Source organism: Schistocerca piceifrons, chromosome 7 (assembly GCF_021461385.2).
Source record: "Schistocerca piceifrons isolate TAMUIC-IGC-003096 chromosome 7, iqSchPice1.1, whole genome shotgun sequence".
Taxonomy (NCBI): Eukaryota; Metazoa; Arthropoda; class Insecta; order Orthoptera; family Acrididae; genus Schistocerca; species Schistocerca piceifrons.
In genome coordinates, this window is record NC_060144.1 from 215872241 (window position 1) to 216016419 (window position 144179).

A 144179-nucleotide genomic window follows, 5' to 3' on the forward strand; every position below is an offset into this window, starting at 1 on the left:
TCGTGGGTTGTGATTGTTTCCAGTCTTTTATATTAGTGAGACTATCAACAGCTTCACATTCCATTTCTTGCAATAATGCTTTTCGTCTACTCTTTAAACAGTCTTTGATAAAAGCAATATTTCCTTCCTTGATTCCTTCATTTAATAGATACTGAAGATTAGACTCTATTTTCAAAGACTCTGAAGCAAACGCATCACTACCCAGCACGGATGGGTTCATTTCTCTGATAGTTTCTTTCAGCTGTTGTGGCAAAGAACAGAATATGTCTGCTTCAGAAATTTTGTCTTGGAAACTCTGTAATGTCTTGCAGATAGTTATAACACGATCTAAGTATTTGTTCTTAATGTTGCCCAGGTATTTTCTTCCTTTTGTAATAAATAGTGAAATTTTGTCCTCAAGATCAGAGCAAGTTCTCTCAATTTCCTGTTCTAGATCTTCCAGTAACGTTTTGTTGCTTGGGTAGCCATGCACCACTAGGAGTTTGCGTTTACAGTTTCCACGAATACATTTATCTTCTTCAAGTAGGTCAACTTTCTCTGATTGAAACTGACTATAAACTTTCATAAGTTTTTGAATTTTTGTTCCATGATATTCAATCAGTCTCTTGGCTACATACAAATCAGCAGCATGTCTCAGTCTAGATAACCACTGAAACAATATTAATGTTTCTTCACAGCAAGACTCTAGACATTGCTTAGAATAATTTTGAAACATTTCAGTGCATTTTTTCATGAAATTGTCATATGTTGTTGGGAGCACACTGTTCGCTAGAGGTGACTGTGTGTTTCTGGATGCGTAAAATAAACATGCCTTTTCTTGAAGGGAGGACACAGCATTTCCTATCTCTTTATAGACAATTGAGGCAAATGGTATTTCTTCTAAAAATGGTTCAGTGTATTCTGGAAACAGTTTTCTGTAGTCAGTAAGCTTCGTTTTTCCTACTGCAACTTTATGAGCACTCCGCACTGCTTTTCCTTTCTTCATGAATGAATGACTTTTCCGTTTATGGTCTATCGTAGATAAAGATTTTCTGTTGCATGGATAGAGAAGTGCTAAAGCTCTTTTTCTGCTGTTTCTCATGAAATTTTCGAAAGTTTCAAGTAGATGAGACGACGGGGATGCCTGCAGTTCATTCAACAATATCAGGATAATAGTTTTGAATTCATCTGTGACTCTATTTCCATCTTTTTGTAAGTTACAAAACGTATTTTTTAATGATTTTTCTGCTTCAGATAAGATCAAAGTGGTTTCCTCAGCAAACTTAAGCTCATTTAATACATTAATTAAATATTCACCAATATCTGAATAGCATTCATTCATGTCTTGCGTGACTACAGCACAGCAGCTATTTAATTCATTATCAATGGCAGTTTGTTTTGTAATAATAAGTTTATCAACATTAGCAAGTTCAGACAAAAATAGCTGCACTTCTTCGGAGCTATATGTTCCTCCTTCACTGAACATTCTCAATGATCTTATAAAATTTAATTGGCAGTCTTGGAGGTATCGAAATTTCCAATTGCATTGCTCTTTAAAATGAAGTACTGCATTTTCAAAAATATTTTCCTCTTTAATTTGTTTATTATTTATTTTGGTTACCAGATTGTCAACTAAACTTGAGTTTTCAGATCCAGCAGCTATCATTTCCACTTCAGCAAAATAAGCTTTAGAAATCTCTATAGTGTTACTAAAAATTGAAACAAAATGTTCTAAATCTTGAAAAATCTGAGACAAATATGATTCAACTGCATTTTTATGAAGTTCTAGTAACATTTGATGATTTCTCAATTCAATTAACCTTACATTATACACTTGTTCCACTATTCTGTTATATTGTTTGCTTTCCATGTGAATGTAGCCATCAAGTTTATCAACTAATCCATAACTCTCATCAATCATCCAGCTTTCCATCCTGAGGGAAACATCTCTTTCACAAATCTGATGGTATTTGTAAATCTCTTGCATTAGAGCACAATTCCAGTTTTCCATTGCATTTGTATGAAAATCACAAAGTTGAAGATGTTTTGGTAAATGTGCCACATATTCAAATTCAGCAGAACCATTCTGATCTAAAAAATAAGTGATTTGTTTTTCGAAATTATATTTTTCTTGCAACATACAGAATTCAGCACCAAGTAGCCGTCCTTCAATTTTAGCGAACTCTCTAAACTTTTCAAGAATGTTTATTTCTTCATTTAATTCATCTTTACAACATTGTTCTGTGTCTTGTATTAGTTTTGAAATTTTCTGCAGATGTTGATTCATAGAGTTTTCACTGTATTCCATCCTTATATTAGCTATGGCCATTAAAATACCAGCCTGGTTTGACCTACGTCTCTCTAGCTGTGTTTCAACATCTTTGCCAAGAACGACTGCTATTAGAGCTTTTGTGTCCTTCAGTCTCTGTAGATGTTCGGTCCATATTCTAGCAAAGTCAGCAAGAAAACGAAAGCACCTCCCAATTTTTTTTTGCATTCTGCAAGTAGCATTGTGCCATGTTATTATTTTATAGTGAATATTATCTAAAGGGTTTTCTTCTTCTTCATTAACTGATATTTCCCATAATTGCTTCAGTGGTTGTTCTTTCTCGCCAGAGCCGTTACTTGTTGTCATACGCTCCATCTGAGATATTTCAGAGTAAATTGTATCGAAGCTATCTATGAGCAACCGTAGTGCTCCACTCGATTTTTCCTTTGCTATTGAATATGTTTTTATCAGCAATTCCAAAACAAAATCGCACTGATTGCTTTGCAGCTGATCTGGCCAGTCTTCAGTTGTGTCGTCAAGAAAATAATCCCACATGAACTTACTTCCTTCCTCATTGCAAAGGAAATTAAGAAACAATTTTTGTTTTAGTTTTTGTATGTAGCTTTGACTTATTTGATCACTGCAGGGTTGTAGACTATCTTTATCCTCTACTGGCGCAATTTTAGGAACAGCATCTTTAAGGTATTCCGCCTCTTGCGCCTTCACTGAGATCCAAGCTTCAAGCTTAGATGCTAAACTAAGTTTCATTTTTATAAGTTTCGATAGTTGATACAGCACTACGTGACGCGAGAAATTGGCATATTCTCGAATATTATTCAAAAATTGGGCGTTCATATTCAGTATGTCTTGCTCAAACATGTCCTTAGGAAAATTGTTAATCACTCTCCGCATTGTTTCATAATGATGCTTTATTAATTTTTCTGCTTTCACAGAATATTTTTTTTCACACGAGTAACAGTCTTCGAAGAAAGTTTCAACACAAATACCGGCATCATATCTAACTTCTTTGCATTTTATCCATATTTCGATAAAATCTTGCTTTTGTATCAGCGATTGATCAGAAATTTCTATACGACTGAATTTTGTCTGTACAGCTTCTTCTATCAAATGGAGTTTCTGGACTAACCACTGCACTTTGCCTCGTATTTCAGTTTCTCTTTGAGCATCCAGATCGTTTTTCTCCGATATATAGTCTTGAATCAGACCAGTTTTTCGCATATCTGTACTCTTATTCATAGTTTTCTCTTTTTGCTTACACACGATTTTGTCTTTAACATCTAACGAAGTAACGTTAATCATTGTACACTTTATAACTTGATCTAAATAAATTAAAGGTGGCACAGATTGATGGTGTGACTGTAAAAGCAGCTAAACAAAGGAAATACGTATTTACAACTCCGTGTTTAATTTCATAGGCATTTATAACCTCCCTTCCTGTACTGCATTTAATGTCATGAAGGAAAGTATATTTTCTTCATAATTTGTGTTTCAGTTGCTAACTATTTGGTAAGACTGTACTGCTTGTGCTGTTTTTGTAATTATTACTATAATATAATTTTGTATGTAATGTAAAAGAATCGAGCACAAAAATTTTTATGTTGTGTTTTACATGTATTTTTTGCATGTGTATTTCGGATAAATAGTTGCAATGAAATGCACTACGTCGCCGTACTTTATGCCTACCGCCACAGATTTGTGTTTGAGGTTGGCAGCGCCGTTAGCCTTGCGCACTTGCTGATAAGCAAACACAACACAGTAGTAGCCGGTATAAGATTGACGGGTTAGTGAGTAAGTCACTCAGTTGTAGTTTTTATCGAGTGGGTGGAGGTAGCCCTAAACAATATGTTGCGCTCATTTGTTAAGGCTGGCGTTAGCCAGATTCAGAAAACGTGCATGGCAACAGCAGCAGCCATTCCAGCACCAAATACAAACCCCGAAGTTCTCTACACTGGAGTACGTGAAATTTTGTTTTCTTAGGAACATACATATTACTTACGTAATCTTAATGACCCTAGCAAAATGTTATTCAGTGATTATCAAGTGTAATAATAACAGGTGTATTTTGTTGGTACGTGCAGCTTTTTTTTTGTGTGTGGTGGTTTGTATTACTGACGTTTCAATACTTTTAACGTATTAGTTTGTTTTCAAGGAACTTTACGTTTCGAATCCTCATGTGCAAGTTCGAATAAGTAAAAATGTAGTCAACAGTAGTGTACGATGTGGTGTAAGTCTTCATTGAAATGCATGAGATAATTTCAGCAGAAGCTTCTCTGCAGTATAAAATTCTTTCATCTGTTTGTATAATTTCGTTGTTTCAGTCATGTAAATGAGTAAAATGACACTTTGGCTTAATATTTTAGAACTTGAAAAATATTAGCAATGTAATGTGTGAATGTTGTAGAACTTTTGCCATTGACTTTCACACTTAAGAAAGTTCCTGAAGAAGACACAATGCCTTCATCATATACGGAAGGGCTCTGCCGAAGATGAGTCGTCATAGGTAACATGCCCTTAAGACTTTCTGGATTCTTTCAAGCCATACACCTTTTCTTTTTTTAAAAAAAACATTGGAAGTATACAGGAGATTAGTTCTTTGGGGAGATTCAGCAAAAGATAGTTAGATAAGCTGGCGGAGAGCTTTCAGGTTGGAAAAGTATGTGCTCAGTGAGTCAATACAACAGGCCTTAAGATGCTGTATGTACTTCAGTGAATGATGGCAAGAGGAATGTTCTGCCAACTAGTCCACCACCGTCATGTGTTTAATTAAAACCTCTGTGCTTTATGTGAGATCGCGATTAGAGTAACTTTCATTGCAGTTGATACATTGTGAGAAGATCCTCCAGGATGTAGAACGTGTCAGAAAAACAATAATACATGATAAATATTTGCAACTAAAACAAATCAGCTAATGTACCTTCCACAGGTCCCATGTGGATTTCACAACACTCATTTACTAAAATTGCATTAATGCACTGACTTTAAAATTAATTTTTTTAAAAATATATAAGGCAATAAACATATAATAGGACTACTACAGTACTTATTTGCAATGAACACATTATTGTACGAAATGGTGCAGAAGTTTGATTGTACTTGTGGCACACACTCTCGCACGGAAAAATCAGTTGGTGCACCAGTAAATCCTTTAGGCTTCTCTTAAACTGAATTTCATTGGTTGTTAAGCTTTTTATGGCTGCTGGCAGGTTATTGAAAATGTGTGTTCTTGAATAATGCACACATTTTTGTTCAAGAGTAAGTGACTTCAAATCCTTGTTGAGATTATTCTTATTTCTAGTAGTGATTCCATGAACTGAGCTGCTGGTCTGAGAAAGTGATATATTTTTAAAGACAAATTTCTCTTATTGGACATTTTTGTGCCTGGAAAACTTTAGCTTGGCTTGAGTTACCCCAAAAAATAATCCCATATGACATTATGGATGAAAGTAAGCATAGTATACCAGCTTTTTCATATTTATGTCCCCATGTCTGACAGAATTTGCATTGCAAATAGAGATTTGTTTTGATGCTTCAGCAGTTCTGTGGTGTGCTCCTCCCAGTTGAATTTATTATCAAGCTGTAATCCCAACAATTTAACACTGTCCACTTCTTTATTTGCTTGTCATCATAATGTTAAAAGTTCTGAACTGCATGTAGTGTGTTTTTTCAAAGTTAAGTGACAAAGAATTGGATAGGAACCAGTGATTAATGTCCACAAATATTTTATTAGCCAATCTTTGTAAGGCTACACTTGATTTGCTATTTATTGCAATGTTTGTATCACTGGCAAACAAAATAAACTTGGCATTTGGTAATGTTACTGATGAAAGGTCATTGGTATACAGAAGAAAAAGTAATGGTCCTAAGATGGTACCTTGTGGGGGCCTCACATGTAATTAGTTTCCAGTTGGATGATTCCTGATAGCTTAATACACGTCTCTTTCCTAGTAACCTTTTTGTTGCCTGCCAGAGATATAAGATTTGAACCATTTTGCAGCGTTTCCTGTTACACCATAATATTCTAATTTACTTAAAAGGATATTGTGATTTACACAGTCAAATGCCTTTGACAGATCACAAAATATACCAGTTGCCTGAAACTTTTTGTCTAATGAATTAAGTAGGTTTTCCCTGTAAGTGTAGATAGCCTTCTCAATATCAGAACCCGTTAGAAATCCGAACTGCGACTATGACAGTATGTTATTTGTGATAAGATGGTTATAAAGATGATTGTACATTATCTTTTCTAAAATTTTTGAGAATGCTGGCAAAAGTGAAATTGGATGGAAATTTGATGCTATTTCTTTATCTCCCTTATTAAATAGTAGCTTAACTTCAGCATATTTCAACCATTCAGGAAATATTCCACGGATAAACGACTGGTTACACAGATAGCTTACTTAACTCAGAATCACATTCTTCTTTAATTAACTTTGTTGATATTTCATCATACCCACTTGATGTTCCTGATTTTAAAGATTTTATGATGGACATTACTTCTCCGGGGGTAGTAAGGATCAAAATCATATTATGGAAGTTACTTGAAATGTCTGGTCTGAAGTATCCCGTGGCAGCATCTACAGAACCTGACAAACCCATATTTCCAGTAACAGTTATAAAATGTTTGTTAAAACGTTCTGCAACACTATACACATGTCACCAATGTATCACTTACTCTTAATGCTATTTGCCCCTCTTCATGTCCGGTTCTACTGGTCTTCTCCTTCACTATATCCCATATTGTCTTTATTTTGTTACCTGATATGACTGTCTTTCCTTGTAATATGTCAATATTACAGTCTTTAATATTTTGCATTATTTCTTGTAATGTGCAATAGCATCAACATCAGAACTGTTTTGGATTGACGGATACAGGTTTCTTTTTGTTTTACAAGATATCTTTATTCCTTGAGTAATCCATGGCTTCTTTTTAGACTTTGCTCTGACCTTGGTTAGTTTTGGGGGAAAACTGTGTTCCAATCAGGTAAGCACTTTATTAGCAAAAGTGTTATATTTTTCGTTCATGCCATGAACACTGAAAACATCATTCCAGTGCATGTCTCTGAGGAGTTTCCTAAAATAAATAATTTTTGGATTATTGATTACCCTCTTGAATTCAGATTTAACAGATTTTATATCCTGTTCAGTATTAACATTTAACTGAAGGAACTGCATGTCATGGTTAGAGGCCATTGACTATTGGTTTTGTAATATAATTTTGTTCATTGGACTTTTGATGTTATCAGTGGCTGTTTGTGAGCAATTGGCTACCCTGGTGGGGAACTTTACAGTGGGAATTAAGTTGAGTGATAGTGTTACTAAATTAACCCAGATATCTCATTGGGAGAGTCTTTAAGGAAATCTACATTGAAGTCATCGGCAACCACTAATTCTTTGTTTTTGATTGTTAAATGGGCCAGTACAGCTTAAAGGTGGTTTATGAACAGATTTGTTACCTGCAGGTGCTCGGGCCCTCGAATATTTTGATGAAATAAAGATAGCTGACATTTCACATCGATTGAGTTAAAATTGGGTGAAGTTGAAATTTTGTTGGTTGTTGAAAATTCTTAACCAACAGCTGTTTATGCTGATGTAATAAGCTAGAATAATGTTTTTTGGTTCCTTTCTCAAACTGAAGGTTTTTCTCAATCCTAGCCTCTCTTAAAACGTTGTTTCCTTCTGTCCTCCCTACCCTAAAAAAAGCGTCTTTTCTGAACCTTATAACCACTGGTATTGTATCGCTTGTGACAGTGCGTTCCCCCTTTAACTTCCGTGCTATTTTCACAGCCAGTGTACCCTTTCCTGTTGAGGTGAAGGCCATGCCTAGTATAATCGCACCTATTGAGAGAATCAACAGGAACAAAACCAATGTGTGACCCCGCACCCGACATAAACAGCCTTTCCAACTCCAAATTAACTCTCCTGACAGAAGAGCTCAAATGAGGTTGGTCATGGCACCCAAGAACAGATACAAACTCAACACTAGTATGCTTCTATGCTGATGCAATGTTTGCAAGATCCCAATCTATACTGTACCCAGGATCTCTGTCAGTACTATTACCTGTCCCACTCACTGTAACCATGGTGTCTGCCTTAGTGAATCTTTACAAAGTGATCCTAAATCATCAGTCACGTGCTCGAGACCAGCACTAGTTTTAAAAAGATTGGTGACCTGGTATTCTGTTCCTAGTTCATCCTGCAAAAATTGGCCAACACCTCTTCCATGGGAACTACCTAACAACAACACTTTCTTTCTCTTTACTAATTTCCCTACATTCTTACTTTTCGATTTGCTACTGAAAGTTTGTTGTTCCCTGTCTACACCTGCAACTGCTTGAGGTTCACCAGCTTCTAACTGAAGCAGCAGGTCAAATCTGTTTCCCACATTCACCATGAAGCTGTCAGACAAAGTTCTAGGCCTATTCGTCCTGTTGCCTGTTGCCACTTCCCACCTCCCTTTACCTTTCTCCCTCCTGTCAAGATCTCCCCTGACCTTATCTAACTCAGCCTGAAGGGTGGCAATTTTCCCCTCCAGTTCTAGTATCTTCCTATCTCTACTGCTTACCCTACAATTTTCCCCTCCTGTTCTAGTATCTTCCTATATCTACTACATATCCTACAAAACCACTGATGAGTCGGGTTAACGGAAAAGTCCGATTCCACCCGTCAGCTTTGACCAATGACATCACCAATATGGTGGAAACGTCCATTCATAACTACTACCATGTCGCGACTATGACATCATTACATAAACATGACAACAAACGCAAAAATATATCGAAAAACCATCAAATACACATTCGTCCAAAAATATAATGAAACTAAAGGGACAACGGGGGAAATTGGGGGTTTTTGGGTGTGGACAAACTAAAAATAAACACACGCCACTAAACCAAACAACAAAAGCGATAAAATAAAATGACCACAACCTTCCCAAAAATCAACTGAAAACAATATCCACAGGAATCGAACACTTCCCTTGACCTACATAGGTCAATAGAAGATACAGATACCAAATCATGAAACCCAAACCTAAAACCACGTCCACAATCATCGCTACCTCAAAAAGCACAACAGACCAACAAAATTGGAATCGAACACTTCCCTTGACCTGTTACCCTTACATCATCTCCACATGTAACCGTCCTTGGTCTGAGACGCCGGAACTTTAGTAAGGCTCATTTCTTCATGACACACTGAACACTTCACGACTTCAGCCAACAGGCCGAATAGCTGAAGAAATTTTATTAGAGACAACGCACTGTCCCCCATCATTGCCGACAACTGGAAACTGTTGACATTGTGAGTCATATCCATACCTACACCAAAGAGAAAGCAATTTACCAAAATTTACTCACGACGAACAGAAAAAACTAAAATAACGTTGACATAACAAAATCAAAATCATTAAATCACTGAAAAATATTCCGCTGAAAGCACAATCACCACCAATACCACACATGTGCAATGCTAGCATGCAAATGAACCCCATACGCCACATAACACACTACCCATAAACACTCCACCAGAGAGAACTACCGACCACAACAATATGCCACACATAAAACATGCAAACTAAACTGAAAACATCACCTAACACATACACACACCACCAGAGAGCACCACCAGCACGTCCAAACACCACCTACAAACACTCCACTCTCACAGACTAAATTCCGCGCCGTCTAGGCATCACACACAACAGCCGCCTTAAGTCACGGGTCAAAGCCTACGGGTGGATTCGGACACTTTGGTTGATCCGATGAGTCACATTTACTTCCACTACCCCCACGCCACTACAGTCACCCACTTGGAAAAAACTGCAGTACCTGTCACACCAAAGCCCCGACCTAACAATTCTACGGCAGGTTAATCACTTTTCATTCATGATAAATGTGATAGTTTATTATGAGTAAGTCAGTTAAACTACAAACACAAAAATATGATTCCACAAATTTGGACTGTATGCAACTGTATGAAAACAAAAACAACGGTGTAAAGTTTCTGAAACAACAACTTGAACTTTACACTACTTGCTGGAAATGTGAGTTAAATAATGAAGAAGTATGCTACAGTTAAATTGCTGGACAGAGCAAAGAACGATTAAACAAAATTCTATAGATTTACTGTGCCAAAACGTAAACAGAAAATATGACTATAACCCGACTGTATGATCTTTTCGTGTTTTCTGCTATATTACATAAATAAAAATGAAACCTTTAATGGTACGCTTAAAAAGCATACTAAAAGACCTATTTACCACATAATCAGTACTAAATCAAATGTTGTTATAATCTAAAATGACTTATCTTTACGACAGCAGCAAAACCCGCGCTAGTCGCCTGGCTGCAGTGCTGCCAAAAACAAATGTGCTGCTTTGTGGAATTTTTCGAAAGAAACTCACCTCCCAAATCAAGAGGATGTAGCTTATGGCTTCTGTGAGGTGTCAGAGTAAGCAAAATAGTACCATTTCCTTTTGCATATGAAACTGCCTTTCATGTTGGAAAAGTGCTGTAGAACTGGTGAAAATAACTCACATTTCATCCAAACTCAGATTATGATTCCATTCCTAGAGCCAGATGGGACATTGTTCAACATGTTAATCTTGAAAGCTCATGTTAGGAAACTGCAGTGTGTGCATAGCATTCAAAATTGCAAAGACTGTCGCAAGTGAAGCTTTTTCACCAGATATAGCGTGTCCTACTGCTGTGCAGTCGGTGTGAGACAATACTTCCGGTGGTTTGATCACAGTGGTAGCTGCTTCCTCTTCCGCATTGTGCATGTCTTGCAAGTCAAGCTTGTATTTTTCTTTAAGGAAAACCACATTTACCTGTAGCCATTGATAATATTTATGTTCTTATATACATTGTGAAAGTCTCTTTTATTTAGTGGATGACCTGAGCTGCTCCATTCCTGCTGTGTTTTGCCTTCCCAATTATTTAGTATAGGTTTTCCAGTCCCCTTATCAAATTCGTGTGCCAGAATTCTTGCAGTTTTTGTGCTTACGCCATAATTAATTTTGCGTACAGAAAGAATAACACCAGAAACTGTTTCTCTACCACTTTTTGTGAACATTTTTAATTGTCGTTTGATGGCCTAAGATTGATTTCGCCAATTCCTAGAAGAAAAGCCTTTTCTGTGTGCCATTTAAGGGTTAATTTAGGAATACCCATGCTTGTTTCTAATTTATGCAAAAAAAAAAAAAAAAAAAAAAAACTGTTTCATGGATATGTTGACTATCTTTTAGCAGTGAGGTAGATAACCTCAATGACTGATGATTCTGTCATATTCTTAGCATTATGAACTAAATCATTTCACAGTATGCCTAGTTGTTACGCTTGATAACACTTCTATTGGAATATAACAGTGAGCATAATCGTAGCTATAAGCTCTGTTTTTAGTGGGGTTAGTTGAACCACTGGTGTGGTAATGCTAAAATATGTGGTTAGCTTTAACCCCATACGAGCTAGGGAAATACATTTTGCATCAGCGTAACCTAAACCAAAAGAACATCTGAAAATGAGGTACATAAAGAAACTTTCAAAATAATATTGTTAATGGAACCGTCACAAACATAATTGATATTCAATGATTAAAGATTAAATAAAAACAAAAAATTTAAAAAAAATGGTACTTCAAATGTTAACTTGGAAATTGTTAATATCATGGCAGTTGCCTATTTTATTTGACAAAACATCAAATGTGGTGGGTTATGAACTTAAGACAACTAAAGACTACAATTTTTCTAGTTAGGTCAGTCCGTACCGAGTGGTCCAGCACTGGGTGCTTGACCATCTGAGAAAAATTTTATATTTGCTGGGTGAATTTCCCAATGTTTAGTAGTCACAATTTTTTTTTAAATTATTATCTATTATTTTGAAATGGTGGCCATATTTGTTAGAGGCTGCATGTGTTGTTTCATATTTTCAAGCATCTACATTTTTACAATTATTCAGTAGTGGATTGTCCTAAGCCTTTCAGATAAAATGCATTTAGTTCAACGCACTATGTGCTACAAATTGACATCATTATCACTTAACTGAATGTACTCTTTGAAATATTTTTAATAGTTCAAAGTTATCAGCCACAAATTAAAAAAAAAAAAAAAAAAAATTGTTGAATAGTTGGGATTGCGAGGCCGAAAGTGCAGGAGGTCAGGTCCATATGTAGGAGGATAAGAGTGGAGAAACTTCAGGATAAGGAAATCAGGCACAAGTACACAACAGCGATCTCAGAAAGGTACCAGTTAGTTGAATGTAGTCAATTACAGTCATGGGAAAAGGAATGGACAAGGTACAGGGACACAGTACTAGAAGTGGCTAAAGAATGTCTTGGAACAGTAGTGTGTAAAAGTAGGAGGAAACAAACAGCTTGGTGGAATGACACAGTCAAGGCAGCCTGTAAAAGGAAAAAGAAGGCATATAAAAAATGGCTACATACTAGAACTCAGGTAGACAGAGAAAGTTACGTTGAAGAAAGAAACAAAGCCAAACAGATAATTGCAGCATCCAAGAAGAAATATTGGGAAGACTTTGGAAACAGGTTGGAGACATTGGGTCAAGCTGCTGGAAAACCATTCTGGAGTGTAATTAGCAGTCTTCGAAAGGGAGGTAAGAAGGAAATGACAAGTATTTTGGACAGGTCAGGAAAACTGGTGGTGAATCCTGTGGATGCCTTGGACAGATGGAGGGAATATTTTGAAGAGTTGCTCAATGTAGGTGAAAATACGATCAGTAATGTTTCAGATTTCGAGGTAAAATGGGATAGGAATGATGATGGAAATAGGATCACGTTTGAGGAAGTGGAGAAAATGGTCAATAGATTGCAGTGCAATAAAGCAGCTGGGGTGGATGAAATTAAGTCGGAACTCAAGTACAGTGGAATGTCAGGTCTTAAATGGCTACACAGGATAATTGAAATGGCCTGGGAGTCTGGACAGGTTCCATCAGACTGGACAAAAGCAGTAATCACACCAATCTTTAAACATGGAAACAGAAAAGATTGTAACAACTACAGAGGTATCTCTTTAATCAGCGTTGTGGGTAAAATCTTCTCAGGTATTGTTGAAAGGAAAGTGCGAGTATTAGTTGAGGAGCAATTGGATGAAAATCAGTGTGGGTTTAGGCCTCTTAGAGGTTGTCAGGACCAGATCTTTAGCTTACGACAAATAATGGAGAAGTGTTATGAGTGGAACAGGGAATTGTATTTAGGCTTTATAGATCTAGAAAAGGCATATGACCGGGTTCCTAGGAGGAAGTTATTGTCTGTTCTACGAGATTATGGAATAGGAGGCAAACTTTTGCAAGCAATTAAAGGTCTTTACATGGATAGTCAGGCAGCAGTTAGAGTTGACGGTAAACTGAGTTCATGGTTCAGAGTAGTTTCAGGGGTAAGACAAGGCTGCAACCTGTCTCCACTGTTGTTCGTATTATTTATGGATCATATGTTGAAAACAATAGACTGGCTGGGTGAGATTAAGATATGTGAACACAAAATAAGCAGTCTTGCATATGCGGTTGACTTAGTTGTGATGGCAGATTCGATTGAAAGTTTGCAGAGTAATATTTCAGAGCTAGATCAGAAATTTAAGGACTATGGTATGAAGATTAGCATCTCCAAAACGAAAGTAATGTCAGTGGGAAAGAAATATAAACGGATTGAGTGCCAAATAGGAGGAACGAAGTTAGAACAGGTGGACGGTTTCAAGTACTTAGGATGCATATTCTCACAGGATGGCAACATAGTGAAAGAACTGGAAGCGAGGTGTAGCAAGGCTAATGCAGTGAGCGCTCAGCTACGATCTACTCTCTTCTGCAAGAAGGAAGTCAGTACCAAGACTAAGTTATCTGTGCACCGTTCAATCTTTCGACCAACTTTGTTGTATGGGAGCGAAAGCTGGGTGGATTCAGGTTACCTTATCAATAAGGTTGAGGTTATGGATATGAAAGTAGCTAGGATGATTGCAGGTACTAGTAGATGGGAACAATGGCAGGAGGGTGTCCACAATGAGGAAATCAAAGAAAAACTGGGAATGAACTCTATAGATGTAGCAGTCAGGGTGAACAGGCTTAGATGGTGGGGTCATGTTACACGCATGGGAGAAGCAAGGTTACCCAAGAGACTCATGGGTTCAGCAGTAGAGGGTAGGAGGAGTCAGGGCAGACCAAGGAGAAGGTACCTGGATTCGTTTAAGAATGATTTTGAAGTAATAGGCTTAACATCAGAAGAGGCACCAATGTTAGCACTGAATAGGGGATCATGGAGGAATTTTATAAGGGGGGCTATGCTCCAGACTGAACGCTGAAAGGCATAATCAGTCTTAAATGATGATGATGATGATGATGATGATGAGTAGTTTTCCAAAGAAGTCTTAATTTCTCAGCTTTAATAATTTTTCTGGTATTAAACTGTATAGTACAATTACTTTTTATAGAGTATCAATGGTGAGCAGCTTGTTGTTGTTTTTGTTGTTGTTGTTGTTGTTGTTGTTGTTGTTGTGGTCTGCAGTCCTCAGACTGGTTTGATGCAGCTCTCCATGCTACTCTATCCTGTGCAAGCTCCTTCATCTCCCAGTACCTACTGCAGCCTACATCCTTCTGAATCTGCTTAGTGTATCCATCTCTTGGTCCCTTCTTCTAGTCAAGTTATGCCACAAACTTCTCTTCTCCCAAAACCTATTCAATACCTCCTCATTAGTTACATGATGTACCCATCTAATCTTCAACATTCTTCTGTAGCACCACATTTCAAAAGCTTCTATTCTCTTCTTGTCCAAACTAGTTATCGTCCATGTTTCACTTCCATACATGGCTACACTCCATACGAATACTTTCAGAAACGTCTTCCTGACACTAAAATCTATATTCGATGTTAACAAATTTCTCTCCTTCAGAAACGCTTTCCTTGCCATTGCCAATCTACATTTTATATCCTCTCTACTTTGACCATCATCAGTTATTTTGCTCCCCAAATAGCAAAATTTCTTTACTAGTTTAAGTGTCTAATTTCCTAATCTAATTCCCTCAGCATCACCCGACTTGATTCGACTACATTCCATTATCCTCATTTTGCTTTTGTTGATGTTCATCCTATATCCTCCTTTCAAGACACTGTCCATTCCGTTCAACTGCTCTTCCAAGTCCTTTGCCGTCTCTGACAGAATTACAATGTCATCGGCGAACCTCAAAGTTTTTACTTATTCTCCCTGGATTTTAATACCTACTCCAAATTTTTCTTTTGTTTCCTTTACTGCTTGCTCAATATACAGATTGAATAACATCGGGGAGGGCTACAACCCTGTCTCACTCCCTTCCCAACCACTGCTTCCCTTTCATGCCCCTCGACTCCTACAACTGCCATCTGGTTTCTGTACAAATTGTAAATAGCCTTTTGCTCCCTGTATTTTACCCCTGCCACCTTCAGAATTTGAGAGAGAGTATTCCAGTCAACATTGTCAAAAGCTTTCTCTAAGTCTACAAATGCTAGAAACGTAGATTTGCCTTTCCTTAATCTTTCTTCTAAGGTAAGTCGTAGGGTCAGTATTGCCTCATGTGTTCCAACATTTCTACGGAATCCAAACTGATCTTCCCTGAGGTCAGCTTCTACAAGTTTTTCCATTCATCTGTAAAGAATTCACGATAGTATTTTGCAGCTGTGACTTATTAAACTCATAGTTCGGTAATTTTCACTTACAGCTTACACTGAAAAAATACACATTTTAAAAAATGGATTTTGTAAATTTTTCTATTTTGTGGCCTGCGACATCTTTGTTGGGGGACCAAATAAAAATCTGAAAATTTCAGTTAATAGACCTTTATGATATCAAACTTCAGTATAAATTTCAACTTCGAGATTCAGTTGGAAGTTATGGAAAAAAGATTACAAACACGAATCAAAAATGTTTTTTAACATCTGCTATATCTAGTAGGCTAGTCAAATAAAGTACACCAATTGCATAATGTAGCACACCAAATTACACTAGCTAATGATTATTTGTCGAAACAGTGCTGTGGTAATTGTTTCAGCAAGCTAACAATAGCATCTGCAAGCCTGTACAAGTCTGATTGTTGTATTCCCCCTTTCACTAACAGTTGTCTATTCACACTTATTTAGCTACAAGTTCTTAAAGTATGCAGTTGAAAAATGGTGTCTCAGTGTTCTGTTGGTGTTATTATTAATGAAGCATGTCATAAAGTGTGTATGGAGTGTATCGTAAAGACATTACTTTAATCAAAGATTACAGTGAAGAAGGAAAAAGTGTTGTTTTACTTAAGAGTCGGCCCAGATGTCAGATCAACATGCAAGTACCATGAAATGAAATACTTAAAAAAATTTCATCACCTTTTCAGTCAGTCTTGCATGGACCCTTTTGAGGAATGTAAGAAACCTATAACAAAAGGTCTGTGAGAAATAACATTTGATCATTATTCTAAAAATAAAAGTCCCCTTGTCAATCTCATAACAGGAAAATCATTGTGTCCAACATGTTATTCTAAGATATTTGTAATTCACAAGTGATAGTGAAACAGATACAGAATTTTGTGACTTATCAGCAACCATCAAAAAAGTAGATACAGATTGTGAAATCCTAGATACAGTGAAATTAGAAAACTAAGTCAAGATAAAAAACAAAGTGCCTTGAATACAAAAATTGAGAAAGTGGCTGCTACAGTCAAAAAGAATTTGGAAGTTTCATTTTAAAATACAATTTGTACTAAAACAGATGGAAGTTCTAAAACTTCACCAACTGAATATGATGATTAGATAGAAAAACTAAAAACTAAATGCAGTACTTCAAACAAAGAGGATAAAATTATCAGTTTACTTCCTAATTTTTGGAGTTGAGCATTATTGATGAATTAATGCGTCAGTGTCTCGTCAAGTTAACAAGGCTATTAGTAAAAGAACAGGGAATTTTTACAGTATTACAAAAGAAAAGTGCATCTAATTTGGTAGATGAAAAAACAATCAATAAAGTTATTAAGTATTATCACGATGACAATAACAGCCATTTGGTGTCTAGCAAAAAATACTGTGTCTGTGAAAGAAAATGGTTCGAAGATTCAGAGACAAAAAAGGTTATCATCTGGAACCCATAATGTTTGTGTTTGTTTGTTTGTATCGTCAGAACGTAAAGTTGTTGATAGATGGGGCCAATCTTAGAGTTGACTATAAAGACCTTTTGGAAATTACGGTATGCAATATTGACAGTTAAGATTGTATGATCAAGGAAAAATGTGAAGATTGTCTAGGCAAATAAGCCTTACTTGACATGTCTGAAGAATCCGAAGAAGACGATTTGATGCCTGACAATATAAAATACAAGTAGTGGGCGACACCAAGACAGAACTGAAATGTTGACAGTCATAAAATCATGAGAAGAGTTTTTGAATTGTTGGTGGCTAACCGTGAAAATCTGAAAATGCAGCATTTTATTGCAAAAGCTCAAAGTAAATTTTTGAAAGACAAAAAGGAAACCTTGGCAGCTGATGAATGCTTAGTTTTTGCTGACTTTTCTGAAAATTATTCCTTTGTAGTTAAAGATGAAGTACAAGGGCACTACTGGGTAAACAAACAGGCCACAGTTCATCCATTTGTATTCTATTATAATGATGAAGATAAACTAATGAACCACAGCTTTTGTGTCATAAGTGACTATCTTCAACACAACACTGCAGCAGTGCACATTTCTCAACTAAAATTAACAAACTACATTAAACAGCAGCACCCTTTCATAAAGAAAACCTGATTTACTTTTCAGATTAGGCAGAAAGTCTATATATAAACATCTCCTTTCATAAAGGAAAATTTTGGGTTTGAGAGTAGAATGGCACTTTTTGCTTCATGCCATGGGAAGAATGCTTGTGATGGTGTTGGGGGTACAACAAAGTGAGCTGTCACAAAAGCAAGTCTGCTGCGGACAGATGACAGATCATATCATAACATCTCAAGAAATGTTTGAATTCTGTAATAAAAAAAAAAAAATATCCATATCAAAGGAATTACCTATGTTTTTGTGCAATGTGAGTAAATAAAAGAAGTCTAGGACAGTGTCTTGAGGTACAACACTTGTCAGAAGATTAAAGGCACTTGATCTTTTCATTCTTTTGTACCCCATTCACACAACTTACTGAAGTGTAAGATCACATCAACTCCATCTTTATTCAAAATAAAGACATAGTGGCTTGTGTTTACAATGAACAGTGGCGGATTGGCGAAGTTGATAATATTGACTGTCAAAACCAAGATGTACATGTTGTATTTTATCACCCTCCAGGACCAAGGACATTTTTTAAAAAAATTGAGAAGGATCAAGTTCGGATGCCACTTAAAAAATGTACTAAGGAAGCTGTCTTCCATAGAATTTACAACTGTGACTGGGTGAACTTATAATCTAAGACCCAAACTGAGTGAACAAATTTCTCAAATGTTCAATGATCGATGTACTAGAAACAAGTAACAAGAGAACAATATAATGGAATTAGTAGGCTTATTTTCAATAAAACAGTAAGTAATCATAGGTATGATTAAATTATATACTGTAACTGATAAATTTTATTCCATAAGCCTAGCTATTGCAGATGTTAAAAAACGTATTTTTGACTAGTGTTTGTAATTTTTTTCCATAACTTCCAATTGAATCTCAAAGTTGAAATTTATACTGAAGTTTGAAATCAGGAAGGTCTATTAACTGTGAAACTTTCAGATTTTTATCTGATCCCCCCCAACAAAGATATTGCAGGCCACAACGTGGAAAAATTAAAAAAAATCAATTTTTTAAAATAGTGTATTTTTTAAGTGTAAGCTGCTCATCATTGACACTCCATAAAAAGTAATTATGCTATACAGTGTAGTCGTAGAAAAAATATTAAAGCTGGGAAATTAATCTTTCTTTGTAAAACTACTGTTCAAAATAGTTTTTTTTTTTTTTTTTTTTTTTTTTTAAATTTGTGGCAGGTAACTTTGAACTATTTAAAATACATTAAAGAATACATTCAGCTAAGTGATAATGATGTTAATTTGTAGCCCAGAGTGTGTTGAACTAAATGTATTTTATCTTAACGGCTTAGGACAATCCACTGCTGAATAATTGTAAAAGATGTAGATGCTTGCAAATACAAAAGAACACATGCAGCCTGGAACAAATATGGCTGCCATTTCAAAATAATAAACAATAAATTTCTTTAAGAATATTTTTGCGACTACTAAACATTGGGGAATTCACCCAGCAAATATAAAATTTTCTGAGGTGTTCAAGCAACCAATCTTGACCCAGTTGCCCATTTTTAATAATGGTTCAGGTAACTTCAGTGGGCAGTTAACCTCACTTTATCCTATATCTAATATACACAAGTATGTTTTCTGAGGACAGAACAGATGGAGTCCTTTCTGAAATACCCATTTTGGAATCTGCCTGAGATGATTGTAAGTGTCATAAGAACTGCAGTGCCTCATTTGTTGGCCCATATTGTGCAATGTTAGTTACGTTATATGCAATTTACATGAATAACGCCCCCCCGCCCTCCCCCACGCGCACGCGCAGGCACGCGCGCGCACACGCGCACACCGCACACTGCAGGCACCTGGTTGTGACTCGTTCAGATACCTGCTTGTCTCCAAGTCCACCCATCATTCTATCTGGAACACTGAGTCAGCATCATCCCTGATGAGTGAGATGTTGAGATTAGAATGACAAGACATTACTATCATGAACTATAGATGGAACACTTCCTGGTAAAAGTTAAGTAGTGGCCCCCCCCCCCATTTTTTTCATAGTTTATGCATGATATACATACATCTTCATCTATACTCTGCAGACCAACATGAGGTTCATGGCAGGTGGTACATCCCATTATACCACTTATTAGAGTTGCTTACCGTACTGTTCCCTTCACTTATGGAGTGCAGGAAGAATGTTTGTTTGAATGTCTCCATGCATGCAGTAATTGTTCTAATATTACCCTCATGATCCCTATGTGAGTGATATGTAGAGGATTGTAGTATATTTGTATAGTAATCATGTAAAGCTGGTTCTTGAAACGTTGTTAACAGACTTTCTTGACATAGTTTACGTCTATCTTAAAGAGTTTTCCAGTTCAGTTCCTTCAGTATCTCTGTGACACTCTGCCAAGGATTAAACAAACCTGTGACCATTCGCGCTGCCCTTCTCTGTATACATTCAATATCTGGTACGTGTCCCACACACTTGTGCAATCAGTTCTAGAATATAGCTCAAGTGGTTTGTAAACAATCGCCTTTGTGGACTGGTTGCACTTCCCCAGTATTCTACCAATAAACCAGAGCCCACCATCTTTACCCACAACAGAATCTGTGATCATTACATTTCATATCCCTACGAAGTATTACACCTAGGTATTTGTATGAGTTGGCCAATTCCAACAGTGACTTGTTGACATTATGGTTGTAGGATACTATGTTTTTTTGTGAAGTGCAAAATTTTGCATTTCCTAACATTTAAAGCAATTCCCAATGTCTGCACCACTTTGAAATCTTATCAACATCTGACTGAATATTTTTGCAGCTTCTTTCAGATAGTATTTCACTATAGATAACTGCACCATCTGCAAAAAGACTGATTTTACTGTTAATGTTGTCTGCAAGGTCATTAATATACAATATGAACAGGAAGAGTCCCAACACACTTCCCTGGGGCATACCTGAAGTTACTTCTACATCTGATGATGACTCTCCATCCAAGATCACATGCTGCATCCTGCCTACCATAAAGTCCTCAGTCCATTCACAAATTTCACTTGATACCCCGTATGATGGTACTTTCTACAATAAGGGTATATTTGCAGTACTGAGTAAAATGGTTTTTGGAAATCAAGAAATATTGCATCTCCTTGGCTGCCTTGATCCAAATCTTTCAGTGTGTCGTGTGAGAAAAGTGTGAGTCGGGTTTCACATGATCGATGTTTTCGAAATATGTGCCCTACCCTTCTTGTAGAAGGGGGTGACCTTTGCCGTTTTCCAAGAACTTGGCACGGTTTTTTGTTTCAGGGATCTATGATAGATTATAGTTAGAAGAGGGACTAACTCAGCTGCAAATTCAGTACAGAATCTGATGGGGACTCTATTGGGGCCTGGAGCTTGGTTCAGTTTTAACTATTTCAGCTGTTTCTCAACACCACTGACACTAATACTTATTCAATTCCTCTTTTCAGTGGTACAAGGACTAAACTTGGGCAATTCTCCTAGGTTTTTCTTTGTAAAGGAATGCTTGAAAACAGACTTGAACCTTTCAGCTTTTGCTTTGCTACCCTCAATTTCCATTCTTGTCTTATTCACTAGGGACTGGACACTAACTTTGGTGCCATTAACAGCCATTACATATGACCAGAATTTTTTTGGGTTCTATGAAAGATCACTTGACAATACTCTGCTAGTCTCCAGTCATTGAAGGTGTCACGCATTGCTCTCTTGACAGCCAGTCATGTTTCATTCAGCATGTCTCTATGTACATCCCTACACTTTGTTTTACATCAACTATGTGTGATGTCTGTTTCTTTATAGTGACTGTATACAATGGAGGTTTCCTCCTGTTATCAACTCTTCTACTGGGTACATGTCTGTCCTGTGCATTGTCAACTATTCTTTTAAACTTGAGCCAGAGTTCCTCTACATGCTGCTCTCCTTGTTGGAGACTTGTCCAGTTTCTAATGTAAGGTTTCTGAATTTACCTCACAGTTTATTTTTATGATGAAAGATGTGTTAAACAGGGCAAATTGCATTAAATAGAATGCAACCATAAAATATTAGGCTACGTAACAGATTGGTATGTTACCACAAGCTACAGCTCCGCCTGTCACAACCACCAAGATTTCAGTGAAAGGTCCATTCTCACAAACTAGTGCATTTGCTTGTAAGAGAATTACATTGTATTATGTATTGTAACATTACCATTACGGTTGCCTCATTTCGTTATTAATCCTCTAAGTAATTTTTAATTGTGTACTGTGCATTGCTTATGAAGTACGTTCTAGCTGCCTTTTTAAATAGATGTATTTTAGTAATCTTTTTCATGTCTTGGTCAATTATTTATACTATTTTGTCCATTGATAGAAAATCCTGTTTTGAGTTTGTTTTCTTTGGTAAATAAATGTTATAAAGGAGACAATGAATATATGGCTGTCGTCCTTGCGAGCCACTTACAGGGGTCTGTTGTCCTCTGCCGGCTCCACATCGGCCATACTTGGCTGATTCGTGGTCACCTCCTCAATTGCGAGGACTAAGGTCAGTGTCGCTGTGGCTCCCACTTGACTGTTGTCCACATCTTGTTCGACTGCCCAGTTTTAGCTGCTCTGCAGTGGACTTTAAATCTTCCCGCCACACTGCCAACAGTGTTGGGAGTCAATGCCTCAATGGCTGATATGCAAGGTGATTATAATTAAACTTTCAAAACACTGTAGAAATAACACCACTGGTCAGAGTGACGTCAAATTGCAATGGAATATTATCGGAGGAGGGGGGGGGGGGGGGGGGGGGAGGGGAGGGGAGGAAAGTATGGTAGAAGATAAAAATAGTGTGAAAATTGGTCAATAGATGGTGCTGTATGTGTTAGAATACGTAAATGTAAACACCTGTCATGCGCACGACCCATTAAAGTTAGTATAAGCAAGCTGGGTACACGACCTTTCCTCCTTTCGCGTCCGTGACATTCGCCATGAGAGTCTCGATGCAGGATCACACTCTGCTTCTAAAGCTATATTACAAAAATCATGACTGCACACATTGCTCTGCAGAAGTTCTGGACACTGAAGGGTTTGAAAAAAGTTGTTGATCTGACTGCCGTGGGTCTGTAGAAAATGATTCGGAAATTCGAAAAGACCGGTTCTTTTGGTGTTCAACCTGGTAGAAGGAGGAAACGAATTCAATCGACATCAGTGGCCACAGCAATGGAGGAAGAGACAAATGGTGGTGTGCAAACTTTTAGTGCATGGAGAATTGCCCAAACATTGGACATACCCATGAGCACGGTGCGTAAAATCCTACGAAACATCCTTCTTTGCTATCCATTCAAAATTACCCGTATGCACGAGTTGCTTCCTGCTGACCTGCTAGCAAGAGACCTTTGCTTTAGAATTTCTTGCTCGCATGGAAGTGGACAGTGATTGACTGTGGAAGATTTTGTGGACAGACGAAGCCCACTTCCATCTGACAGGATACGTCAACAGACAGAATTGTCGAATATGGGCAACGGAAAAGCCACACGCAAAACGACCAGTACCACTTCATCCTGAAAAGGTCACTGTGTGGTGCCGTCCTGAAAAGGTCACTGTGTGGTGTGGGTTTCCGGTATCATTTAACATAGGGCCATATGTTTTTGAACAGACGGGTGCATCCGGTCCTGTTACCTGTACAGTCACTGGTAAGCGCTATGAATGTCTTTTGCGCAACCATGTCATTCCTGCTCTCCAACAGCCTGGATGTGTGGATGGGATCATTTTTATGCAAGATGGTGCACCTCTGCATACTGAAAATCCAGTTAAGCACCTGCTGAAGTCCCATTTCGGAAATGCTATAATTATCAGCTGCCTTTTCCCTGCAGCCTGGCTGTCCTGAGCACCTGATCTTAATCAGTATGATTTCTGGCTGTGGGGCTATCTGAAAGATGCTGTGTTCAGTTTTCCGATTGAAAACCTAGCTGCATTGAAGGCGTGCATTGCACAACACATTCTGAACATGACCCCAGAAGTACTTTGATCAGTTGTGGAACTTGCTGTTTCTCAATTTCAACTTGTTGCAGAAAATAGTGGACAGCATATCGTACACGTTGTGTGCCAGTCACACAGAAATTAATAATCCAGTTTGATTTTGATTGACGCTTTTTATGCGGTTTTTGGCCTCAGGACAATTGAAAACCGATTTTTCCCATCCGATGTGAAATGACCTTGCTGTGATGGATGGGCTTACACTCACGCACAGTGAGTAATACAGTTTGTTTAATGTCAGATGTACACCTTAGGCATTGTTGTATAATTCATTTGTCATTTGTAGTTGACCACTGTTAAATTATGATGCTTACAGTCGCATCTATTGCTACATTTTGTAACCTCTTTCTCCCCCCCCCCCCCCCCCCCCACCATACATTTTCCCATTCTCCGATAATATTCTGTTGCAATTTGACGTCATTGTGACCAGTGGTGTTATTTCTGCAGTGGTTTGAAAGTTTAATAATAATCACCCTGTAGTTTTCCATTTTATTTGTGAGTGGGGTTTTTATCACACTATCTAAGGGTGGACATCTGGCCTTCTCTCGCAGGCATTCACCCTCCCTCCATTTTAACTCTTCCTCGCTCTTTATTTGCTGGTTGTTCACTTTGGTGTTTGTCTTTTCCATATCTGTATTCCTTTAGCCGTGTCTTTTAGGCTTGAGATTTTAGTGTGTTGCAGAGTGGCTGGCTGAACCTTTTTTCTTCTCATGGTCAGTAAGCTCAGGCCATCTGCTGTATTGCTTTACTACCTTCTACCGCCTTTTTCCTTTTAGTGCATGTTCTCCCTTTTGTTTTGCCTTTCTTTTTCTTTCTTTTTTTCTTTCTTTCTTTCTTTTAGTGTCTTTCCTGGTTAGTTTTCTGGATTTTTTACTTCCCAAACTCTTGTGGGGAATGGTTTTACTCGTCTGAAGACTGTGTAGTTTGGTTCCTTACTCTCCAAACCAACCAACCAACCAACCAACTGGCTCTTGTTCCGCAATTATCTGTAGCACCATAAGTACTCGTAGTCATGTTTTCCCTGACATGCACAAAAGATTGGTAGGATACCCTGCTGTATGAGCTTGATTACTATTTTTAATTATTATACTTATGGTCCCTTCCTGCAGTTCGTAAACTTTGTCCATGTTTCTGTGTCTGGTGTCTAGGAAAGATTTCCGTATCTAAGAATGGAGTGTATGTAGGAGTAGTATGTCTCCAAAAGACATTAGCTGTTACAAACCAATGCTAGAACCCAAGAGCATAACATGGGGATGGAATTCTTCTTGCTCTTATTTTTGTATGTTCATTCCATGTTAATTGAGTGTAGATGTTCATCTGTAAAAGCTGTGTTAAACAAGCTATAGGTTGATCATCTGTGCTCAATGCAACAGATGGTTTTTCCTTCCTGTGTGAAGAAGTGCATGCTATTCCATATTTAAAGCCCATTATTATATGTAATAGGCTTTTCATGTTTTTACCAACAAGGTGAGAGAATTGAGAAATTATAAATCACTTTTGAGTGAGTGAGTGATTGTTGGCCATCTTCACTATCACCTGCACAGGTGACTTAAACAAGAATTGTTTGTGCAACTGACTTCTGACATATGAAGCCACTTCAAGGTGATGTAACAGGAACTCTTTTGTAAGCCATTCCACATTCAGCTCCCATTGAAGGTCAGCCTTGCTTTTATTCTCATATGAAACTGCACGGTGCTGCAGAAATTCACTACACTCGGCTGGTGATGCTCTCCTTTAAGGGGACCTGCTTGAGAAGAACAGATAGCTTTTTTTCATCGTGTGCTTTCAAAGTGCATTACTCTTTATCTGTAACACTCAGGGTGTTGTTATTTTGTGCCAACACGGAATGGAATTATGTTAAGCAGTAGTGTAAATTATATTTATTTGTGTTGTATACTTTAATTACTAAAACAGCTTGTTTAGGTGATGAATTTTGAAACAGTGTTTAATTATTGGCACTATTATCTTGGATATCGTGAATTTAATATCACTTGGGCTTTGTCACGTGTTCCTCAAAATCCATAGAATTAGGTTATGCCTCGCATTATATAGTTTGCCGTAGACTGTACAGCATTGTTGATAATCATACTTAAAGAAAATGATTTGGTAAAACTTGCTGAAGATTGTCTATTATTATTCTTAACCATGTGAGTGCAGGCTTGCATTGCTCCTGTCTTCTGCTTGGTGCAATGATTCTGACTGCTTTCTTTTGTAGCATTAATACATCTTTGCAACCTGCTGTGTGTCCTCATAACAGTAGACCATAATTCGGATGGTTCTGAAGCTGTGCGTAATATGTATCAGTTAATACACCTTTCCCCCCAGGGGGTCCACAACTCTTTTGTTGATACATGCGTGGCGAGCACGGGGCCCCGAGCTATTGCAGCCTTCCTTTTTTTCCATGGGTGCGTTTCCTTCCCCTTCCCCTCCTTTCTTCTCCTTGCTCCTTCCCCCTCGCCCTCTTCTCTCCCTCTCTTGGTGTCCTTGCTTATGTTGGCTCCCCACTATCCTCCTGGTAATGTTGGTTTTGCAATTTAGCTTTGTTGCGTAATCACCTCCTCCTTTTGGCATTCCCTGGTCCCCCTCTGGGGTTTGACCTCCATTACTAAATTTCTCTTCCGTAGTGTGAACCATTTGGGGAAGAGCACCTTACCTAGTGTCTCAGACGTGTGCCCTCCTAGTTCATTCCACCTTTTCTTTCACGTCGTTGTCTGATGCTAGGGTGCATAGCCAGCACGGTAGCCAGCCCGTGTGGTGGGGTCCCTATGTACCCTTTTGGTTGAGCCCCCTGAACACACAGGGATCACACTTCTGATACCTGAGCTGTGACATTCTCATGCAAACCTTGGAGTGGTTGCTCGTCATCCTGGAGCATCGGAACTCCCAGCAATGGCCGCCGTGCCAGACGCTCTTGCTGTGGCTGGGTGGCGTCCGTGAGGAGAGCCCCTGATCGGAGTGGGTGGTATCAGGGCGGATGCTATGCAAATGAAACGCATATGGGTCCAGAACTCTGGCCGTTCTTCTGTGGCCGTCTCTCTGCATGGAACTGATTCTTCTAGTGCTGCTTCTCCTGCCCCTTCGGCCTTCCTTTCCATGCCTACCCCCTGGGAAAAGGGTCAGGCCCGTCGGCTAGGGGCAAAGCCTTTCCCCCACTATCTGGTTTGCACCAGGACTGATGGGGATACTTTCACCAATACCAAACCTTTATTCTTTGTAGAACACATTCAAGACAAGTTTGGCGAAGTGAACTCCCTGAGCAAGATGCGGTTGGGTTCGTTGCTGATCAAAACTGCTTCAACTGCCCAGTCTGTGGCCCTTCGTGCCTGTACCCATCTTGGCACAATTCCTGTGTCCATTACCCCCCACCAGTCTCTAAATATGGTTCAAGGTGTGATTTTTCACATGGACCTCATCCTTCAAACTGATGAGGAACTCCCTGACAATCTCGGACGGCGGGGTGTTCACGTTGTTCGGCATATTCAGAAGGGTCCTAAGGACGCATTGATACTGGTGCCTTTATCCTGGCCTTAGAAGGGGATACCCTCCCTCAGAAAGTAAAGATTATGGTTTATCAATGTGATGTGAAGCCGTACATCCCACCTCCTATGAGGTGTTTTAAGTGCTTGCGTTTTGGACATATGTCTTCCCGCTGTTATCAGGCCCCTCTCTGTGGTGACTGTGGACGTCCACTCCATGAGGAGAGACCCTGTGTTCCCCCTCCTGTGTGTGTGTGTGTGTGTGTGTGTGTGTGTGTGTGTGTGTGTGTGTGTGTGTGTGTGTGTGTGTGTTAATTGTCATGGCAATCATTCTCCACATTCACCAGATTGCCCAGTATATAAGAAGGAAAAGAAGATACATGAGTATAAGTCCCTTGATCATTTAACATACACAGAGACTTGTAAGAAGTATACACGTCTTCACCCTGTGTCCATGACATCTAGTTATTCTTTAGTTACATCTTCACCCCTTCCTTACCCCAGTCCTGGACCCCTCTCCTCTGGCTGCTGCTCCCCCTCCCCAGCCAGAGAAGTGTCCCACTCCTTGGCGTCTGCCGGTCAAGGGCGCCCCTCCCGGGATGCCCCTTCCTGGCACCTTCCACGCCAAAGGTCTGCTGCCACGCGACGACCACGAGAACCGCGGTCTGTCGGCCTCCAGGTCGCCCGATCTCTTTCTGTTCCCGATCTTGCTGCAGCTGGCTCCTTTATGCCACACAGCTCTCCTCGATCTCGAACAGAAAAGAAGAAGAAACATAAGTCCCGGGACAAAGAGCCTCTGGTGTTACCAGAGGTCCCATCCCCGGCTTCACAACCAGATTATGACCTGTCGTTCATGGATGTCACCCCCTCCTTGTCGGTGACGGGTGGTGACCCGGCAGTATGACTGGCTTTAGCCTGTTAGACCCCCATTTAAATCAAAGTTCTGTGATTATCCAATGGAATTGTAATGGATACTACCGTCACCTTCCGGAATTGAAATCCCTTATTTCGTCTTACTCTGCAGCTTGCGTGGTTCTACAGGAATCTCATTTTACTGATGATCACTCACCGACCCTCTGTGGGTTCCATGTTTTGTGTTGAAATCGGGTCGGACCCCTGCGGGCTTCTGGTGCATTTGTACGTTGGTCCGTACAGATATTGCTAGCATGTGGATTCCTCTTCAAACTACATTGGAAGCGGTTGCTGTTAGGGTCCACCTGGACTCTGAGGTCACAGTTTGCAATCTTTATCTCCCTCCTGAGAGGACTCTTACACTTGCTGGCTTAACTGCCCTTCTTCAACAACTTCCTCCTCCCTTCCTCCTTCTCGGGGATTTTAATGCTCATCATCCCTTGTGGGGCAGTGCATTTCCATCTAGACGAGGTCTTCTCTTAGATCAACTTATTACAGACCACGACTTGTGCCTTCTTAACAATGGCTCCCCTACTCATTTCAATGCTGGTCATGGTACCTTTTCTGCCATTGATCTTTCTCTTTCTTCTCCCTCTCTCCTTCCTTCATTACACTGGTCACCACACGGCGACCTTTGTGATAGTGACCATTTCCCGTTGATTCTCTCTCTCCCTTCCCGCTCCCCGACGGACAGGTTACCTCGTTGGTCTTTCCAACGCGCCGATTGGCCTCTATACACTGCACAGGTTGTGTTTTCTCCCTCTTTGTCGGGTTGTATTGATGACGTCCTACGTGACGTGTCTGATGAGATTGTTCGCACTGCTAGCCTTGCTGTACCGCACTCATCTGGATCATTTCATCGCCGGCAAGTCCCATTGTAGAGTATGGCCATTGCTATTGTCATCCATGATCGCCGTCGAGCTTTGCAACACCTTAAGAGGCACCCATCCACTGCTGGCCTTATTACCTTTAAACGCCTTCGTGCTAAAGCCCGTTATATAATCAAACAGAGCAAATGGGTGTGTTGGGAAACATTTGTTCCTTCCCTCGGTTCTACTGTCCCTATGTCACGGGTATGGGCTACACTTTGCTCTCTCCAAGGTTGCCATTGGCAGTCCATCTCCCCCCCCCCCCCCCCTGCCCCCCAGGCCTTCGCCTCCCAGATGGCCTTTGTGCGGATCCGTTGATTCTTGCGGAACATCTTGCGACCCATTTTGCAATGGCATCAGCATCAGCCTCCTATCCAGCTGCTTTCCTTCACCGGAAACAGTGGGCCGAAGCTTTCACCTTGTGTTTTACCCCTTGTCAGTCAGAATCTTACAACGAACCTTTTACTGAATGGGAATTTCTTTCCACACTTTCTTCTTCTCATGTTACGGCCCCTGGCCCAGACTCAATTCATAACCAACTGCTTCAACATCTCAGTGCAACATCTTCTCCGGGTGTTTAACTGTATCTGGCTCCAGGGTGACTTCTCTTCTCAGTGGAGGGATAGCATCATGGTTCCTGTCCTTAAGCCTGGTAAGAACCCCCTATTTGCTGACAGCTATCGGCCAATTAGTCTGACCAATGTTGTTTGCAAGTTACTTGAACGGATGGTAGTCAGTCGGCTCAATTGGGTCCTCGAATCTCGGGACCTATTGTCCCCTTACCAGTGTGGCTTCCGAGAGGGGCGGAATCCGCAGTTTGGCAGGCTTTTTCCCAGCGCCGCCATTTGGTTGCAGTATTTTTTGACCTTCGCAAGGCCTATGACATGGCCTGGCACCATCACATCTTACTTCCACTTCATCAGTGGAGACTTCGGGGACCACTCCCGATTTTTATGCGCCAGTTCATGTTCCATCGGTCATTCAGGGTTCGGGTTGGTATTGTTTTTAGTTCTCCATGGACCCAGGAGACGGGCATCCCACAGGGTTCTGTCCTGAGTGTACTTCTTTTCCTCATTTCTATCGATGGACTTGTGGCCTCTGTGGGTCCTTTGGTTGCCCCTGCCCTGTATGTGGATGATTTATGCATTTGGGTTAGTTCCTCTTCGATGGCCTCTGCAGAGCGGCAGCTCCAGGGAACTATACGGTGTGCCTCTGCATGGACCCTCTCACACGGGTTTCAATTTTCTCCTTTAAAATCGCGGGTGGTCCACTTCGGTCGCCGTACTATGATCCACCCTGATCCAGAGCTCTATCTCGATGCACAACGATTGCCTGTGGTCTCACAGTTTCGTTTCCTGCGTCTCCTTTTCGACAACAAGCTCACTTGGCTGCCCCCATATCAGACTTCTGAAGGTAGGATGTTTCTGTAAACTCAGTGTCCTTCGTTTCCGTGCCCACTCCTCTTGGAGTGCGGACCGCTCCATCCTTCTCAGTCTTTATCATTCTTTAGTTCTGTCTCGCTTGGACTATGGTTGTCAAGTTTATAGTTTGACTGCTCCTTCCATACTGCACATGCTGGATCCAGTCCACCATCGTGGTATCCGTTTGGACACCAGTGCCTTCCCTACTAGCCCTGTTGATAGTCTCCTGGTTGAAGCTGGGATCTCCCCTCCCCCCCCCCCCCCCCTTTCTGTTCAGCGGTCCCAGCTTCTGGTGTCTTATGCACTCGTTGTCTGTTCCTCTCCCACTCATCCTTCCTATTCTATCCTGTTCCAAGACCATGGAAGTCTCACACCTGATTCCCACCCTCGGGCATGTTTACCGGTTGGGCTCCGCCTTGCATCTCTTTGCCATGATTTTCAGCTTCCTTCTTTGTCCTGTCTTCCTCACTCCTGCCCCTCCCTGCCCCCTTGGTTAGTTTCTCGGCCTTGAATTCGGATGGATCTCTGCCAAGATCCGAAAGATTCCATCCCCCTGACGGTGTTCCATTCCTTTTTCCGCCGCATTTTATGGGAGTTTCGGGATTCCGTTGTTTTTTACACTGATGGCTCTAAATCTGCTGATCATGTGGGATATGCCTTCACGTCCTCTGTTGGAATGGAAAATCATCTGCTGCCACCTACATGTGGGGTGTTTACTGCGGAATTGATGACAATTTCCCAGGCCCTTACCTTTATTAAACAGTCTCAACACAACCGCATTTTGTTATGTACGGACTCAATGAGTGGCCTTCTGGCTATTGACCGGTGTTTGTCGCGCCATCCCTTGGTCTCTGCCACCCATGACCATCTCGCTGATATTCACTGTGCTGCTTGTTCCATTGACTTCCTTTGGGTCCCTGGCCATGTGGGTATCCCGGGTAATGAGCTCGCTGATCGTTTGGCTGGGGGAGCAGTCACTTACCCCGCGTTTTCTGTAACCCCTCCTGCAGTGGATTTATGGCTTCATATCAAATCCCACTTCGCATAATCATGGGCCAACTCTTGGGAGGCTACTTCCCTGTCTAATAAACTTTGTGCGATTAAGGTGACATCAGGCCCGTGGCGTTCTTCCTTTCGCCTCTCCCGAAGGAACTCGACCACTCTGTGTCGTCTCCGCATTGGCCATACCAGGCTGACCCATGGTTTTCTTTTGCTTGATGCGCCACCCCCACTTCATGGTTGTGGAGCCTTCCAGGCAGTAGCTCGCATTTTGGTTGATTGTCCCCTCCTTTTGGCTCTGGGTGGTAAGTACAGACTCCCCCGCACTTTACCTTTGATGCTGGCTGACGATTCCCGGATTGTTGATTTGGTTCTCGGTTTCCTCCAGGAAAGTGGTTTTTATTCTCAGTTTCAAGGTTTTTAATCTCTCTCTGGTGTTGGGGCAGGGCAGTGAGTGTTGGGGTGTTTCCCACTGTAAGCAGTGGTTGGAGATTCCAGACTACCCTCCCTGGCTGAGATTCTCTTTTCTTCCCCTTTTACTCTGTTTTTATCATTTTTTTAGGGTTGGTTAGTCTCCTTTTCCCATACGCCCTTCTACATTCTAGCGGTTGCACCTTTTAAGTCGCAGGTGGTCTTGCCTCTGCTGCTTCAGAGGTGGGATATTTCCTGCCTCTAGCGTAGTGTTGGGTTTGCTCTCTTGCTGACTTACCTCATTTTGTTTTTACCATTGACAACATGGCTGCCCTTTTCCATTTTTTAGCCTTTTCCCTTTTATCGTTCTGACTTTTCTGAGATGTCACACTATCGGAATGGACCACATTTGAAACAAGGGGCTGATGACCTTGCTGTTTGGTCCCTTCAACCCCAACCAACCAAACTTAATACACCTTTTAATCTTCTCAGAAGGTACATTACATGGGAGAGCTTGAAGCACACACACACACACTTTGTGCTCATTCATTGATGGTTTGCTGTCAGTCATGAATGCCAGCAGTTTGACTGCATTCTTATTTTTGCATCCAACATTACTAAAGCTGCATATCAGATTTTTTTCATTCATTTTCATTTTAGTGTCAATGAACCATTATTTGATGTTTTCAGAGAGCACATTTGTTGCTTATAGAGTTTGTGCAGCAGCTTTTCCTTTCGCAAAAAGAATAGTGTCATTGGCAAATTGTATATGGGGTTGTTACAACCCAGATCGTTGATGTAAATAAGTAACAGGAGATGTCTTATGACGGACCCATGGAATATGCCCTTCTCCAGATTTTGTTCTTAGGAGATACTGCCGGCTTTGGGTTCTCAAGATAAGATTGAAGAGTGGCCAGCACAACTACTGCAGTACCACAACACTTTAATTTACTAAGCAGTATTTTGTGTGAGATACAGTCAGATGCCTTGCTGAGAACGCAGTGCCACATTTTTCCCTGTCTTCAGACCCTTGCCTTATCTTCCTAATTAAGTCTGTTGTTGCTGTAACTGTGGACTTCCCCTTGCATGAACCAAGCTGTGTGTCCTGAAAGAGTTTACTGTCTTTGAAGTAATTTTGTAGCTGGTGTTTCATTAGACTCCCTAACTTCATCTACGAGGGGGAATATATATTGGTCTAGAACTGGACACTTCACATGGGTCACCTTCTTTGTAGACTGGTACTGCCCATGCCAGTTTCAGGAATTCTGGGAAGACACCAAAGGATAAAAATTTGCTATGGCTAGTGGTTGAGTAAGCTCTGGAATAATCGTCTTCAGGACTGTACAGGACATGCCGTAGATATTGGCGCTCTCTGACTGTGTATATGTATTTACTTCTTTTGCAATGTCCTTAGTGGTACACTCCCTAACAGATTTTAATAATGCAATGACTTAATGAACTGCGGGATCTAAGCCTGAGTCCAGAATTTAATTTACGGTGTTTCTTACTATCCTTAAAAAGTACTGATTGAAGGCATCAGGACTTCTTCCTAAGCTCATGTACCAGATTCCAACCTGCTTTACGTGGATTATGAGCCTCTTTAATGAATTTGCCATTGTATTTCTTCTTTGCATCCTCCACTCCCTTTTTGTAAATCCTCTTGGCTCTCAAGGAGTTACAGTGAAGCATTTCTTCATTTGAAAGATCTAAAGCTGTCTTCATGCAGTCCCAGAACATTAATAAAAGCCTTTTAATTTATCAAGCTCTGACATATACCACATCTTCCCTTTAAAAGATTTTTCCACTCATTGTCATTTGCCTGCAGGATACTTCTGGAGCATTATTGGGAACATGTTATCAACTTCTGTTTTCCAAAGTTTGGAACTGACATTCAAATGAGGCACTGGCCCCCATCTCTGCAATTTTCTGCCACAAATTCAGGCAGTGCTGCTTTAAAATTAAATAATCTTGCCCCTTTAATAACACTTCTACTGAATTTGTAGTTAGTGCCATGTGCTTGGTAGCAATTTACTCTTACTCTCCATGCTGATTTCCTTTACTAATGCACTGTAGTCTGCAATAATTGGTCCAACTACACTGATATTGTAATCCCAAATATTGAGGTTGGGAAGTTGGTGATAACTGTGGCTAGGCAGGGCATCACCCCTTGTTGAGAATATGTTTGTAACAAACAGCCGATAGCTGTTTAAGTTCATGAAGGTTCCCTCTTTAGAACTTCCATCACCTATAAGCATGTTGAAGTCACCACACAATGCAATCTCAGATTTAAGACAGCAAGATAAGATAAACAGTTCTTCATTTGTGCAACAAAGTTTTCAGAGTTACCTTCTGTTGAATAGTACACACAGATGAGTGAGTTAATATTTCCTAACAGCAGCGAAGCCATTTGAAGATCTAGGCCTGTACAAAAGTTTTTTAAACAACTTTCCTTTATGCTAAGCTGCCTGATTGCATATACCATGAATTATAGTAACTAGATATCATGCATTTACCATTTATGTAAAGGACAAGTGTATGTCCTGCAGTCATAGGTGTTCAGAGTTGGCACACCTGTGATTCCAAAAATATATTGCCAGCTTCGCAGTTTACTGCAATGAGACCAGCAAGGCTACCACCATTGCAGTGTTCCTTCTGGATCATCATATTGGTAGTTTGTTTATCTCTGTTACCACCAAAGTTCACATTGCTGATAGTAGTGATACCTCATTGTTCTTAGAATATGTTTACATTCATTCACTTAAGTATTAAATGTCAAAAATAAACACTGTTGTAGTAGATGTGGTGTTTTAACTTCAATCCTCCTGGTGGTTTGAGTAGTTACATCTGAGATAGTAGTGATAATGAAGAATGCACTCATATTAGCGTTTGGATTTAAACACTGAAAAGGATGATCACCATGAGAACATCACAAAACAGACAGAAAACTTTGATCATCAAAAAATTAATGTGTGTCTCCTATAAATTACTTGCCAAAATGATGATACTGCTGAGGTGTAATTCCCATGTTACAAAGATCTAAAAGATCCTTCAGCACCTTATCTTTCTCTGTAGGAATTGGTGAATAATACAAAGGCTGAGATGTGAAATATTCTTGCAGCCTCATTTAGCTTTGTGGGAGATTGCCATTCTTTCAAATTCTCCAGATATATAGTATACATTAAAAATAAACATTACGAGTTTTATTTCTTGTAGTTAAGCCATATCATCTTGAGCCAGCTGACATTATTTCCAGCACTGTCAACTTTTCTGTGCTTTGCTTTGTAACATCTCAGTTGTGGGAAATTTAGTACATCTTTCTGTTGAACTTTAGTGACAATCATTCTGACAACAGCGTACCACCCTGATGGATGAAATATAGCAAGCGGTCTTGTCTTCTCTGTCGAGGCATAAACAGAGTTGCACTCCATTTGAGTCACCTCAAAGAATGTGTGATTTATTACGGGAATATCGAGATGATCAGCAGCATACAAGAACATAGCAGACATGTTGGCATTTCTCTTTTGCCCTTCACGTATATCTATAAAGAAATTTCAGTGTTTACCGTTGACATTTTTTTCAGAAAATTAAATAAGCTTGAAGATATATCTGCAGATTCACATTTGATGGTCCCTTCACTCCGCATCTAGCATGCGGCGACTATTGAACCTGTAATTACAAGGCATTATAGCATAATTGAATATGGCTGTATGTAGGATTGCAAAGAAAGTTGAGAGATCTTTCTGCCTAGCAAGAGCAACAAGAAACAGTTTCAAATTATGAGTGGTCAGCACAAAAAAGTTTAGCTCCAGCATTAACAGTGTTGAGTATCAATGGACAAAGTTAAAGAAAATTTTGCAATATGCTTTATATTGGTATGCAGCAGGCAAAGTTGCGAGGGATGGAAGAGACCCATCATGGTTCAATAGCCATATTAGAAACCTGTTACGGCGAGAGGGCTTTACTAAAAATTTAAATGTAGCCAAAGTCTCAGGGACAGACAAAAGTTAAAGTCAAAATTTGTTTAAGGAGACCCATGAGTAAATCATTCAATGAATTAGAAAAGAAAATCATGTCGCTCAACTTGACAGAAAATCCTAAGATTAAATCTGTAAATGAATAGAAGGCATCTGCCCAGTCAGTCAGTGACCGTCATGGCAGTGAAATGGATGATGACACAGAAAGAGCTGAAATACTCATGTCTTTTTTCAAAACTGTTTCACAGAGGAAGACAGCACTGTAGTGCCTCTTTTAAATCATAGTACAAACGAGAAAATGGCTGATGTTGAAATAAGTAATGTAGTAGAGAAAAGCATCTGATTTCCTTAGCAGAGGGAAGGCCACTGGACCTGACAGGATGCCAGTATGACTTTATATAGAGCATGTGAAAGAACTTGCCATCCTCTAGGAGCAGTGTACCATAGATCTTTGAAGGAGAAAAAGGTTACTGACAACCTGGAAAAAAGCTCGGGTCATTCCCATTTTCATTTTATGTTCGCATATTGTGACATTTCTGGAGACCAAAAATCTCCTCTGTAGGAACAAACATGGATTCCGAAAACAAAAATCATGTGAAACCCAATGCTTTCTGTTCACTCAAAAGATCAAGAAAAGGCATCAAGGTATGTGCCGTGTTCCTTGACTTCTGGCATTATAGTTCTGCACTGCTGCCTAATGAACAAAATAAGACCTTATGGAATACCGGACCAACTATGCAATCGGACTGAAGAGTTTCTGACAAAGAGAACACAGCATGTCAATCTGAACAAAGAGAAGTCTTGAGAGGTAAAAGTAACTGTGTGCCCCAGGGGAATGTTTATAGGATCATTACTTTTCACTATATATATGAATGATCTAATAGATAATGTTAGAAGTTATATCAGGCTTTTTGTGAATGAAGCTGTTGTGTTGTAGACAGAGAAGTAGCGATGCAAAAAAATTGTAACGAGATGCAGGAAGACCTTCAGAGGATCGATGCATGGTGCAATGGATGTCAATTGACAATAAACATAAACAAATGTAACATATTATGAATGCATATGCAGAAATACTCTGTTGTATGGTTACACAATTGCCCAAGCAGTACCTCCATTTAATACTAGAAAGGATGTGTATGGAGCGATTTGAAATGAAATGACCACAAAAGTTAAGTGCTAGTAAAGCAGATGCCAGAGTGAGTCACTGGAAGAATCCTCAGGCACTGTAGTCCATTAGCAAAGGAAGTAGCATGCAGAATGTTTGTTAGACCAATACTGGGATATTACTCATCAGCATGGGATCTATACCAGATAGGACTGATTCAAGGAATAGAGAAGATATGGAGGAGGAGGAGGAGTGACAGTGATATATGGAGTACCCTGCACCACACACTTGCAGAGTATAGATTGAAATGTATTGTATACAGTTAGGTCGTACACAGCAAGTTTTCATCAATAAAACAATGCTTTAGCAGTTGTCTTTGGACAGCAGCAGACAGCTTCCAGATCATATTCAACTAAATGGGTATTTCTTCCATCTTGATGCAGTCTTTTGTAGCCCCTACTAAACACTTCCAATCTATGTGAGCATCTTGCTCCAAATGGTGGTTTCTTGGCTGCATTGTGAGGAGAGAACCTATAGCATGAACTACACAAATGATCTTTAGATACGAGGGTAATCCCAAAAGTAAGGTCTCCTATATTTTTTTATAAGTACATAGACCTGTTTATTTCTACAATGGTTTACATCAGTTTACAGCTTGAACATGTAGCTATTTTTTTGACATAATCACCATTTCTGTCGATGCAATTTTGTAGACATCGGCAGTTTCTGTATGCTGCCATGCTGTTCAGAAAGTTATGAACCTCTTCTTTCACCTCGTTGTCTGAGCTGAATCGCTGGGACCACAATTAATGCTGACAGGTACTGTGAGACTCTGAAAAAACTCATACTGGCAATTCAGAACCGGAAAAGAGGAATGATGAGCAAGAGCGTACACGTTCTCCATGACAACGCTCTCCCACCCATCACTCGGCAGACCATTGCTCTGCTGCAACAGTTTCAGTGGAACATAATCACCCAGCCACCCTACAGTCCTTACTTGGCTCCCAGTGACTGTCACCTGTTCCTTAAGTTAAAATAACATTTGACCGGAAAGCGATTCAGCTCCTATGATGAGATGAAGGAAGAGGTTCATAACTTTATGAACAGCATGGTGGTGAGCTGATATGACATGGGCATACAAAAACTGCCACTATGTCCACAAAAATGCATAGACAGAAAAGGTGATTATATCAAAAAATAGCTACATGTTCAAGCTGTAAACTTATGTAAACCATTGTAGAAATAAACAGGTCTATGCACTTATGAAAAAAAAAATAGACCTTACTTTTGGGATTACCCTCGTACATGGAAGGGCAGTTTAAATTTTGTGCTCCAACCCTCCTTAGGTGTTAGAAGATGACCCTAGCATGTATACGTATGTTTTCGGTTTCTTCGTGGTTAAGCACCTGAATTTCGTTCCTGAATTGGAGTCCCTTGGTTAGCATTGACCTGGTTTTGGGAACCTTTGGCCTTGCCTTTACACCATCCAGGATTACCTTCCCCCATTTTTCCTACATTTTGTATAGCCTTTCATGCATTTTGTTTCCCCCTTTCCTTGTGACATTTTTCCCCTTGGTGTTGTCACTGTTGTGCGCAATCATGGTATGGTGTGGGAATCAGGATGGGTCAATTTGGTGGCAGTTCCAGTGCCCCTTTGTGCATCATGGCTCTGGGGCGCTCCCTGTTCTAGTGCATCCCCACTTCCCCCTGTTTTTTATTCTTCCTCCCACCCCTATGGTCCTTATGCCTCTTTGTTTGCACATTTTCCTTTCCCATCAACTGGACTGTACTGTTGGTGTTGTTCCTTCCTTAGTTTCTGCCACCTTGGATCAAAGGACTGATTATCTTACTGTTTGCCACCCCCCCCCCCCAACCCCTAATCTATCAACCAACCAACCAACCAACCAACCAACCATCTGCTCCTCTCTCCTCTCCCTGTCAGACTACCTGTGCCTCTGTCACATCTGACAAAATTTTATTAATGTGTTACAACATGTTACTTGACCAGGCAAAGAGCTGTTCTGGGAGAGCCTAATTTCAAATAGGTGGCAGTGATAACTTAAGCAATTTTGAGAAAATAATGGAATTACTGACTTCTCAGCATTGTTGTATATTCATTTTAACAATTTTCTGTTAGAAATGGAAAAAAAGAGAACTGTATTTGTAGTGTAAAATTTCATTTCCATGTATTTGTGAAAACACCTGTGAAATTGTGAAACAGTTATACAAGATATATGCATAATATACAAATGTGAAAGTACAGTTTCCAAATTAAGAAACATAGTATGCAAAATACAAATTCTCTGTAATGTTTATTTAAATTAAAACTTGATTACAAGCATTATGTCTAGTTAATGTGTCCAGGCAGCTGGTTGCAGCTGCATTGTATGTCTGTGATGCGATGCCATAAATGTCTCTATGGCAGCACCTCTTCATAGCCCAATAGATGGCTATTGTCTTTACTTGCAGTCATTTGTGCTTAGAGGTTGAAAGCTTTCAAAAGCACTGTCAGGTGTCATGGATGTCCTTAAGTTGACTTCATTATAGGAGTGTCTTAATAGTAATGAATAAATGAGTTAAAACTTCATGCATGATGCAGCATTTTTTCATGCATCTCAGTTTTTATGATGTTATATCTCCTGTGTTACAATAGGTTGCTTGTTCTTACTCCCACAGCAGTTGTTGCCTGACAGTACGGGGTATGCGTACAAAATTGGGTTGAAATCAGTCCAGTGGTTTAGGAGGAGATGTGGTTTTTATAATGTGTGTATAGATTGTTCTTTGCAATTAAATTTGATGTTAGCTTTCTGATATCAGGACCAATGCTTTTACCAACATAACATCACTACAAAAAGTAATACAACACAAGTAATTGGTCAACAAAACTTTCAAAACTGTGTAGCATACAGGCACCAAATTTTAGTGTTTTACTAAGTTTAGTATTTTTATGTATAGAATTTCATTTATTGTTACAGATTTTCATAAACAATGAATGGCACAAGTCCTCTTCATCCAAAACTTTCAAGACAATTAATCCAGCCACAGAAGAAGTGATTGCAGAGATACAAGAAGGTGATAAGGTAAGCCTAATAACTTCAGGCACTTAAAACTTTGTGTCTAGTTGTTATAATGATGGGGAAAAAATCATTTATAATTTCCCATAAATATTAATATTTGATAAGTCTTTTATTTTGCTGTTTTGCAGGCTGATGTTGACAAGGCAGTGAAAGCAGCTCAGGATGCCTTTAGATTTGGAAGTGCTTGGCGAACCATTAATGCAAGTGAAAGAGGCTTACTGCTCAACCGGCTAGCTGATCTCATTGAAAGAGACAGGCAATACCTGGCTGTAAGTTACTGGACCACTTAGAATATCACCAAGTACTCTATGGCAATGAAAGCAAATAGTAAATACTGAAATGCATTCGCTAAATGTTTTGTATAGCTAATGTTCAGGATGTTCTCCCATGTAAAGCTACCTTTTTTATCATTTCAGTAACATTTTATTTACCAGCAATGACTGAAACCGGTAATGTTTATCTTGCATTTGTAAAAATTATTACCAGAGTTGTATAAAAGAATATAAACACCTGTGTAATAACAGTGCTTAAAGGAAACCTGCCATACTCCTGCCCTCTACTATTGAAGAGAGCAATCTAACGGGCAAGACTGTCCTAACATCAGTGTATGCAGTGGCCAAATACAAAATACAGGGGCAGTGAATAAGTAAGGTTTCCTATTTTATTACAAACAATTTATCACATTGAAATAATTTTATTGGTATTATACATGGCTGGTGTTATTTTTCTGCAAAGTCACCATAGCTTTTTAAGCAGTTTTGGTAACATGACATGACTGTGATCGTAGCCAACTGTTCACTGTTGATGTGACTTCATTATTGGTGTTGTAGTGCTTACCTCCAAAATGGCCTTTTGAGTTGAGGGAACACCGGAAATCACTTGGGGTGAATATGGAGCATGCGGGAACACTCACCATTCAAATGTCCCCAGCCCCCCTCAGGTAATTTGAGCTGTATGAGGCTGAGCAGTTGAATGCTCATACAGCGTTCCCCATAAACATAGGTTAACTCGTGATAGTTATTGACAGGGGTTAGTTTTTTTTTTTGGGCTTGTCTTGCTGAAGCCTCACTAATTAACAAATCCATGTTGATCAGTGTCATGAGAAGTACTGTGCAGACTGTAATGACAGGCTACATCAGAAAGAAAAACAAAACATTGCCTGCCAAGCACAATAATCATCGAAATTCGAGACTGACTGTTAATGACAGGTGTCACATGACTTCAGCAGATGAGAGAATTTCGTTTTGCAGGTGAATCATCAATGACATTATTCCTGGTCAGTGAATGTGTTAATATTTGGAGAACACCAGTGGAAATCTATCATGTTGACTGTCTCTGTGTGACTGAATCATGGAAGGTGTTGAATGAAGCGTGTCTGGTGTGATATCACAGTACAATTTTTGCCTAGTTGTTGGCCTGCAAGAGTGTGTTTCAGGGCAGCATTATGCTAATATTCTAAGTGACCACTTTCATTCAGTATTGCAAACTGTGATCCTTGGAGAATGACGTGTCTACCAAGACAGTAATGCTCCCATCCACCTTTTGAAATTGTTGGAGATTGATTTAATCAGTACACCAATCAAGTAAAACACTTGGTGTCACATTTTAAGTTCCTTGATCTGAATATAAATGAACCTGTGTGGGGTATTTTGGAGGAAAAGTTGTGCATTCAATTTCCTTCTCTAATAACACATTGGACAAGTGACATTTTTGCAGGAATAGTTTGAGTGTTTATATTATTTTGTTCAATTCATTTGTGTGTCACACTTGCAAGTAATCATACCACCAGACCATGACCTCATATGGGAATGAAATGTGGACAATAAGCAGTACACAAAAGACAGAAATACAAGCTTTTGAAATATGGTGCTTCAGATAATGCCAAAGATTTGATTGATAGATTGTCTAACTAATGAAGAGATACTTAATTGAAATGAGAAGAAGAGTTTTATGGCACAGCTTTTCAAAAAGATGGGGTGAGTTAAAGGGACACATCCTGAGTCAATAACAAAAAGTTAGTTTGGAAATGGAGGGAAATAAGAGAGGCAGTTAGGTCATTGGCAGGGATCAAGACTTGAAAACAGTTGGCAGATTCAAATTTGTGGGTGTAGTAGTTACCCAGAGATGAAGGGAATGTGACAAGATAGACTACTGTGAAGACTACCACCACCACCACCACCACTACCACCGCCACGGCTGCTGCCACTGCTGCTATTATTATATATTTTATTTATTGTATGGCAATATATGTTTACAAAGATTACAAAACTACCACATGCCAACATTTAAACACAGTTCTCCAGTGTAAAATAACACAAATAAGTTATATACGGGTATCAAGGTCTTGTATGTATTGGATCACACTATTTGTGTACTATTACTAGTACCATAGTCTATAAACTTAAGAGCATTTAGCATTCAAGGTGGGGGAATGGTCTTTCCTGGAAGAACACCACAGCTCCCCTACAGGAGAGTAAGAAACTGTTTTGTGCCTAACACTGCAGCATCCATTGAGTTATTTAGATTCTGTTCCATGTGTGTCTTGTGTTAGTCATAATAGTTACTAATTTTTTGTATTCAACATAGTGTTAATGGATTTAGTAAAAAAAAAAATAAACAAACCCAGTGCATAGCTGTGCACTTGTGTGCCACTGATTTAATAGATGCCTTATGGAAGGATTGATAAATCATTGTTAAATAGTTTGAAGTTACTCTTTGTGACATAATTGTGTATAGAGTGTGGGTACTTGCCTGCTTGCTCTTGTTTGCAGTCAGACAATGCTGGTGGTGCTTTAACAATGAAGATTTTCATTCTTCCTCCTTCTTCTCTCAAATCTCCAAGTTTGGGCACTTCTGCTTATGCAGAACCAATGATGCAGTGTAAATACAACTTTAATTTGACGATATTGTAATTGTACGTACTGCAGAAATGTCCTGAGGAAGGTGACGTAATTGTTAGGTACTGGACATACATCTAGAACATGTTTCCGCTATACAGTCATCCAGCTTTGTTTTTCATGGTTTCCTTCAGTCATTTAAGATATATGCCAGGATGACTATTTTAAAAAGGACATGACAGGTAATTTTTCTTCCTTATACTTGTTCTATCAGAGCTTGAACTTTTGGCTTATGTTTTCATTGTGAAATTTAAGTTGAACATTAATCTTATCTCCTTCCTGAACTGCACTGCATGGTTTTTACTTCTTGAAGTAATTTACCATGAGTCATATTAGCTGTGACATATTTATTGTAAGGAGGGAACTACTACTTCAATAACGCATTTGAATCAATGGTGGATTGGAAACATTGAAATAAATCATTGACATGTATGCAGGGGATCTCGGATAGTATTTAGATATCTTGATCTCCGTAAAAGTTCCCTGTTGTTTCTACTGATTACACTTTATTTGTGAATTTCTTTTATTTTTAAAAATTGGTTCCAGAGCTTAGAGACGTTGGATAATGGGAAGCCATACACAGCATCATATGCTGCAGACTTAGATCTGAGTGTAAAAACTCTGCGGTACTATGCTGGTTGGGCAGACAAAATTCATGGCAAAACTGTACCTTATGATGGAGATTATTTTACGTATACTCGACATGAACCTGTGGGTGTATGCGGTCAGATAATTCCGTGGAATTTTCCTCTTCTTATGGTGGCATGGAAACTTGGTCCAGCACTTGCTGCAGGTAAATCATGTACATTATCAGTTATCTATAACAAACTGTGACTAACTTTAGTGGCTGAGCTATATTCTTGCCATGCTTCTCAATAATTTCATTTTTAATAAAACATTAGAGAAAATAAGATCCTTAAATGAAACTGTTCATGGATGCCAGAAATGTAACACCAAGCTTATGAAAGCATTCTGCAATATCAAATTAGCAAATGTCAGAATAGACAGCTACATAAGCATCACAAATTACAAACAAAAAGTCACTTCATTTGCCTGAGTTAAATGGTTGCTGTGATTACTCACCAGACATTGATGGTTATGCATTAAGTGCCATGAGTAGGTTTGCTGTTTTCTCCTCTCTATTTCACCAGCTACTTTGCCTCTGATATCTGGTGATGCTGAGGCTATAAAAGGATAAATTTTGTGGAGAGGTGTAGGCCATAGAAATAACAACAATCCCAACAGTCTCATTTACAGTGGCATCAATTTGTTTGCAGTGGTAAGACTGCTCCCATGTACTGGTGCCACATATTCTCCAGCTACGAAAATAGTCCCATTGCTGAAGATCGAACAACTGCAGGCTGCACTTCCCATGTTGATTCAGTCAGTAGTCACACAATATTTGCACATATTTTTCCTTTAAGCTCAGTACAGTCTCTTTAATATATAGTGTATGGTCTAGGCTGACTCCCAAATATTGGGAGTTGGTGCAGTGGTCTAGCCTGACGACCCCTCCCTATCCTGTTGTCAACTGGCTTACGGCTTCTCTAAGACACAGATGGAATGCACATACCTGGGTTAGGTCAAAGGTGATTCTCCTCGTAGTAGTTCCCCAAGGTTTCCAGAGCCTTTGTTGGTTTTCTTTCGACCTCTTCAAATGTTCTTCCTTGAGCAGCAGTTGGAATGTTGCCTGCATATATAAATCTTCCTATTTGTAACTGGTGTGGCTGGTCATTTGTGTACATATTGTAGATAGTAGGGGAAAGACTCTTCCTTGTGGTAATCCATTCTTTTGGCCTCTCCATGTACTTTTCTTTCCTTGGAGGATCATGTGGAATCTTTGATTCTGTAGCATGCTTCTTAACATGTAAGTCAGTCAAATGTCCTTTATTTCAAATACTTTCAGGAGGAGTTGTTGGTTGTTCACTGTATTGTAGACGCAGAAAGGTCAACAAAGACACCATTAATTACCTTCCACACTGTCTTCAGTATGTGGAGTGAGGTTTTGTACTTGACTTCATATTCCCTGGTCTGAAACCAGCTTCCTCAGGAGTCAGTTTTGTGCTGATTTTGTGTGCTGTTAGTGACAGATCTTTCTTTCAGGTAATTCCTATACGTGGTTGGTTAAGGAAACAAGGAGGAAATTGTTTGGCTCAGTTGGCTCTTTGCATAGCTTTAGTAATGCTAGTATTTGTGCTCTCTTCCACAGTTTGGGAACTTGAAATGTTTCAAAACATCTGTTCATCACATTCACTTTCCATTCATTACTTTTTTGAACCAAACTGCTTTATTTGTTCAGTTCGTATGTTATGAGATCCTGATGATTTATTTTCTTGGAATTCTTGCACTGCTCTTCCCAGTTACTCAGGTGAGAATGGAACTTGTAATGACTCTCTCTCTCCTTCCATGTTTCACCTAAGACTCACTCTAGTTGCCTCCTGTCTTGTCTTGCTGAAATTCGGTAGTAGTTAGTGAGCAGTCTGGTTCGCAGTAACATTTGTGCTCAGCAGCAGACTCGTTGGATTATTGCTATGCCCTTAGACTGTTCTGTTCCATGTCCAGGTTATATAGTAATTTAGCTCATCTTTCCCATCATTGTTCATGTATGTTTAAAAGTAGATCTTTTCCAAGTTCAGTTGTATCTGTTGAATAAGGATGTGTTTTGTACTTGATACAGTGTTCGTTCAAGAGATCTTGTGAACTTAAGTCAAGGCCAGGCATGGTTTGGGGCCTCTATCCATGTGGAATATGCCTCCTTGACATTTCCTTTGCAAGTATGACAGATTCTTGTAAGTTTTTGGGTCTGCCTCTGTGTATTCCACTTAGAGATCCAGTTTCCAAAAACCTTGGCTTTGCTTACTTCAACTTAAATGTTTGAAGGGTTCAGTTTGTACTAGGACAACTCTAGAAGCCAAACAAGATAAAAGGCACTGTTGTATGCTGGGGATGGGTTCTTCTACATGGTGAGGAATGTTCTCAGTAATATCCACCGTGCCATCTGCCACATTAAACAGTGCTGTTAGTTTAGGGACAAAACAGAATCAAGCCCGTCTCTTTATATCCAACTTTCTAGTCCTCTATTTTAATCAGTTGAGTTATATCCCAGTTGATTCTACATCAGTTAAAATTTCCCAGTACAGTCTTGATGTTTTGGTTATGAACATTATTTGGCTTGTGGAAGATAAAATCAACGTTAAAGTGGCTTGTACACTGATGTAATAGTACATGACTGTAGCTCAGTTGTTAAAATTTCAATGTCATTTGTGTGTGTGATATGTGTTGACTTAATTTCTAATCTACAAGCTACATATAGACTTCACACTTTTACTGAGAAGTGCATGAAGTGCCCTATTGTACCCGTTACAGTGAAACTCCTATTTTATGTTTTCATTCAGTCCAGACTTAAAAAGCGAAAAAATTGAGGAAAATGTTAAAACCCCCCCAAAATATGAGCAAAAACGCATGTAATTGGCATACAGAATGAAAAATAACTTGTATAAAATCTAAGTCAAGGAATTTAAATGTACAATACAATATAATAATTTGTAGTAATGAATTTCATTAGTTCTTAAAAAATTACAGATGTTTAACAGAAAGTAAAAACTACTCAAAAGAATTGAAATTAGTATTTGGGTACAGGGTAATATAGCTGTTTTCTGACATGCCACGACCACAAATTATATGTTCTAAACACACATTTTTGAGACATCATCCTTTGTTTTCACCCAGAAAAGAGCAAAAATTGATGAACATGTTGAATTAAACCAAAAACATCACAGCAGCTAAGTGATTAAACCATAAGCATAAATGTGAACATCTGCTTAATTACATACTTTGTCCCCATTGCTGTTATTGTTTAATGCTTTTCTTATGAGTGGCACTTTATATGCTCAACATCGTTAGTGTTATTTTAGGCTTGGTGAGAGAAACGGACATGGAAAAAATGAGTTTACTTTCCCAGTTGATGTTAACAATCTTCGTAGATGTCAGCTCAGTGAATTTCTGTGTAAGATGTAAATTTGAAAGAAAGCTCAGGTGCTGCAGTTTTGCTTCATGCCCTCTATCACTGCTGCCAATCTTTACAATCTACAGTGTGTGGTGCAAAGTAAATACACTAGTAGCATCTGTAGTTTTTGCAACTGCATCATGTCAGATTTAAACACAGTAGTCTGTAAAATGTGCTATTGCAAAACCCTCATTCTATTTCCGTGTGTCATCTCTGTCATAGCATATCATCTGCACGAAAAGTATATTTTCAGCACTTCACAAAATGCTTTCACCTCCTACCAGCATTTCCGTCGCTGAACGGAGTCTCCCCTCTCAACACGTCCTGTAGGTGAGCTCATTTTGTGTGTTAGTCTGGTGTGGTGGCTGCACTGGCTATTGAGTGACATAACAAATCGCCAGCCAATAAGAGTTCATTAGCCAGAAATGGGCGATGTTTCCTTGATTATGTCCAAGCATATTCTTCGAGACTCAGTGTATGAATTTAAAAGGTAGGTGGTTGGTATTGTTGCTGAATACAGTACATCAGAAATACATGCAAAATGATGAGACTGAGTTATAAGTGGCACAAGAAAAGGTGGTGGCTGGGCCCCTTCATCACATATTTGCTCAGTCCGGAACACTTCACATAGACTGTCATGTTTCTCCATTACGGCTGCGAAATATCAGTAGTGTCATAATTGTGGGGTTGAAGCTAAATTGCAGAAATTGCAGATTACACCAGCATTTCCTCTCTCATATCTCCCCACTCCTCAGTGGCCTAAAATATTCCCTTAATTCCATCACCACCTGTTTGTGAACCATCTGTCTTCTGAGCCACTTAACTTGTTCAGTCACATCAAATATCAACAGGAAGAAAATGGGACGAAGTCATGTGAGACGTCGAGTAAGAACTTAGAATAGAAGTAAGCCTTAACAGGAAGAAATGGAAAAAGTGGAGAATTTTTAGCATTGATCTTACGGGTTTTTCACAGGGTCTATGAATTTATGGCATAAAATCACGAAAAATAAATCGGAGAATGTAAAATCGAAGTTTCACTGTATTAGGGCTTTTTCATGTTCCATGCAGATATTAAGTGTGGGGATGGTGGGGGACAATTGTGCTCAAAAGTCTCTGTGCACACTGTAAATAATCTTGTTTTCACTATTCCTATGAGAGTGATATGTAGGGGGTTGTAACATATTCCTAGATTCAACATTTAAGTGGGTTCTAAAAACTTTCTAAATGGGTTGTGGTGGGATAGTTTTCATCCATCTTAAAGAGACACACTCTCCAGTGGGTCAAACAAACTTGAGGCAATTCATGCTGCCTTTCTTTGTATGCATTCAGTATTCCCTGTTAGTTCTTTATTTATTTATTTACATTTTCTTTGCGTGGAGCCATCGTAATGATGGCTTTTGCAAACGTCAGACTTAATACTATGGTTATATTTATACTTATAAAATACACTATATTCTGTAGCTGTTGCTTCTTATGTCTATTTTTTACATTTATCACATTACAACTGATATGCTAAAGCCTCATGTTACAGTCACTACCTTAAATTCATTGAAGGAATATAAACATTTTTCTATTAGCGAAGATTTTAATTTTGTTTTAAAAACATTTCCTGTGTACATTCTTAGAGAGTTTGGTAGCTTGTTATACCAAATCAAACCACTGATATATGGACTTCTATCAGTCATTTTTGACATTGTTCTGTTACGGAAATAGTTACACTTTGTTCTAGTGTTGTGATCGTGTACATCACTGCCCTTAATAGCTTTTGTTGGTTGACTTATAAAAAATACAACTATTTTGAAGATGTACAGAGAATATATTGTCAGATATTCGTGCTGCACAAACACTTCACGGCATGAATCTCTATGTCCCGTCCCATGTATAAGTCTTATTGCTCTTTTCTGTAGTAGTAGTAGTAGTAGTAGTAGTAGTAGTATTCTTTTTAAATGTACATCAGCTGCACAGCCCCATAGTTCAATTCCGTAATTGAGAAAGGGGTAAAGTGTTCCATAATATACTAATTTCAGTGCTTGGCTAGGAACTATCTTTGCGAGCTGGCTGAGGAGATATATGGCACTACTGACTTTTCCGCATACGAAATTAATGTGGTATGTCCAGCACAAATTTTCAACAACATACACACCCAGGAATTTACAGTTATCATTTTCTGTTGCAGAGAGATTATGCACACTATTTGTATTGTTGTGATGAGAACTGCCTGTTTTAAATGTCAGTAGTTGAGGTTTGGTGGCATTCACCTTGAGTCCCTGATCATTGAAGTATTTTGTTACTTCTGTTACACCACTAGTAGCAAGAGATTCTAGCACTTTAGATTCGCTCCCATAGAATAAGATTGACGTGTCATCTGCATAGCTTACAATATGAGAGTTAATGGGTTGTGCAATGTCTGTAAAATATATATATATATATATATATAAGGAAGAGAGATGGTCCAAGGATTGAGCCCTGTGGTACACCTTGTAATACAGGTTCACTGGTGGACTGGGCGTTCATGATTTTATTATCTAGTTTGTATGACAATTTAGTGCTTTGCTTAAGATTCAACAGGTACATGGGTAGAAGATTGATTCATGGCTTGATCCCCAATACTAAAATATTTTAGCTTTTTAAGAAGTACCCTATGGTTTACCATATCAAATGCTCTTGTCAGGTCCAAAAATATACCTGCAGTCTGCATCTTCTGGTCAAACAGACAGTAAACTTCATGGGTGAACTGTGTAACTGCTGTGGTTGCACTTAGCTCTTTCCTGAAGCCATGCTGCGAATCTACAAGCAGTTTATGTTTTGTGAAAAAGGCACTTAGCTGAGAAACGATAATGCTTTCGAATATCTTACTAAAAGTGGGAATTAATGATATTGGTCTATAGTTGGAGACTTCTTCCTTACTTCCCTTTTTATACACTGGTTTCACTACATTCATTTTTAGAACCATTGGATACATGTTTTCTCTAATGCTGCAATTAATCAGGTGAGTAAGAGCTGTTTGGTATGGGTTCTCACAAACTTGAGCAATATTGTAGGATGGTTTGCATGAGTGATTTGTAAGCAATCTCCCAGTATTCAACCAATGAATCAATGTCTGCCTCCTGCATTACCTATTACTCAGCCTTTATATATTTGTTCTATTTCATATCCCTACAGATTGTTACACCCAGGTATTTGTATGAATTGACAGATTCAGTGATATTGTAGTCAATAGGATACTACATTTTTATTATTTTTCAAGTGCACAGTTTTACATTCTGAATGTTTAAAGAAATTTCCATTGTCTACACTAGCTAGAAATCTTGCAAAGATCTGGCTTTATATTTGTACAGCTTTTTTTTTCAGGTGTTACTGCATTGAACATAACTGCATCATCTGCAAAAAGTATGAGGTTACTGTTAATATCCTCTGCACCCTTCCCTGGGGCACATCCAAAGTTACTTCTAGATCTGTTGATCTCTTTGCATCCAGTGTAACTTGCTGAATCATCCCTGCCAAAAAAATCCTCAGTCCACTCAGATTGTGCTTGATACGCCATAAATTCATACCTCAGATAATAAGCATAAATGGAGTACTGAGTTAAATTCTTTCCGGAAATTCAGATATATTTTATCTATCGGACTGAATCATACCAGGCTTTCAGTATGTCACATAAGAAAAGTGCGAGTTGGGTTTCACATAATCGATGTTTTCAGAATCCATACTGCGTGGCATGAAAGTCATTATGTTTGAGCTCAGATTATGTGTTCCAAATTCTACAACATATGGATGTGAAGGATTTTGGAAGAAAGCTAAGTGAATCACTTCCTTATTGTAAACAGGTGTGATTTGTGCTTTCTTCCACCTATTCGGCAAGTTTTTTGTTTGAACGATCTATAGTAGATTACAGTTCAGAGGTGCTAGCTCAGCCACTTCATTATGGAACCTGATAGGAATTCCAGTGGGTCCTGGAGCATTGTTCATTTTTAACTACTCCAGTTCTTCCTCAATTCCACTGACGGTAATCTTATCCTACTCATCTTTTCAATGGTACGGGAATGAAGCTGGGGCAATTCTCGTGTTTTTTGTTTGTAAAAGAACATTTGAAAATGCTTGCTACTCAGAATTTCAGCTTTGTCTTGCCTAAGAATGTTTAGACACTAACTTTACATATAACAAGAATTTTTTTGGATAAAAGGTCTGTAGACAGTATTGTACTCAGATAGTCATATATGGCTTCATTGCTCACTTGGCAGCTAAAGGTGTTTCATTTAGTATCTCCCTATCTATAGTCGTATGCTTTGTTTTACACATATTATAAATTAGTCTCTGTTTCTTAAGAAGTTTCTTTATGGTGACTATGACAAAAGGTTCCTCCTATTGTGAACTGCTCTACCATGTACATACGTGTCCAGTGCGTGGTAAACTATTCTTTTTGGCTTCAGTCATAGTTACTATACATGCTCCTGTTCTGAGCTAAAGGTTTCAGGTTCCTCATTGAGATGTTACACAACTGTTTTATGTAGTTTGTTGAACATATAGTTCTTTGTGCGTCTTTTAGTTGAGTTTCCATGTTTATTTGTTGCCGTAACTTCTGTGAAATCGGAGTCTCTGATGACAAGTAACTGTTGATACATCTGTTGTCAGCAGAAAAAATTAATTCTGTTTTAAGAGATTGTCGTTCTTGATCTTAGACAATAGTGAGAATTACACAGAGTAGATTTTTTTTCTCTTTTTTTCTCTTTTTACATTTCAACTTCAGTAATGCCACAGTAAGGTAATTTTCTGTTTTGTGGGGCTGAGCTTGTTATTTCTCAGTTAATGCAGACTGCTTTGTTTCCATATTTTTGGGATTCTATACAGGTTTTACACAGTATGGTGTAGATAAGGACTGTTCTTGTCTTTTGACACAATGGAAATTGACCACTGTCCGTAAACAGATGGAAGTTGTGTTGGCGTAGTCGACAGACTTTTGGCTACTGCTCAAAGCTATGGCAAAATAGGGGCACCAGAAATGATACCTAAGACATCTTTGGTGCTGTTGGAATCCCATGGTGACACATGTGTTGCTGTGACTCCAGATACGCAGCATTCAATTGGTCTCCTTTTCACTCAAGACCAAGTGGCAGACAATGGTGGGTTTGCGTGTGTCTGGGCAGAAGGTGAAAGTGAGAACTGGCTCCTTAGATTGTTGGTTGAAACCAGAAGTGAACAGCAATGGAGTCCCAAATTCCGATTGGAATTTATTGGAAGGATGGGTTAATTACCAATGGGCAGCATATTTATTGCACCAAAGAATTGGATAATATCTAATGAATATAATAGAAAGAAACATTCCACATGGGAAATATATGTTAAAAAAACAAAGATGCTGACTTGCCAAACGAGAAAGTGTTGGTAGATAGACACAATAAAAAACACACACACAAGTTTCAAGCTTTCGCAACCCATGGTTGCTTCATCAGGAAAGAGGGAAGGAGAGGGAAAGATGAAAGGATGTGGCTTTTAAGGGAGAGGGTAAGGAGTCATTCCAATCCCGGGAGCAGAAAGACTCACCTTAGCGGGAAAAAGGGACATGTATACACTCGCTCTCTCACACTCGCGCGCGCACAGACACAAGCAGGCATTCCATCAGACATATGTCTGCTAGTGTCTGTATATGTGCGGATGGATATGTGTGTGTGAGTGCGAGTGTATACATGTCCCTTTTTCCCGCTAAGGTAAGTCTTTCCACTCCCGGGATTGGAATGACTCTTTACCCTCTCCCTTAAAACCCACATCCTTTCGTCTATCCCTCTCCTTCCCTCTTTCCTGATGAAGCAACCATGGGTTGCGATAGCTTGAAACTTGTGTGTGTGTGTTTTTTATTGTGTCTATCTACCAGCGCTTTCTCGTTTGGTAAGTCACAGCATCTTTGTTTTTTAATATAATATCTAATGAGGTTATCATGGTTTCTGAATGTGAATTAATCTCGACGAAGTTAAGCATCAAAGGTCAGTGATAGAGTACTTCAGAGAGAACTTTTACAATGTCAGTAATTTTCCTGATCATGCTGTTGTAATAGGGTGTGACTTCAACTTACCAGGTATGGATTAGAAGAATCGTTCCATCAAACATGGTGCTAGAGACAGGGATTTGCATGACTTTATTCTGAATATCCAGTCCAAAAATTACTCACAGCTGGTAGTTAGAGCATGAACTTGTGAAGGTAACATCATAGACGTCCTAGAAACAAACAAACCTGATAAACTTTGAAAACATAATTAGAAAAAAAAACAGTGATCTGATTAGATAATTTGAAATAATAATCAGTATTGATCATAATTTTTTTTTTTTTTTATTAAAAAGGCTGATCATTATTTCAACAGACCTGAACGTCTCGTGTTAGTTAATGTCAAGGAGGGTGTCAGTGATCATAAGGCTGTGATAGTATCTGTGACTGTGGGTAGGACAAGGAAAGTTAAGGAAGATAGGAAGCATGAAGAGAGAAGATCAGACAATAGTGTGCTTTGTCATGGGATTATCCAGTCCATGTGGGAATGCTAAGAGATGCTCAACAAACTCCAGTGGCAGATGCTTCACGGGAGGCATTGTGCATTGTCCAGAGGTTTACTATTGAGATATTGACAGAGTACTTTCTGGGAAGAGTCTGACAGAAATTAATTTATTTCCTTACAAATGTCTCGTGAAATGACCTCAATGAAAAAATTCCAGAAATGAGCGCTAATACGAAGCATGCCAACAATTGTTCTTCCCACACGCTGTTCGCATATGTAACAGGGAATGGGGGATTAGTTAGTGGTACCAGAGGTACCATCTGCCACTCCATGAGGTGGTTTTGGAGTTTTGATCTAGTTCTAGAGATACTTTGGTAATCATCACTGCTACAACTGCCTCATAGTCACTGATAAGTTTCAATGTGGATGTCCTCAAAGAGGTAAGGTCTATTTGTTGCCATTAGATCTAATATTTATCCAACATGAGATGGATTCCAAACCATGTGTTCTGGGTAGTTTTCAGAGAAGGCATTTAATAATGTTTCAAAGGATCTCTCTTCATGACTTTAACAAAACTATAACTATCCCTATTCATAATGGGATGATTAAAATCTCTTCCAGTGATCGCAGTATAACTGGGAAACATATATTAGCTGCACTGAGGTTTTTAAAAAGTTTTCAGTTTAATAAGGAAGTGATGCAAGGATACAATTAATTTTATGCCAATCCCTGACCTTACAAAGATAGCACTCCCATATTGTTCATTAAACTGTTCTAACACCATCTTCATCCCTTCAATTTTTGGTCTTCAGTTTACCATTCTGTGTGTTTCTCGTAAGGCTAAAATGTCCCATAAATGTTGTTTGCACATGTCTGATAGTAAAAACAATCTCTTTTGAACAGTTGTCCTATATTTCACGAAGTCATCAAAATTATTGGTTTTTAAAAGGACCAATTGTATTTGTTTGTCATCTTTCTCAGATGTTTCCCCAGTGGTGGAAGAATTATCTAGCTAATGACACTATTCAGTGTTCCCAGAGTAAGTGTGAATTTGTTCTTAATACAACTGTCATTTATGAAGGTGCCTTGCATGCTTAGGTTCAAACTCTAATCAGTTCCAGGATTTTTTAACGTCACGTCTTTTAACTCTGGCAGTCCTCCACATAAATGAAATTTTACAGTATTTGGGATTCCACATTAAACTGTAAGTCTCCATGTTATATTTTCCCAACTGTTTGAAACATACCACAAAATGAGGAATCAGACTACACATTGTGACTGGTTTTATTTCTAGGTGTGCAATTAGGTGAATTACATTTTCATGGGCGGGCAGGCAGGCAGGCAGGCAGCTGTCTGTCTTCCTCAGGTCCTGAGAATGATGACTTAAATTGATCAGCATCCTCATACAGCACAGACACAATGGATGTGTTTACCACAGCATGTGCAGAATGCCAGCAAATTGTGCTCTGTACTTCTAGACCCTCAACTCTCATCAGTTGACACAGAAACCCACTGTGATAGAAACTTACATACCTGTGAAAGAACCATATCTGACTGGTTGTCCATAGGCTTCAGAACCACAGCTATAATGATAATCAAAGGAATTAAGTGATCTCGGCTAGTAAACCCAGTAAGAACACAGCGAAGAGCAGAGAACAAAGTTAACGTGTCTGCTGTCCTGTGACTCCATGCTGTCCTCTGACAAAACACACAAATATATTCATCTTCAGGTCTTCATTGAAAATCTGACTATTATTAACAGTACAAGGTGTGGCAGCTCTGAGAATGCTTGCTTGGTGTTCTTAAAATACCCTGTTAGTGTGGGCAATATTACATCAGACAAATAGTATGCAATGTGAAAAAATGCAGTAAAGGACATGTCAGGCCATACAGTACCCCAAAAAGTCTGGTAAGGCTTAATATATTTTGGAAATGGTTACAGGTTCAAATTTAAATACAGCCCCCTTACTGTTTATTGCTCAAACAGTTTTTTGGGATAGTGTAATCAAAGTAAGGATTAATATGTTTGTTTGCATGTTCATCCTCTGCAGCAGCTGTTAAATCTAATTATCATTGGTTTCTCTTTCTTAAGCTTACTAAAATTAATTAAAGAGAATTTTACACCAGACACATTTTGTTTTCATTTACAAAGCATTTTCTGTGGTTATTGTGTAAATATGGGTACATATGTTCGTACATTTTGGTTGTTATAGATTCAAGCAGTATTCATTAGCATGTAATTTACTTATCATGTTTCTGTCTCTTCTTGACATATTTAGCAGATCACTGTATTTTCCTTCTTTGTTAGTGGAGACAGAGGTAGAAAGAAATTTCATTGTACATAAACACTTAGCATGTTTTTGGCTTTTTGCACATTCTCTGAAACTGCACTGGTGTTCCTTGCACTTCACCTCACTTTTGGAAACAGAACTGCAGTTACATGTATCAACACTAATCACAGTATTAGTGTTTATGTTTGTTCACTTGTTTTTCGTGAAAATTGTGGGTGTTGTCAACCTGTGACTTTATTAATAATGTATAATAATTTGTGTGTGTGTGTGTGTGTGTGTGTGTGTGTGTGTGTGTGTGTGTGTGTGTGTGTGTGTGTGTGTGTTGGTTTGTTATGTCCCACCATGGATGTGAGTGGAAAGGGGGAGAGGGGGGTGGAGAAAAGAGGGATGACAGTTGTGGTTTAAATTTTGGGAGGATATTAGTCATAGGAAAGAGACTGGGAGGAGACGGCAGTGTATGGGCCCTCACTAGGTGTTGGTCATATGTATTTGTATATTAAGTGCTCAATTAGTTGAGTGTGTGGTTGGTCTGATCATTTATAAGTTGTTTCTTTTGTCATGGTTTCCTGAATGTGGTAATTTCCCTCAAAGGTGAGGCTTTTTTTTTTATTTCCACATCTGTGTTTCTAGTGGTAATTTTAGATTTGTATTGGTGTAAGTGTTTTGCGAAAGTTAAATGATTTGTCCTATATTTATATGTTCATTGTACACTGCCAGAAAAAATTAATATACTGTTTTAGAGGTTTCCAGTTCACTCAAGATTTATTGTTGCAATAGTATGTATGGAGTACATGAAATGATTACATTTACATATCAATAGCACAAGCGGTTTTAAAGTACCAGGTACGGACCCATACTCAAATACCTATTTTAGTACATACTGTAGTGTCCACGGGTGGCAATACGAATGCGGACTCTCATCCAGTCAGTTGTACAGATAGCGAATACTGCCCTGAGACTTGTTAGTCTACACCTGCTCGACCTGTTCACATAGTTCTGTAAGTGTTGTTGGTTGACAAGTTGCACAAGTCACTTCTTGTCCCATTGTATCCCACACATGCTCAATTTGAGACATGTCTGGAGATCTTGCTGGCCACAGAATTTGCCATGTCTCTCAGAGCATATTGAGTTTCATGAGCAGTGTGTGAATGAGGATTATCCTGTTGGAACAAAACATCATTTTCCTTTTGGAAGAATGGCAAAATAACAGGTCTAACATCATTCTGCTTGTACAGAGTGCTGGTTAGTGTCTTCTCCAGAACCATCAAAGGTGAAACAGAGTTGTAGCTTACCACACCCCACACCAGAAGGCCTGGGATGGGGCTAGTGCGTTTCGGATGAATGCACTTTGAGAGACAGTGCTCAGCAAGTATATGTCGAACGTGAAAAAAACAACCATCACTTGTGTGCTAGCAGAATCTGCTTTCATCGCTGAAGACCATGGTGTGCCGTGCCATCCTCAAAGTGATCCTGCGATGGTACCAGTCGAGCCGTGCATATCGATGCTGTTGCATGTGTGGGAGATGGGCTAGAGTTGTTGGTGCCCAAAGTCCCACTACTGGAACTGTTTCACAACAGTTCATGTTGACACATCTGGTCTCACAAGTCCTCTTATCTGTGCCATGGTACCTGTATGATCGGTTGCTGCTGCCGCTGCCCTTACAGTAAGGCGATTGTGTCAGGAATCTGTGCTGCATGGATGTCCAGAACTTTATACACAGGTGTGAGAATGTTCACATGATCACTGATATAAGCATTGTTGAACAACTGATGCAGCACATCCGACTTGTGTGGTAATTCTCCATACAGACCAGCCCGCTGCTTGGAAGGCCACAATTTGACTCCTTTCAAATGTGCTCATGTGGCTGTAAGAAGCAAGAGTGTATGTTAGTGGCATGTTTGCCGCTTGCTTTGCATATTTGCACCACACGGAGCCTTTTGGCTGTGAGCATTCCCTGTTACAGGGTAGACACAGATGGCTCTGTGGTAGCTGTGCCACTACACTATCTGTTAGCAGACAATGTGGAAGTCATATCAGTAAATTTACTATCCCATAGGCAGCACATGCCATCACCCGATCAAAATTTATATTGTATTTCCAGGGGTGTGTGTGTGTGTGTGTGTGTGTGTGTGTGTGTGTGTGTGATTTTGCCCTTGTGTTCGTGTACCTCTATTCTGTTCTTGATGTTATTGTGTTCAGCTCTGTTACTATGTTTCCTATGTATCCTTTGTTTGTTATTTGTACTGTGTCTTATGGCACCATGTTTAGTCAGTGGAGCATCTATTTAAGTGCTGCCTGCTTTGAAAGTTTGGATGCTGTGATGTCTGGTGTAAAATGCCTCTTGTTGTTAGTTTTTTGTTTAAGTCAGATGCGGTTGTTTGTTCTGAATCTTCATGGTAATGTGTAAGAAATTTAACTGCCTATTATACTCTTTTTCTGATGTAAAATGTATCTTCTCATGAACAGAATTTGTCACTATAGAACTGGTGAATTTTGCTGCTTGATCCATCTACTGGCACAGGATCCCATCCATGTATCTACTCCAGTACAAGATGTTTTACATATTTGGCACCATTGTGTTAAAGATGACCTGTTCTACATGGTTCATAAACATCATTGCTATGGTTTCAGATACTGGGATCCCATTGTAATCCTTCACTTTGTACATAAAATTCATTATTGAAATGGAACTAGGTCTATTCTGTTTATTATCTCTAGCGGCTCAATTGTTTCTTTGACGTATTCATGTGGAAGTGTACTGTGTGTCTTAAGATCTTGGTCTGTGAAGTTCACTGTTTTGGTGTGTTTGGATAGATGTTGTCTACATCAAATGACTGGAGGGTGACTGTGTCTCGAACTTGTGTGGTGTTTCTTATAGCTCTGTCCTCCTATAATTTGTAGTTACCCGATAAGATTTTAAACATGTATGTTACAAGGGGGTATGTGGTATTGCGTTATATTGTATTGTTTTATTTTCTTGAGTTTCCTTTCATCATGTTGTTTTTAGACCAATATTTGTCTCACTTGTTTCATTTGTTTGCTTTTATGAGAATGCATTTTTGCTTCAACTATGATTTTCTATTTACTTTTTGTTTGTTTGTGTAGTGATGTTGTGTTTCAGAACTTTCCAAGCAGTTTATTTATTTCGTATGAAACAAAATGTTGGCGAGGTTTACCAGTCTTAGATGGAAGTGGTTTTTTGTTAGACTGGATGTAATTTGTGCCCGTATTAGGTTTTATTTAGCTTGTAAATTTGAAATCTTTAAATCTTCAGTGGTTTTTTTCCTTCTTCTGTCACTGAATATGTAAGATTTTCAACCTCGCTAACAGGTTAGGAGAAAACAAAGTATTGTTCAGAACTGTCATAAGATTAAGATGTGCTTTGCATGTCTCCCCATCTAGGGCTTGCTTTTTGGCATGGAGACAGGTTTCATTGTATAGTGAAATTTTCTGACCTATTTTAGTTTTTTGTGCACTGGTGGGACTGTTTTTTGACTTGTACATTAATTTATTTTGGTACAATATAATTTGCTAAGCAAATTTGGTTAAACTTCATATTTTGAACAGCTTCACAGAGTTTGAGATGTATTTGCAAACCTCATATGGAGGCCACTTAATAAAAAATTAACTACATACATACGCCCATTCCCAAGTGACCCACATTCACCCCTACGATCTCTTTGCAGTTTCTTCCTATAATCACTGTCCACTGTACTGGTAGACTAGCATGATGAGCTGCAGGAAACAAATCTTCAGTCTGAAGACAAAACAAAAACGACAAAAAACAGCAAATGGCTTCGAAATTGTGAGATGCTACAAGTAACAGTGTAAAGTTAGGAAGTTGTTGAAGTATTCACAACATGGTACAGTAACTATTAAATATTTGGCTGCTTTATAATTACTACATATGAACCATATTGAGACCAGTTTCAGTAAAAGTTTCTTAACACAGTGAATGAATGTTATCTCATACTTTCATCATTCAATTTCCCACTAGTTAAAACTATCAAATGATGGTGGGAAAATGTTAATTTTTCTTCATTTGTGGTATTGTACTAACAAAATGTTTTTGGTGTGGACTTAATTTTCAGGTAACACTTTGGTGCTGAAACCAGCTGAACAGACACCTCTAACTGCACTATATGTAGCACAGCTAGTAAAGGAAGCAGGTTTTCCACCAGGTGTTGTCAATGTTGTACCTGGTGATGGAAAAACTGGCTCATTCATTGCAGAACACATGGATGTGGACAAAGTGGCCTTCACGGGTTCTACTGAGGTAATTTTGTTTGTTTATTCACCCAGCATTAATCTTCAAATGATACATCATAATGCAGTGAAAATAAATAGTTCAAAGAATAAAGTTCAAAATATATATATATAATCTCTCTCTCTCTCTCTCTCTCTCTCTCTCTCTCTCTCTCTCTCTCTCTCTCTCTCTCTCTCTCACACACACACACACACACACACACACACACACACAAAGATAAGCACGCTTTAAAGAGGATTGGCCTTGACTTTGTTTCTGAAGAAAACCTGTAGAATTGGTTGCAGTAATTACTGTTGCCACAAAAGTTGATGCTTTAGCATTTTATTAGTGTTTGTGACTTTTAACATTTCCTCATTCTGCATTTAACCTGTCATTCCTTCCTTGCATTTACTGTTATATATAACTTTCATTTGCTTCAAATTATTCTGCACACATTGACAAAGTGCTCATTAAGGTAGCAGCACTAATGCATGTCCCTCATTAAAGATGTTTAATACATGCACAATTAAGAGCAGAATACACTGTCTGACAAAAAGTTTGAGTCATCCAGAAGACGTGCCTGATCAACAATGTAACTTTGTACATGTATGCACTGATTCAAGTGATCAGAGTTGCAATTCTCTATGGCAAGTAGTACGGCTACTAGAATGCATTGGTGGTGTTCCTGTATAGTATTGTTACTAAGTGTGTGGAGTATATAAGGGGTGTTAACAATGTTAGATGTTAAGTAATCACTGTGAAGGACACAAATATGGTGCATACTCATGTGAGACAACATTATCAGCACATGACAGCATTTTGATGTGGTTTCAGTGTGAGACTCCATTCGACCAGGTGTTCGAATTGTGAAACATCCAGATTTGTCAAGCATTCTGATGTCTCAGTAACTGAGTGTGAGACTACGTGGGAACACAAGGGTAGGCACACTAAGTGGAAAGTTTCCAGTCAACCAAGACTGACCATCTCAAAGGATGATTGACATGGTGCACCAAGAACATAATGCCGCCTTCACATCTGCACCTGCCATCTGAGAAAAAGTAAGACACTCCGCAACGTTCTGGATTGTCTTGCACTACTGATGAGAAACTAGCTGCAGCTGGACTACAGAATTACTGTCTGCTGCATATGCTGCTATTAACACCACAGCACAGATGGATGTATTTGGAGTGGTGCCTTGACTGGGAAGCATGGATTGCTGAATGGCATCACGTTAGGTTAAGCAATGTATGGCAAGCATGGCAGTGATCTGGGAAGATGTCCCATTGTTACAATGTTTTGGAGAGGCATACCAGGGAGCGTCAAGGTTTGGGGAACCATTAAATATGACTTCAATTAATGGCTAGTCTTCTTCGTTCCCATCCACTCCTTTTCCATCTCACTACTAGACTGGGCTCCCTTCCCAGTAAGGGCAGACAAGAAAGCACGTTTCTGTAACAGATCAGTTTTTGAGAAGTCACAGTTTTCACAATAACAACTTCACAGAATCCATCTAAAATTTCAGCTGTAACTATGTCAATTAGCAACTGGCGGTAGCATTTGACATTCAGTGTCATGTGCCATCTGTTGACTTGTGTTTGCACTTCATCCTGGGGAAACTTGGGTTTTACCCTATGGATGTGTAACCTACTTATGATAGAAAAAATAAACAAAGATACTAATTCACTCTGACAAAAATTTTATGCTTGTTGTTTCACTTGGCAGCAGCTCTGATATGTTTGGTGAATGTGAATGATAAATAAAGGTTGTGCTAATAGGCAGGCCTATAGCAGAGCCTGATGTGTGTATTCATGCCACATTTACACACACGTAAGACATATTTTGTCATAAAAACTAAAACTGCAAGGTAATTTCAGAAAACATCAAATGGAGAAGACTCGGAGTATTGTGATGAGTGTTACTCACGCATTTTATACATAAACTATTAAGGGTAGTTGGTATGCCCTATCCCGACAATGTTAAATTTAGTGACTTGGCTTCCCTGTATTTCGGGAACCACTGTAGCCATTGACATGAAACTTATGCGGGACATAAAACTGTATGTTCTGAGTCTACTGAACAGTAATTGCATTTCAGCCACTGCTTTCAGAAATACACTTTTTTAATTACACAGTTAAAATTTTGTGTGCCTTTTTTTGTAATGTTATCCTAGATAATTTTAATTATACATAACACTATGTTCTTCTTTTAGTTCAATAGACTCAGAATATGTATGTTATTACTCCCTGAAAATTTGAATACTCTACTCAAAGTGGTTTCTGAGATTTAGGGAAAAATGCAACAGAAAATGTAAATTTTCAGGAACGGCTTCTAAAGTTTCAAAAGACTGTACTCGCTCAATTTTTTATTTTTAGTCACTCAGAAGCACCCTGCACCATGCTGTGTATCATCCTCATGATCTTTTTCAAATTCTTTTCTTCTTTCTGAAATCCTTAGTGGGCAACTGTGCTGCATACTCCGCTTTATCAATGTGAATCTTGTCCATCCATTCAAGTTCTCTGATGCAGTTTGCTCTAGGGTTAATTCCCATATGCTGTAGCACTTTCACCCTACCAGCGTTGCCATCATTAAAAGCAATGACGGCATCACTGACACCCCCCCCCCCCCTCCTCCTCCTCCCATTTTAGTGTCTTCATTCCAACAAAAACATTTTTTGGTAAGAGTGTATAAAATTGTTGAATGACTCATTGGGATTTTGAATCTGACCATGCAGACATGTCTTCAGTAATTCAGGATTTGCCAGGTCTCTGTAAATAGGTTTTATGATATCCATGACAGCGGCTGGGATGGAATGTTTATGGCTGTATGAACTGTTTGAGTACTGGGCATTGCGGTAATTGCACCATGAATTAGGTCCAGGAGGGCAAAGGTGGCGTACTGGTTTTTCATCAGTTGACAGTCTGTGGAAGAAGGTAGCCCATACTGCCTGCTTTATTTTCAACAAATCCTCAGTATTATTTCTAATCGCCATCCCATAATACAGATGTAGTTCATCAATTATCTTGTTTGTCAGCCTGCCTCTTATGGTTTCACCATCAGAAAGTTTCTTGTTTCTCAAACTTCATTTCAACTTCCTCAACCTAGTGCCCATCTTCTTCTGGACATGACCATCACATTCCAGTTTTGTGATAATCTTCTCACCATAAGGCTGAGTGGATACTACTGTTATATGCTTTTGAGTCTCCATCACCTAAGAACTTAGTGTATCACACTCTCCTTTCATTCACAGATCGACTAAAAATTTCAAAAGCTGCAGAGGCCTCCATACCACCACTTGTTCCTTCATAATTTTTGTCACAGATATGATCCTTCTTCATCCCCTGATTTACACTTATAACAATGTTTGGTTAAAATCTGGAAATCTATTACCTTTCCAGTACTCACAGTGGTCACTGTAGTAGCAGAATTCTTCTGCCAATGCCGTCTTTTATTTCAATAGTTTTGTTAGCAGCACACTCATTGACTCACATGCAACAGATTCCATAGCAGCTCCAATAAATCCTGCATCCTAGTCGATTTTACAAGGTGGGTGTGGCATATTCATCACGCCACACATTGTTTCTGCTTCAGTGTGTCCTTTGCCAATAGCTCTCAATCCATAAAACCACCTAACATTTACTTCAAAATAATTACCTTTACACTTACCAGACTTCCAAAATGAATGAGTATATTTGCAACTGGCACAATTAATAAGTTTCCTGGCTAGGCCATTTGATACCACACTGTCTTCATGTAAACTAACTGGCCCTCCACATATTTTACAACACACACATTCATCTAACACCCTTGTTAGGATGTGTAAATCTATGAGAATATAACCTAACCTACATTTACATCACTTTTTTTTTTTTTTCCGAGGAAACGTGTCACAACATTTTATTTTAATCTTTGAAGCACTAATGGGAGTTTCCCTAGGTACTTACAAGTTTGCCTGTCTTTCATTGTCTGTAACTTCACACGCCACATGTGGAACACAATGTTTATCTTCATTCAAAAATCTATTACCACGAAACCCACGTTCCTTAAAAACATTTAGTTTTGGCATCATACTTTACTTTTTGAGAGAGCTAGCAATCTATTTGTCACTTTTCCTGGGAATAACATTAGCACTTTAACGTACAACGCATGTTCATACTATGAAATGATAGGATACTGTTTTTGACAGTGCTACCAATACAAACACATAATTTAACATTTGACACAATAATCCACAGCATACTATTTAAAAAAAAAAATTGCAGATTTTATTGGATCTTGAAATAATGCACATACAAATTTCAACATTTTCAACTGTGTGTGTGTGTGTATGTATATATATATATATATATATATATATATATATATATATATATATATATATATATATATATATATATATATATAAAAAAAACAAAGATGATGTGACTTACCAAATGAAAGTGCTGGCAGGTCGACAGACACACAAACATACACACAAAATTCAAGCTTTAGCAACAAACTGTTGCCTCATCAGGAAAGAGGGAAGGAGAGGGAAAGACGAAAGGATGTGGGTTTTAAGGGAGAGGGTAAGGAGTCATTCCAATCCCGGGAGCGGAAAGACTTACCTTAGGGGGGGAAAAAAGGACGGGTATACACTCTCGCTCGCTCGCGCGCGCGCCCACACACACACACACACACACACACACACACACACACACAATCCATCCACACATATACAGACACAAGCAGACATATTTAAAGACAAAGAGTTTGGGCAGAGATGTCAGTCGAGGCGGAAGTGCAGAGGCAAAGATGTTGTTGAATGACAGGTGAGGTATGAGTGGCGGCAACTTGAAATTAGCGGAGATTGAGGCCTGGTGGGTAACGAGAAGAGAGGATATGTTGAAGAGCAAGTTCCCATCTCCGGAGTTCGGATAGGTTGCTGTTGGTGGGAAGTATCCAGATAACCCGAACGGTGTAACACTGTGCCAAGATGTGCTGGCCGTGCACCAAGGCATGTTTAGCCACAGGGTGATCCTCATTACCAACAAACACTGTCTGCCTGTGTCCATTCATGCGAATGGACAGTTTGTTGCTGGTCATTCCCACATAGAATGCATCACAGTGTAGGCAGGTTGGTTGGTAAATCACGTGGGTGCTTTCACACGTGGCTCTGCCTTTGATCGTGTACACCTTCCGGGTTACAGGACTGGAGTAGGTGGTGGTGGGAGGGTGCATGGGACAGGTTTTACACCGGGGGCAGTTACAAGGATAGGAGCCAGAGGGTAGGGAAGGAGGTTTGGGGATTTCATAGGGATGAACTAACAGGTTACGAAGGTTAGGTGGACGGCGGAAAGACACTCTTGGTGGAGTGGGGAGGATTTCATGAAGGATGGATCTCATTTCAGGGCAGGATTTGAGGAAGTCGTATCCCTGCTGGAGAGCCACATTCAGAGTCTGGTCCAGTCCCGGAAAGTATCCTGTCACAAGTGGGGCACTTTTGTGGTTCTTCTGTGGGAGGTTCTGGGTTTGAGGGGATGAGGAAGTGGCTCTGGTTATTTGCTTCTGTACCAGGTCGCGAGGGTAGTTACGGGATGCGAAAGCTGTTGTCAGGTTGTTGGTGTAATGGTTCAGGGATTCCGGACTGGAGCAGATTCGTTTGCCACGAAGACCTAGGCTGTAGGGAAGGGACCGTTTGATGTGGAACGGGTGGCAGCTGTCATAATGCAGGTACTGTTGCTTGTTGTTGGGTTTGATGTGGACGGGCGTGTGAAGCTGGCCATTGGACAGATGGAGGTCAATGTCAAGGAAAGTGGCATGGGATTTGGAGTAGGACCAGGTGAATCTGATGGAGCCAATGGAGTTGAGGTTGGAGAAGAAATTCTGGAGTTGTTCTTCACTGTGAGTCCAGATCATGAAGATGTCATCAATAAATCTGTACCAAACTTTGGGTTGGCAGGCCTGGGTAACCAAGAAGGCTTCCTCTAGGCGACCCATGAATAAGTTAGTGTACGAGGGGGCCATCCTGGTACCCATGGCTGTTCCCTTTAATTGCTGGTATGTCTGGCCTTCAAAAGTGAAGTAGTTGTGGGTCAGGATGAAGCTTGCTAAGGTAATGAGGAAAGAGGTTTTAGGTAGGGTGGCAGGTGATGGGCGTGAAAGGAAACGCTCCATTGCAGCGAGGCCCTGGACGTGCGGAATATTTGTGTATAAGGAAGTGGCATCGATGGTTACAAGGATGGTTTCCGGGGGTAACAGATTGGGTAAGGATTGCAGGCGTTCGAGAAAGTGGTTGGTGTCTTTGATGAAGGATGGGAGACTGCACGTAATGGGTTGAAGGTGTTGATCTACGTAGGCAGAGATACGTTCTGCGGGGGCTTGGTAACCAGCTACAATGGGGCGGCCGGGATGATTGGGTTTGTGAATTTTAGGTAGAAGGTAGAAGGTAGGGGTGCGGGGTGTCATTGGGGTCAGGAGGTTGATGGAGTCAGGCGAAAGGTTTTGCAGGGGGCCTAAAGTTCTGAGGATTCCTTGAAGCTCTGCCTGGACATCGGGAATGGGATTACTTTGGCAAACTTTGTTGGAACACGTGAGGCAGTACTGACCTTACGACTTATCTTAGAAGAAAGATTAAGAAAAGGCAAACCTACGTTCCTAGCATTTGTAGACTTAGAGAAAGCTGTTGACAATGTTAACTGGAATACTCTTTCAAATTCTAAAGGTGGCAGGGGTAAAATACAGGGAGCGAAAGGCTATTTACAACTTGTACAGAAACCAGATGGCAGTTATAAGAGTCGAGGGGCATGAAAGGGAAGCAGTGGTTGGGAAAGGAGTGAGACAGGGTTGTAGCCTTTCCCCGATGTTATTGAATCTGTATATTGAGCAAGCAGTATAGGAAACAAAAGAAAAATTCGGAGTAGGTATTAAAATTCATGGACAAGAAGTAAAAACTTTGAGGTTCACCGATGACATTATAATTCTGTCAGAGACAGCAAAGGACTTGGAAGAGCAGTTGAACGGAATGGACAGTGTCTTGAAAGGAGGATATAAGATGAACATCAACAAAAGCAAAACGAGGATAATGGAATGTAGTCAAATTAATTCGGGTGATGCTGAGGGAATTAGAATAGGAAATTAGACACTTAAACTAGTAAAGGAGTTTTGCTATTTGGGGAGCAAAATAACTGATGATGGTCGAAGTAGAGAGGATATAAAATGTAGACTGGCAATGGCAAGGAAAGCGTTTTTCAAGAAGAGAAATTTGTTAACATCGAATATAGATTTAAGTGTCAGGAAATCGTTTCTGAAAGTATTTGTATGGAGTGTAGCCATGTATGGAAGTGAAACAAGGACGATAACTAGTTTGGACAAGAAGAGAATAGAAGCTTTCGAAATGTGGTGCTACAGAAGAATGCTGAAGATAAGGTGGGTAGATCACGTAACTAATGAGGAGGTATTGAGTAGGATTGGGGAGAAGAGGAGTTTGTGGCACAACTTGACTAGAAGAAGGGATCGGTTGGTAGGACATGTTTTGAGGCATCGAGGGATCACAAATTTAGCATTGGAGGGCACCGTGGAGGGTAAAAATCATAGAGGGAGACCAAGAGATGAATACACTAAGCAGATTCAGAAGGATGTATGTTGCAGTAGGTACTGGGAGATGAAGAAGCTTGCACAGGATAGAGTAGCATGGAGACCTGCATCAAACCAGTCTCAGGACTGAAGACCACAACAACAACAACAACAACAAGAAGGATTAAGATGCAAGGCTGGAAGTCAGAAATTCCTGGAAGGTTTGGAGAGGGTGATTGTGAGGAAGAGGAGGTGGGTCCCGCTGTGACGGAGGACGGAACTGTTCCAGGCAGGGTTAAATTTGGATAGTGTCCTGGGGAGCTGGATCATTGGGAGTAGGATTAGCATCATTTTTCTTCGTGGCAAAGTGATATTTCGAGCAGAGAGTATGAGTACGACAGTAGGACAGTACTCTCTGCTGGAAATACTCCCAATGATCCAACTCCCCAGGACACTATCCAAATTTAACCCTGCCTGGAACAGTTCCGTCCTCCGTCGCAACGGGACCCACCTCCTCTTCCTCAAAATCACCCTCTCCGAACCTTCCAGGAATTTCTGACTTCCATCCTTGCATCTCAATCCTTCTTAAAAAACCTTCATCAAAGACACCAACCACTTTCTCGAACGCCTGGAATCCTCACCCAACCTGTTACCCCCGGAAACCATCCTTGTAACCATCGATGCCACTTCCTTATACACAAATATTCCGCACGTCCAGGGCCTCGCTGCAATGGAGTGTTTCCTTTCACGCCCATCACCTGCCACCCTACCTAAAACCTCTTTCCTCATTACCTTAGCCAGCTTCATCCTGACCCACAACTACTTCACTTTTGAAGGCCAGACATACCAACAATTAAAGGGAACAGCCATGGGTACCAGGATGGCCCCCTCGTACGCCAATCTATTCATGGGTCGCCTAGAGGAAGCCTTCTTGGTTACCCAGGCCTGCCAACCCAAAGTTTGGTACAGATTTATTGATGACATCTTCATGATCTGCACTCACAGTGAAGAACAACTCCAGAATTTCCTCTCCAACCTCAACTCCATTGGCTCCATCAGATTCACCTGGTCCTATTCCAAATCCCACGCCACTTTCCTTGACGTTGACCTCCATCTGTCCAATGGCCAGCTTCACACGTCCGTCCACATCAAACCCAACAACAAGCAACAGTACCTGCATTATGACAGCTGCCACCCATTCCACATCAAATGGTCCCTTCCCTACAGCCTAGGTCTTTGTGGCAAACGAATCTGCTCCAGTCCGGAATCCCTGAACCATTACACCAACAACCTGACAACAGCTTTCGCATCCCATAACTACCCTCGCGACCTGGTACAGAAGCAAATAACCAGAGCCACTTCCTCATCCCCTCAAACCCAGAACCTCCCACAGAAGAACCACAAAAGTGCCCCACTTGTGACAGGATACTTTCCGGGACTGGACCAGACTCTGAATGTGGCTCTCCAGCAGGGATATGACTTCCTCAAATCCTGCCCTGAAATGAGATCCATCCTTCATGAAATCCTCCCCACTCCACCAAGAGTGTCTTTCCGCCGTCCACCTAACCTTCGTAACCTGTTAGTTCATCCCTATGAAATCCCCATACCTCCTTCCCTACCCTCTGGCTCCTATCCTTGTAACTGCCCCCGGTGTAAAACCTGTCCCATGCACCCTCCCACCACCACCTACTCCAGTCCTGTAACCCGGAAGGTGTACACGATCAAAGGCAGAGCCACGTGTGAAAGCACCCACGTGATTTACCAACCGACCTGCCTACACTGTGATGCATTCTATGTGGGAATGACCAGCAACAAACTGTCCATTCGCATGAATGGACACAGGCAGACAGTGTTTGTTGGTAATGAGGATCACCCTGTGGCTAAACATGCCTTGGTGCATGGCCAGCACATCTTTGCACAGTGTTACACCGTCCGGGTTATCTGGATACTTCCCACCAACACCAACCTATCCGAACTCCGGAGATGGGAACTTGCTCTTCAATATATCCTCTCTTCCCGTTACCCACCAGGCCTCATTGTGAGTAAAAAGGAGGGATCCACTATGTAACTTTTAACAACTGTTTATTCACAAAACTGATTTTTTTTTCATTACTACAACAGACAGGTAAATTTTTATGTGTATTTTCATTTATTGCACTTAAACTATTCCTTATGTCAGCTTTTAACTGGAAGATCCATACTGTCCCCATTTATCACCTTGAACCTTAAAACATGCAACCCCCCAACCCAACCTAGACCTTGTGCTGCACTACAGGTCATTCTGAACAAAGATATAATCTATTGCAGTCTAGTCAATATTCATACATGGAAGAAAATTTTGGGGTATGGCACAGTTTAGATTAGATTATTACTTGATCCATAGATCATGAATATGACACTTCATAATGATGTGGGACGCATCAGATTAATAAAAGGTGTCTGTACAAGATACTGCATTACACAAAATATTACATGACACTTAATATATTTATTTATTTATTTATTTTTGTGGGGATTGGGGAAATTAGGCACTTACTATATCCAAAAATTCATCTTATGAGTAGGAGTTGCCATTAAGAAATTCTTTTAATTTCCTTTTAAATGCTATATGGCTATTTGTCAGACTTCTGATGGTATTAGGTAAGTGACGAAAGACTTTCGTGGTAGCATAATTTACCCCCTTCTGAGCTAAAGTTAGATTTAACCTTGAGTAGTGAAGATCATGCTTTCTCCTAGTGTTGTAGCCATGTACACTGCTATTACTTTTGAATTCGTTTGGATTGTTAATAACTATATATATATATATAGTGAGACTACAATGAGGATCTCTAGGTCTTTAAATAAGTGTCTGTAGGATGACCTTGGATGAGCTCTAGCAATTATTCTGGTTACATGCTTTTGTGCAATGAACACTCTTTCATTCAATGATGAATTACCCCAGAATATGATGCCATACGAAAGCAGAGAATGAAAATAGGTGTATTAAGCTAATTTACTGAGATGTATATTGCCAAAATTTGCAATGACCCTAATGGCATAAGTAGCTGAACTCAAAACGTTTCAGCAGATCTTCAGTGTGTTTTTTCCAGTTCAATCCCTCATCAGTGCATACACCTAGAAATTTTGAATATTCTACCTTAGCTACCGATTTCTGACCGAAGTTTATATTTATTAATGGTGTAATTCTGTTTACTGTGTGGAACTGTATGTACTGTGTTTTGTCAAAGTTTAATGAGAGCCCATTTTCAGATAACCATTTAATGATTTTCTGAAAAATCTCATTTACAATTTCACCAGTTAATTCTTGTCTGTTGGGTGTAATAGCTATACTTCATTGGCAAAAAGTACCAGCTTTGCATCTTCGTGAATATAGAACGGCAAGTCATTAATATATATTAAGAACAGCAGAGGACCCAAGGCCGAACCTTGTGGCACCCCGTTCTTTGATTGTTTCCCAGTTTGAGAAATCGCCAGTTTTTTGCATATTATGTGAACTGCTTATTTCAACTTTCTGCACTCTTCCAGTTAGGTATGATTTAAACCATTTGAGCGCTGTCCCATTCATACCACAGTACTTGAGCTTATCTAGAAGTATTCCATGATTTACGCAATCAAAAGCCTTTCAGAAATCACAAAAAATCCCAACAGGTGACTTCCGGTTACTCAGAGCATTTAATATTTCATTATTGAAAGTATATATAGCATTTTCCGTTGGAAAAACCTTTCTTGAAACCAAACTGACATTTTGTTAAAACTTTATTTTTACAAAGGTTTGAAGCTGCTCTACAATAAAATTATTTTTCAAGAATTTTGGATAAGGCAGTCAGAAGAGAGATTGGGCAGTAGTTGTTGACATCAGACGTATCCCCTTTTTTTATGCAGTGGTTTAACAATGGCATACTTCAGTCTATCTTGGAAAACACCCTGCTTCAGAGAGCTACTACACATGTGGCTAAGAATCCCACTTATCTCTTTAAACAAGAGGAGAATGGAATTTTCATTAATCACTCACAGTGCATGTCACATACATTTACCATCTCTTTCAAATTGCATAACAACTTCTGTGGCACACCGTTCAGTTATTCATTTTGCACTCTTATGTAATAAGTTGTGGCTGTTGTAAGCTGGGTGTTCAAAAGCTGTCTTGAATCTTCACGATTATCTCCCCTAGATATCAATGGGACATACAGCAGCCATTAATCAGAATGCAAACTGTGTCCAGAAAATCAAGACTATTACTAGTAATGTAATTCAGTGTACATCTGCCAACATTTCCAGTAATGAAAGCAGGTGAGTGGGCGAAGTTTTAAACTTGGCAACAAATGATCTCACGTATGTTCATTTACAAACTTAGAGACTAACCTTTCTTTCTCCAGTTCTGCTGTCAATGAAATTCTGGATTATTGCTATAGCAAATGACTAAAAACACCGTTCCGATTCCTGTGAACATATCAAATCAGTTAGAATTCATATTCGAAACACATACTGTGTTGTGTGGCAACTTATGATTCTCAGCATCACACTATTTATATTTTCAGACTTTTTCTATTAACACTTAATTAAAGCCAAAGGAAGAAATAGTGTACACTGTACTTACTACTGACTGTTTTGTTGAGATCAAATTTTCTCTGTGCATAAGCACAACTTTCGTATATCTGGTAACAACTGAGGTGTTGCAAATATCAACAACACAATCTGATGTAACTTTTCTGCCAGTTGAAGTACTGAAAATGCTAACCTTAGGTCTTGACAGGGAGTTACTTGCCTTAACAGATGAAAACAAGTAATTTGGTTGGTTATGTTGAGACATTTTCAACTGGCCAGAAACACCAATTAGCAGATATCAGATATACTCTACGTCGCAGTGCTTCTTAGATCTTACATGCAACTAATCTACACTGATAAATCACAGAAATAGCATAAGCCACAGAAATCATATAAGTCGCAGGAGTTGCATTGCTAGAGTGCAGAAGGGGGTACAAGTGTTAAATTTAACTGTGATTTTAAACTACAACATATCACAACTAAACATCAGTTATCGAAAAGTAGCATTCACAGAAATCACTGATATCGGAAAGTAGCAGTATAGCCCATCCCTTCTTCAACCCTCTCCTTCCCTGCGGTCTGCTCCTTTTCTCCCCCACCCCCCTTCCAACAAAACTCCCTGTCTTCTTTTATACTCACACTTCTGCCACTCATGACATTTAATGGTCAATTCTGCATAACATAGGGGCATCAAGATATGTGTACCTCTTGTTTAGAATTTGCTTTAAGTGTACCTAATGTGCATTTTTTGTGGAAAATAAATAAAAAATATAGAACGTTGTTGTTGAAATAGCCATCTCTAAGACATGACATTAATCTGAGCACAAAACCCTCTGAATTATGTATTACTTATATTCTCTTTTATGTGTGTTCCCTTTAGGTTGGAAAGTTAATAAAGCAAGCTGCTGGTCGTACAAACCTTAAGCGAGTAACACTTGAACTAGGTGGAAAGTCACCAAATATTATTTTTGGTGATGCAGATTTGGAATACGCTGTTGAGCAAGCACATTTTGGACTGTTTTTCAATATGGTGAGTGATTTGTGCATTGAAATGCCCTTATATGTTCATATGATATTTCATATTGTACCTTAGTCTTTCACTTTGTTTCATTTTCATCAGTTTGATGTAATCGTTTCTCTAGATTAAGAAAGACCAACTAAAACCTAAATGGTGTTGGCAGTTGAGTGTGAGGTGGAGAGGTGTTGATGTAAGATAACTCTGAAATGAAAAGTTGATCATTGAATGTGGTAGTTCTTATGTATGACTGAGATGGCATTACTGTAATATATATTCTTCAGTACATTGTACATTGCAAAACTGTGATCTGTAATAAGTATTGTGAAGTATTTATGAGTAATTGGGTGCTTAGGATGCAGCTTATTTTTTAGTTTCTTTTGTACGTAATGCAACAAAACACTTGCTACCCGCGTTGCTTCCTGCTCATAAGTGCCTTTAATGTTGTGTGCAGAAGAAAAATAAACTCCGTAAAATTTGCTTCAAAGTTCGTAGCTGTTAATTTAGGTGACAAGCAGTGTCCTTCAAACTGTCAACTGAAGTACATCAGTAAGTGCATTCAGAGAGTACCACACCCAGTGGATGCCACATAAAACTACATAATTAACACAGTAGGGAAAAACTAGTGGAAAATCCAGATTGAAATAATGACAGAATTGTAAAAGGGATGTCGAGTAATTGACAGACAGCTAAACTTACGAGCTTTTGGCCAAAAGGCCTTCTTCTAAGGTAGAAAACACATGTGCATGTACACATTTACACAAGCACAACTCAATCACACATGATCACTAACTGGCTGCTCAGTCTAGACTAGATGCAGCAGCTGTGCTGATGGGAAAGGCAGTTGATGGTTGGTAAGGGTATAGGGGTAAGAAGGAAGCTTGGGCAGCGAGCGGGAAGGATAGGGGTGTGGGGAGATGTAATGCTGCTCATGGGAGCATGCAGGAACATGGTGGGGCAGGGTAGTGCTGCAGTGTGCAGTTGGATGGTTGGGGGGGGGGGGGGGGGGAGGAGGAGAAGTATAGAAGGATTAAACTAATAAGTGCATTGGTGGAATAGCAGGCAGTGTTGCGCTAGAGTGGGAGCAGGGAAGGAGAGGTGGGTGAAGGACAGGTACAGGCAAAGTTTGAGGGAGAGTTCCTACCAATGCAGCTCAGAAAAGCTAGTGTTGATAGAAGGATCCAAATGATACAGACTGTGAAGCAGTCATTGAAGAGAAGCATGTTGTGTAGAGCAGCAGCCCGATACTCCAGCTTGACCACACTTTGTCAGTGACCATTTCTGTGGACAGACAACTTGTTAATTGTCATGACTGGACCTAGAAAGCAGCACAGAGGTTACAGCCGAGTTGCAGCTCACGTGACTGCTTTCACATGTAATCCTGCCTTCTATGGGGTAGATGATGCCTGTGAATGGACTGGAGTAAGTTGTGGTAGGAGGCTATATGGCACAGGTCTTGCATCTAGGTCTATTGCGCTGAGAATAATCTTGAGTCAAGAGGTTGGAAGCAGGGATGGAGTAGGGACGGACTGTTGCGTATGTTGGGTGGGTGGCAGAATACCATTGGGGAAGGGATGGGAAGGATATTGTGTTCGCTATTTATCATTTTGGAGCATAATGAGCAGTAGTCAAAACTGTGGTAGAGAATGTGATTAGATCACTCTAGTCATCGGTGATACTGAGTCACATTAGGAGTGCTCCATTGTAGCGGGACATTGGGAACATGGGAGGTAGTAGGGGACTACAGAGACAGGGCACAGATCAGTTTCTGTACAGTGTAAGAAGGATAATTCTGGCCTGTAAGGGGCCCGGTGTGATACTTGCTGTATTGGGAGGAGGTGTGTTCATCACAACAGATGGGACGGTCACAGGTGGATGGCTAGGCTGTATGGAAAGAGTGGCAGCTGGCAAAATTGAGGTATTTCCTGGTGGCTGGTGGGTTTGATATGGATGGAAGTACTGGTGTAGCCGTCCGTCAGATGGTCAACATTAAGGAAAGTGGTTTGTTGGGTGTAGGAGAATGAGGTGAAGTAAATGGGGGAGGAGATATTTAGGTTCTAGAGGAATGTGGATAGTTTCCTCACCCTCTCTCCAGATCATAAAGATGTCCTCAGTGACCCTAAGCCATGTAAGGTGTTTAGGAATCCTTCCTAACCACCCACAATCACGTAGATGGCCCTTGAATAGGTTGGCATAGGGCATTGTCATGTGGGTGCCCATTGCTGTACCCTGGGTTCGTTTGTAAGTGATATCTTCAAACGAAAAGTAATTGTGGATGAAGATATAGTTGGTCATAGTGAGGATGAGCAGGCTTCTTCAATCTCATACTGTTTCCACGTTGATTTTAGTTCATTTGCACCTTTCATTATCAGCCCTACTTCCTCAGGTTTCACCTTTTTTCCCATACGTCATTCAATTCATCCTTCTTGAGATTTTTGTCCATGCACATTTTTAGATATTTAAGTTTTCTTGCATATAGCTTTATGTAGTTTTCGTATTTTTCAGCATTTTGTATCCTTCGTCATGGATCCTTGCTTCTTGCTTATGTGCCAATACAGAAAAGTTCCTTATTTGTATCCAGAACCAAATCCCACAAGTTGTTCCTGCACTGCTGCCTAGCTCATGGAATCCCCCGATCCTCCTAAATGGCCTCGCCATCAAATTACTTATCTATACCTGCAACCCCTCCTTCCACTATGACCTCTGTCTGTTCAAATTCCACCACTCCATAGCCTTCTCTAACCTAGCCCTGCAAAACTGTGTAAATTGGGCCCAAGCCTCCTTGCAGTATCTCCTCATCTGTAAATACCTACTGCTTTGCAATCCTAAATTCCAGCATCCCATCTCTTGCATTGAAACTCTTGCCCTCCGGAAACTAAAGCAGCATGCGCCATGCCACCTTGAAAAGTTCTCCAACTGGTTAACCTCCAACTCCCGTCTTGGACTACCACTATCCACCAGCCCTGAAACAGTGTCCAAAACCTTCCCCACATTGCCTCATAACCAGCAAACCCTGCCTCACAGACATACTACATTCACCCCATCCTCAGAAACTCCTCCCATCACCCTCCAAAAGCCCGGTGTCAGTTTCCAACTTGTCCCACCCTCAACTTAAGTGATGCTGGACTTTTTTTAAGACCTCTACTCCTCCTCCTGGTCCCTACAGTGGAAACACTTTTTCACCACTAATCCTATCAATCAGACACAACCCAAAGCCAATGTTGAACCCTACCTGACTCAGTTCACTCTTCCATCAAACTGTGACTAACCACCTGTTAATACACTACTGGCCATTAAAATTGCTACACCAAGAAGAAATGCAGATGATAAACGGGTATTTATTGGACAAATATATTATACTAGAACTGACATGTGATTACATTTTCACGCAATTTGGGTGCATAGATCATGAGAAATCAGTACCCAGAACAACCACCTCTGGCCGTAATAACGGCCTTGATACGCCTGGACATTGAGTCAAACAGAGCTTGGATGGCGTGTACAGGTACCGCTGCCCATGCAGCTTCAACACGATACCACAGTTAATCAAGAGTAGTGACTGGCGTATTGTGACGAGCCAGTTGCTCAGCCAACATTGACTAGGCATTTTTAATTGGTGAGAGATCTGGAGAATGTGTTGGCCAGGGCAGCAGTCGAACATTTTCTGTATCCAGGAAGTCCTGTACAGGACCTGCAACATGGGATCGTGCATTATCCTGCTGAAATGTAGGGTTTCGCAGGGGTAGAGCCACGGGTCGTAACACATCTGAAATGTAATGTCCACTGTTCAAAAGTGCCGTCAATGTGAACAAGAGGTGACGGAGACGTGTAACCAATGGCACCTCAAACTATCATGCCCGGTGATACGCCAGTTTGGCGATGATGAATACACGCTTCCAATGTGCATTCACCCCGATATCACCAAACACGGATGCGACCATTACGATGCTGTAAACAGAACCTGGATTCATCCGAAAAAATGATGTTTTGCCATTCGCGCACCCAGGTTCGTCATTGAGTACACCATCGCAGGCGTCAACGGTAACCACAGACATGGTCTCCGAGCTGATAGTCCATGCTGCTGCAAACGTCGTCGAGCTGTTCATGTAGATGGTTGTTGTCTTGCAAATGTCCCCATCTGTTGACTCAGGGATCGAGACATGGCTGCACGATCCATTACAGCCATGCGGATAAGATGCCTGTCATCTCGACTGGTAGTGATACGAGGCCGTTGGGATCCAGCACGGCATTCCGTATTACCCTCCTGAACCCACTGATTCCATATTCTGCTAGCAGTCATTGGATCTCGTCCAATGCGAGCAGCAATGTCGCGATACGATAATCCGCAATCACGATAGGCTACAATCTGACCTTTATCAAAGTCAGAAACGTGATAGTACGCATTTCTCCTCCTTACACGAGGCATCACAACAATGTTTCACTGGGCAATGCCGGTCAGCTGCTGTTCGCGTATGAGACATCGGTTGGAAACTTTCCTCATGTCATCACATTGTAGGTGTCGCCACCGGCGCCAACCTCGTGTGAATGCTCTAAAAGCTAATCATTTGCATATCACAGCATCTTCTTCCTGTCAGTTAAATTTCGCGTCTGTAGCGTGTCATCTTCGTGGTGTAGCAATTTTAATGGCCAGTAGTGTATTATAGAATTTCTCATCCTCAAACCTGGCCGCACAATCATTTCCCAGATCACTCAACATGGAAACTAATGTTCATCCATAGAAAGAACTGCAGTTCATCACCAAAAAGCACGTCAGATTCGTCCACCTACAAATTCTGCCACAGTGTTGCCCATTACAGAAATTCAACAGAATCTCCAGTCTTTCCCCAAATCCTCAGTGCCATACCAGAACCACTCCCCTAAATTTCTTTCTTCTCGCCTCTACCAATCCTGGCGCCCTACCTTCTACAAGCTTCTTAAAGTCTAAAACTCTACCAGCCAGTACGCCCCATTGTAGCTGCTTACTGTGTCATCCATTCCATACCAAAAAGTTCCTTCCATATCACCTAGCCACCTGTGGCTGTCACGTGTAGTTAAGAGCAATCCCTCACCATATATACCAAGAGTCTCACCGAGGCCTAACAGACCGAAATTACCCTCCCACCCTTATACAGAAATGGATCTCCTGTGCCTTCACTCTCCAGTCAGCTACCAGAATCCCACCATCCAGCCAAAAGGTCATTCCCCAGTGACTGAGTACCACCCAGGACGGCAGCAGCTGAATCGCGTTCTCCTCCCGGGTTCTGACTACCTCTTGCTGTACTCTAAACTGAGGAATATCCTGCCCACTACCCTTTCTACCCGTTCCACAACGTTACTCAACCACCCACAGAACCTATGCAATATCTCAGTCTGTCCCTTCTCCATCCCTGCTCCTAACTCTTACCTCCTGGCTCATATCCCTGCAACAGATCTAGATGAAAGACCTGTCCCATATACTGTGCCGCCACCACCACCACCACCACCACCACCACCACCTACTCCAATCCAGTCACAGGCATCACCATACCATCAAAGGCAGGACTACCTATGAAAGCAGTCATGTGATCTACAAACTAAGCTGCAACCTCTGTACTGCTTTCTATGTGGACAAGACAACCATCAAGCTGTCTGTAGGAATAGTCACCAACAAACTACGGCCAAAAGACAGGTGGACCACCCAGTTGCTGAGCATGCTGAAGATAATGCCTAAACAATGTTCTTCACTTCAATGATTGCTTCACAGCCTGCACCATCTGGATCCTTCCCATGAGCACAAGCTTTTCTGAATTGCATAGGTAGGAACTTTATCTGCAATATATCCTATGTTCCCATAAACATGTCCCCCTGGTCTCAACTTTCATTTGTCCCTGCCCTTCACCCACGTTTCCCCTTCCCTGTCCCACTGCAGCACAGCAGTCTTCTATTCCACCGACATAACCCGCAAGTTTCTTTCCCCTTTGGTACTTCTCTTCTTTACCTCCCTCCCTCCCCCCCCCCCTCCCCCTAAATAAATCGAACCTTTGTGCTGCACTTAGCAGTCCTGCTCTGTCCCAACCACAGCAACCACATCCCTGCTGCAAGCTCCCATGAACAGCACTGCACATTTTCCCAACCCACCCTTCTATCCCTCCTGCTCCCCACCAAATTCGCTACTACCATACCATCGCTAGCCACAGATTGCCCCCCCCCCCCTCCCCCCCTCCCCCCACCTCCCGCACGTGTGCATGGGCACGAATGCGTGCACAAGTAGTCTTTTGTCATTAACAGTCATATTTCAGATCCATATTTATTTCCTTTAAAGAAATAATGCCAGTTTCATTATGAACAATATGTGGAAACACATAATGGATAATTTTGTGTTGATACAGAGAAGGTAAGAAGACAGGAAAACATTTGAGAGTGATTTCTGGAAACTAAAAAAAGGAAACTGGTGTGCATGAGAAAATTGTAATTTTACACGAGCACTCAGCTAGTGTAAGGCACAATGAAAAAAATGAGCTGTATGTTTATGGTGCAGGCAACTGATGTTGTGAGGTAAGGGCCGAGACATTCAGTGTAATATTGTTGGAAGTTGTTGTTGTCTCCCTTAACAACAAAACTGTTTTTGTGACTATATAATGGGATGGGAGTCCCATTAAAAATATTCATGCTTTGTGCCTGTCACTCATTTCAAACATTATAGTGTAATGGTTAGTTGTTTTGATTTGAAAGAAAGTAACAGTTTCATTCAATTAGTTGTGTAAAATAACTCTCCAAACTATTTGTGGATACCACGGAAGTGAGACTTCTAATTATTGATGATTCCATGTATTTCACATTTAAATTCAGCATGTGGTTAATACACCCTTGTCTTCCTTCTGATGTGTGAAATAGCTCACCCGACCTCTTTTGGACTCATTCACAGTTTAGTGTGAAGACGAAACTATAATCACATTTGTAATTTTTCACGTAAATCAAACTTTGCCAGACACAGCAGAAAAGAAAGGCGGCGAGTCACCTATGGATTTAATCACAACCTATTCTTTTGCTAAGCTGACAATGAACAAACAGAACAGCAAAGCATTGTATACCTGAGTGTATGCTGTTTGTTACTGCTGTAAAAATAACATTGTAAGTTGTCAGATTCGCCAAAAACACAGGGTACTACTTGGAATAAGACAGTAAATAACTTAGCCACCTTGCTAGTTTTATTCCTGAAGTGGTCGTATGGACTTCTTTTCGTGTTTGATGTTCGAAGATATGCAGATTAACATGCGCTCACAAATGTTATTCTTACTATTGTAACCCACTTCCAGACAAAATCTCTAATGTATATAACTGAATACGCAATAAATCAAAAATTCTGAACACGTGAAGCTTGCCATTAATAATGTTAAGTGTAATCTGTTTTGCAACAGGGACAATGTTGCTGTGCTGGTTCCAGAACTTTCATTGAAGATTCCATATATGACAAGTTTGTGGAGATGAGTGCAGAGAGGGCAAAGAAGCGTGCCACAGGAAATCCATTTGATATGTCTGTTGAATCAGGACCACTGGTATACAATTTTCGTAACTAAGAATAATTTCTTTTAAGTATTATTATGATAAATCTCTTGAACTGTAATGGAGTATTTACACAAAATTAAGTTCATTGGTTACAAATTATAAAATTACGTATTTTTTTCCTTAGATTGACAGTGACCAGTTCAATAAAGTTCTTGGCCTTATAAAGAAAGGTCAGAGTGAGGGAGCAAAAATGTTAGCCGGAGGTGGACGTCTGGGAGACAAAGGGTACTTTGTGCAGCCTACAGTATTTGCTGATGTTAAAGACAACATGACTATTGCAAAGGAAGAGGTAAAGTTGGTTGTGTAATATTAAAGGAAGGATATTTTACAAACAGAAATGGAAATGATATTGTCGAATTACTAAATTTACTTCTACAGATTTTTGGCCCAGTTCAGCAACTAATTAGGTTCAAGAAATTAGATGAGCTGATTGAGAGAGCAAATAAGACTGACTATGGTTTGGCTGCTGCCATTTTCACGAAAGACATTGATAAAGCAAATTACCTGCTTCAAGGAATCAGGGCAGGAACTGTGTGGTAAGTGAATAAAATGCCTGTAATACTTCAAATTTATTTAAATACATCATATGTGTAATGAAATCTTAATGTGTTCAGCATTTTTTATTGTGCTGTACTGCAAATGTGTTCCCCGATTTACAACAAAAAATTAATGTACGTAATCCTTCTTCCATATTTTCTTGATTGAGGTAGCAGTGAAGTTAAAATTTCAGTGCCTCTTGTAGAAATACCCCAAAACCAATGTCCCATTCACCATTCCAGTTCGGGAAATCGTCAGTTACAAAGGGATGCAAGTGTGCACAATGTTCACATAGCCCATAATTGTCATTGTGCCTTTGATTACTACCACAGGTTCTATGGAAGTCCAGGTGAATGTCCCCCATAACATAATACTGACCCCACTGACCAGCTGACATGTTTCATTTATCCATGGTCCATCAGAGAAGACGTAGTGTCTGCTGCAATCGTAATAGATGATTTTGTTAGGCCAGTGTGGGATCATACTGGTTTCATGTGCTCCACAGCCACAGGTTAAAAAACTGTGCACTGAGTGGTGCGTTCCAGAGCACTTCTGTCTGCACAAGCTTTTTACTGTCACACCTGCAGATTGCTGCCTATCCTGTTGTGCAGAGCTAGAAGCATCCAACAGTGCTGATATTGAACTTGTTGCCTACTCGTGGTTGCACTATCCATTAAGTACTTCCCGTATACCCTCAAGACAGTATTAAACAAATAGCTAACTAGCTTCAATGTTTCAGAGATGCTTGTTCCATAGTGCCAGGCCATAACAAGCTGCCCTTTGTCAGAGCCACCTACGTCAGTGGGTTTCCCCATTTGTTGTCCGTATCATTGCTGAAAGAGTATCATTTGTCTCTTGTCCACTTACATGCTTTCCTTAATGCATCATGTGGCTGTAATGCCACCGTGTGGTAATTCAGTCTTGCTGTTGGTGTTGGTCATAATGTTCAGGCTGACCAATGTATCTGCCCTCTTGATCGTTGAAACTGAAGCTGCAGTTAGCTTTGTAGTAGTATAGAGAACTAACTCTTTAGAAAAATCTAACATTAAACATACTCACAAAATAAAACTGATTGTAAGAGAGAGACTTATCAAAGCGAAAAGTGGTAAACAAAACAAAAAAAAAAAACAAAAAAAAAATGGCGTAACTGCTGGCATATGTAAGTCTGACAGAGAGTGGAAGCAGGGTAGACACAGTTGTCAACAGTCGCAATTGGTGGTTGTGGTCACAAGTGTACACTAAACAGTTCTCTAAAGCACACATCAAAAAATCTGCTCATTTGACATACGTAAAACATGGTTATCATATGTTACCTTATCCACACTTGACGTGGAATTTTGATCATGAACTTATCTTTCTTCATGCCATCTGTTATGTCGAAGTTGACTGTCAGTAAGATAGACCACTCTCATTTCATTCTTAAGTAAAAAACCAAGAATCCTTTCAGACAGATTTTTCTGTTACTTGATACATGAAATATCTTTTTTTGTATTTTCCATCTATCATGTACACTGTTTGTCCACTCCTTAGTTTATTATGATGGTTAATGATATCCTTTGCTTTGTAACTTAAGCCCCAGCTACTTGTTTTAATGCATTGTTTTTCATGACTTTACTCACCCCAATTTGGAGGTAGACCTTGTATTATGTGCATCAGAGACCATAACTATGCCTACTTCCTACCTTACTGCAATTTGATATGTATATATACAAATGAGTGATTGTTTTCGTGCCATATGCATTCCTATTCCCATACATCTGATAGTGACGAAACTTTGCCGAGTTGTTGTACACATGTCTGTGGGGTTTCTGAATTAGCAAATCAATTTTACAAACTACTGTAGTGGTTTCAATAAATGTATTTCATGTACTTTTATGGGCAGTTTGTTTTCTCAATGTTTGTGAGTGCACATGGAGGACATAACTGAACTGAATTGAATAAAAGTGATGACATTTAGTTCCACATGGGAATTAAAAAGTGGTGGTGTTAGTGAATTCTGGATTGCCAGTTTACATTTGGTAATAGATACCACTTGCATTTTTGTCATCAAAAAGCATTGCTTTTGCTGTCAAATCAGTTATGCCACCCAAGTGACAACTGACAGGTCAATCCACTCCTCAAGCACGAAAGAAAAAAGCATCATGAGCTTCAGAAACAGAAAAGCAGTGAGAAGCAAGAGTCACAAGAGTACACGATGCTTAATCCTGTTCATCTGAAACATTTGAACAACCAAAAGCAAGACTGGATACTGTTAGAGTACACACTTCTTGATCCATACAAACACTGCATGCTGATCTACATTTTGATGCACCCCCTCACAAAGCTAATTATGATTACAGTCTTCATCCAAGTGTGGTGACTGGAAAAATGGATAAATAATGTATCAGTATTATGAAAAGAAAAGTTGCTATTCAGAATATACAGGAGATGCTGAGTCACAGATAGGCACAACAAAAACTCTCACAATTAAAGCTTTCGGCCATTAAGGCTTTCATCAAAACACACACACACACACACACACACACACACACACACACCTGACTGTAGTCTCAGGCAACTGAAACCACACTGCGAGCAACAGCACCAATGCGCGGTGGCTGGGTGGGGGTAAGGAGGAGGGTGGGGAGGGGAGTGATGGACAGTGAAGTGCTGCAGGTTAGATGGAGGGCGGGGGAGAGGTTTGGGGGGGGGGGGGGGTAGCGGAAAAGAGGAAAAATAAAACGACTGGGTGTGATGGTGGAATGATGGCTGTGTAAACGTAGGACGTATTGCAGGGAAAGTTCCCACCTGTGCAATTCAGAAAAGCAGTTGTTGGTGGGAAGGATCCATATGGCACAGGCTATGAAGCAGTCATTAAAATGAAGGATATCATGTTCAGCAGCGTGTTCAGCAACAGGGTGGTCCACTTATTTCTTGGCCACAGTTTGTCGGTGGCCATTCATGCAGAGAGACAGCTTGTTGGTTGTCACGTCTACATAAAATGCAGCATAGTGAATGCAGCTTAGCTTGTAGATAACATAACTGGTTTCACAGGTAGCCTTGCCTTTGATGGGATAGGTGATGTTAGTGACTGGACTGGACTGGAGTCGTTGGTGGTGGGAGGATGTATGGGACAGGTCTTGCTTCTAGGTCTGTTACAGGGGTATGAGCCAAGAGGTAAGGGATTGGGAGCAGGGGTTGTGTAACGATGGAAGAGTATATTGTGTAGATTGAGTAGATGGCGGAATACCACTGTGGGAGGGGGTGGGGTGGATAGTGGGCAGGACATTTCTCATTTCAGGGGATGATGAGAGGTAATCGAAACCCTGTTAGAGAATGTAATTCAGTTTCTCCAGTCCTGGGTGGTACCGAGTTTTGAGGGAAATGTACCTCTGTGGCTGGACGGAGGGACTTCGGGAGGTGGTGGGAGATGGGAAAGATAAGGCATGGGAGATTTCTTTTTGTACAAGGTTGGGAGGATAATTACGGTCAGTGAAGGCTTCAGTGAGCCACTCAGTATATTTCGGGAGGGACTACTCATCACAACAGATGCGACGAGCACGGGTGGCTAGGCTGCACGGAAGGGTCTTCTTGGTATGGAATGGGTGACAGCTGTCGAAGTGAAGGGTATTGCTGGTGGTTAGTAGATTTGATATGGACAGAGGTACTGATGTAGCCATCTTTGAGGTGGCTTGTAGGGTTGAGTAGGGCCAGTTGAAGCCAATGGGTGACAAGTTGTTGAGATTCTGGAAGAATGTGGATAGGGTGTCCTCGCCTTCGATCCAGATAGCAAAGATGTCATCAATGAATCTGAAGTGGGTGAAGGGGTTTAGGATTCTAGGTTTTTAAGGAGGATTCCTCTAGGTGGCCCATGAATAGGTTGGCATAGAATGGTGCCATGTGAGTGCCCATAGCCGTACCCCAGGTTTGTTTGTAGGTAATGCCTTCAAAGGAGAAGTAATTGTGGGTGGTGATATAGCTGGTCATGGCGATTGGGAAGGAGGTTGTTGGTTTCGAATCCGTGGGTCATTGGGAAAGTTAGTGTTCAATAGTGGTAAGACCATGGGCATTAGGAATGGTAGTGCACAGGGAGGTGACCATCAGTAGTGATGAGCAGGGCACCATCGGGTAAAGAGACAGGAACTGTGGAGAGTCGGTGGAGGAAATGGTTGGTATCTTTTATACAGGAGGGTAGGTTCTGAGTAATAGGTTGAAGGTGTTTGTCTAAGAGAGCAGAGGTTCTCTCTGTGGGGGTGCCGTAACCGGCCACAATGGGGCATCCTCGTTGGTTAGGTTTATGGACTTTAGGAAGCATGTAGAAAGTAGAAGTGCAGGGAGTGACAGGGGTGAGTAGAGAGATGAATTCCGGTGAGAGGTTCTGGGTGGGCCTTAGGATTTGGGTAGTGACTGGAGATCCTGCTGGATTTCTGGAATGGGGGCACTGTGGCAAGGTTTGTAGGTGTTCCTTTTACCCACATGCCATTCGAGAGTGGAATGGTAGAGAAGTAGTATGAAAATGGTTCAATGAACCCTCTGCCAAGCACTTCAGTGTGAATTTCAGAGTAACGATGTAGATGTGGAAGTATCTGACAACTGGTGAAGTCCTTTTGCCAGGTAATCCTTGCGGTTCAAAACAACAGTTACGGAGCCTTTGTCTGCAGGTGGGATTATAAGGTCGGGATCTCTTTTTAGATGATGGACTGTGGTTCTTTCTGCGGATGTAAGGTTACTTTGCATGTTGAGGAATTTGGGGAATGATGGTGAGGCAAGGTTTGAGATTAAGAAATTCTGGAAACTTAACAGGGGGTGATTTGGGGGGCAGTGTGGGTGAATCACGGTTGGATGGAGGAGTGAACTGAGTTAGGCAAGGTTCAATATTGATCTTTGAGTCTGACTGGTAGGGTTTGGTGGCGAAAAAGTGTTTCCACTGTAGGGACTGGGAGAAGTCCTGCATGATTGAATTTCAGGGTGGAACAAAAGGTGAGGCCTTTGGAAAGGACTGATATTTATGTGGAGCCAAGGTATCTGGAGGGAAAGTTCATGGCTGTGTTGTGGGTGTGTTTAGGTTCTGGAGTCTGTGTGGTGGTGAGAGGGAGTTTTGGAGGGTGGGGTAAGTGCTGTAGGTCTGAGAGACAGGGTTTGTCAGCTATGAGGGGAGGTGGGAGGCAGTGGTACTCCAAGGCAGGAGTAGGAAGTGAGCAGGCGGAGAGCTTTTTTAGATGGCGTTGTGCATGTTGCTCAAGTTCTTGCGGGGCAAGAGTTTCAATGTGTGTTATGGGTTCCAGTAATTTGGGATTGCATAGCAGGAGAATTTTGCGGATGGAGAGAAGGTACTGCAAGGAGGTTTGGGCTTGGTTGGTAGGGTTTTGCAGGATTATGTTGGTGAGGGCTAAGGATTGGTGGAATATGAACAGATGGAGGTCATTGTGGAAGGAGGGGTGGCAGCCAGAGATGGGTAATTTGATGGTAAGGCCATTAGGGGGGATTTTATGAGTCAGGCAAAAACGCAGGAACAGTATGTGGGACTGGGATCTGGCTAGGGGTAAGAAAACTTTTCTGTATTGGTGCAGATGGAAGGAGCAAGGAACCATCATGGTGGAAAAATGTGAAACATTACATAAATAATGTAGAATTATGTCCAAAAAGTTTCACAAAAATATACCCAAATACACTTGAAAATTCACGAAAAGGATAAATTGGATGCAAAAGGGCGAAACAAGATGAAATCTGAGGGAGTCGACAATAGCAAAATGTCTAATCTCACTAAAATTGGTGAAAAGTCGCAAGGATCAAAGTAAAAAAAAATATATATTTTACCGTGGGTAGCAGGTCTGAGGGTGGATAATTGTGAAGGAGGGGGACAGCAGATGTGACTGAATGAGGTGGAATTAGTGGGTGCAAACTGGGATAGAAAGGAGAAAGAGTTGGGGGGGGGGGGGGAGGAGGAGTTCATAGGATGAGATACAAGATCGTGTGGCTCCGGAAAGGTGCGGGAGTTAATGTGCAAAAATGCAGGAAATGACGCAGGGAGAGTGATCAATTTGAAAGTGTAGGATTAATTATATCGGCAGGAGTAATGTGGGACACAAGATGCTGCACCAACAATCCCCGTGGTTTTGTAGCCGTCTGTTTTGTGCAGCCGAGACAGTTGATACAATGTGGCTCGTAAGTAGAGCATGCAGTGCAGTTTGTAAGGTGACTAGAGAAACACAGGAAAGAAGAGTAAGAGGGACGGACATTGAGTATTGTGAGGCAAAAGAAATTAGTGACAAAGGAAAACAGCACTGGGTTAGGATTGAAGAAAAGCTGTCAGGCAAAATTCAAACAATGGAAAATCCAGGAAGACATGCAACAGTATTGAAAAGGAAAGTTGCTACTCACCATATAGCGGAGATGCTGAGTCGCAGATAGTCCCTACAAAAAGACTCTCACAATTAAAGCTTCCAGTCGTAATTCACACATTATGTGAGTATTTTAGTGCCTTCAGATTTAAGAATTAAATGTGTGTGGGTTGAAAAGTGGAACTAGCAGAACTACAGTCACCAACAGAATTGCATTTTTGTGGAAGTACAACTCATTTTTAAATGACATTGTGCAAGTACAACTCATGCAAAAATTGTGTGACAACATTGAAAGTGCAAAGGCAAATTAATCATTGTGCAGGATCACTACTACCTACCACTGCTGGATGCAAGCCACAAATTTCTCCAGATTTATTTCATGGGAAACATTGATGAACAAATCAGTCAAAACTGTCGATTCAATACGGGCACTAAACAAGAAATTGTCACTGCATTACAGATGTCATTCAATCGACACATTGAATTAATTTAATTGTTCACAACTGCACTTGAACAGTTGGCACTGATGTTACAAAGTTGTAATTGGAGCAGACGAAACATCTGTCAACCAGCACAAAAGATGGTACAGTGCACCAACAATTCATGAAGTAGCAATAGTTCTAGTTGGTGAGGAGCTTAACTCAGGTGATATAATTCTTCAATCCAGAAATGATGTTGAGTGAGTCTCCAAAACTCATCGCTTACGTGATGGATTGCAATGTCAGTTTTATTTTGGCAAGGAGAAGATGGCTATCATTTCAGCATCAGATTGAGAAATCGACAAACAGATGATGAAATAAATAAGAAAGGTAGTGTTACATCGATTAAAGATTCATGAAAATGCTGAAAATTGTATCTTGAAATGTCAACAATTGTTCCATTAATACGCCATTGATATTGACGCAGAAATCTAAACTGAACAGCTCCACTACATTCAATGAAATCAAACCAAGTTGCGTTTTGAAGAGTACATTCATTTATGTAATGCAGTTGTTAACGATGGTAGATGGGTTCCAATGAATTGGAAAAAAAATAGTCATACTACAAGCTACATTTACAGGGTGTCCATAGCACGAATACACACAATATTCAGTGACATTCAAGGGAATGTGACTGACAACAAGTTGTTGTTGTATTCCCACGCACTCCTGCTTGGGAGGAAATAAAAGTAAGTTTGTTAACTGGCTAATCATCGTCAGCTTGTCATGATATTTGTGTGTGCATATGTTCAAACAAAAATTGAAATCTTTAATGGATTTCATTGTCAAGCATCATGTTTTTGGAGAGAGAGACTGCTAATTTAGTTCACTGAATGCCAAAAGAGAGGATTGTCACATGTAGGCATTTTGATTTGGTTGATTAATAGTCCTTACAGCGACATGTAGGCATTTTGATTTGGTTGATTAGTAGTCCTTACAGCAGGAATACTAGGTGTTGACATTGATACAGACTTATTTGAAGTTGTCACCAGGATGAGAAATGCACTAACAGTACCCAAGAGACTATCTTTCAAAGTCTACTGTTGGCAATGAACTGAAGATGGCAACAAATATATTACTTTTAAAAGTACAAAACAGTGATGGTGAAACTGCTAATCGTTTTGTTATACCATATTCCCCATTACTCTCAAATGTACAAAACACACACAAATGTCAAGTATTGGGATTCTGTGAAATCTGTCAATTGTATTTGCAAATATGTCAACAAAGGAAGCAATATAGCAGTTTTTGGAGTGCAAGCAATGTAGAAGTATTTTGGAGTGGGAAATAAAACAGCAGCTATCAATGAAATAGACCAATCTATCAAGTGGAACATTACATTACTAGCAATGAACACCCTTTGGGTGTACATTGCTAGGGCAGCACCTCTTTCCTTTCTGTGCTGCATGTCTATCCTCCTCTGCTTGAGTGTTTAAGGTTTCTCATTGTTTCTTCTTGCTCCTGAAGGCCGGCCCACATGTTTGACATGTAAGAGGTGGCTTGGTAACATGAAATTCCTAGCCTTGGATTGACAGTTGGAGTTTCCACGTACTCTCTGGTACAGGCCAGGCACAGGGACAGGTGATTGGTTGAGCTGTTACCTTCCAAATTGCCAATTTGTCTCTCTGTCAAGAGTTTGGGAGGTGTGAACAGCACCTAAAGTGGGCACTATCAAAGACACTGGCAATCGTGGTTCTTCCCCCCCACAATGACCCAATCGCCATCTTGGTCAACATCAACCTAACGTAAATGGAATGGGCTAAAGATTCAAAAGACTGTCCCAGCTGCACCTCAGTTCCTCTCGGTGTCACACACCGAAGCAGGTTAGTACATTGCTACAGTTAATCCATTTGTTATTCAAAAAGGTTGTAAGGCAATTACATGCCCTGTGAAATCCTGCTCTCACTTAGGTAATGTTTGCTTCTGGAGACCAATTTTATTTTTAAGCCCAACAACTACTTACACCTTCACTCCTCCACGGCTATCCCGTTCGTGTTGAGGCCTATCAAACACTGAATTCTTTGGTGGTGCTGTTTACGCTTGGCTACTTGATGGTCTGACCAAGGGAGAAATCCAAATTTAACTCCCAGATCATCGCATCACTGCAGTCCGTCAAGTAATGAAAAAGATTGACGTAACCTTAGTGCCTACAAACACCCTTTTTCTCACGTTTGATCGAGTAGTGCTTCCATCCAATATCAAATCAGGCTATGAAGTCGTCATGGTCTGTACATTTCAAACATGATGTGTTTCTACAAGTGTCAGCATTTCAGCCACACTCGCATATCCTGTCAAAACATGGGCAAATGTGTTACTTGTCATAGGGGTGCACACAATGGCAGTTGCCAGTCTCCTCCTCCCTACTGTATCAATTGTAATGGTGACCATGCCACCTCATCCCATGAATGACCCATGTTTCTCAATGAGTGGGCCCATTCAAGAGATCCGGGTGAAGGAATAGGTCCTTACCTTCTTGCTCGCAAGTTGTTGGCTAATCGAAAGCCCTGCATTGCACCATGTGACTTACGGTACTGGTCTTGCTATGCCTCACTCTGTGAAGAACGTCAGCACTCCAATTGTAAAATCGCCTAGTATCATGATAGCCTCCTCCTCCTCCTCCTCCTATGCACGACAAGCCACCAGATATTCGCCCCCAGGAGCAAAATTACCTGCTGCAAAACTGGCAAGCCAGAAAGAATAAAAGGAATACTCCTGTTAAGACTTTCTATGTCCCTCCAACCAACAACTGTCTGTGTCTTCTTGTGCCAACCAAAAAGGCCTAAGAAGTTGAATAAAGGCACACGGTATTCTCCTTCTCCGACTTGGAGATACTCTATGGTGTCATCGTGATACCCCCTCCTGGCTGATGCCAGTTTCACTGGTGCTAACTGCCTGTCATTGTTCTACCCTGGAATCTCTAGGTTAACCTAGAGAGATTGCTGAGACCACTGTAGATTTCATGGAACAGAATCCTGCAGCTTCTGTGTCCTGTAGCAGCGAATCTTCGAAGGCTGGCGCCTGGCAGCCAGCGAGGTGACTACTCTGTATTTGTTCCCTCCAGCCCAGTCCCCATTATTACTCTTCTCCACAAGAACATTCATGCCATTGGATCCAACAAGGAGGAATTACAGCTGCTTTTGGAATCAGTATCTGGTTATTTTATACCTCCAACAAACAAAATTGGGTGCTTGTGACACTTTGATCTCTCACGTTTCCTTCCTGTACATTTTGACCTCCATGCCGAGGATGACATTCTACCTCATGGGGTAGGCCTGCTACTCATTCTGCAGCCAAACTGTCTTGCTGAACAGTTGGTTGGAAGCTATCGCAATCTGCATTTTTCTTCCTCGCACCATCTTTTCCCTTTGTAACGTCTGCATCCCTCCAACATTTGCTGTCAATAGGGTGGACTTACTCTAGCTTATTGGTAACCTCCTTCACCCCCTTTTTGCTGTTCGGTGACTGTAATGTGCACCATCCCATTTGGAGCTCTTAAAGAACCTGTCTAAGAGGTGCTCTTTTGTCTGACCTTCTCAATAAACTCAACCTCGTCTTTCTTAACATTGGTGCACCCACATTCCTTACAGACTCCATGCACACCTATTCCCATTTGGATCTATTGTTCTGCACAGCACAGCTTGCTTGTTATCTCAAGTGGACAGTTGTCTTTGACACATACTCAGGTGACCATTTTCTGTACACTATCTGTTTTGACTCTTACCCCACCCGTGTGTAAAACTAACTGGCCAGTTTCTAAGGCCAACTGCACACTTTACTCCTCCCTGCCGACCTTAGATGAACATTATTTTCCAAGTTGTGATGACCAGGTTGAGTGCCTTATGAACATCATCCTTACTTCTGCAGAACATTCCATACCTGGCACTTCATTGTTACCGCTTTGTGTCCTAATCGCCTGGTGGACTGAGGCATGCCGTGACATGATTCACACATGGAGGTGTGCTCTCCATGTTTTTGACAATCGTAATACAGCGGTAAACTGAATTCGTTATAAACTGTTGCATGCGCAGTGCTGTCGCGTTCTTTGGGTTAACAAAAAGCTAGCTGGATTTCATTTAAGAGTTCTTTTAACAGTTTCACTCCCTCCACCACTGAGTGGGGGCAATCTATGTTGGCTCTCTGGGACAAAGGTCCATTCCCCAATTTCCAGTTTTACTGTAGCAGATGCTATCATTGTATCCCTACTGCTACCTCCAACACCTTAGGCTGCTATTTACGGAGATTTGTAGTAGCTCCAGCCACCATCACCCCACCCTCCTCCCACAGAAACGAGTACAAGCTGGGCAGACTGTCATTCAACAGTTAGAACTGTGTGTACTTAACCAATGGAACCGCACTACACATACACGCCTTTGAACAATACTAATATAGCTTTATTGATCACAGCCACAGGAGACTGCAAAGAATACATGGCTTGCTCGATAATTCCAAGCTTGCAGTTGAAAATAACTCAACATGCAGGGAACAAAAACATCAGTGTTATCTCGTAACTATACGTGAACTAACTACCAGCATGGAAGATACAAAATAATAAAAAAAGCACAATCAGAGGACAACAAAAACAACAAACACACATAAAACACATCCTCTGGTGGCTTCTGTGAAATGATTGACGGCACAATTGCTTCTAAACATCCACAGAGGACACACACGATAAACACTATGTAACTGCGCGATGTCGCCACATCCGCTCCCATTTTGGAAGTGGAGCATTATACCAAGTAGTGAGCTGGAAAGTGGATGCGGCGATTGGATCTTCAGGTATATGTTGGTAGGTCCACTGCTGTTGTAATCTGTGCTGGCAGCTACGAAGGCGGTGATGAGGCAGCTGTTGGGTGAAGCCGTAGTCTTGGAAGTTCTGGCATTGCTGCTTTTTGGAAGACATTAGCCAGTTTAACCCTGGCAATAGACACAGTGGTCGCCTTTCTGTTGATTGAAATGTCAGTTGTCTTCTCTCCCCTTGCAACTACTAGGTAGGGTCCTGAGTTTGGTGGCTGCAATGACGGTTTGATGCCTTTCATGCATAGCATGACGCGTGAACATGTTTTAAAGTCTTGATTCATGAAAGTGGTAGCTGTACTGTGTCTGTGAGGCTGGTGTGGGCGAATTTGGGCCACATGATATCGCAGTTGGCTTAGTTGCCTTAAGTTGGCGATGCCATCTCTCAATCATCCCATTACTGGCTGGGTGATAACGCGTCATTTTGTGGTGAGTTGTGCTGCAAAATTTCACATCTTGTCTGAGCAGCTTGGATTCAAATCGCCATCCCCTATCTGTCATGACAGCTATGGATAGCCAAAGCATGACACCCAATATGACACAAAAGTGACAGCCAGAGTTTCTGCCATAACAGTCTATCGTTATAAGTATGTAACATCGGCTGTCAGGTGGTGGCAATGGACCAACAACGTTGATGTGGACATGACTGAAAAGGGCGGTTGTGATTGGAAATTTCCCTATCAGTGCTTGCATGTAGTGGTGTATCTTGCGTCTTTGGCATTTAAGACAACACCTCGCCCATTTAAAGCAGTCTTTCTGCATACCCGGCCACACGTAACTATTCGTCACTAGGCGGGTTGTCAGTCGAATACCTGGGTGGAACAAGTCATGAAGCATATTGAAGCCGTTCATTCTGAAGGCAATTGGTAGGAATGGCCATGGTTTTGATGTGTTAAAGTCACAATACAGCCTGACATTACTCCCTGGAATTTTGGTAAGTTGCAGATCCAATGGTGATGTTCCTGCTGATAACATTCCTTGTAGTTCTTGATCTGATTGTTGAGCAGTGGCAAGTTTGGTGTAATCAATCATGCTAGTAATGCTTCTGACCTGAGACAGACAATCGACTGCCACATTGTCGATGCCAGAGATGTGCCAGACGTCCATACTGAACTGTGAGATGAACATTAGCTGATTGTGTTGCCTAGGTGAATAGTTTGTGTTGTTCTGGTGAAAGGCGTAAGTTAGTGATTTGTGATTGGTGCAGGTAACGAAGTCTCTAGCTTCTGGTTGAGACCTGAAGTATTTAAACAGCCGAAAGTTCTCTGCCATAAGTGCTCCACAAGGTGCAGTAGGCTAAGGGTGCACGAGTAGTGGGGCATCTACAGTGCTCTTCAAATGCCACACACATGCTATCAGTCCATGTTATAGCAGAGTTACCATTTGTCTTTGAACCTGTGAGTACTGCAATTACTGGTTTTTGTAACAGCAGAGTGTGGCGAGTGATGGCGATAAAAATTTAATATACCAAGCAATCGGCGCAATTCCTTTGCCTTATTTGGGCGTGAAATCCATAAGACGGCTTCTACCTTCTCTGGCAGTGGTAGTGATCCTGCTGCTATAATCATATGCCCTAGGAATTTCACATGGGATGGCCAAAGCCACATTTGGCAGTGTTCAGGACGACACTGTAGTGTTCCAGCCAATTAAAAACTTCCATTAAATGCTGCCAATGTTGCTCTGCTGATGATGAAAAGACTACTTGTCATCCAGGAGAGGAAAAGCAAAAGTGAGGTCCTGTAGCACAGAGTCAATTAAGTGTTGCCATGTTCGAGCAGAGCTCCTGATTCCAAAAGTCATAAATTTGTTCTCAAACAGGCCAAAAGTAGTGACAGTCAGTCTTGGGAATGTCTCATTCAGCTACAGGGATCTGTGTGTACGCTTTTGCACCGTCCAAGTCGCTAAAAACTGCCCCACTCAATGCAGTGTTGTAGTCACGTAAAAACAGCATTGGGTATCTGTTCGGTATTGTTCTGGCATTCACGGCTCTGTAGTCACAACAGGGTCGCCAAGCACCATCGTTTTTCGGGACCAAATGTAATGGTGAGGACCGGGGGCTGTTGGATGGTTGCATTACACCTTCATAAACCATACTGTAGGTGCGACTCTTCAAGCTTTCCCATCGGATGTGTTGTAAATAGTCTTCACGGGTTTGCCGCTGGATCACAGTTGATGAACAGTTCATACAGTCTTACACATTAAACAGGTTTTTGTATCATCCTTGAAGTACTAAATTTCAAATGTTGATTTTTTTTTTTAACAAAATTTCTGTGAAATACATTACAGTCGGAAGCCAGACTTTGTCTAGGGGAAAATGTACCTGGTGAGAAAAGATAAGCCATACAGTATCAGAAAATTTCTGTGGTGATACAACCATCTTACATCTGTATTAATCAATAAAAACTTTTAAATACTTAGTGTTACAAAAAATCACTAATTAATAGGGTGGTAGGATGACCACTTAACTATTTTCACTGCATTGTAAGCTACAGAGGTTTTTCACATGCACCTAACAAGAAGTTGATTTAATAATTGCAAGCAGTGGTGGAGATTTGAATAACCATGTTGTTGTTCATGTTACGGCCATCTGTTATTGTAATATAAGATTGGATGTAAAGTACTGTGTTGGTAAATACTGTGCAAAGTAAAAAGCTGCTTGCAAATGAGCCACAGAGATTTAGTTTCGCGCCTGCAACTGTGCGATGCCTGGAAGGCATGCCACTTGACGAGCAGCCAGGCCACACAGGTGCCTTGGTATACTTGGATTTTCTAACGGGACACTGCACAGCCCAGTGGGCGCCAGCGCGGCTCGACTGGCTGACTGGGTAGTGCGGGTCGAGGGTTGTCGGGCAGTCGAGGCAATGGTCCCAGGCAGACCATGCAGGTTTAGTGCGTACCTCTGTCTAATAGTTTAAATGCCCTGCTATCGTAGTTAAAACTGACTGCGGGAAAGAAAACTAAACACATTTGTCCAACAAAGCACAGAAGTTTCTTTCCTGCAGTTGGTTTTTACAGAAAACATGCAAATTGTCAAAGTATGTAGCTCATGTCTGTCTGAATGTTCATTAGAGTATAGGATAAAATTTTGAAGAAAATTGATCCACAACTTATTGACATTTTTCACGACAATGTTTAACAATGTCTTTTCTTTATATTATAGTATACATATTCAAGAAATAACGTAGGCAAGTGAGAAAGGTTTTCTTATCGTATGTATTACATTGATTATAGTGGCTTTGGACATCTTTCCAGCCTACTAGCTAACCCAGTAGAAATATACATGAAGATGAAAATATACTGTTCTTGTAGACTTTCAAACTATATGGATCATTTTATACTGCAGCCAGGAAAGATGTCACACTGGCTTAGAACAGTTTATCATTGATTGAGGTGGAATCGTGGTTAACACTGAAATTGCATTCAGGAGTATTGTTTAAATTGTAGTTCTGCCACTCATATTTAAGTTTGCTGTGATGCCGCAACTCTCAAGGCAAACTGTGGGGAAGTTTCCTTTGAAAAGGACCCAGCTTATGCAGTACCCTCTCCTTGTCAACTCGGTCATGTTTGATCTCTAATGACCTCATCATTTGTGGTCCTTTAAACACTGTATTCATTTTTTAAAGATATATGCAACACTCTTTAATCTGTTAAGTTTCTTCCTGTTTAATATATGCTTTTCCTTGCTATTTTTCTTGTATTATACTGAGAATTAGATAATTAAGTAAACAAATGTTACTCTGGCATTGTGCAGCATAAGAGCCGTGGCTTTAGTAAGTGCACGGCAATCTGTAATGATGTGTGTGTACATTGGTTTAATCTTCCGTCTTTCAATAAACATTTTTTGCCAAGGTTCAGAGATTAAGTGATAGGGCACTGTAAGAGTATTTTTATCTGTAATTCAGAATATGTATAACTCTTTGAATAGAAATAGTTCTTTGAAAAAAAAAAAATGGACTGGTTTTTACATTAATATTACATATTATAAATTGCCTTGTGGTAAAAGTGTAGCACAAAGAAGACTTGTCCGATGTCAGTGTAACTTCATGCATGTACACACCATTGGCGACTGTGTAAATGATTAGAGCTACTATTCTCTGTGACAGGCAGAATGGCCATCAGTGTGCATTAGTGTTGCTTATGCTCATTTTTGCCACGAGGGGTGGTAGATTATGTAAAGGATATGAACAGCTCCAGATGTTGAGTGATTACAGTAAAGGACACGCATTTCCCGTCTGCTCACATGAGACAGTGTTATCTGCACTTGATAGTTTGCAGGAGGCCTCATTGTGGATCTCCAAATGGCCAGCTGCTCAAATTGTGCAGTATCCAAATTTGTGGGGCATTCAGATGCGATAGTGGCCCAGTGTTGGAACGTGAAGGTACAGGCATACCCGTTGCCAAGGTTCGCACTCATAATCCCTTTACATTTGAGCCTACCATCTAAGACCAAGTAATGAATTCCCTGCAACATTCTGTGTCATCCCATACTATTGGTTGGGGACTACCAGCAGCCAGACTAGGGAATTACCGGCCCCTGCATAGGCTCCTGTTAACACCCCAGAGCTAGTATTCTGGATGCCAAAGACCAATTCCAACAGTTGTGGGCCAGCTTGCCTCAGGAGGGTATACAACAGTTCTGACACCCTTCCCAACCAAACAAGTGCCCACCCTCGGGCCAAAGGGTGAGCAGTGTCATGCTGATAAGTGGGCTCATACTGTAAGTCTGACTTGGTTTTGTAATCACTGTGGTAACATCACATACCGTTTTAACATGTGAATTTTCATTTCATTTCCTCCTCTATGCTTTACTAGAATTGGATGGTGTATGTAATTAGTGTAGCATTTTGTCTTTGAACAGAAATTATGTGTGGTTTATGGAAAATAATACTATTTTTTTTCTTTCAAGGGTTAATTGTTACAATATTCTGAATGTACAAGCTCCATTTGGAGGATTCAAGATGTCTGGTAATGGACGTGAATTGGGAGAATATGGTTTAGAAGCATACAGTGAAGTGAAGACTGTAATTGTGAAAATACCTCAGAAGAATAACTAAATTTCTTTAAGAGAAATGTCTCAACTCGCATAATTACAAAATAGTTATGCTAAGTTCTGATTGTCAGCATCCACTACTCTTTTTTTTATGAGTATTATGTCTTCCACAAGTAATGAATCCACATACGTCGATATTGATACATATTATTGTCACGTAATTTTTTTTTTACTGTGTAACAATATGGATGGAAACCAGTTTTGATTTGCTTATTGAGGAATGAAACTTCTACAACTGAGTGTGATTACATAGTTTTATTAATATGAGACTGTTTATTTTAATACTAGAATTAATTTTGTACAGCTCGTATGTTTCTATCAGAATACTTATTTTTGTATTCCTTTAAATAAAGTGCCTCTCTACAGTTTCAGTTCCTTTTCATATTTATAGAAAATCTTGCTTATATTTTTTTAACCATGATTCAACTTTTTAAACACAAATTTAGTGGAAAATTTGCATGTTGAAGAATGGAAAGATATGCCTTGTAGCATTTGGAAACTGAGGACCATGAGAGAGTAAAAATAAATATCACAATACCGTAAAGGTAGAGTGTAAATAATAATTCATGAAAATCTACCATCTTTACAGCTATGAGATTATTCCCTATGTTGGGTTTTACTGGTTTGTGTGTGCCTCCAGTTTAGTAGTTGGATGACACACTACTACTACTATTACTTCTACTAATTATTATTATTATTATTATTATTATTATTATTATTATTATTATTATTACTACTACTACTATTACTATTACTGTCATCATTCTTCTCCTTCTCCTCCATCTCCTTATATTTGAGCTGTATATCTTTCAGTTATTGTTACTGTGAGTCTGGAGTGTTACTGGGATAAGTTAGTGAGTGTGTGCAGATTACTCTATGTACGATCTGCCATCCAGTTGCACGTGTGTGCCAACTTTACCTACAAATAATTTGTGGTTGCTGTTGTTTAAATTAACTGCTTGTGTGGAAACAGTGCCAAGTGACCTCTTCCTTTCGCAGTTGTGCAGGAAGACAGCTCTGATATATCTAAGCTACTCAAATGACGTAATCAGATTTTTGTTAATTCTTTTGTATTATAATAGCAATGTTTCCACTACAAAATTAATTTCATAACTGCAGGTGATGCAGATCACTCATACCTTGTAGCTCGCAACAGATCGTAACATGTGTGTGTCATGCTTTGACATTAGAGACCAAATGACCATTCTCATCATGATTCTTCTGTTGTTCAATTCTTTACAATCTTGTCAGCACTCCTTTTCTCCTTGACTTCCAAGGCGCTTCCTAGCCACAATGCCAAAGCGTAAGCTGGTCTCCACAGCAGGTGGAGACACACATTTGGCATCATGCCTTGCCGATATGCTGAAATGACTTCATTTTGCATCTGTCTGCACATACATCAAACAAGAGCACGTACAATGGGATGTTCCACATGTAGTTTCCATGAACCTCCTTCATCAGCCAAAGCATATAAAAGGGAAACTTGGTATTCCATAGAAATCCACATTACCTCATGGATCCCCCCTCCCCCAACTGAGGCGAAAGATGATGTGCAACCCAACTTACTTCACTAATTGTAACATTCTATAACATTAAAAAAAGTAGTCTTTAAATAACAATAGGTTTTAGCTTCATTTCAATTATCACTATTTTCAGTAGTCTCTCGGTATAAAACCCCATTTTATTTTTGAAAATAAATCTCCATCGAGTAATTCAGCTTTGACAAAGGATATACTTCATTCAAAATATTTGTGTATGTGCAGCTGATCAGTTCTTCATTCATTCATTCATTCATTCATTCATTCATTTCTGTATTATAATAAACGATTTTTGCATTTTGTTTTTTTTATTGCTCCCTTTATGTGGGATTACTGTGTACATCGTTTCCTTTGTTGGAGAAGAGTAAGGAAATAATTGACTTGTTTAATCAGGTTGTATCGTAGTTACTGAAATGTAACAGCCTAGATCTGTGGTCAGCATACCCTGCCGAACGGACTTGTCTCAGCATCACACAACAGGCCCTCAAAAAGATCCTAATGTACCCCTGTGTTAAGTATGAAGGTATGGAATAACAACACATTTGTAATTCATCAAGAAATCATTACCAGTCAGTCAGTCAGTCAGTCAGTCAGTCAGTCAGTCAGTCAGTCAGTCAGTCAGTCAGTCTATTGTCTTCATCTCCACAAGCTGCTATTTGCATACCATAATGCATTGCAGTGTATGAAAGAGTATAAAAATCTTACATAACAAACGTAATAAATCGTTCTTATTCTGCTACATCATATTTTGTAGCTGTAGTGGATTTGCTTGTATTATCACTGTTGTTTCTTTTATTTATGAGAGAACTATGGTAAGTATGTCCATAATAGGACACTGGCAGTTTGAACATAATCCTAAGACTGACATTAGGATAGATCAGTGAAAGATAGCATTCAAGTTTAAGATCAAAGTAGAAAGAGAGTAGAAGAATTGATTCACAGAAAATAAAATGTGAAGTATGGAAACAGTTAACTCGACATTAAAGTGCTGCCAAACCACCGAATCTGTGGAAATCGGATTCTCCTGGGGATTTGAATTTTTTAACATGATGGTATTATATAAACATTTTCTTTGATCTGTTCTGGTATCTGCAAGAAACAGAGCTTTAAAAATTCCTTGCTTGTGTCTTCATATTTAAATTATAATAATATGATGTAATGAATACAATCCAGAGAACACACAATGCTCCTTGGGGCTTCAATGATCATCTTTAATTTGCTTAACCTCACACATGATTTAACATCTGGAGGCGATGCTTGCTTTATTCCCCGCATAGTTTACAACCTCACCTTCACCTTCAACATTTCATTTAATAAAAAGGTAATGTGCTAATAGATCCTCAGATATTTAATAAAATAAATTGCAAAAAGTTCAGGGGACAGATTTTTTGTTCAAAGACTGTTTAACTTTAGATCTAGACTATGTCGCTGAGCCATTTATGCTGTTTTACACTAGCCTTTCTGCTGTGACCCAGATCATTTCTTACGTTAGTTAAATACTTAATCTTTTTAACATCCTCTTTTTCATTTACCAGTAAATAAGAAAATAAGGCTACATTTATCTCAGTTATGTAAATATAATTGTATGACAGTTACAAAATAACCTGTGGAGTAATTGAAAGTCTTCCCAGCTCTCACTGGTTCATCTGAGGCATATCAGCTGCTGTCGATACATGATAGCCTCCTCCAGGAGCAGGAGAACAAATACATCTTACATCTTTACTTCTGACCACTGCAGCAAACAATACATATATTATTAGCAAATACCACACACAGACATAATGTAGCATACCGAACCCAGCACAGTCCATTTGTGACAAAAATTTTGTGTTTCAGCTGACAGTAAATGACATGACAACTTGCATATCACGTATTCATACCTTCCTACTCTATTCATCTGTTCTTTCATATTCATGTGCTAACTACCCTCAAATTTAAAACCAGTCAATACTTCAGTATTCAATTTGTAGTCAGACTTGCCTGCCACAGATTACATCCGAAGCTTAAATCTTCTGTGGAGCATTCACTATGGTCTAAAAAATTTTTTAAAAATGATCATGAGCATTATACACTCTAGTAAGCTCACTCAGACAAACAAACTCTTTTTGATTCTTGAGAGTATTGCCCAAAGAATTAGTTATAGCACTAGTGGATTTGATTTTCTCTTGCACCTTTTGTTCAACTAACTCTTGTAGACATTGCTCCAAACTAGTCAAGTGTTCGGGGGCATCAATTACTTCACCAAAATCTTAGTTCTAATGCAACAACTTTGCCTCACATACCTGAGACTTGGTTGTTAAACGTATTTTCATTCACTTTGTTTCCTACAGGGTTACATTGTTTATTTACTTTTCTGTAATTTCTTAGAAAAATTTAATATTCTTTAGGAAATGCATAATATAAATGACTTTCATGTAATTTATTTACTCACCGATTTCAGTCCAGGACCATGTTCACACCGAGCGAAGTGGCGCAGTGGTTAGCACACTGGACTCGCATTCGGGAGGACGATGGTTCAATCCTGTCTCCGGCCATCCTGATTTAGGTTTTCCGTGATTTCCCTAAATCGTTTCAGGTGAATGCCGAGATGGTTCCTTTGAAAGGGCACGGCCGATTTCCTTCCCAATCCTTCCCTAACCTGAGCTTGCGCTCCATCTCTAATGACCTCGTTGTCGACGGGACGTTAAACACTAACCACCACCGCTGCCGCCGCCGCCGCCACCGCCACCGCCGCCACCACCACCACCATGTTCACATTAGTCAAATATGCAACTATAAAACTGTTACATATCATAGATTTTTTTTAACTCCAAGGTACATAACTGATGTCAAGCTGAACAATTCTGAACACAACAAATGTGTGAAATGCTTGCCTGAATTGACCCCTTAGCTACGATCAACTAGCACCTGTTGTACAACATTTTTAAAAGTGTTTAATACTTCTTTGAGTTTTGCACAAAATAAACTTACTCCTTGATTAATCATATCAATTCAGGCAACACCATTGTGTGTGCCTGCTCGGTTGCTTTGGGCTAAGTCATATCTTCTATTATTCTTATCAAAATTCTTGAAAAACCATGAATGCTTTCTTCTTATATTCCATCAAAGTTGACTGTTACTGCAGTGAATTGGCGAGTGTGAGTTACTCCATGTATGATCTGTCACCCAGTCCCATCCTCCCTCCCCTCCCAGATGAAAATAATGAGAATAAGCAACCATGACAAACATCTTATACAAATGCAAGAAAACTTCCACATCCAGAAAGCCATAGCAGAAAACAAACATGTGATAAATGAACACACACACATCAGCACAGGCTCCCTACTACACTTAGTAAAGGAAATGATAACATAAAACGAAAAATAATAAAAAAAAAGAAAACTCTTCCCCACATCATCTGGACACACACACACACACACACACACACACACACACACACACACACACACACACACACGAACAGATCACAGATACTTCAATAGTTACACTCATAAGTTTGGCAATAACATTCGATCTTTGGCAAAAACATTTGACAGTCGGCAACAGAAACCAAAACATTGCTTTAAAACAAGCGTTCAGTGCATAGTGTTGTGGAATCGGGAAAATAACCGCAAATTGGCATTCATAGGAAGAAGAACAACATCAAAAATGCAACAGGAGCGTAATATGTAGGAAATTGTCCACGCAGCCTGTAAGTACAGTTCAAAACATTACTACTTAATAGGAAATACCAACCACCAGAACTGTTTATAACCTATAGGCACAATGATGAAAATGCCGTTCACATGCTCTGGGATTTAACCACATCCTGCCATGCCCTCCCCACCTTTGTGCCTAGGCTGGCCAGTAGCGGTATCTTCGGCTCAGCCACCCCACCCTGAAACCAGGTCGCAAGTAGAATTCCCACTGATAACCTACTAATGAGATTAATGATTTTGACCAAACAATAAGTTCCATGCATCCAAAGACTAAATTTGCAGTGGAAACAAAAAGAGAAAACAATGTAAATTTCCTAGACCTGAAAACAGAAAGACAGTAAGCATTTGTTTTGAATTTATAGAAAACCTATGACCACAGATAGTACAATCCATTCCGAATCGTGCCATCCTCAACAATACAAAAAAGCCTTCTTTATTTCAGTGATGCATTTTATGACAGTTTTCTTTGTCACAAGAAGACATATGTAAAGAACTCAACTCCATAAACAAACAGCCTGTGGTAATGGACACAAAAGTAAGGTGTAGTGACCATTTATTACAAGATCAAAGAGAGACTGACAGCACATGGAAACAAATGTCGGAAGGACAAAAGCAAGAAAATAAAATACGTACACTACTGGCCATTAAAATTGCTACACCAAGAAGAAATGCAGATTTGATTGGCTGGGGAAATAGCAGGAAAGTTAAAGGGGGGAGGCACTGTCATGAGTGGTAAAATACCAGTGGTTATAGGATTCAGAAAAGACCCTTTTTTAGGGTAGGGAGGACAGAAATAAAGCAAATTTTAAGAGAGGTTAGAACTGAGACAAACCTTAAGTTTGAGAAAGAAATCAAAAAACATAATTCCAGCTTACTACATCAGCATAAACAGCCATTGTTTAAGAATTTTCAACTGTCAGCAGATATTTTAACTTCACCCAATTTTAACTCAGTCAATGTGAAATGTCAGCTATCTTTATTGCATCAAAATATTTGAGGACTGAGAAATAAAATTAATGAATTAACTATCTGCATAGATGAATTAGAGTCTTCAAACCCAGCTGACATAATCTGCCTCTCTGAACATCTTGTGACCACTGGTATAGAAGTGTTACAGGGTTTAGGTTAGCATCTCACTTTTGTAGATCAGAAATGGAGAAAGGAGGAGTTGCCACATTCATCAGGAACTGTCATAAATTTAAGAACGTAGACATAAATTTTGCCTAGAACAGCATATGGAAGCATGTGCAACAGAATTAGAATTTCACAAAAAATCCTTCATAATATTAAGTGTATATCGAGCACCTGCAGGTAACTTTAATCTGTTTGTAAACCACCTTGAAGCTGTACTTGTCGATTTAACAACCAAAAACAAAGAAATAGTGGTTGCTGGTGATTTCAATGTAGATTTCCTCAAAGACTCTCCCAATAAGAACTTATTTGAGTTAGTAACACTATCATTCAACTTAATTCCCACTGTAAAGTTCCCCACTAGGATAGCCACTTGTTCACAAACAGCCATTGATAATATCTTTATAGAAAAGTCCAATGAACAAAATTATATTACAAAACCAATAGTCAATGGCCTCTCAGACCATGACATGCAGTTCCTTCTGTTAAATGTTAATACTGAACAGGATATAAAATCTGTTAAATCTGAGCTCAAGAGGGTAATCAGTAAGCCAAAAATTGATTATTTTAGGACACTCCTCAGAGACATTCACTGGACTGATGTTTACAGTGCTCATGGCATGAATGAAAAATATAACATTTTTGCTAATAAAGTGCTTACCTTATTCGAACACTGCTTTCCCCCAAAACTTACCAAGGTTAGAGCAAAGCCTACAAAGAAGCCATGGATTACTCGAGGAATAGAGGTATTTTGTTAAACAAAAAGAAAACTGTATCTGTCAATCCGAAACATTTCCAATGTTGATGCTGTAGCACGTTATAAGAAATACTGCAAAATATTAAAGACTGTAATACAGATGTCAAAGCAAATATATTACAAGGAAAAGATAGTCATATCAGATAACAAAATAAAGACAATACGGGATATAGTGAAGGAGGAGACTGGTAGAACCAGACATGAAGAGGAACAAATAGCATTAAGAGTAAATGATACATTGGTGACAGATGTGTATAGTGTTGCAGAACTTTTTAACAAACAATTTATAACTGTTACTGAAAAGATGGGGGGGTCAGGTTCAGTATATGCTGCTATGGATTACCTTAGACCAGACATTTCAAGTAACTTCCATAATATGAATTTGACCCTCACTACCCCAACAGAAATAATGTCCATCATAAAATCTTTAAAATCAAAAACATCTAGTGGGTATGATGAAATGTCAACAAAGTTAATTAAAGAATGTGATTCTGAGCTAAGTAACATATTAAGCTATCTGTGTAACCAGTCGTTTTATCAGTGGAATATTTCCTGAATGGCTGAAATATGCTGAAGTTAAGCCACTGTTTAAGAAGGGAGATAAAGAAATAGCATCAAATTTCCGTCCAATTTCACTGTTGCCAGCATTCTCAAAAATTTTCGAAAAAGTAATGTACAGTCGTCTTTATAACCATCTTATCTCAAATAACATACTGTCAAAGTCACAGTTTGGATTTCTAAAAGGTTCTGATATTGAGAAGGCTATCTAGACTTACAGTGAAAATGCGCTTAATTCATTAGACAAAAAATTGCAGGCAACTGGTATATTTTGTGATCTGTCAAAGGCATTTGACTGTGTAAATCACAATATCCTTTTAAGTAAATTAGAATATTATGGTGTAACAGGAAATGCTGCAAAATGGTTCAAATCTTATATCTCTGGCAGGAAACAAAGGGTGTTATTAGGAAAGAGACATGTATCAAGCTATCATGCATCATCCAACTGGGAACTAATTACATGTAGGGTCCCACAAGGTTCCATTTTGGGGCCCTTACTTGTGTATGTCAATGACCTTTCATCAGTAACATTACCAGATGCCAAGTTTGTTTTGTTTGCCGATGATACAAACATTGCAATAAATAGCAAATCAAGTGTAGTCTTAGAAAGATCAGCCAATAAAATATTTGTGGGCATTAATCACTGGTTCCTAGCCAATTCTTCGTCACTAAACTTTGAAAAAACACACTACATGCAGTTCAGAACTTGTAAGGGGTGTCCCAAGAGTATATGTCTAACATACGATGACAAGAAGATAGAAGAAGTGGACAGTGTTAAATTCTTGGGATTACAGCTTGATAATAAATTCAACTGGGAGGAGCACACCACAGAACTGCTGAAGCGTCTTAACAAATCTCTGTTTGCAATGTGAATTTTGTCAGACATAGGGGATATAAAAATGAAAAAGCTGGCATACTATGCTTACTTTCATTCCATAATGTCATATGGGATTATTTTTTGGGGTAATTCATCAAGCCAAGCTAGTTTTCCGGGCACAAAAACGTGCAGTAAGAGTTATATATGGTGTGAACTCAAGAACATCCTGCAGAAGCCTGTTTAGGGAACTAGGGATACTAACTACTGCTTCCCAATATATTTATTCCTTAATGAAATGTGTCATTAAAAATATATCACTTTTTCAAACCAACAGCTCAATTCATGGAATCAATACTAGAAATAAGAATAATCTTCACAAGGATTTAAAGTCACTTAGTCTTGTACAAAAAGGTGTGCATTATTCAGGAACACACATTTTCAATAACTTGCCAGCAGCCATAAAGAGCTTAACAACCAATTAAATTCAGTTTAAGAGAAGCCTAAGGGATTTATTGGTGGCCAACTTCTTCTACTCCATTGATGAATTTCTTAGTAAAACCAATTGATTTGTATATAAGTACAACATAACTTCTGCACAATTTCAGTGCAGTAATGTGTTCATTGAAAATTTGTGTGTCTGTGTGTGTGTAAGTATAATCTAACTTCTGCACCACTTCAGTGCAGTAATGTGTTCATTGTAAATAAGTATTACAGTAGTTGTATTACATGTTTATTACCTTATAAATAACTAAAAAACTTTTTTATTTTAAATTCAGTGCATTAGTATTTGTAAAATGACTCTTAGTGTTCATTAAAAAATGACGATCATTCCACTTGGGACTTGTGGAATGGTACATTAGCTTATTTGTTTTAGTTGTAAATATTTGTCATGTATTGTTGTTTTTCTGACATGTTCCACATCCTGGAGGTCCTCCTCACTACGGATCAATTGGAATGAAAGTAAATCTAATCTAATCTAAGATGATAAACGGGTATTCATTGGACAAATATACTAGAACTGACATGTGATTACATTTCCACGCAATTTGGGTGCGTAGATACCGAGAAATCGGTACCCAGAACAACCACCTCTGGCTGTAATAATGGCCTTCATACGCCTGGGCATTGAGTCAAACAGAGCTTGGATGGCGTGTACAGATACAACTGCCCATGCAGCTTCAACACGATACCACAGTTCATCAAGAGTAGTAATTGGTGTATTGTGACAAGCCAGTTGCTCGGCCACCATTGACCAGACGTTTTCAGTTGGTGAGAGATCTGGAGAATGTGGTGGCCAGGGCAGAAGTCGAACATTTTCTGTATCCAGAAAGGCCCGTACAGCACCTGCAACATGCGGTCGTGCATTATGTTGCTGAAATGTAGGGTTTCGCAGGGATCGAATGGAGGGTAGAGCTACAGGTTGTAACACGTCTGAAATGTAAGGTCCACTGTTCAAAGTGCCGTCAATGAGAACAAGAGGTGACGGAGACATGTAACCAATGGCACCCCATACCATCATGCCGAGTAATACACCAGTTTGGCGATGACGAATACATGATTCCAATGTGTGTTCACCGCAATGTCGCCAAACACGGATGCGACCATCATGATGCTGTAAACAGAACCTGGACTCGTCCGATAAAATGACATTTTGCCATTCGTGCACCCAGGTTCGTCATTGGGTACACCATCGCAGGCACTCCTGTCTGTGATGCAGTGTCAAGGGTAACCGCAGACATGGTCTCCTAGCTGATAGTCCATGCTGCTGCAAACGTCATCGAACTGTTGGTGCAGATGGTTGTTCTCTTGCAAATGTCCCCATCTGTTGACTCAGGGATCGAGACGTAGCTGCACGATCCGTTACAGCCATGCGAATAAGATGCCTGTCATCTTGACTGGGAATGATACAAGGCCGTTGGGATCCAGCACGGCTTTCCACATTACCCTCCTGAACCCACCGATTCCATATTCTGCTAACAGTCATTGGATCTCGAACAATGCGAGCAGCAATGTCGCGATACGATAAACTGCAATCTTGATAGGCTACAATCCGACCTTTATCAAAGTCAGAAACATGATGGTACGCATTTCTCCTCCTTACATGAGGTATCACAACAATGTTTCACCAGGCAATGCCAGTCAACTGCTGTTTGTGTATAAGAAATCGGTTGGAAACTTTCCTCATGTCAGCACGTTGTAGGTGTTGCCACCGGTGCCAACCTTGTGTGACTGCTCTGAAAAGCTAATCATTTGCGTATCACAGCATCTTCTTCGTGTTGGTTAAATTTCATGTCTGTAGCACGTCATCTTCTTGGTGTAGCAATTTTAATGGCCAGTAGTGTAAATCTTCTAATACAGGAATTTGTAAAATTGCACTTGGCAGTTGCAGTTACTTTTCTATTTGGCAAATGTAACATACTTCCGAAACAAGGTTTAAATAGTACACATACACCTGCGATAACACAGCATTTGGTGACTACTTAAAAAATCAAATACATAAAATAAGTTGTTGTTATTGTTGTTGTTGTTGTGGTCTTCAGTCCTGGTTTGATGCAGCTCTCCATGCTACTCTATCCTGTGCATGCTTCTTCATCTCCCAGTACCTACTGCAACCTACATCCTTCTGAATCTGCTTAGTGTATTCATCTCTTGGTCTCCCTCTACGATTTTTACCCTCCACGCTGCCCTCCAATACTAAATTGGTGATCCCTTGATGCCTCAGAACATGTCCTACCAACCGATCCCTTCTTCTGGTCAAGTTGTGCCACAAACTTCTCTTCTCCCCAATCCTATTCAATACTTCCTCATTAGTTACGAGATCTACCCATCTAATCTTCAGCATTCTTCTGTAGCACCACATTTCGAAAGCTTCTATTCTCTTCTTGCCCAAACTATTTATCGTCCATGTTTCACTTCCATACATGGCTACACTCCATACAAATACTTTCAGAAATGATTTCCTGACACTTAAATCTATACTCGATGTTAACAAATTTCTCTTCTTCAGAAACGCTTTCCTTGCCATTGCCAATCTACATTTTATATCCTCTCTACTCCGACCATCATCAGTTATTTTGCTCCCCAAATAGCAAAACTCCTTTACTACTTTAAGTGTCTCATTTCCTAATCTAATTCCCTCAGCATCACCTGACTTAATTAGACTACATTCCATTATCCTTGTTTTGCTTTTGTTGATGTTCATCTTATATCCTCCTTTCAAGACACTGTCCATTCCATTCAACTGCTCTTCCAAGTCCTTTGCTGTCTCTGACAGAATTACAATGTCATCGGCGAACCTCAATGTTTTTATTACTTCTCCATGAATAATAAAGTGTGTGCCTATTTTACATTCCACATCCCATATGTAGTAGAGCGATACATTGGTGATACTGATGTTCCCTAGGACAGTGTTCTGACAGTGATCATTGGTGCTGAACAATGGAGTGCATTGGATAACCTACTGTGTGATTTCATTATGGACCCTACCTCACTCGCAAACTGCGCTGCTTCTGATCCGCACCAATCTGACTGATCAGATACCCCTTTACTCACTTTGGCCAAGCTGTCATCCAGGCTGCATGTGAATTCATTTGTACCAGGCCTCATCCAACTAGCAGCATTGTCTTCTAAATTTGCCTACTGCACACCAACTCACACCACTTATGGAACCAAATCGCACAGCTGTTCTTCCTCTACGGATCTCGTCATGGCAGCCTACTGTACTTGGTGGGACATAATATACTGCCACCTTATTGCCCAAATCAACCAGACTTGTGGTTCGCCATTGTGGAAAGCATACTTGCATCGAGTGACATCATCATCACACTGCTTAGTCACCTGGGTGAACATGCAGGTACTATCAGCAGTATCATCCTCACCCCACACTTGGCCTGTAAACATGAGGCAGCTCAAATAGCACTCTTCTGCCGCCTCTCCCACAGTTATATGACGTCATCTACTATGAAAGTTTAAAGGGCAGGACTCCATCACAAGTAAGGCATTGGTTACACACACAAATATATTTGCACCTCATGCCTGATAGCACACTATAGGTTGGAAAGCTAGCTCACCCCCCCCACCCCCCCCCCCCCACCCCTACCCCACCCCTGCGAATTCAACTGGCCATTGTTGCACACAAGCAAGAGCCACTAGATGCACAGATGCACATCTCAAACTTGCAGATAGAATATTCGCCATCATTGGGCATCAACACTGTATTAGTAAAGCAGACAGCAATGGTGTTGGATGTGACTTGGAACCGCACCAGGAGTGCAACCAACCTCCTGCCTACCAGGAGGCGAGCCGATCTTGCCCGATTTCTGCTGACCTTGACATCACTGCCACTAGCTGGAGCAGTAACCTATGCACTGTCACAATAAAGCACCACCCACCAGCCAACCATGCCAGTGCAAAACTGCTTTTGCTGGTACCACACACAATTTGGTGACTAAACTCCCAACTGTCATCAGCCATGCAACTACCCAGATTTGATGCATGGTTCATAGGAGGTGCCTAGACAATTGGAACAATGATGATACTGGCTCTCTTCTGCCTTGCTCTCATCATGACATCAGGGTAAACATCAGTGCCAATGCTTCCTTGTCGATTCTGGCTGGGAGTCAGTGCTTCATCACCCTCTTTTTCCATCCCCGAAGCGTGCCTACTCAGCTGTTCAGCTTTGCACAGCAAAAATTGAAGCACAGAAAACTAATTATAAGTGCCCAAAGCACAAAGTGTCAGTTTTGTGTTTTGGCCCAATATGGAAGTGAATATCAGAGAAACTAGGGAGATTGCTTTTGGGAAATATTCTTGTAAACATCGTGGAACTACAGCTGGTTCACAATAAGATCAAGAGACATCAGGAGCATGCATACACATTACAGTCTCAAAACCACCAATGGTGTGCTTTAGGCTCTTATGATCCTCAGTTCCATAATTCAAATTTATGGATCTCAGAGCTGCATGCTGGACTGGGTTTTGATGACATTTCCATCTGGTTATTCATTGCTGTGGATGTTAGTGAGTCAGTACCAAGTGCAATCTTCTTTCGAAACTTCTGTTCAGCTCCTGATCTGTACAGCAGCATTTCAACTCATTGTTAGTCACAGGTGTCATTGGCCATGTCCCCCACCCCCTGCAGCAAGCTGGCACAACAGGGCCACCCACTTCTTTATGCAACAGCTTCCACTGCTTACCCGAACACCTGACAGCCAGCAGTTCCATCGCACCATCGTTCACATTCGGAAATACTGCAGCTCTATTTTGACTTCACACAATGAACTTCCATTTGCAACATGAAACTAATACCATCCATCATAGAACTCCCAAAATTGAAAAGTAACTCAACGTGGCATAGGTCTAGTGGCTAGCATTGCTGCCTCTGGATCATGAGGTCCCGGGTTCGATTCCTAGCCAGGTTGGGGATTTTCTCCACCCGGGGACTGGGCGTTTGTGTTGTCCTCATCATTTCTTTATCATCATCATCATCATCATCATTCATGACAGTGGTTTGATTGTACTGTGTAAAAAATTGGGCTGTGAATAATTGGGACTTTGTACGGGTGCTGATGAATGCGCAGTTGAGCATCCCACAAACCAAACACCATCATCAGCATGGCATGGCACCCTCTCAACCAGTTTCGTCAATCACCTCCATCCAATTCTGACATACCTGTTGTTACTCTGCACTGAACCGATCTTGCAGCTTTTTCGTCATCCGCGGATTCACGTACAACATCATCAGCATCTGCCAACACAAAGATCAGTATTGTGATTTCCGCTTGCCTCCTCCTGACCTGTTCCCCAAAAGACTGGTTTGTGCAGTGTGCCATTAAAAAGAGAACAATTCATAAGCACATCACCATGCCCACTCCCTGATTACATCATAGACTGCATAGACTAACGCTAGACCTACTCGAGGTCACTAAGGAAGTGGTTGGCAAACTCCTACAGGCTAGCATTATGTGGACCTGTTAACTATTCCTGGGCTCCACACATCAGATTAGTTCCAAAAACAGATGGCTCTGTCAGGTTATGCCATGATAACAGAACTCTCAATGCTCATACTATACTGGACAGCTACCCAGTCCCAAACATCCAGCACTTCCCTCATTATTTGGCAGATGCCGTACCTACAACTCCCTGTGTGCCTGGATGACATGCCAAAATGGGTATTATCATGCCTTAAATTGGCTTCTTGTTTGAGTTTATTTTTAAGCCACATAGGCTTAAGAACACCACACAGATCTAGCATTGCTTTATCAATGGAATACAATTCAAGTTCCAATTCTATTATACTTACCTTGATGATATTCTTATTTTCTGAGCAGATGAAGACTCCCATAACATGCATCTCACATAAGTTTTTGATGTTCTCGCCGACAGTGAAGTTGAGATCAATGAAGACAAGTGCCAAATCTGACAAAAGGATGTTGTTTTGCTCACCCACATAGTAAACGCCTCTGGCATTTGCCCTATGCCACAGTGCATAGAGACCATTCAACAACTGCCACCTCTCCAGTACTACCACGAACTATGCTGGTTGTTAGCCATGGTTAATTTTTACCACTGGCACCTTCCACAAGCAACTTCTCTTCAGGCATCACTCACTCTTAAGCCCTCTTTGGCAAGAACACTAGTGCAGACATGGACATGGACATCAGAGATGCAATCTGGTTTCAAATGTATTAAGACTGTCTTGTCCAAGCCATTACTCTCCGATGCCCAGTTCATCATAAGAGCAGACATAAGTGACCCCACTGTTGGCACTGTCCTTCAGCAAGAGGTGCAGGATGTTCAATATCCACTCAATTTTTTTCTCACACAAGCTCTTGCCTTCGCAATCCAAGTGGTCAGTGTATTATCAAGAGCTAATAGCAGTTTATGAAGCAGTGTGTTACTTCTGGCCAGATACTGAGGGGTGCCCTCTGATTAGTTAGCTGGACCACCAACTGCTTGAAAGTTCTATCTGAAACCCCTCCAAGGTCGCCCATCCCTGACAGTTTTGGCACGTAGATTAATTACACAGTTCACCACCAATGTCAGTCATATGAATGGCACAGAAAACTTCTTGGCAGATTACCTCTCACAGTTCAATGCCATGTCATCCCACTTTGACTATGACCAGCTCCTGGAAGTACAACAGAAAGATCAGCAGTTATAGGCTCTTTTTCATGACTCCTCTGTTAACCTCCTGATCAAACTTTGGCCTATTCCAAGTGTGACCCATCCCGTCCTCTCTGATGTCTCATGAAAACTGATATGCCCCCTTGTTCCTCAACCATTTCACCATGTCATCTTTTAACCAGTTTCATAAATTGGCGTACCCTGATGTACATCGAACTATACACATTCTGATGGATAGTTTGTATGGCCTAATGTGAAGGATTGTAAGCTCTGGACTAATATGTGCATTCCTTGCCAAAAGAGGAAAGTACCCCACCATGCTCAACTGTGCCTAGGTCACTCTGAAGTCCCAAAAGGATGTTTTCAACATTGGCATGTCGATCTCGTAGGCCCACTATCATTCTCTGGTGGCTATCGGTACATCCAATTGGTGATTCATTGCATCTCTCAATGGGTAGAAGCTGCATTGATTAAGGACATTAAGCTGAATCCACCACCAAAGCCTTTATCCACTTGTGGATTTTGAGCTTTGGTTGTTCTACGTCCATAACAAATGAACAAGGTTGGCGGTTTGAATTGGCCCTTTCCCTCAGTTAGTGTAACATGGGTGGCATCTGTTGATTTAGAACTACAGCATATCATCCAGTAGAGGAACAAGCTCATCAAGCCCTAACATCACACCTTGAAGGGGTCTCTCATATGCCATGGTGAACTCTGTACAGAGGCACTACTGCAGCTTCTCTTGGCAGCACCTACGGCCTGGTTCTCGTGAGATTGCGTATGGCTCACAAGAGTGGCCTTGGAGCTTTGTTTGATGAAATTTTGTATGGAGAAGTGCTCTCCTTACCTGCTGACCTCATGTTCCAACAATCATTATCTACACCTACCAACCTGTGTGATCTGGTCTTGAGAGTAAAACAACATGTCACCCACTTCTTTGTACCTCCGTCTCTTCCTCACTCTGCACCTAAAGTATTCCTCCATGAGGCTTTAAAAGTTTGTGATGCTACATGATGATACAATCCAACCAGCCTTGCAACCCCCATACTTAGGTTCCCAAAAGGTAATTTGACGGGATGACTGTACCTTTGACATATTACTACAAGGGAAACCTACAACAGTGTCTGTCAATCACCTTAAGCTGGCATGGGCTCTGCAGGACACTTTACCATGTGATGACCCCTTCCAACCACCCTCTACTACTCTGTCAATCATATCGTATCCCCTACTGGTGACGTACTCCCTCTACTACCCTGTCAATCATATCACCCCCTATTCCCATCTTTCGAGTTTCATCTTCAAGTCCATGATTTTCTTCCTAAAGACCTTAACAAGAAGTTGAATATCAATGGTCTCCTCATCAAGGGACAGCATTCAGACTGCAGATGGCTCAATCACCTGTCACTTCATGATAACATTTAAGATACTGTATGACATTGATACTATTGCTCTCACTTCCTGCTTCTCTGCCAATGGTCTCCTCATCATCACAACTCTGGCCCCCTGCTGCCCTCTTTGGATCACTCATCCTCACTGGTGCCATCCGGCCCCTGGTAGCCTCTCTGCCAACCCCTCTCACCTCCAACACCACCACACAATCACCCCTCCAGCCACACCTACCACACACTGGTACGTCTTCAGGACTACTACCTGTACACCGTGCAGTGTTCATTGCCTTGCTGCACAGACTCTGCCAGTGATGACAACATGCTCATTGCATGCTACACTGTGCCCTGATGATCTCTCCACCTCCATGCCTTCCTCACTCCATGCATCTCCTCTCACAGCGCTCCACATCACCTGCAGAGGGGGGAGGGGGGGGGGGGGGGGGAGGGAAATGTGCTGTGTGGGAACTCAGTGATAATATATAATATCACTGGTGGTCGACTGAGACCACATGTGAGTGATCTCTGACAGACAGTGTGGTTAATGGATTCAACCAGTGCATACGTAGCTCTTTTGTACTGACTTTGTTATGAGGGTAATTTCAAAAGTCCTGCACACTGTGCATGCACAACTATTATGTGGACATGATCAAGTTGAAATTCATGTCAGTTGTGAATGAGAGCTTAAGTGTGATGGCCGTATAAGTATTTGGTGGTTCATGTGGTTATGTCATGAGTAATTTAGCTTTACAATGGAATCTGAAACCGAGTCAGACTGGATTATATGTAGTAACTAACATTTCTACATAAAATTGAATCCCTGTGTGGAAAGAACCCAATGGAAATTTACATCACTTTGAGAGAGATGTGTGGGAAGAATAGAGTGCACCATAGTACAGTATCACAGTGGTCTGCTTGTTTCCACATATGTTGGCAAAACACTGAAAACAGCCAAAGAAGTGGAAGGCCATCAATTGCAACAGACTACACCTCTCGTGTTATTGTTAATCACATTTTGAGAGAGGATCAATAAAAAGCATGTGAGGAAATTGTATATGATGCCAGAATGCCTGCAGAAACATAACTGAAAAGTTAAAGATGACAAAAGTTGCTGCCAGATATGTTCCACATGATCTGAGAGAAGAGCAGAAAGCAAGTCACTAAAGAGTCACAGAAGAATTTCTGCAACATTAACAAACAGTAGGAGCACAGTTTCTGGAAAGGACTGTTGCACTTGATGAAACCTGCATATGAGATTCTGAGTGAGGACTGAGGTCTCAGTCATTTCAGTGGAAAAGTTCCTACTCTCAATGCCCAGAAAAATTCTGACGCCGACAATCAAATATGAAACTGGGGATTATATTTGTGTATGACATGAATGGAGTCATAGCTACAAATAGAGTGCCTCAAAGGATGTCTCCTAAAAGGTGCATCCCACAAGCTGTTACTGCAAAATGTTTTGCACCCTAAAATTCATCAAATGCTTGCAACTTGTGTCCTCATTTTGCACAATAATGCAAAACCGCATATTGCCCTTCTAGTGGGAGAAACGTTCAACAAGTATGAATGGGAAACACTTCCCCATCCACTATACAGTACTGATATGAACCCACCAGACTTTGGTTTGTTTCCCAAATTGAAAGAACAACACTGTGGAAAATGTTTTGACACAACTGATGAAGCTCCCAGTGAGATAACCTGAGCAATAAAAGAGCTCATAAATGAAGTTCCCAAAATGTTTGAAAACATTCATAACCAAGAATGGAGATTATACTGAAGGCGTGTACAGGTATCCTGTAAAATAAATTATTTTCTTCAATTATATCTTACAGTGTGTAGGCCTTTTGAAATGAGCCTCATATAATAAAGTGTGCAGTTATTCAGACACATGTTGTGTTAGCGTACATTCCACATACCACAAATGCAATCTGCATGCAACTACATCATTCCTTACAAAGACTCATAAGAAAACAAATTTTATTTACATTGAAAAATATTTCTTTTGTGAGAATTAATTTTGGTGTGTACCTCACATATGATAATATTTTCTGAAAAATCGGTGCTGGAAGTTGATCATGAATTATGTTGTGAATCATTATTGCATCCATGTGGTTGTATAAATGCCACTGTGTTTCTAGAAGCAGACTGCAATTTTGAAGCCTCAAAATAAAGTTTTTAACTTGGAGATAAAAATAAACGTCATATGCTGGCACACAGGTATGTAGTCTGTGGTATTATTTCCACTGTGCAAGTCGATAGATGCTCAACATCTATAAACATGCTGTCAGACATGACAGTATTTGTTTGTCCACTATATGAATCTAGTGTCCGACAAAACTTGTTATGAGGAACAGATGGTTTTGCAATGTTCTCATAATATGTTTTTTAAAATGAATTTGTGTTTCCCAGACATGGAGAAAATGACATACACATTTTTTAATGAGTTAGTTATACACTTGACCTGTTCTATATGTCACAGACCAAATTAATCAATAGTTTTTTATAAGCACAGGAAAACTCCAGATGCAGTGATGGAATACTTCACCATGTACAACTGCATTATTTTACATAAGCTACCAACTGTGACAAGGGTTCATTTTTCTCCTTTACGTGATAAGCTGTATAGAATGCTTGTCTTCACAGCCATCTTTCTCAGAAGTGTTTTCATACAGGGAGGCTTAAAATATTAATTCCTCAATAATCCTATTTCTTTGAGAAATTTATCTACTTTGTTATTATTCCTCTTTGATTTACTTACTGTGTTGGCCTTCCTATTACTATCAGTTTTAATGTGGAAAAAATACAAATGAAAAAAAAACTTGTTGATATATCTGGGAATTGAACATAGGTACTCAGCTTCCCAGTCACAAGCTTTGGTCACTAAAGTGGTAGGGCTTCTGCTGAAGAGCGTATACCTTATGGGTACATAAGTGACATTCATAATTGTTTTTTTTTTTTCTCGATTTATAGGAAAACGGGCATTTGTGGACCATGTATATGACAATGAAAAATGCTCTGTTTTCTATCTGTTGCTCCCATAAATTTTGAGTTGATTACACATCACAAATTTTAGGGACAAGTTTCTCAAACGTAGTAGGGTGTTGAGCCAAAATAACTTAAGAGTCTTTCATTGTAGGTTGTAAACAGCTGAACTACCAGATGTGAGCTGAATCTGTTGGTTGTGTTTTTGAGGCCTTCCCTTGATAGCCCTGAAAATATGTTTTTTATAGACATAACTCTACAGACAGAACAGAACAGCCTCCTGGACAGAGTGTTCAGAATATTCAAACATTACAAACATAAAAATTTTGAGAACATTGTAGAAATGATAAATACTATGTAATAAATGTTTACTGGTGATCAGATTGAACTGATGACTTGCAGCATGCTAACCACTACTCTGCATTACATGCAATACAACTTCTGGAAATGTGGAGAGAGTCTCAGGTTTATTTTCATATTTGTTTCCATTTAAACTTTAAATATATATTTTGTGAGTTGTGGGAGGTGATGGTCTTGTGATAATGTGTTAGCACAGCACATGTCATTGTCTTTCAACCTCTCTTTAAATGAAATAAGACTGAAAGGGTTTATTCTGGCCAAGGGGGAAAGAATAAGCTGAGGAAAGCTATTTGCTTAAGACAGAGGATGTGACAGTGTGTCAGATTTGAAGTCTAATACAAGGGTTTCTCCTTCAAAGCCACATTGAAACCTGTCCTCACATCTTAAAGCCATTGTATTGACATTACCTTCTGAGTATGTACTTACATATGATGTTCTTTTGTGATGGAAGATTTATTATTTATTTATTCATTTGTTATTTAGCCTGATCATATTAGGGTCTTGGAGCACTTTCTTACATCTGACCAGGAAGAACAACAAATACCAAAGAAGTTACAAAACTTTCCCAATAGTAGTAGTAGTAGTAGTAGTAGTGTAAAGGGCACTTAGAATGATATAGATTAGCTGAGCCCATTTGATGCCATGGTTAGTATTATCGAAGCAGAATGGATAAAGGAAGGCAAGAAGATTGAAATAAGAGTCACAATGATTGTTAGGTAAAGACAGAATATGAACAGAGAACTACGCCGACAAGGGCTAGGGAAAAGTTGTAGGAGAGAGGGTCCGATGACAGCGAGCTGCACAGAATGTGAGAGAGATGGTTACTGTGGTAGGAGGAGGACCATTAGCTGTCGTTTGAAGTTTGGAAGGAATTTAATTTCTCTGACAGTTTCAGAATTGGATTTCTGACACACAAAATGATTTAGAAAATGTGGCACTGCCATGTGATGGTACAGAAAGATCTTAGTTTGCTGGGAATGAGTATTTCAGCTGTACTGTTCAGATAGTAGAGTAATAATTGAAAATAGTTGATAAAGTAACTTGTTACAAAATTTCATCCATTAAACAGCGTAGCATAACAGCTGAACTATCAGATGCAGTAATTCGCAGCACTATGTGTAATATCAAGAGAGTAGAATCTCAAATCTGTGATGGCAATAATTTCTGCTGTCTCTTTCATAAGAATCCACAGACACTTTGTATGTGAGTGTTCAGTCTTTGTAATCCTTCTTCTTTCCCTCACGGCATTACAAAAATTATAAAAGAAATTTCTGAGACCTCCATTTTGCTGTTATCTATATGAGAGAGTTAGTAAGGACGCATGTATGTATTGGCACACAAGCACTCTATTTTGTAACATGTTTTGTCTGATAAACCATTAAGCTATTTCGCAAGCAAGTTAAAAGTAAATAACATTTAGTGATCATAATTGACTAACTGATGATTACTTTCTATCTGTCTGATTTCATGGGTGTGAACTGGAAGTGTTTTTGTAACACGTGGGATTTTCGTGTCTATCTGACAATATAATAAATTAAAATGTTAAATGTTCATTCCTTTTAGTATAACCTGCAGCTTAATGATTTCTTTCCAGATATTAATTTTATTTTGACTTACTTATACTTCAATGTCAGATAGTTCAGCTAAATATTTCTTATACATTACAACTGGTGCCTGCTGCCAGGATGTGTTGTAAGTCAAAGAAAATAAGTTAAAATGTAACTGAAATATCACATTTATAAGTTTGAAATATAATTTGCAATGACATAAAATAATTTGTATTACAACTGTTGTTCTATCTGTTTCACACAAACCATATTTGGATGATCTGTGTCGAGGACGTCTACCAGAAAAATAATTCTACTACACAGAGAAACTGACAAAATAAAAAATTTGAAATTTGTATAGCAAGAGGAAAAAACTTGTTGTCGATCTTAAATGCTATTTGGAACAATCTTACTTATTTCTAAGACATCTTACTTGCTACCAGGTACCTCTCTTGGACTAATTCAAAATTCAGCCTTTTAGTTTAAGGATATTTTAATTGTGAAATAGTCTTGTAATTAGTGATTTTTTGTACGCCCAAGATGGAGGAATCTGTGTCTCATGCAAGCAATAGTGACTTGCACTGCTAGATTTTTGTGGCAAGACAGGCGAAAAGGAATACAAACGTCTAAAAAATGAGATCAACAGGAAGTGCAAAATGGCTAAGCAGGAATGGCTAGAGGACAAATGTAAGGATGTAGAAACATATTTAACTAGGGGTAAGATAGATGCTGCCTACAGGAAAATTAATGAGACTTTTGGAAAAAAGGGAACCACCTGTATGAATATCAAGAGCTCAGATGGAAAATCAGTCCTAAGTGAAGAAGAGAAAGCAGAAAGTTAGAAGGAGTATATATAGAGGGTCTATAGAAGGGAGATGTACTTGAGGGCAATATTATAGAAATGGAAGAGGACATAGATGAAAATGAGAAGGGAGATATGAACTGTGAGAAGAATTTGACAGGGCACTCAAAGACCTAAGTTGGAACAAGACCTCAGGAGCAGACAACATTCTATCAAAACTCCTGACAATATTGGGAAAGCCAGCCATGACAAAACTCTTCCATCTGGTGGTTGTGTGTAATATACCATGGAGAATGAACTCTAATTTAATCACAATGTTTAGTTTTCATGTTCATGTAAAAATTAATAAATAATCGTAGCAAGTGGCTGAACTTACCCCATTTTCGATATATAATTTCAAATGGTGAAAATCCTGTTGATAAGTGCTGTAAACTATTCATAACTTCTTCAAAGTCACTGACACACTCTATCCAGTGGACATGATTTTTACTGCAGTATGTACTGCAAAGTCTCCCAATTTCTCTCATGTATCTTTCTGCTGTGTTAGTAAACAGCTGATAAGGATTAATACTGTTTTATTTTAGTATGATCAACAAAATCTTCACAGGACCAGGAAGTAAACTGGGACCAAAGAGGATTGCTTTTGGAATGCCAACATCAGTGAAATAATTATTTTCCCAGATTTTTTGTACATTTTTTATGTGTGTTTTTACATACGTTATTGCCAGCCGGAGTGGCCGAGCGGTTAAAGGCGCTACAGTCTGGAACCGCATGACCGCTACAGTCGCAGGTTCGAATCCTGCCTCGGGCATGGATGTGCGTGATGTCCTTAGGTTAGTTAGGTTTAAGTAGTTCTAAGTTCTAGGGGACTTATGACCACTGCAGTTGAGTCCCATAGTGCTCAGAGCCATTTGAACCATACATACATTATTTCGTGTATCTGTGCGTGTTTTTACATATTTGTGCTTGTCTGTACGTACTTTTATGCATCTTTTTCCGCTATCCAGCTCCCCTCACAATGTTTCCTGTTTCTATAAAGCCAACTGTGTCACAGTGGATGTTGCTCTTGTTATCTGCACCAACTCAAAAAAGTGTCCCTTTCACTGGCTAAAACCCATTCACACATATTCTTCCCTAAATGCTGCCTAAAGATGGAATCCTCCAAATTGCCTAACCATAAAAATTCCTTTGTCTGTATCCCATCCATCCTTTCACAATGACATTCATTACACCAGTCCCTGAGTTTCACAAACCTGGTACTCCATAAACACATCTCCATGGTACAGGCATCCCAGATCCACCTATGCTCCCTGTGCAAGATACTGGTACTGTGCAATTCCTGCTACATACATCACAGCTCTGAAACTGAATCCCATGCTCTCTAGCACCTGGAAGAGATTACCAGAAACCATCTCCATAAGTTATCCGAACTGCTGACATCCTATTGTTGACATCCTTGGAACACCACTATTCAAATTCTATCTTATCTACAATGTTCTTCCTCACCAAACCATCACAGCATCCAGACCCTGCCTACACCACATTCCCCATAACTCCCTCAACTCCCTGTCAACATTAGTAAATTCAGAGCCAAAGGAATGCCGGAACCCCCCCCCCCCCCCCCCCCGCACAAAACCTCAGCCCCACAGAAGTTTCTGTCCTATCCAAAGGCCTCACCTTCAGCCCTACATCCGAATTTAACCATGTTTGACTTGTCAAAGACCTACTCTCCTGCTCCCAATTCCAGCAATGAAAACACTTTGTCTCCAGTCCCTCAAAGAGGTCCCCATCTAACAATCCATCTTGCCGACAAAGATTCCACAATTGTCATTGTGAATTGCAGTGATTATCTGGTGGAAGGCCTTGCCAATAGTCTAATTCCTCAGCCTAGGCCTATAAACTCCCAGAAGTCCAACATAATCTGCAGCCCCTGCTTCAAGCCTTTGGCCCTTCCCAGAACCTCTGCACAGAACTCCTGAATCCATTTCCCTCCCACCCCTATGGCACCACTTGTATGTACTCCAGCTAGTTATTGTGCCCCCACTGACAGAAGTTTGGCCCTTGTTGACCAAAACTTTCAACCAAATGCAAAAATTTAGGCTCTCACATCAAAGATACCAACCACTTTCTCCACCAGTTCTCCACCATCCTCACCCCTTTACCTCTTGGATTCCTAATTTTCACTGTTGGCGCCACTTTTCTATACAACAACATCCCTCTTTCCCATGATCTTCCTGTTATTGAACACTACCTCTCCCAACGTCCTTCAGGCTCCATATGCACTACTTCATTCCTCATATACCTTAAAAACTTTATCCTAACACACAACTACTTCTCCTTTGAAGGGAAAGTATACAAACAAATCCACAGCACAGTCATGGGCACCTGCATGACACCCTCCTATATCAACCTCTTTATGGGACATCTAGAGGAAACCTTCCTAGTCTCCAAAAAACCTCAAACTCCTGGTCTGGTTCAGCTTATATGATGACATCTTCAAGGTCTGGACTCAAGGCAAAGACATCCTTTCCTCATTCCAACACAACCTCAACAGCTTCTCTCCAAACCTCTTCACCTGGTCCTCCTCAACTCAGTGTGCCACCAGTCCTTTCGCCTCCTTTCTGATGTTGACCTCCTCCTTTGTGATGGTGGCTGTACTTTTCAAAAACAGTGGAAAGACAAACGTAAGTGGATGTTATTAATGAGAAGTGTGTTAAAGTATTTGTTCTGTATGTTTCATAATGAGGTCCTCTAGTATTCCTTTGGCTATTAAAACTAAACAAGACAAAAATGTGATAAAAACATTATTTGTGCAATGAAAAGTCAAATTATCACATGTCCTGCTGCAGTAGGAATAGTGCTGTTAATAAAGGTGTGTCTACAAAAGTAGCTGTGTCAAGAATGTTATCTTCATTGTGTTATCTCACGATGCAGGGTTTAGCAACCTTTGGCCACACAGATGAAATAGCAGTTATAATGGATTGTTAGAGTTACTGGCTGAAGATAACTCAAATTTGTCTCCTTTGCCTCATTGTACAAAGTGACTTTTGCATGAAACAACAAATGAGTAGGTTCTGTTATGGCTAACAAAGTTGTACATAATTTGATGAAGTTTGTAAAATGGTGATAAATTTCAAATTAACGAATTATTTTTTGGTTTCTATAACACTGAATCTACTACAGCTGAAGTACTGTTGACAATTTTAATGAATATTCTTACTAATTTTTCTCTAGATATCAACAAATGCAGAGGTATTGCTACTGACACAGTGCCAAATGTGACTGGCATTTTTCTGGCTTGCAAAAAAAAGTCAGAGAAATTGAGCCACATGTCTCCATGTCCTCTGCTTCACTCATTCTTTGAACCTTGTGATTCAATGGCCTATGAAAATGATACCAGGGTGAGAGACTGTCTTTATAATGTGAAAGACATGGGCAAATTTGTATGCAGGTCCTCCAAATGACTAACAGTATCTGAGTCTCTGCAAGCTGCCCAAGGTGCTAGCTACATTTATCCTGTAGCTCTTTTGCCCTTTTGCTCTGTAAGGTGGCGTTGCAGAATAATTTATTTGAAAACCATTTTCCAGAATTGCAAACAGTTAATTTTGTTCTTTGTGAAACTAGAGCTAAAAAATCCAGTGCTGATGCTATACCTAAAGGTGTCTTACATTTTCTGAGTTCTTTTGAATTTATGTTTGTCACTACACTTCTTACTTACAGTTGATATTTAGAATGCTTTTTCTGCAAAATTTCACTCTACAACTACAAAAAGCCATGGACAATGTTAACAGTGTCTGAGATGTTGTGGGGTTGTATTGAAGTAATGAAAGTTTTGATGATGAATGGAGATCTTGCTTGGAATTGACCAAAATTTGGATGTCAAAGATCCAAAACTTCCAAAGTTCAAAAGATTTCTCAAAAACTTGATGATGTTGGTCTACTCTATGCTTTGGCTACACCTGTGATTATTACTGGAGAATATATGTTGACATTTTAGACAGTGCGATTCAGTGTTTCAAAAATCGATTTCCTAAAGCTGCTGTTTGAAATTAAAGATTGCAGTGTGAAGGAAGTGTCTCATCAGCAGCACAAGGTCGCTGATATAAAGTCAGTTCATAGTAAAAATATTTCTGTTACTGATAAATCAGATATATGTACAGTATATAACAATCATTTCCTGAGCATTGCTGGTGAATTAAATAGATATTTAGTTTCTACAGGGAATCAAGTAACTTCCTTGGGAAATGCCTTTCCGAGATTGATGTCTGAAATACTCCTCTGTAACACAGACAAGGGGGAGATTGAGTCAATTATTAAATCACTGAAGACTAAGGGCTCTCATGGTTATGATGGAGTGCCTAGCAGAATATTGAAGTACTGTGATGCACATGTTGACCCTGTATTTAGCCATATTTGTAATTTTTCCTTTAGTGATGGTCAGTTTTCTGAACAATTAATGTACTCAGAAGTAAAGCTGCTTTATAAAAATGGAGAAAGGGATAATGTAGATAATTTTTGATGTATCTCTATGCCATCAGTGTTTGCTAAAGTTATTGAAAATGCTATGTATGTAAGGATAATTGATCATTTTATATCACACGATTTGCTATCAAATGTACAGTTCGGCTTTAGAAGTCATTTAACAACGGAAAATGCTATATTCTCTTTTATATGTGAGGTAGTGGATGGGTTAAACAAAAGGTTTCAAACGCTAAGCATATTTTGTGTTGATCACAAAATATTGCTCCAGAAGTTGGACCATTACAGAATATGAGGAGTAGCTCACAATTGGTTCACCTCTTACTTTAGCAACAGACAGGAAAAGGTCATTATTCACAATGTTGAGAATGGCTGTGATGTGGGGTCTGAGAGGGTTACAGTCAAGTGGTGGGCGCCACAGGGATCAGTGTTGGGGCCACTCGTGTTCCTTATTTATATAAATGCTATGCCCTCTAGTATTACAGGTAACTAAAATATTTTTGTTTGCTGATGACACTAGCTTGGTAGTAAAGGATGTTGTGAGTAACAATGGTTCGGTTTCAGATAGTGCAGTTCATTACCTAAATCCATGGCTTGTAGAAAATAGACTAATGCTAAATGTCAGTAAGACTCAGTTTTTACAGTTTCTAACACACACTTCAACAGAACCTGATCTTTTAATTTCACAGAATGGGAATATGATTAGTGAAACTGAACAATTCAAATTTCTAGATGTTCAAGTAGATAGTAAACTGTCGTGGAAAGCCCACATTCAGGATCTTGTTCAAAGAGTTAATGCTGCCATTTTTACTATTCGAACGGTATCTGAAGTGAGTGATTGTTCAACATGAAAATTATTCTACTTTGCTTATTTTCATCGCTTATGTCGTATGGTATATTTTGGGGTAACTCTTCCCATTCTAAAAGGATATTTTTGTCTCAGCAATGGGCGGTTTGGGCAGTAAGTGGTGTATATTCACAAACCTCTTGTCGACCCCTGTTCACAAGTCTGGGTATTTTGACATTGGCCTCTCAATATCTATATATCCCTTACTGTCATTTCTTGTTAACAGTATTTGCTTAATCCCAAGAATAAGCAGCTTTCACTCAGTTAATACTCGGCAGAAATCAAATCTGTGTTTGGATCAGACTTCCTTAACTCTTGTGCAGAAAGGTGTGCATTATACTGCTACATCCATTTTCAATAAACCACCACTCGAATTCAAAAATCTTAACAGTAATCTACATGCTTTCAAATCGAAACTGAAGAGTTTCCTCATGGGTCACTCTTTCTATTCTGCCAAGGAGTTTCTTGAAAAATTAAGCTGATTTTTGTTGTATTGTTGATTGAGTTTACTTTAAGTTATGGACTGACTTTTTTTTGGGTTCATAAACATTTATTTTTATCTGCTAATACTTTTATGTTGTAATTTCATGTACTGACATATTCCATGGCCTTTGAGATTTGCCTACAGAACTTAACATGTAAATAAATAAAAATAATAGAATTTTATAAGGATGACTTTGACCCAGAAAGATTAACTTTGCACAGAACTCTGATGTGAGATATGTATGTATAAAAAATATTTCATTGGAAGGATGGAAGACTTAGTGCACTTCTTTTACTCAAATATGCACTATGGCAAATTGATTCAGAGGTGATGAAACTGATAAACATTGCTTCAGCTATACCAGTTTCTACATGTGCAGTACACCATTCTTTCTCCACTCTTAGAAGATTAAAAACCTAAACAAACCACGCTGCAAAAGAAATTGATGGCAATGTTGTCATGCATCTATCCAAAAAAAAGTCATAGGTTGCAGACTGTTCTTTATTAACTTAAGAATGATGTGTTTTGCCAAAACAGGGTCTCATCAAATTATCTGGATATATATATATATATGGGGACAATGATATTAAAATAAATCTGGCATGGTCCTATCCTGGACTACTATAAAAGCAAAATAAGCTGAAGCTTGGATGTGTGTAATTGCTGCATAGGGTCCTGTTTGCACCATGAACAGTCTTTACTGCTGCACTCACACAATACATCCACAGAAGAAGCTTGGAGACAGGAATGTGATGGGAATTGATGAGAGTTATTTTGTGAGTGACATACATTTATTTTGCCATATCATGCTAGATGTTAGAAAAAACTCATATCTTTAATGTCCATGCTGGCATGTTGCACAGGTAATATGGCTCAATCACTGATCCAGTTCCGCCAAGGTACACACTCTGGTAATAAGGATGTTGCACAAGCATCTGAACCACCTGAAACAAAAGTCACATCTCCAAATGGTTAGTTTCTGGAGCGACCCATGGAGTGTCATTTCCTTCACGGATGGATGAAAGACACCATGAAACAAATGAATGAACTAAACTTCACGTACGCATTTATGGGGAGTCACGTTAACTCCGCCCAAGTGGTGCATGGCGAGAAAGACTGGAGGCATCATGTTGACCATCTCGCACTGACTGCTTGCTTTGTTTCATGCATGCCGGTGCACCTCACATTGTTGTCAAAATTTGGCATAATGGTAAAACTGTGTCGACAGGCCGTTGAATGAAAGATGCTGTTTGTTTGTGTCAGCTGTGACCGCAGTTCCACCATTCATGTGTTTCTGTGGTATGGCCGCCACACAGATTCCCCCCCCCCCCCTCCCCTCTTGGAGAGCAGAGCGCTGTAGCTCCCAGAAAGCATCTTGATCAGCTGTGGTGTGCATGTATTTAGTGTTTGTGCGCTGTGTGGTGACTTCAGTGTGAGAACGATAGAGGCCGGTCAGTGAGCAGTTGAAGGGTGGCGGCCTGTGACATCAGCACAAAGAGCATGCAGCGGGAATGTCCTTGTGTGGTCAGCTAGTGACAGCAGAGGCAGTTGGCGCTGGCTATGAACTGTCCATAGCAATGTGCAGTTTAGGTGCACGATTGAGAGTCACTTGGAAAGACATTTCGAAATCTGATGGACTAATAACTTAATAATGACACAGGGCATTCAATAGTGCAACAGTTAATACGATACAGTCAAAATGATGTTCACTATTTGAATTGTTCAGAATTACATCCAGAATGACAAATCCAAGGTTCATGAGTTGCACTGTCCCACAGGTTCACCGATGGATTTAGTCACAGGAGCATGACGTGGCGCTCAATCTGGCCTCGACACTTGAAACAGTGTAGATATGGAGGTTCCACACTGAGTATAAACTTGTGTGAGTGCATTGTCACTGTGACTCCAACATGGATCCTAGAGCTGTGATGGACAAGCCCGGGGGACATAGGGTGATGTCCAGAGCTTGATGGGAATGGGAGTATGGAAACCAGTGTTGCCGCCAGCCTCGCTTCAACAACTAATGTGGCAGAGCCACACGTACACGAACATGAGTCCAGGAGCTATGATGGACGAGCAGCCATTACACAGGAGGTTGTGTCTGGAGCTCAACCAGATATTCCAGCTGCAGCTGTGGCCAACTGGAGACAGGGTCTCTACAGCAGATGGCGGCTCAGGGTGTCAGATTTTAACAACAGATGGCAGCTGGGGCACATGCTTGCTGCATCGTGCAATGTGGCATTTAGAAAATGCAGCATGGACATTTGAAGTAGATGCAATAGGTGGCGCCCGTGACATAGTCCACTGGCGGCTGTGGTGGGGGTGGCCCATGCACTTGTGGTGGGTGTGATCCGGGTGACAGTGCTGGCTACTGGGGTGAGTTGGTTGGAGGCACACATGGCGGCGTTTTGACATTTGGCTCCAGCTGTGCATCACCGGCGTCTATGGGTGTGGGCTCTGTCTGCCTACTGGTGGAGGGAGTGTTGTATGTTGTCAGATGTTCTGCCGGGTCAAAGAAGAGAGTGGCTACTAGAGTGGGCAAGGCTTAAGCTGACTTGAGCACTCACTTGAGACACTAAACAGCTTCCCATTGCACTCAGTTTCCAGCATTTTTTTCTCTGTGGCTGATCACACAGCACGGTGCAGAGTAGGGTGGCCAGGGAGGTGGCTGTACTGGAATGGTATGCAACATGACGTGGGTGCAACACAGCAGCATGCACAGTACTGTGCAACATTGGTGCATGTGCTTGGAGGCTGTACATGTCAGTGTGCAGACATTCTGCCAGGGTGGTAGCTGTGGTGTCATGTAGGAATGGTACTTCCCGTACAAAACCATCTGGGATTGCAAGAGGTTGTCCATAAACAAGGTCAGCAGGTGATGTGTTGATCTCCTCCTTTGGCATTACTCGCAGGCCCAGCAACACCACTGGGAGTGTCTCCATCCAGGTGGTGCCGTGGCATGTGAGTACTTCTTTCAGGGTCCTATGGAGCCGTTTGACCATGCCGTTCAATGTCAGATGGTAGCTTAGTGCTATTGTGTGATCAGATGCCACACAGTCTGGTGACGTGCGTGAACAATGCGCAGTCAAATTGGCAGCTGTGGTCTGTTGTTACGTAACTGGGGCATCCTAAGCATACTGCCCAGGTTTCAACAATTGTGGTGGTGACAGTCTGGGCAGTGATGTCTATGATGGGTGTTACCTGCAGCCAGTGAGTGAAGTGGTCCACCATAGTTAGTAGATACCATTGCTTTGGGAGAGAGGGAGTGTGGCTGACTATGTACACGTGGACATGCACAAGTTGGCTTGTCATGTCAGGAAAGGTGCCTATGGGTGCATGGGTGTGTCTCCCAACTTTTGCACGCTGGTACACGATCCAAGTGTGTGCCCATTCACGGCAGTTCTTCTGAAGCCCGGGCCAGATGAAACATGCAGCCACAAGTGTTCGAAGTGGTGTTGGTGCTAGGGTGTGATAGTCCACGGACTCAGTCAAAGGCAAAGTGGTCAAATTTCTCCAGAAGGAAGGGTTAGTGTGTACCAATGGAAATGTAACACCAGATCTTTTGTGTAGAGCTGGGGACAGGCACTAACTCCAGTTGCAGGCTGCTGAAGGCATTATGACGAAAACTGTACAGTTCTTCAGCACTGACCTGTACTTGGATCACATCCTCAAAGTTCACAGGGGGTGAGATAATGACACACGCTTGGGACAAGCAATCAGCAACTATATTGTCTACCTCAAAAATAAGGCTTATGTCAGTCGTAAATTGGAACACATATTCTAATTGCTGGAGTTGGCGAGGTGAGCTATCGGTTTATGGTTGGTGAAAATGACAAGTTGTCGGACTTCTACCAACGTTCGGAAGTATTTCAGCACTGAGTGTACTGCAAGCAATTCCTGGTCATAAGCACTTGAAGAACATTGTGATTTCGATGACTTCTTCAAGGAAAAACTGAGTGGCTGCCAGCTTCCACGAACATGCTGTTGTATAGCACAGTGCTGATGGTGGCCGGGCTAGTGTCTGTCACTGCAGCTAAGTCTGTGTTGTTTACTGGATGCATAAGCAGCCGGCCAGAGTGGCCAAGTGGTTCTAGGCGCTACAGTTCGGAACCGCGAGACCGCTATGGTCACTGGTTCGAATACTGCCTCGGGCATGGATGTATGTGATGTCTTTAGGTTAGTTAGGTTTAAGCAGTTCTAAGTTCTAGGGGACTGATGACCTAAGAAGTTAAGTCCCATAGTGCTCAGAGCCATTTACTTCTGCAAGACTCCGTTTGGACTCCATGAAGCTCTGCTCCAGTGTATCCATGCAGTTCACAAGAGTCTTCCCTTTAGAATTGGAGCTGTATACTGCCTTAGTCATATGTTCTTGTATGGTGGCAGCGTTGGGCAGATGGTGGCCATAAAAATTCAATATGCTGAGGTAAGGGGGCAATTCTTGGCGTATCTGCAGATGTTTCATGTTCAGAATTGCTTATTCTTTCTCTGATATTTGCGCCGATCCAGTGGGGGTGATTAAATGTCCAAGGAACTCTATTTCCATCACACCAAACGTGCATTTCACTGAGTTGATAACGATTCTGGCTTCACTCAGGGACTGAAAGACAGTCATTAGGTGGTGGCGGTGGTGCTTGGGCGACTTCGAGAACACCAGGAGTTGGTTGAGGTGTGTGAACATAATGGCAAGTCTCACAAGACACCATACTGGAACCGCTGACAGGTCTGGGCAGAATTCTGAAGACTGAATGTCATAAACAGGCTTTCAAAAAGCCTAAAGTGCATGATGATAGCCATTTTATGAACGTCTTCAGGTGCCATTGGTATTTGTGTGTACACCTTTGTGCAATCAATCTTAATAAATATGACACAGCGCATCAAGGCATGACTAAAATCTTGAAGGTGTGGCACTGGACATGGATCTGGCACCATTCATGAATTAGGAGCGCAATAGCCCAACAAGGGCACCACAAATTGTCTTTTCCTGGAACTAAATGCAACACAACTGAGAATGCGCTGCTTGATGGTCAAATCATGCCATGCCACAGCATGGTCTCGAACTCGGCCTTCACCACTGGAAGCCTGTCAGGTGTGAGTCGATATGCCTAGCATGATATGGGTGGTTTTGGATAGTTATTATATGGTGCACTGTCGAATGTCTGATGTCCTTCAGTGCACCAGCCTGGTTGGTGAAATCCAGAAATGTTTCCAGAATGTCAGCATAAGGTCCAGGGCACTTCACAGATTTTTTACTGTAGAATGAGACACGCCAGCGCTGTCCTGCCATCTTTAAATTTGTTGCCACATCAATGAGCTGGCTGTCTGCGACGTCAGCTACCAGTCTGTAGTAACTGAGAAAGTCTGCCCCAGGATTGGCTCATTGACTTCAGCCACAGTAAATGTCCATGAGAATGTGTGGTGTGTTCAGAGATCTATATTTCTGTTGTGTGTGCCATACGTTTTAACAGACAAATTGTTCGCCACAGTGAGAGAGAGTGCCTCAGCCTGACTGCAGTCTCTTAGTATAGAACGGCAGAATATTGAGAGGTGCGAACTTGTGTCAGTGATATACCTCATGCAGCCCACCTGTTCTGCTATGAACAGATGCCTGGATATTTAACTGCAGGTGGGTGCATCTAGGTCCAATTGCAGCTGGTGTTTGGGTGCAGGGAGAATGACACTTTGTTGCTTCATTGAGACATGGTACCAGCAGGAGTCACTCGATGGCAGCTCTACTGTCAGTGGAGTACCATTAGGATGGCTTCAGCTGTGTTACTGATCGCATGAGCTGATTCATTGGTGACTCAGTTGAGAGCTGCTATAGTGCCTACTGCCCTCTGTCTGTGAATGTGTCAACAGGTCGACCTGCAGGTGAGAGATGCTACTCATATGCATAAGTTGTGAACTAGCTGGTGCAGACTGTCATCTGTGGCAGAGGCTGAAGGAGGCATGTGCCTCTGTGGATTTGGGGGAATGGTGTCACATGCTCCCACAGCTGTGGTGCTAGGTGCTGTTGCCAGCACATCATGCATCCCGTTGGCTAAGTTTTCAATGGTGTCCAGCTACATCTCTGTCTGTACTGCTGTTATCAGCTGCACCTGAGCGGGAGGCTGCACACTGAGGTAGTGCATAACAGTGAGTTTGGTACAATGTCAGACTGCACGAGGCTCTGCAAGTGGTGCAGGAACTGAGAAGGTCTCCAGTCACTGCATTCCTCTTGGCACAGCAACTGGTGCATTTTTCATCCTTGGATGACAAGATCTGATTGATCAGCTCTTCCTTCAGTCATTTGTAAGAGGACTGCATCAGTGGGATGGTGATTACATCATATACTTTGGCTGCGTAATTTCGGTTGAGCTGGCTCACTATGTGCCTGAATTTTGTGATGTCACAAGCTACATTTTACTCATGAAGACCACCTCCACTTGGCTGAAGCACATGACCATGTCGCAGGGCAAAAGGGAGGCAGCCTGACCAAGACCTATCCTGTGCTTGCCCTTGCTCCAGCAACCGTAGGAGGTGTTGATGTGGTGTGGCTTTGGTACCGAAATTTTCCTGAGCTATCTGCAGGTGTACGGACTCTGTGCATGCAGAGCGCACCTGTAGCTAACTCTCAAGCCTCCGGTTGCATACGAGTAGGTCTTCTACAGTCTTTTGTGGTTCTTCTGAATTTGCCCTCTTGGCTTAGAGTCACACAATGTAAATAACACAACACATTGCAAAATAAAGAACACAAAAAACAGTTGAAGGTTTGTGGGTGAAGAATACACACAAAAACAGAAAAATATATATATATGTGTTCGCCACAAAGCACTGTTCAGAAGCAGGAGCAGAAGCGCCAGTCTTCTCAAGGTTCCACATCACTCGTACTGACGAATGTTTATCACCATGTGGCAGCCTCAGATCAGTTGGTGTCACCAGTGAAGCGTGGACGTGCCTAGACATACAGTGAATGTCCTAGACATGCAGTGAACTAGCTTTACTGTTGCACCCACACACTTTGTCCAAGGAGAGGTTTGGTGATGGGTCTGTAACGGGAATTGATAAGAGTTGTTTTGTCAGTGACATTCATATATTTTGCTACACATCACTAGATGTCTTTATGGTCATACTGGTGCAATGCACTGGTGGTATGGCTCAATTACCAATCCTGTAAGGTACATAATCTGGTGATAAGTATGTTGCATGACAGTTGAATTGCATGGAACAAAGGTAGCATCTCTGTATGGTCATGTCTTTCACGGACATATGAAAGACACTGAAAACTGAACGAATGAGCAAAACTTTGTGTACACTTTTGTGGGGAGTCGGGTCACGGCAAGAAAGATTGGAGGCATGTATCGAGTTGTGTTGTCTAGTTCACACTGGTTACCTGCTTTGCCTAATGTGGGCCGGTGCGCATTGCACTGTTGCCAAAATCTGGTGTAACGGTAAATCTGTGCATGCAGACTGGCAAGTGGCAGGTCCTGTTTGCTTATGTTGGCTGTGACCAATCACAGTTCTGCTGTTCATGCATTTCTGTGGCACGGTCACCACAAAGCTTCAAAAATTGACCAAATAAAATTGTATAAGGGAATGTAATGTAACACACGTTAAAAAATCAGAAATTTTCTGCGAAAAATCATCCATCAAGAAGGCATGATACTGCTTAAAACATACTAAAACGGAAACTTAAATAGAAAAAAATATTAAAACTTAATGAGATAAAATCACCAGGATTAGGTATGAATAGAGAGAGAAAGAGAAACCAAAAAATGCTTGTTACCTCATGGAGGCGATGACAGGCATAGAAGTCCAGAACAGGACCTCACGCACAAACTGTAAACAGCTGCACACTACAATGGCCCCAGAGGCCCATCTGTATCCACATAGTGCACACACATGAACGATAGGAGCTCATGCAAAATATTAGGCTACTCGTGATGGCAGTTGCCATGTGGTGCTGCCATCTGGTGTACAGTGTGATAACAGCATAAAATTCAAGTAGTAATGGACAAATTAAGAAATAAGTAAAACATAATTGAGCATATGGGAATATACACAGTTCAAGACATGCTAGATCAAAAGCTATGAAAAGAGGAATAGGAAACCCTGATCCTCAAAAAAAGTGTGAAAGAATAATAAAATAAAATTTTTATTTATTTACTTTCTTATTTATTTATTTTGTTTATGAAAGTGACTAAAGTGATCAAACGTAGCAGCTTTTCCAGGACAATGATATTCGTGAAATATATTATGATCTTAGAGAGACTTATGCTAAAGAGCTTTAGGATTGCTTAGATGAATGCATATATAATTCACTCCTCATCATCTCTTGCCAAATTTTAGAGTGATGAATCTTAAGGCCCCTAACGCATGCACAAACATGCATAAGGTGGATTTTCCTGTAAGTCCTGTTATTAATGGGATTGGGAAGCCAATTGAGCTGCTATCTAAATATTTGCTTTAGTTGATTCGCAATGAATTCACATTTGGTTAAAATTTTGCCATTTCTAATAGAAAACAACTTATACAATTCTTACATGATAAGTCTTTCCGTCCAGGCTGCACTTCACTCATACCTGACATAAAAAAAAAAATTATATACAAACATTCCACTAGGAGAGACTATCGCCGTTATACAGTATAACCTTTTTAGGCACCAAAATCTGTGCACTGATGAAACTGTCGCAGCTATAACTCTTCTTAGGCTTTTGACCTTGTTCAGTTACTTCACTTCTAATAACAGATTCGATAATCAGTGGATGGCTTGGCCATGGGTGACTCTCTTGCAGAGTTTCTTGGTGATACATTTGTGACCTACATGGAATGTGACTATTGCACCTGCACCTCTACCATCTTAAAAAAAAAATTGCTTTTATAGGTAATATGTTGATGACATAATAACTGTTTTTGATGGTGAAGTATTGGATATTATATTTCTGACCAAAGAGTGCAACAATCTTCATAGCAAAATTATCTTTACACATGAAGTTATGAATAGCAATGGTATTCTCAAATTCCATGATTTCCAGCTTTGTCTCACTAATAATATTTTTTTTAAAGACAAGATGGCGGCAAGTAGTAGTGAAACGGTTCTTAGCTCATGTAAAAACACTTCTTTAGTCGATAAAAAATGTAGAAAGTGCGACAAAATGTTGAAAACTGGAATCACATGCAGCGAATGCAATAATTCGTTTCATTTTCGATGGCTAACATTAATTCATCAGTGAAAGAAAACAACGAATCTATGACAAGCTGGAATTGTACTCAGCGCTGCCTTAAAAACTCAGGTAAAATCACAAATGCAAAAGCATTAGTTGAAAATTTAATAAGTGAAATTCAATGTTTAAAAGTTGAGGTTACATTACTAAATAAAAAGGTGAACGAAATTGATCAGCACCACCTGTTGAACGATAGCAGGCCTAAATCAAAAACCAAGGAGTGCTTTCCGACTATTATAACTCAAAACAAGTATCAGATTCTTGACGAAATACCGATAGCGGAAATTGCAGCATTGAAATCAGTGCAAACTAAAATCAACTGACAGTGTAATCAACTGACAGTGTAATCCATGAAAATGTATGCAAGAAACTGTTCCAAAACGGCAGTAGAAGAAGTGAGAAGAACCAGAAGTACAAGAAGCGCCGGATTCTTATGTATGGAGACAGTCATGGTCGCGAAATATCTCAAAACATCGCGAGTATCCAAGAAGACTTTACAGCTGTGGCTCACATTCAACCTGGTGCACCTCTTTCTGCTGTGGCAAAGCAGTGTGTGGAAGATAGCGAATCTTTCTCAGTAAATGATTATGTCGTTATCACTGGTGGTACAAATGATGTGGTTAAAAATCAAGCAAATGACACTATAAGGCACATGAAAGTAGGCTAACACTCGGTAATTTGACTGGCACTAAAGCTAACATTCCTCAGAGACATGATCGAATGGACCAATCTATTGTGAACTTGGAAGTGCATGATAGGCTTAAAACAATATGTAACAAATTTCGCAATCTGTCTTGTGGCAAACGTCAGTAACCTAGATAGAGAGACCTGCACACTACGTATGGTATGCACATGAATAAGAGAGGTAAAAAGATTGTGAGTAAATTAATTATTGATGAAATGAAACAAAACATTACACAAAGCAGTGTAAATAAGTGCATTACTATGCAATGGCGCAAACCACCCAAACAGGACCTGCCACACAAACAGCTACTGCTGACAAGCCAGGGAAGCTTGCAAACCCTGCTGGACAGCCTGGTAGCTCTAAATCTCCCTGTATGATCCAGCAGGAGAAACTCAGCCCTAATATCATACAGAGGAACCCTTGTAGTCTTAAAAACAATCAGTCTGGTAGGGTGACACGTCCATCAAGTGTTCAACAATCCAAACTCACATTCAAATTAATTCAACAGAACTTTCAAAGTCTTAGAATAAGCACAATGAGTTGGATGCCATTGCAGCAATTGATAACCCTGATCTTTTAGTTATAGTTGGATCAAAACAAAATGTCCAGACACTCTGTGACCAAAATGGTACTGAAACAGAGGATGACAGACTAAAGGCCGAAATACTAAATGTCTTTCTCCAAAGCTGTTTCACAGAGGAAGACTGCACTGTAGTTCCTTCTCTAGATTGTCGCACAGATGACAAAATGGTAGATATCGAAATAGACGACAGAGGGATAGAGAAACAATTAAAATCGCTCAAAAGAGGAAAGGCCACTGGACCTGATGGGATACCAGTTCGATTTTACACAGAGTACGCGAAGGAACTTGCCCCCCTTCTTGCAGCGGTGTACCGTAGGTCTCTAGAAGAGCATAGAGTTCCAAAGGATTGGAAAAGGGCACAAGTCATCCCCGTTTTCAAGAAGGGACGTCGAACAGATGTGCAGAACTATAGACCTATATCTCTAATGTCGATCAGTTGTAGAATTTTGGAACATGTATTATGTTCGAGTATAATGACTTTTCTGGAATCAGCATGGGTTTCGAAAAAGACGGTCATGTGAAACCCAGCTCGCGCTATTCGTCCACGAGACTCAGAGGGCCATAGACATGGGTTCACAGGTAGATGCCGTGTTTCTTGACTTCCGCAAGGTGTTCGATACAGTTCCCCACAGTCGTTTAATGAACAAAGTAAGATCATATGGACTATCAGACCAATTGTGTGATTGGATTGAGGAGTTCCTAGATAACAGAACGCAGCATGTCATTCTCAATGGAGAGAAGTGTTCCGAAGTAAGAGTGATTTCAGGTGTGCCGCAAGGGAGTGTCATAGGACCGTTGCTATTCACAATATACATAAAAGACCTAGTGGATGACATCGGAAGTTCACTGAGGCTTTTTGCAGATGATGCTGTGGTGTATCGAGAGGTTGTAACAATGGAAAATTGTACTTAAATGCAGGAGGATCTGCAGCGAATTGACGCATGGTGCAGGGAATGGCAATTGAATGTCAATGTAGACAAGTGTAATGTGCTGCGAATACATAGAAAGATAGATCCCTTATCATTTAGCTACAAAATAGCAGGTCAGCAACTGGAAACAGTTAATTCCATAAATTAGCTGGGAGTACACATTAGGAGTGATTTAAAATGGAATGATCATATAAAGTTGATCGTCGGTAAAGCAGATGCCAGACTGAGATTCATTGGAAGAATCCTAAGGACAAGCAATCCGAAAACAAAAGAAGTAGGTTACAGTACACTTGTTCGCCCACTGCTTGAATACTGCTCAGCAGTGTGGGATCCGTACCACATGGGGTTGATAGAAGAGATAGAGAAGATCCAACGGAGAGCAGTGCGCTTCATTACAGGATCATTTAGTAATCGGGAAAGCGTTACGGAGATGATAGATAAACTCCAGTGAGGAGACTCTTCAGGAGAGACGCTCTACTGAGCGTCTCGGTACGGGCTTTTGTTAAAGTTTCGAGAACATACCTTCACCGAAGAGTCAAGCAGTATATTGCTCCCTCCTACGTATATCTCACAAAGAGACCATGAGGATAAAATCAGAGAGATTAGAGCCCACACAGAAGCATACCAACAATCCTTCTTTCCATGAACAATACGAGACTGGAATAAAAGGGAGAACCGATAGAGGTACTCAGGGTACCCTCCGCCACACACCGTCAGGTGGCTTGCGGAGTATGGATGTAGATGTAGATGTAATTAGTGTGTGTAAGCTACTCTCTGTGATCTTTTGCTCTGCCTTCAGTAGAAAAGAGAAACGTGGTGGTGGGGTAACTACCTTTGCAGCCAGCGGTAGTAATTATAGTGTAATAGATGTAAGTGCTTTCAGCATTGAGGGTGTAATAGAACTAGCAGCAATTAATTATACGTGGGGGAAAGAGAACTTGGTTATTATATTCCTATACAGACCTCCATCTGGTAGCCTAGATATTTTCTTTGACGTTCTTAATGACCTGATTATTAAGATTGACAGTAAACACTGCAATAATAATGGCTGGGTTGACATAATACTAACTAGAGATATAAACATTGACTTGCTGTCCAATGACTCTATATTTAAAAAACTAATGCTAATACTAGCTCAATTTAACTTAACATTTCTGATAAACGAGCCCACTAGAGAGGTCAATAGTATAAAATCATGCATTGACAACATTATAACTAACATGTCCCACTTTACATGCAGTGCATCAGTTCTGAAGCTTGCCATTTCTGACCACCATGCAATACAAGTATTGATAGAAGCTGAAAATCTTTGTATCAATAGAAAAGAGAAACCATATGTGACAAAAAGAATCACCAATGATGACAATGTTAAAAGATGTCAACAGCTTGCTGAAAATCTTACAGCATTACTTTCAGTGAATTTGCATCAGATTTTTATTATTGTTTGAATGTCTCATATCCAGAAATTACCTTTACAGTAAATGACTGCAAAAACATATAAAAAAATAATTGGCTGAATCATGAAGTAAAAACAGCAAGAGAGAAACAGACATTTCCAATATGCAATTGTAAATAATGACAATAATAATAGACTAAAGGTAGAATTTAAGAACTATCATGAATATTATAAAGAACTGCTGCTAGAAACTAAAAGTAAATATGTAGCCACAATGTTAAGAAACTCTACTAACACTGATTTAGCTGTTTGGAAAGTAATAAATAGCTTTAGGGATTGTAAGAACAGATCAAGTAGTGATTTTACTATAAACCATTAAGGGCATATCATGAAATGTCAATGAAAGATTGCAAATGTTTCTAATGAGTACTTTTCTTCTGTTGGAAAATCTGCCAATGCCCATTTTAAGAATCTTCAGTATAGATATGAAGGCATTCCAATCAAACAAAGCATATACTTGGCCCCAACCAATAGCAAGGAAATCAAAAACATAGTAAGGTCATTAAAAAATACAAAATCAACAGGCTATTATGGATTGTTTTTCAGTACACTGAAAAAATGCATAGACAACATATCTGATGCCATGGCCACAGCAGTAAATGATGTAATTGCATCAGGTTGTTTCCCAGATAGTCTAAAGATAGCACAAGTAACCCCAATTTACAAGAAAGGTGATAAATCTAAAATTGAAAACTACCACCCCACCCCAATCTTCCCTGCATTTTCCAAGGTAGTTGAGAAAGTTATTTATACCAGACTAATGACATTCCTGAGTCAACACAATTTAATATTTGAAAATCAGAATGGCTTTATGAAAAACAAGTAAACATCAGTACCCACAGCACAATTAACAGACAAAATAATAACTGCTATAGAGAACAAGAAGTATGTAGCTGGAGTGTTCCTTGATCTAGAAAAAGCTTTTGATTGTGTCAACATCACCATGTTACTTGACAAGCTTTGGAACCTAGGTATTAGAGGAATTAGCTATGAGCTAATAAAATCCTATATGAGCAACAGAAAACAATTTGTCTTGTTTAAAACAAACAGTGGGTCTTACAAATCTGAGATTACTGATATAGAATGTGGAGTACCTCAAGGTTCTGTCTTTGAACTCCTTCTCTTGATTTATGTTACTCCTAACTGTAAAAAAAATTATTGAATGCAGATGATACATGAATTGTGTGTAAACACAAAGACTGTGACAGTCTGGAAGTGCTGTGCAACAGTGTAACTAATGAAATAGTCAAGTATTTTAATGAAAGCCATCTAAATGTAAGTGCTTCAAAGACTGCAACAATGGAATTTAACACAAGGAAACATATAGAATTTGGTATGAAATTATCCATAGGAAATGACATTGTAAAAAAGGAAAAATGGACAAAGTTCTTGGGAATTACAATCCAGGACAACCTCAAATAGGACATGCATATCGATTCCTTAGCCTGTAAGCTGTCGAAGAATATATTTGCTATAAATATTGTAAGGAGAAAGGAGAAAATATAAAAATGCAGTAAATGAAGCAGGCAAAAAGGAATACAAACGTCTCAAAAATGAGATCGACAGGAAGTGCAAAATGGCTAAGCAGGGATGGCTATAGGATAAATGTAAGAATGTAGAGGCTTATCTCACCAGGGGTAGGATAGATACTGCCTACAGGAAAATTAAAGAGACCTTTGGAGAAAAGAATATCAAAAGAATATCAAGAGCTCAGATGGAAACCCAGTTCTAAGCAAAGAAGGGAAAGCAGAAAGGTGGAAGGAGTATATAAACGGTCTCTACAAGGGTGATGTGCTTGAGGACAATATTATGGAAGTGGAAGAGGATGTAGACAAAATGGGAGATATGATACTGCGTGAAGAGTTTGACAGAGCACTGAAAGACCTGAGTCAAAACAAGGCCCCGGGAGTAGACAACATTCCATTAGAACTGCTGATGGCCTTGGGAGAGCCAGTCCTGACAAAACTCTACCATCTGGGGAGCAAGATGTATGAGATAGCCGAAATACCCTTAGACTTTAAGAAGAATATAATAATTCCAATCCCAAAGAAAGCAGGTGTTGACAGATGTGAAAATTACCGAACTATCAGTTTAATAAGTCACGGCTGCAAAATACTAACGTGAATTCTTTACAGACGAATTGAAAAACTAGTAGAAGCCAACCTTGGAGAAGATCAGTTTGGATTCCGTAGAAATATGGGAACACGTGAGGCAATACTGACCCTACGGCTTATCTTAGAAGCTAGATTGAGGAAAGGCAAACCTACGTTTCTAGCATTTGTAGACTTAGAGAAAGCTTTTGACAATGTTGACTGGAATATTCTCTTTCAAATTCTGAAGGTGGCAGGGGTAAAATATAGGGAGAGAAAGGCTGTTTACAATTTGTATAGAAACCAGACGGTAGTTATAAGAGTTGAGGGGCATGAAAGAGAAGCAGTGGTTGGGAAGGGAGTGAGTCAGGGTTGTAGCCTCTCTCCGATGTTATTCAATCTGTATATTGAGCAAGCAGTGAAGGAAACAAAAGAAAAATTCGGAGTAGGTATTAAAATCCAGGGAGAAGAAATAAAAACTTTGAGGTTCGCCGATGACATTGTAATTCTGTCAGAGACAGCAAAGGACCTGGAAGAACAGTTGAACGGAATGGATGGTGTCTTGAAGGGAGGATATAAGATGGATATCAACAAAAGCAAAACGAGGATAATGGAATGTAGTTGAATTAAGTTGGGTGATGTTGAGGGTATTAGATTAGGAAATGAGACACTTAAAATAGTAAAGGAGTTTTGCTATTTGGGGAGCAAAATAACTGATGATGGTCAAAGTAGAGAGGATATAAAATGTAGACTGGCAATGGGAAGGAAAGCGTTTCTCAAGAAGAGAAATTTGTTAACATCGAGTATAGATTTAAGTGTCAGGAAGTCATTTCTGAAAGTATTTGTATGGAGTGTAGCCATGTATGGAAGTGAAACATGGACGATAAATAGTTTGGACAAGAAGAGAATAGAAGCTTTCGAAATGTGGTGCTACAGAAGAATGCTGAAGATTAGATGGGTAGATCACATAACTAATGAGGAGGTGCTGAATAGGATTGGGGAGAAGAGAAGTTTGTGGCACTACTTGACTATAAGAAGGGATCGGTTGGTAGGACATGTTCTGAGGCATCAAGGGATCACCAATTTAGTATTGGAGGGCAGCGTGGAGGGTAAAAATCGTAGAGGGAGACCAAGAGATGAATACACTAAACAGATTCAGAAGGATGTAGGTTGCAGTAGGTACTGGGAGATGAAGAAGCTTGCACAGGATAGAGTAGCATGGAGAGCTGCATCAAACCAGTCTCAGGACTGAAGACCACAACAACAACAACATTGTAAGGATATGGGTGTACTAAAAAATGCTTATCATGCCCTATTCTCATCAATAGAAATATGGGGTGCAACAACTCAAGCCAACCTAAGCACATTATTAATACTACAGAAAAAAGTGATCAGAATTATTTGTGGTGCCAAACCTAGAGAATCATGTCGATATCTGTTCCCAAAACTAGGTGTGCTTACCATTATAGGTGTATACATATTGAAAGTTATTTTGCTCATCAAAAAAATATATCCAGATTTCAACTGTGACCTGCACCAGTACGATAGGAGGAAAAAGTTCAGATACCATGTAAATAGCCACAGAACAGCTTTACATGAAAAAATGCACTTCATGCTGGGCTGAAGCTAGCCAATGCCCTACCAAAAAGTCAAACAGCCCTTCCTACTAACAAATTAAGAGACCAGTTACAAAGAATTGTAATTGAAAACCCTTTTTATTCCACAGACGAGTACTATATCTATATGAAAGTGCTCTGTAAGTATGTCAAGCTCATAGTTTTAAGTAACCTACAACTAATATAATGTTGATAACAATGATATTTGTAATATTGTGATTGTATACTACCAAATGTAAAATGCATCAAAATGCAAAATTTATTAATACAAACAAATCTTTAGTTTGTAATTTATAAAGTGACATATTCAGAAGAATAATCTGTATGATGTCCTGAAACTGTATTATTTCTAGAGACTGTATTTGATTATTCAATGTTGAATAAATAATAATAATAATAATAATAATAATAATAATAATATCATCAAATTAGGTATTTATCACAAGCCTTCTAGAAGCAACTCAGTTATACTTCCTATGTTGTCTCATCCCTATAAGTTTGAGATGAACTACTTTAAGTCAGTGATATAACATATCACTTAAATTCAACTTAGTGCTGAATCTATCAGAAAGGATAGGAATATGTAACTTTCTGCAATAGCTATAACCGCTTCATCATTGACAAATTATACATGAAAAAAACATCACATATCTTAATAATTCAAAATGTTCTTTCCATGTTTTTCCTGTTGTTAAAATATCATGTACATGAACACTTTGATTTCAAAACAAAATCTCCCAAGACCCTAATAATAATAAATTCAACAGCAAGTATATTTAATCCAGATGGTACAACACAATACTGAAAACATTTACGCCATATAGAAATGCAGTGTATTTTTTAGAATATGGATCAAGACAAATTTGGTGAAAACCTGTAGACAAATCTAAGTTGTTCATGAACTTAACACATTCAAATTTATGTAACAGTTTGTCAGTATTTTCTGGACAGCCGCTCCCTTTTTACAGAAACTTATTCAACTGTCACAAATCGATGACATACTTGACACCACCATCTGATCTTGAAACAACTGCTAGATGGTTGTTATTCTCAGGGCTACTTCTCTCTAAGATCCCATTTTCTGGATCTCTATTTCTACTGCCCCCC

The 144179-nt window shown here is 40.2% G+C and overlaps 1 protein-coding gene across 1 annotated transcript; it reads left to right on the top strand.

Annotated features, from left to right (window-relative positions):
* Nucleotides 1-4011: 4011 nt before the first annotated feature.
* LOC124709144 (aldehyde dehydrogenase, mitochondrial) lies at nucleotides 4012-98374 on the top strand. Its single transcript, XM_047240816.1, has 10 exons — nucleotides 4012-4222; nucleotides 40143-40247; nucleotides 40373-40513; nucleotides 43688-43934; nucleotides 60013-60197; nucleotides 73141-73290; nucleotides 80673-80810; nucleotides 80945-81109; nucleotides 81199-81356; nucleotides 97860-98374. Exons 1-10 carry the CDS (start codon nucleotides 4112-4114, stop codon nucleotides 98005-98007), a joined length of 1548 nt encoding a protein of 515 aa, XP_047096772.1. The 5' UTR covers nucleotides 4012-4111; the 3' UTR covers nucleotides 98008-98374.
* The last annotated feature ends 45805 nt before the right edge of the window (nucleotides 98375-144179 follow it).

Excerpts from the sequence above, each read along its gene's own strand:
- LOC124709144 (XM_047240816.1), top strand. The coding sequence starts at position 4,112 with ATGTTGCGCTCATTTGTTAAGGCTGGCGTTAGCCAGATTCAGAAAACG. Across the intron at positions 60,198-73,140 it reads CCTTCACGGGTTCTACTGAG|GTTGGAAAGTTAATAAAGCA; the intron begins GTAATTTTGTTT and ends TGTTCCCTTTAG. Across the intron at positions 80,811-80,944 it reads CTGTTGAATCAGGACCACTG|ATTGACAGTGACCAGTTCAA; the intron begins GTATACAATTTT and ends TTTTTTCCTTAG.